At 44.1% G+C, this 120,401-nt stretch overlaps 3 protein-coding genes and 1 long non-coding RNA gene across 6 annotated transcripts in view; all 4 read right to left on the reverse strand.

The window, feature by feature from the left end:
* Positions 1 to 760: 760 nt before the first annotated feature.
* Positions 761 to 2,769, reverse strand: LOC123725239 (uncharacterized). The gene is made up of 4 exons (XR_014379318.1): positions 1,978 to 2,769; positions 1,722 to 1,870; positions 1,052 to 1,238; positions 761 to 955 (listed from the first exon to the last, which is right to left on the reverse strand). It is a non-coding gene; the product is annotated as an uncharacterized LOC123725239 (long non-coding RNA).
* A 4,854-nt stretch (positions 2,770 to 7,623) lies between these two features.
* Positions 7,624 to 10,325, reverse strand: LOC106562304 (uncharacterized). Of its 2 annotated transcripts, none has more exons than XM_045689206.2 (6): positions 9,745 to 10,325; positions 9,489 to 9,619; positions 8,842 to 9,028; positions 8,564 to 8,745; positions 8,384 to 8,470; positions 7,624 to 8,280 (listed from the first exon to the last, which is right to left on the reverse strand). In XM_045689206.2, the coding sequence occupies exons 1-6, from the start codon at positions 10,136 to 10,138 to the stop codon at positions 7,699 to 7,701; spliced, it is 1,563 nt and encodes a 520-aa protein (XP_045545162.2). In that variant the 5' UTR covers positions 10,139 to 10,325; the 3' UTR covers positions 7,624 to 7,698. The 2 variants fall into 2 exon arrangements, with proteins under 2 accessions (XP_045545162.2, XP_045545159.2); XM_045689203.2 differs by having other exon boundaries at positions 9,489 to 9,637; positions 9,745 to 10,323.
* Positions 10,326 to 15,486: 5,161 nt separating this feature from the next.
* On the reverse strand, positions 15,487 to 66,082 carry LOC106562305 (synaptotagmin-9-like). The gene is made up of 7 exons (XM_045689212.2): positions 65,363 to 66,082; positions 39,113 to 39,617; positions 36,893 to 37,451; positions 20,080 to 20,200; positions 19,670 to 19,841; positions 17,935 to 18,064; positions 15,487 to 16,183 (listed from the first exon to the last, which is right to left on the reverse strand). Exons 1-7 carry the CDS (start codon positions 65,508 to 65,510, stop codon positions 16,115 to 16,117), a joined length of 1,704 nt encoding a protein of 567 aa, XP_045545168.1. The 5' UTR covers positions 65,511 to 66,082; the 3' UTR covers positions 15,487 to 16,114.
* A 34,204-nt stretch (positions 66,083 to 100,286) lies between these two features.
* The window catches only part of LOC106562306 (spondin-1), a 143,687-nt gene continuing 123,572 nt past the window's right edge, over positions 100,287 to 120,401 (reverse strand). The window contains exons 8-16 of one of the 2 annotated variants that reach the window (XM_045689214.2): positions 117,919 to 118,120; positions 115,771 to 115,911; positions 113,392 to 113,467; positions 112,437 to 112,619; positions 110,296 to 110,466; positions 109,651 to 109,818; positions 109,234 to 109,398; positions 102,271 to 102,564; positions 100,287 to 101,501 (exon numbers count right to left, since the gene is read on the reverse strand). In XM_045689214.2, coding sequence (XP_045545170.1) covers positions 101,338 to 101,501; positions 102,271 to 102,564; positions 109,234 to 109,398; positions 109,651 to 109,818; positions 110,296 to 110,466; positions 112,437 to 112,619; positions 113,392 to 113,467; positions 115,771 to 115,911; positions 117,919 to 118,120 — 1,564 coding nt within the window. In that variant the 3' untranslated portion in view covers positions 100,287 to 101,337. Of the gene's footprint in view, positions 101,502 to 102,270; positions 102,565 to 109,233; positions 109,399 to 109,650; positions 109,819 to 110,295; positions 110,467 to 112,436; positions 112,620 to 113,391; positions 113,468 to 115,770; positions 115,912 to 117,918; positions 118,142 to 120,401 lie in introns of both variants that reach the window. The other variant, XM_045689213.2, reaches the window with a different exon arrangement.

Genomic DNA, 120,401 nt, shown 5'->3' on the forward strand with positions numbered 1-120,401 from the left:
TTTTTCCCACCTGTCCTTGTGGGTAGTTAACTTTGTTTGTGGCACTTTGCCCTGTAAGCTTCACGGTCGTTTTGTATTGTTTATTGGTTTTGCTGGCGACATTCAATAAAAAGGAAAATGTACACTCACCATGCTGCACCTTGGTCTACTTCATCCGACAGTCGTGACAAGACTACTACAGTTGGCAATCAGAATACATGCTTGTTGTAGTCCAAGAGTCGACTCAGTGAATACATGCAGCCCAGTGGGTAAGAGTCATGGCAACATGTCTATTCATACCTCCTCTATGTCTGCACTATTAAAAGCAGATCGCTGCCACATTTAGCAAAAGAGATAGCAAGCCTCCCTGGTTCAGCGCCTGTTAGAGTCCGTTTTTAAGTGCTACATGTCAGCCTGATAATTACTCTGTGTGTCATCCGCTGAAGCGATTAGTGATAGTGGATGGATCACAGTAGTTTATCCATTTCGCTCAGACCACTAACGATAGATTTGCAGGTATCCACGCACAAACACACACAACATGCACATGCACACACACACACAGACAGACAGACAGACAGACAGACAGACAGACAGACAGACAGACACAAACAAACACACATATATTAATTTGCAACCACGCATGCATGCCTAGGAATGCATGCACACACATTTCTGAAGACACACACACACACTGTCCATCATGTCCTATGAGCAGGGCCAGCAAAAACAGCACATTACAGACCGTAAATTGCTCACAATAAAATATGATATAGCATGTTTGGTTGTCTCACAGAGTTAGGTCTTTGTCCCGAATTAGTTCCCTTGTCTGTTTCTGGTGTTGTACTTATGGGTTTGTGGTCTTGAGATGATTTCAACAGCTGAAATTCAGTCTGGTCTTTCTCCCTCCCCACCTTTCCCTTACTCTTGTCCTTTACCCTTTTGGTTGTAACATCACCTCCAGACAAGTCCGAGCCTGTGTAGATTAGACATTTTGATTTTGAAGACACTTTCTTCCAAGTGGAGCCAATCTCAATCTATATCTAATCAACAGACACCCCATAACACTCACCAGTATCAGATGCATTATCTTTGTCCTGGTCCTTTCTACTCTGTCTGTTCTGAGAGGGACGAGTCTTCCTCAGCTTGACTTTCCCACCACAGCAGAAGAGAGTGAACAGCTGCAGGGCCGCCACAGCTGGATGGGTGCTCTTCTTCTCTTTCTGCTGGGTCTCCTTTGCTTTCTCCTTGGGGGAGACCTCAGTGTCGCAATCAGTACATCAGTTAGAAATCTACTGATATTTCAAACTACAATATCAATGTTGAATATATGTAGCCAATGAGCTCTAGCTTGATTGGCAGCAAATATTATTTCCTAAGTGTGTTTCCATGTCATAATGTTACCCCATAATAACTAGGGTTAGTGCTGTCCGTGATCCTTGGGACGTCCCTACCCTAAACCCTAACATTAACCCCTACCTTAACCTTAACCCTTACCTTAAACATTTCAATTTCAACGTCAAAGGTCAGAGTTGGGACGTTCCATGGATTCCGTATAGACTTTTCCTAATAACTATTAGGCCCTACCCCATCCGAAGGGGCATTGTGACATTATCACATTTGTCAAGCCTTGTCAAAGGATTAAAATCAACACAATATGCTGTGTTTTCCTTATTGTGGTCATTATCAGCTGTCAAATGCATTGGTAAATCCTCATTAATAAGCACATTTTGATGTCTTACCGAGTTAGGTCTTTGTTTAATGTATTTTTCTTTTTCCGGTGTGGTTCTGCATTTGTGGTCCTGAGATTCAATGCAATGTTTCTCTCCCCCAACCTTTCCTTTACTCTTGTCCTTGATCCTTTTCACGTCACCTGCAGAGTAGTCCAAGCCTGTAAGTGAAACATTTCTAAGACATGTGACCTGTTTTTTTCCATGTGAAGCCTAAATAATTGTACTATGTAGCAGCACTAATCAATATACAACTCCTAACACTCACCAGTATCAGAGTCATTATTGTTGTTCGTCTCGTTTATCGTCGTTCCCTTTCTCCCCTCACCACTCTGGGAGGGATCAAAGGGTGTTTTCTTCACCTTGACGCAGCTCAGCAGTGTAAACAGCTGAAGAAAGGTCAGGGCTTGAGGGATCCTCTTCTCCTTGGGTTTATCTTTATGTTCCTGTGTCTCCTTTGGATTCTCCCTAGGGGATACCTCAGGGACAGGGTCACTTAGTCTCTGACCCATGTCACGACAAGGTTGTTGTAACAAGGTATTGTTGTAATCAATCAAATCAGTTATCGGTTGAGAGATCATTCAAATGTAGCTAATGCGCTCTACCTGAGCTTGTCTGACAGTTTTAATGTGGTCTTAGATTATGACATAAGTGTGTTTCCTTGGCAACATGTTACCTCATAATGTTCCCTTATAATAACTAGTGCTCCGTCCCTGGAAAAGGGGCATTGTGACATCATCGAGTTAGTTACCTATCCACATATCCACTCAGAACACTGAAACGGCCTATTTCTATAGACCAAGTCTGCCTGAAGGTCTGTATGTCTGTCTGTCTGTACAGATGTAGGATCTTAAGTTGATCACTCTTTTGTTTCTGAGATTTGTACTGCAGAACAAGAAATGCAAACTTGTATTGTATTACAAAAGGCTTTGTAAGTTTGTATTTTCCATTTTAAAATGTCAGACTTGATTTGCCTAAATAAACAATGTATCAAACCCTACAAAAAAATCTCCATTAATTATTATCCACATAATAATTCACATTTCCTGTTGCTGCAGAATTATTTTCCTGCTATAGCAAACTGGGTCAAATTAAGATCCTACAACTGTATGTCTGTCTCTGTTAGGAGTGTGTATCGGAGGCGAAGTCAGGTGCAGGAGAGCAGAGTGTAGTGAACAGGCGCACTTTTATTCCGGTCAAAATGACAGCACAAAAATAACATAAAATGTGCCCAAAACACGGAACATAGACAAAAAGTAATGCGCGTAACAATATCCACAATATCAAAATACACATAACACAAACAATCCTACACAAAGACATGATGGGAACAGAGGAATAAATACATATGAATTGATTGGGGAATGAAAACCAGGTGTGCAGAGAACAAGACAAAACAAATGGATACATGAAAAATGGAGCGGTGATGTCACGGTTTTCGTCGGTAATGGAGGACCAAAATGCAGCAGGTATGTGTAAGCTCATCTTGACGTTTATTAACTTCCCAAAATGAACACCAAAATAACAAAACAAGTGAACGAACGATATACAGACAGTCTGGCAAGGCACAAGGCTAAACACAGAACTAATATAGGACTTCCAATCAAAGGCAACACCACACAGCTGCCTTCAATTGGAAGTCCACCCCAATTAACTCTACATAGAAACACACTTACTAGACTACACATAGAAATACATAAACATAGACCATAAACCAAAAACCCGGAAATACTACATCAAACACCCTTTTACCAAAACACCACCCCGGACCACATAAAACAAATACCCTCAAATACGTCCTGACCAAACTCCAATAACAATTAACCCTTATACTGGCCAGGACGTGACAGGCGATGGCTAGAAAGCCGGGGACGTCGACCGCCGAACACCGCCCGAACAAGGAGAGGAGCCGACTTCGGCGGAAGTCGTGACAGTCTCTCTCTTTCCTTCTCTCTACCTCTCTCTCTCTCTGCCTGTACTCATATTCAACCTCTGCCTTCACCCTATTGCAGCAGTTTATTTTCTCATCATTTGCCTGCATCATGTTGCAAGGAGACAGTGGCTGAGCACAGGTCAATCACTCCACAAAGAGTATGATTAGACAGTTGATTATCAAGTGCCACATTCAACTGACTTGTCACGTCCTGACCTGAGAGAGCCTTTTTATGTCTCTATTTAGGTTTGGTCAGGGTGTGATTTGGGTGGGCATTCTATGTTCTATTTTCTATGTTTTGTATTTCTTTGTTTTGGCCGGGTATGGTTCTCAATCAGGGACAGCTGTCTATCGTTGTCTCTGATTGGGAACCATACTTAGGCAGCCCTTTTTCCCACCTGTCCTTGTGGGTAGTTAACTTTGTTTGTGGCACTTTGCCCTGTAAGCTTCACGGTCGTTTTGTATTGTTTATTGGTTTTGCTGGCGACATTCAATAAAAAGGAAAATGTACACTCACCATGCTGCACCTTGGTCTACTTCATCCGACAGTCGTGACAAGACTACTACAGTTGGCAATCAGAATACATGCTTGTTGTAGTCCAAGAGTCGACTAAGTGAATACATGCAGCCCAGTGGGTAAGAGTCATGGCAACATGTCTATTCATACCTCCTCTATGTCTGCACTATTAAAAGCAGATCGCTGCCACATGTAGCAAAAGAGATAGCAAGCCTCCCTGGTTCAGCGCCTGTTAGAGTCCGTTTTTAAGTGCTACATGTCAGCCTGATAATTACTCTGTGTGTCATCCGCTGAAGCGATTAGTGATAGTGGATGGATCACAGTAGTTTATCCATTTCGCTCAGACCACTAACGATAGATTTGCAGGTATCCACGCACAAACACACACAACATGCACATGCACACACACACACACACAGACAGACAGACAGACAGACAGACAGACAGACAGACAGACAGACAGACACACACAAACAAACACACATATATTAATTTGCAACCACGCATGCATGCCTAGGAATGCATGCACACACATTTCTGAAGACACACACACACACTGTCCATCATGTCCTATGAGCAGGGCCAGCAAAAACAGCACATTACAGACCGTAAATTGCTCACAATAAAATATGATATAGCATGTTTGGTTGTCTCACAGAGTTAGGTCTTTGTCCCGAATTAGTTCCCTTGTCTGTTTCTGGTGTTGTACTTATGGGTTTGTGGTCTTGAGATGATTTCAACAGCTGAACTTCAGTCTGGTCTTTCTCCCTTATTTATAAATCAAATCAAATTTATTTATAAAGCCCTTCTTACATCAGCTGATATCTCAAAGTGCTGTACAGAAACCCAGCCTAAAACCCCAAACAGCAAGTAATGCAGGTGTAAAAGCACGGTGGCTAGTAAAAACTCCCTAGAAAGGCCAGAACCTAGGAAGAAACCTACAGAGGAACCAGGCTATGAGGGGTGGCCAGTCCTCTTCTGGCTGTGCCGGGTGGAGTTTATAACAGAACATAGCCAAGGTGTTCAAATGTTCATAGATGACCAGCAGGGTCAAATAATAATAATCACAGTGGTTGTCAAGGGTGCTACAGGTCAGCACCTCAGGAGTAAATGTCAGTTGGCATTCAATAGCCGATCATTCAGAGTATCTCTACTGCTCCTGCTGTCTCTAGAGAGTTGAAAACAGCAGGTCTGGAACAGGTAGCACGTCCGGTGAACAGGTCAGGGTTCCATAGCCGCAGGCAGAAAAGTTGAATCTGGAGCAGCAGCACGGCCAGGTGGACAAGGGACAGCAAGGAGTCATCAGGCCAAGTAGTCCTGAGGCGTGGTCCTAGGGCTCAGGTCCTCCGAGAGAGAAAGAAAGAATGAAAGAGAGAGAGAGAGAAAGAAAGAGAGAAAGAGAGAATTAGAGAGAGCATACTTAAATTCACACAGGACACCGGATAAGACAGGAGAAATACTCCAGATATAACAGACTGTCCCTGGCCCACCGAAACACATAAACTACTGCAGCATAAATACTGGAGGCTGAGACAGGAGGGGTCGGGAGACACTGTGGCCCCATCCGACGAATCGCCCGGACAGGGCCAAACAGGCAGGATATAACCCCACCCACTTTCAATGTGTTGTCAGTAGTATCCCCCTGTGGATAGACTGGTCAGTTAAAGCCATGATGGGCCAGGTCAATGGATACTCGTAGCTCAGGATCTAGAATAGCCCCTGGCATAGATAGCCTACCGAAGTGTGAAAAGAGTGTGGATCTCTATTAATGGTCCTCACTGTAGTAATATGTATCTAACTGTGCAGTCATATGAAAAGTACTTGGATTAAAATGATGATGTAATCTTTTGATTCACAGACTTGTTGGAGACCTCATCAATGTTACTGTCTCTAGTGGAATGAAATGCCTTTTCTCAATTTATTTTACCTTTATTTAACTAGGCAAGTCAGTTAAAAATAAATTCTTATTATCAATGACAGCCTAGGAACAGTGGGTAAACTGCGTTGTTCAGGGGCAGAACCACAGATTTGTACCTTGTCAGCTTGGGGATTCGATCTTGCATCATTTCGGTTACTAGTCCAACGCTCTAACAACTAGGCTACCCTGCCGCCTCAATGTCCATGTAACTAGATCACTGTGATGCCCTGACCACTTCATGTGGATAGAGGAGTGGGTGTGAGCGTGTGTGTGTGCTTTTGTGTGTGTACGTGCATGTCTGTGTGTACGTGCATGTCTGTGTGTACACCTGGGTGAGAGACCCTTTGATCCCCTTATTGGGTAGATTAATATTTGAATTCATAGATGGACACATCCCACCATCCCTCCTACTGTGTCTCCTCTATATCCACCCATTCATCCCCCTCTCTCTTCTCTCCCTCCCCATTCTGAGAATAATATGTTCTGCATCTTTTCTAGATTAACAGTCATCAAAAACGTCATGTTTAATTACATACATGTACAGTATCTATGTTATGTTGATTTCATTCCATGTCTACTTTGTCAACAGTATGTTGATGTCAGGCTGATCTTTATTGTGGAGAGTGCACTCATGTACAACTAGGGGGATTCTCAGGTGAAGGACAGCTTGGCTGTAGCCCTAAACGATGTGCTGCTACTACTACTTCTCAGCTCATTATCCATGCATGTAGGCCACTGGAATATGCAGCTCTGGGGAGGCTGTACAGCTGGTGACCACAGGCATGACAGAGACAGAAAAGTAAAGTTTGACCGAAATCTTACCTGTGAGATTTCATAAAATACCTAAATTCTCAAAGTGATTTTCTAACGGAGCATTTTTCACATGGTATTTTAACACTTAATTGAATAGTTTCAAAGCTCTCTATTTTGTCGACATTCAAGGTGATAAAACGACACATACAGTATGTGTGCTAATCAATTACTCTGATGACACCAATATATCCTCCCCTCCTGTAATATAGGCAAAGAGAATGATGTGCTGTAGTATGAGGATGTTCCCACCATCCTTATTTAGGTTGACTTACTTAACCAATCTCCCTGTAATCTGTTGGAAACCCACCAGTAACACAGCACCTTCAGGTGGCCCAGATATGTGGTGATAGGAGGACTATTTGATGCATTTGAAACAAAGGTAATTAGGCCCTGAGTTTGCGAGGTGTTATTAAAATGCTAAACAGTTTAAGGGCTGGATAACATGACAATATAAACCTCATCTGGATGTGGGAGGGAAGGACAGAGGGAGAAAATAGAACACATCTGATTTGTATTCGCTGCAGGTGAATGTTATTTCATACATTACAGAATGCAATATGCCTATGGATCATTATTGTCCAAATGAACTCTATGCTGATGTATTCACTCTCCCCTACCTGTAGTGGTTTGCTTGTTCCCAAGGCAGTAATATTTATTATTTTTGGTGAATTCAAACAAATAGGCCTAATCTAAACATGCTGCGTCACATGTCAACAGTAGTGAGAATTTGCTGCATAAAAAATGTTTTATTAATTGATCATAGTATAGCTTTTGCTACATTGAAATGTTCATTAGGCCTATTGACTCTTCAGAGATGCAGAGGCAGCTCGGTCTCCACTGTCAACATGAAGTCATAAAGTGCTGCATGCTCCAGCAGCTTTGCATCCTCATTGGCATTATCAGTATCAGGGATAGCGGAGGCAGCCATATCCTTCAGCTCATTGTCATCTTCATACTCAGCGATGAGGTCTTTCAGGCTGATCTCACTGATGGATTTCTCCATAGAGGTGTCTGTTAGGGTGGAGATCAAATCTTTAGCAGAGTCATCCTTCACATCCTCATCAGTAGTGATCATGTCCTTAGTGCTGTCAGGTGTCAGGGCCATGTCAAGAGTGGAGGTCTGGGTAATGGAGTCTGACGTGTGAACATCTATCATGGTCTCCGATGAGACTGTGGAGATCTGGCTCTGAGAGGTGGCAGTGGTCTGTGAGTCTGTGTTCATATCTGTTGTCTGTGTTTCCATCTGTGCGTGTGTCGAAGTGTTGGTAGAGGATGGCTTTCTCTCTGTCCTAGTTGCCATAGACGAGGTGGTCAGAGGGACTCCAGGTAGCTGCCACTCCAGCGGGAGGATGGCCAGGCTCCTAGCCAGGGAAAACTGAGAGAGGGAGCTCTACACGGAGGAAAAGGGTGGTTAGGTTGAGGTCATAGGGGAAATTGTCTAGATGTTTGAATCTTTGTCTGTCCGTATAGTAATTTAGTTTTCAGTAACTTACGTGGGCACGTGGTAGAGTCGGAGAGTCAGGTCTTATGTAAATTTCCTCCACAGGGGTCTTCACTTGCCGGGGTGTCATTCGATTTTCCTGCATGACACAATTGTAACACCCAATGATGACAGCATTATGGGAAAGATCTGCTCACAATAAAATATGATATAGCATGTTTGGTTGTCTCACAGAGTTAGGTCTTTGTCCCGAATTAGTTCCCTTGTCTGTTTCTGGTGTTGTACTTATGGGTTTGTGGTCTTGAGATGATTTCAACAGCTGAACTTCAGTCTGGTCTTTCTCCCTCCCCACCTTTCCCTTACTCTTGTCCTTTACCCTTTTGGTTGTAACATCACCTCCAGACAAGTCCGAGCCTGTGTAGATTAGACATTTTGATTTTGAAGACACTTTCTTCCAAGTGGAGCCAATCTCAATCTATATCTAATCAACAGACACCCCATAACACTCACCAGTATCAGATGCATTATCTTTGTCCTGGTCCTTTCTATTCTGTCTGTTCTGAGAGGGACGAGTCTTCCTCAGCTTGACTTTCCCACCACAGCAGAAGAGAGTGAACAGCTGCAGGGCCGCCACAGCTGGATGGATGCTCTTCTTCTCTTTCTGCTGGGTCTCCTTTGCTTTCTCCTTGGGGGAGACCTCAGTGTCGCAATCAGTACATCAGTTAGAAATCTACTGATATTTCAAACTACAATATCAATGTTGAATATATGTAGCCAATGAGCTCTAGCTTGATTGGCAGCAAATATTATTTCCTAAGTGTGTTTCCATGTCATAATGTTACCCCATAATAACTAGGGTTAGTGCTGTCCGTGATCCTTGGGACGTCCCTACCCTAAACCCTAACCTTAACCCCTACCTTAACCTTAACCCTTACCTTAACCATTTCAATTTCAAACGTCAAAGGTCAGAGTTGACTTTTCCTAATAACTATTAGGGGCTATCCCATCCGAAGGGGCATTGTGACATTATCACATTTGTCAAGCCTTGTCAAAGGATTAAAATCAACACAATATGCTGTGTTTTCCTTATTGTGGTCATTATCAGCTGTCAAATGCATTGGTAAATCCTCATTAATAAGCACATTTTGATGTCTTACCGAGTTAGGTCTTTGTTTAATGTATTTTTCTTTTTCCGGTGTGGTTCTGCATTTGTGGTCCTGAGATTCAATGCAATGTTTCTCTCCCCCAACCTTTCCTTTACTCTTGTCCTTGATCCTTTTCACGTCACCTGCAGAGTAGTCCAAGCCTGTAAGTGAAACATTTCTAAGACATGTGACCTGTTTTTTTCCATGTGAAGCCTAAATAATTGTACTATGTAGCAGCACTAATCAATATACAACTCCTAACACTCACCAGTATCAGAGTCATTATTGTTGTTCGTCTCGTTTATCGTCGTTCCCTTTCTCCCCTCACCACTCTGGGAGGGATCAAAGGGTGTTTTCTTCACCTTGACGCAGCTCAGCAGTGTAAACAGCTGAAGAAAGGTCAGGGCTTGAGGGATCCTCTTCTCCTTGGGTTTATCTTTATGTTCCTGTGTCTCCTTTGGATTCTCCCTAGGGGATACCTCAGGGACAGGGTCACTTAGTCTCTGACCCATGTCCCGACAAGGTAGTGTATTGTTGTAATCAATCAAATCAGTTACAGGTCGAGAGATCGTTCGAATGTAGCTAATGCGCTCTACCTGAGCTTGTCTGACAGTTTTAATGTGGTCTGAGATTATGACATAAGTGTGTTTCCGTGGCAACATGTTACCTCATAATGTTCCCTTATTATAACTAGTGCTCCGTCCCTGGAAAAGGGGCATTGTGACATCATCAAGTTAGTTACCTATCCACCTATCAACCCAGAACACTGGAACTGCCTATTTCTATAGATCTAGTCTGCCTGTATGTTTTTATTTTCCTGCTGTAGCAAACTGGATCAAATGAAGATCCTACAACTCTATGCCTGTCTCTCTCTTTACTTCTCTCTACCTCTCCCTCTCTATGCCTGTACTCATATTCAACCTCTGCCTTCACCCTATTGCAGCAGTTTATTTTCTAATTATTTGCCTGCATCATGATGCAAGGAGAGAGTGGCTGAGCACAGGTCAATCACTCCACAATGAGAATGATTATACAGTTGATTATCAAGTGCCACATTCAACAGACTACTACTGTTGGCAATCAGAATACATGCTTGTTGTAGTCCAAGAGGCGACTCAGTGAATACATGCAGCCCTGTGGGCAAGAGTCATGGCAACACGTCTATTCATACCTCCTCTATGTCTGCACTATTAAAAGCAGATCGCTGCCACATGTAGCGTAAAAGATAGCAAGCCTCCTTCGCTCAGCGCCTGTTAGTGTCAGCTTTTAAGTGCTGCTACATGTCAGCCTGATAATTACTCTGTGTGTCATCCTCTGAGGCGATTAGTGATAAAAGCTCACACAACATGATAGGCTAACACCTCTGTAGGCACCTGGATGGATCACAGAAATGTATCCATTTCACTCAGACCACTAACGATAGGTTTGCAGGTATGCACGTACGTGCACACAGACACAGACACACACACACACACACACACACACACACACACACACACACACACACACACACACACACACACACACACACACACACACACACACACACACACACACACACACACACACACACACACCCTATTGTCATACAGTAATGGTTGGTGTAGGTGGACCATGGGTCACGGTTGTTAACCAGATGAGAGGCGACAGCAGGCTGGCTGTCATAAAGGTGCTCAGAGAGACCTGTGACACTGTGCATACTAATGGTAACAACATTTTTCATCTGTAGCACGGCAACATCCAACAGCAGCGCAGCTAGCTAATGGCCTGGTTTATATCAGTCAGGGATGAGAGGCCTTATCTACATCACAGCAACTCTAACCAACGGCCTGAGTGATGCTATATGCTAGACAGAGGAGAAGAGAGGGACAATAGAAAAGAAACAGACTGCAGCTAGCTGAATGTAATGGGGAGCAGATATGGAAGAGGATGTTCTACAGTGCAGTTGCACCAATCTCTGTCTGTTGACAGCCCTAGAAGTAGGGGTGATATACGCTCTCTCTTTATGGTGGTCCATGACAATGACCTGTGAAAGAGCAGTATTGACGAGCTGCGTTAAAGCAGTAAGACCATGAGATGGTGTGTTTTATATCCCATGGGATGTGGGACCTGAAGTAAAAGGCAATGTCTTGGCTTGATATAATGATACAGAAAAAAGCATTGAAGAAAAAATACATTGCCATTGGCCTCCCTAGCTGGGATGAGATAACAGAGAAATCATCACGTTGTGGCAGGTGGAGCATGAAGAAGCCCCAAATGGCCATGTAAAAATCTTAATCTGTGGTGGACAGGACAGTGGTAGAGTTCATGGAGGTACCCAGACAGCAGAGCTGATGTAAAGGATGTGGCATCATACAGCGAGATGCAACACTACAACAATGGTACTCTAATTTATTGATGTTCTGTGATGAGGAAAGTGGTGCTCTCTCCATACGACATACAACACACACACACACACACACAGAGAGAAAGACAGTTTATCTGCCCCTGTCGTCTGGTGGTCAACTCCATAGAGAATCTATTAAATTACTAAAGGGGCTATTACATAATCCCTCAAAGTTATAGAATGTAGTGATAATGGCAGCCATTTTCATCAGAGAGAAATCCAAACCAGTCTAATTAGAATTAATGGCAGTAGAGGCATCGGTGATGCATTTCCTGTTTTTACTTCTGCAAGAAAATAAAAGGCATGAGAAATATCAGAAATTGTGTAACATAAATCAAATCAAATCAAATGACATTTTATTGGTCACATACAAATGGTTAGCAGATGTTAACCTCTTACATCTAGATGTTCCGCTAGCGGAACACCTGCTCCAATATCCAATGATAGGCGTGGCGCGAATTACAAATTCCTCAAAAATACAAAAACTTCAATTTTTCAAACATATGACTATTTCACAGCATTTTAAAGACAAGACTCTCCTTTATCTAACCACACTGTCCGATTTCAAAAAGGCTTTACAGCGAAAACAAAACATTAGATTATGTCAGCAGAGTACCAAGGCAGAAATAATCAGACACCCATTTTTCAAGCTAGCATATCATGTCACAAAAACCCAGAAGACAGCTAAATGCAGCACTAACCTTTGATGATCTTCATCAGATGACACACCTAGGACATTATGTTATACAATACATGCATGTTTTGTTCAATCAAGTTCATATTTATATCAAAAAACTGCTTTTTACACTAGCATGTGACGTTCAGAACTAGCATACCCCCCGCAAACTTCCGGGGAATTTGCTAACAATTTACTAAATTTCTCACGATAAACATTCACAAAAAGCATAACAATTATTTTAAGAATTATAGATACAGAACTCCTCTATGCACTCGATATGTCCGATTATAAAATAGCTTTTTGGTGAAAGCACATTTTGCAATATTCTAAGTACATAGCCCAGCCATCACGGGCTAGCTATTTAGACACCCGGCAAGTTTAGCACTCACCAATATCAGATTTACTATTATAAAAGTTTGATTACCTTTTGTTGTCTTCGTCAGAATGCACTCCCAGGTCTGCTACTTCAATAACAAATGTTGGTTTGGTCCAAAATAATCCATCGTTATATCCGAATAGCAGCGTTTTGTTCGTGCGTCCCAGACACTATCCGAAATGGTAAATCAGGGTCGCGCGCATGGCGCAATTCGTGACAAAAAAAATCTAAATATTCCATGACCGTACTTCGAAGCATGTCAACCGCTGTTTAAAATCCATTTTTATGCCATTTTTCTCGTAAAAAGCGATAATATTCCGACCGGGAATGTCCATTTAGCTAAACAGAGGAAAGAAAACAAAGCTTTCGGTCAACGCGGGCACGAGCCTGAGTCTCACAGTACTGTAACCAGCCACTACCCAAACGCGCTACTTTGTTTCAGCCAGAGCCTGCAAAGCCACGATTCAGCGTTTTGCCGCCTTCTGAGAGCCTATGGCAGCCGTAGGAAGTGTCACGGGACAGCTAAGATCCTCACTCTTCAATAAACAGAGACAAGAAGAACGACACCTTGTCAGACAGGCCACTTCCTGCATGAAATCTTCTCAGGTTTTTGCCTGCCATATGAGTTCTGTTATACTCACAGACACCATTCAAACAGTTTTAGAAACTTTAGGGTGTTTTCTATCCAAAGCCAATAATTATATGCATATTCTAGTTACTGGGCAGGAGTAGTAACCAGATTAAATCGGGTACGTTTTTTATCCAGCCGTGAAAATACTGCCCCCTAGCCATAACAGGTTAATGCGAGTGTAGCGAAATGCTTGTGCTAGTTCTGACAGTGCAGTGATATCTAACAAGTAATCTAACAATATCACCAACAACTACCTAATACACACAAATATAAAGGGATGGAATAAGAATATGAATATATAAATATATGGATGAGCGATGGCCGAGCGGCATAGGCAGTATAGACATATGAGATGATAATGTAAGATATGTAAACAGTATTAAAGTGGCATTGTTTAAAACCTGTTGGGGATAGGGGGCAGTATTTGCACGGCCGGATAAAAAACGTACCCAATTTAATCTGGTTACTACTCCTGCCCAGTAACTAGAATATGCATATAATTGGTAGATTTGGATAGAAAACACTCTAAAGTTTCTAAAACTGTTTGAATGGTGTCTGTGAGTTTAACAGAACGCATATGGCAGTCAAAACCCTGAGACAAATCCGAACAGGAAGTGGAAATCTGATGTGTGGAATCACTTCAAGCCTTTGCCATTGAAACACACAGGGACTTATTAATCATTTAGCACTTCCTAAGGCTTCCACTAGATGTCAACAGTCTTTACAAAGTGGTTTGAGTCTTCTATGGTAGAAACTGACCCAAAGAGAGGCTTGGAATTTGGTCACAGGGGGAGGGCCATTACTACTATGACGCGGGCGCCCATGGGAACCCTTTTGTTCTGAAACGTTTAGTAAGACAATGCAATCGTCCGCCTTGAATATTATTGAAGCTCTGGTTGAAAAAGGCCCTAAAGATTTATGTTATACAACGTTTGACATGTTTGAACGAACGTAAATATATATTTTTTCACATTCGTGATGACAAGTCCCGCACGCTTCAGTACATTATGAGTAGCCTTCGGAACGCGCTAACAAGAAGGAACTATTGGGACATCAATTATTAACTTTTTCGAACAAAACTACATTTGTTGTGGACCTGGGATTCCTGGAAGTGCCTTCTGATGAAGATAATCAAAGGTAAGGGAATATTTACAATAGTATATTTGATTTTAGATGGTTCCAAGATGGCGCTAACATGTATCGCCTAGCCTATTTTTCTGAGCATACCACGTCGTTTATTGCAAAGTGTGATTTCCCAGTAAAGTTCTTTTTAAATCTGGCAATGCGGTTGCATTCACGAGATGTTAATCTATAATTCTTTGAATGACAATATTACAATATACTAACAGCCGAGATTTAGGTCACTCCCCTCTGAAATGAAGCTCTCCATCCTGCTATGTGTATGCAAACATAAACATCCACAGAAGCACATTTCATATGCATGCACACTCACACTCACACTCCCGCACACACACACTCACACTCCCGCACACACACACACTCCCGCACACACACACACACACACACACACACACACACACACACACACACACACACACACACACACACACACACACACACACACACACACACACACAGTTTCGCTGTTTATTTTAGTTAAATGTCATATGACTATCTCTTGATACCCCTTCTCTCTGGTCTTGGTCGTCTCTCCCCCTCTCTCTACAGTATTTCACAGTCACTCAATTTGTACCTTTCCTATTTTATTTTGAAATTTAGCTTGTTGTAATGACTTATAGAATGACCGTCCCCCAATTACACACAATAATTGTATTAATTTACATGATCATATTAGGCATCTTGGTTTTCATTACCATATGGTTTTACACTTGCCTTTTATCACCTCAAGACGATCTGTAGTTGTCATAGCAACAGGTGAGGATTGTTAACATTGACCACCCAGCTGTGTTTTTATTAATAAATATTTATTGATAACATTTGAAAGGACATTTTTACGTACAGGTACTAAGTCTAAGAAATGAATTGCCACTGCACATGTCATGTGATCATCCGACAGAACATTCTATTCCAAGAACAGAAACCGAAAGAAATCGAGGAGAAGATATTCCACCAAAAACCATGACCTCATGCACCGTTTCCAAATGAAATATGTATGTCAGTTCGACTGGTTGTTTTTAAGTACACTGTGCAATACAGACACACCCCATTAAAAACAGGTAGAGCAAGACTAATGTAAAAAACGCTTACTTCAAACTCAGGCTTAGACCAAACTGTTAAAACCTTCTGGTTGTTCTTGTCATCGATTTTCTTTTTGGAACTGAATAAAAAAGAAAACAACCATATTATGTGGTCACTCAACATGCAACTGAATCAATCCAACTCCCCATGCAAACGTCCTGTCCCAGAGACACAGAGCTGACAATGCTTGGTCTCTGATAACCATGAGATCGACCGCTAACGGTCGTGACGTATAACAGTATGTCGACCACTCAGCGGGACGGTGCTCCTACGGTTGGGCTGGGCCGCCTGGCTCTTCTCCTTGTGGTCGTATTCCTGGAGGGACCAGACGGTTAAGCTTACGGGCTTACGGAGACGGAGGAGTCTTCAGGGAATTACAAGACCCTGCCTGGCTCCCACCTGTGGTGCCTTGGTACTGTGGGAGAAAGAGAGACGAAAGAGAGATAAACCTCCAATAAAGATAGCTGTGTAAATGTAGATTAGTAGTCCTAGAGACATTCTGTAGAGGGGATGAAGATAACAGATCACTTCGGGTCAGAGTATTGACCAAATCTGGTACTTCGATAAACCAATTAAATTGTGAGTTCTGTTAGAAAGTGACGTTCACTGCACTGCAGTTAAAGCTTAATAGCAGCAATTGTGACCTAAAGACATTAATAAGAGCTCACTAATTCAGGACTCTCTCACTAATTGTAGGTGATAAGCAACAAGCTGTGCCAAACTAAAATATGTTTTGGAAATGATCTTTATTGCCTCTGAATCCTCCTTAGAGAGCTGCCAAACAGAACTACTCTGTAAAACACCCGTAGTGAAAACAAAGATTCTCTCAAACTCCCAGCACTTCAACATGAAAGCACTTGATTGACTCTCTTCTTTCGCTTGCAGAAATCTAGCCGCTCAGAATCGGTTAGTTAAGCAAGCAGAAAAACGTCTCCTCTCTTTTCATCTCATCAAAGTCAGATGTATTTTCCAGTGAAAGGTTTAGTTCTTCTTGACAGTAATTGTTTTGTTTGCTGGCTTAAAAGCAAAAAGACAGAAGCCATTACAGAAAGAGAGTGAGGGAGAGAGTGATGGGTTACAGAGCAAACAAACACACACAAACATAGTTGCGTTTGAAGTCCTTTTGCGTCCCGGGCGTGTTTTGAATATGTGATTTTTGGGGGGAGGGCCTTGTGAAGGCAGAACAACACTGATTCAAATGGCTGGTGAGGCAGACTGCTAAATAACAGATGTGCTTTCCTGGGGGCTCAAATTAGGATTTCAAAGCATAGTCACATAATGTAACTAACTAAGTAAGTAACCCTGAAGCAAACAGAATAGTCCGCTTAATTGTTCCTTTTCTCAAATCCTGCTCTGTCTATCTCTTTTCTTGCTCTCGTACTGTCTCTTTCACTTAATCTACAGCATGTCTCTCCCTATCTGTCTGTCTCACTCTCTCATTCTCTCCCTCGCTCTTTCTCTAGACCTTGGTGGTTCACTCAGCTGTGTTCTAAAAGGAAGACTGTCTCCTTTGATGCCAACACAATAAAGCCATTATGCAAGGCTGAGTGCACAGGTCACACACACTCTCCTTCAACTCCTCAACACTCCTCTCCACTCAATCTATCCACCATAATAATAGGTGTATTATTATATATTTCCAATTAATGTCAGCTATTGTATGTATACCGTTGTTCAGCTACCTTGTACATAGCAACATCTTATACAATGCAATGTAAACATGAAATGTAGAAAGGCCTTGATTCTTCTTCAGAAGAATCAGTATTCTTGCTGCCATGCTTCTTGCTGCCATCAAGGTACACCTACTCGCTGAAAGCCTTGGCATTCTCAGCTGTGGTTGTTTTTAACAATGGAGGTTTTTTGCACTTGGAGAGGTAGAGAGGTTGAGAGCCTCTTAGGGTATTGATTATAGAGAAGAATGAGACCTTAGAAAAGAGGAGGATAATTTTGATGAATGAGTTTCTGTGGCAGGTAACGGCACTCTACCGTCTGAAGTCTGAAACCACCAGACATAGGTCAAACTAGTCAGCTCAAAGATGCCAGGTATTTGAGTCATTTTGACAGTATGCAATACAAACCTATTTCAGCTGAGACAAACCTTGAAAATGTTGCACTTGGAAACAAGACATATGTGGACACACACACACAAACGAACACCGGCTTTACCTCTATGAGCGGGTGCCAGTGGGCGATGGGTTTTCGCGGGTACGACAGCATTTCGCTCCAGTGGTCTCGGCCCAGGTGCTCTGCATCGGTGCCCACTTTACACACCCCGATGACCTCATTATGGCCTACACTGGATAGGGAAACACACAGAGGCCTTCATTACTCCTGCCTTTGGACTGGAGATGAAGGAGTACTGTCTCTACCTAAACTTAACGTTTATTTGGGTAGTAAGATAAACCTACAAGTTTATTCCTAACTTTAGATAGAACATTACAGTAACCCTGTGTGGATTTAAAGTGAATCACATGACTCATTGAAAATGTGTGAATTCAGCGAAAAATAGGGCATCAACCAAAATGTATGATGGGATGTGAAATCTCAGGAAAGAACATTCATATTGCATCTGTATGAAAGGTGTGACAGAACTAAATGATGTGACAGAATGAGAGTATCTTTTCAATAACGGTGTGACAGAACACTCATTCAAAGCTAGGTGATCATGTGAATATGTCTGCCTTCACAGTAATGATGATACATTTGCCATGGTAGAAAAACATAGCGGTACTAAAATGAGAATTGATAAGAGAAAGAATAGAAGGAAGATAAAGACGAGGAGATGTTGGACTGCTACCCAGAAGATAGGAGGCTCCGGGGTAATGTAACCTTCTCTAACTCACTCCCATCTGCATTGAAAGCTTTTTAACCTTCTATAGTCCTTGCATCAATTCTGAATCAGTATTGTCTTGACTGGAGGTATCTACACGCTCAAGGGGCTACAAGAAACCTGAGAGACTGAGAAGTAGCACAAGGGTATATACTGCATAAGAACCACAATTTAAAAACAACTGAGTCACTGAGTTAAAAGCTACTGAGTCACTGAGTTTAGCTTTTAGTTTAATTTATTATTTCGACCATTTTAAAAAACAAGCACACATAAAACTTGAAAAAGCTATACGGGCACATGAATAAAATCATTGAGGATAACACACAATAAAGTCTGGGACTTATTTCCATTGTGGTCCTCTTGAGACAAGATGGCTGGACAAGATCCAACACAGTATGGCAGTGAAATAATAAAACAAAAACAGAGAAGAAGAACATCTATCTCATCATTCCAGTTGCAACATAGGGGTTATTCATATGGGCACAGAAGACTTCAAACATATTTTTACTTTATTTTTAAAGCTGCCCAGAGAGGAAGTTGTTTTTATGGGCAGAGGCAACTCATTCCATTCTGAGGCTCCAGTACATAAGAAAGTATCTTTCCCAGCATTACTCCTGAACCTGTATAAGCACACATCAGCAACACCTGATCTGGTGCTGTGATTGTGTGCATCCCTAACACGAGGAAAGTAATCACTTAGATATTCGGGTGCAGGACCATAAATACTCCTGTTAACCAAACCTAGTCTAATCTGGGACAACCTAGCCTCAACAGGCAGCCAGTTCAGTTCCTGAAAGCAGCTCCTGCCTATGTGAGTACGTGGACTCACCTGCAATACCACCCTGATCAGCTTATTCTGGGCTATCTGGAGCTTCCCCTTCATAAGTTTAGATAAGCCTCCAAACCAGGAACTACTAGCATAGTCAAAATGCCGTTTAATGAGGGCAATAGCTAGCACTTTCAAAAGCTACTGAGTCACTGAGTTAAAAGCTACTGAGTCACTGAGTTAAAAGCTACTGAGTCACTGAGTTAAAAACTACTGGATCTCTGAGTTAAAGCCCATTTACTCACCGGTCGTAGTCCATGACGGCGATCAGAAGGCCGATCTGGTCAATGTTCTCTGGGGGGACATCAAAGACTATGGCTTCATTGTAGACAGGGTTCAGAGTGTTCCTCTTAGTTGAGGTCTTCCTCTTCTTTAATCTCCGACCGTCACACATTAGAGAGACCTTCACATACGGGTCTAGAGAGATAGATAGATAGAGACATAGAGTGACAGACTGAGACATTGAGACATTGAGACTGAGACATTGAGACTGAGACATTGAGACTGAGACAGAGTCTGCTGTGCTATTTTTGTTGTACACATCATATGTTGATGTTAGGTAATATTAAATAGAAACACACAGTGTTATAGTAATGTGCTGAATAGAAATCCACAGTGAGATATGATGTATTTTTGTGGTAGTGTTGACTTCTACCTGATGCCCCAGTGATGTCCATGGCCTTAAGGTTCCTGGCCTTGATCATGGTGATGGTCAGTCTGCCGGCGGTGGGCAGGTAGCACAGAGAGAACATCAGGTCTCCCAGGTCCACATTATCCTGCAAGGTGGAAACACAATACAACACTACAATATCAACCACATTATCCTGCAGGGTGGAAACACAACACAACACCACAATATCAACCATTGTGTCCAGGGTGGAAACACAACACTATCAACCACTGTATCCTGCAGGGTGGAAGCACAACACCACAATATCAACCACTGTGTCCAGGGTGGAAACACAACACCACTATATCAACCACTGTATCCTGCAGGGTGGAAGCACAACACCACAATATCAACCACTGTATCCTGCAGGGTGGAAGCACAACACCACAATATCAACCACTGTATCCTGCAGGGTGGAAGCACAACACCACAATATCAACCACTGTATCCTGCAGGGTGGAAGCACAACACCACAATATCAACCACTGTATCCTGCAGGGTGGAAACACCAACACCACAATATCAACCAATGTATCCTGCAGGGTGGAAACACAACACCACTATATCAACCATTGTATCCTGCAGGGTGGAAACACAACACCACTATATCAACCTCTAAATAAATAATCTCAAAATAATCAATATACGGTCAGGATTGGTGAAGGACAAGATCCTTATGGTTCTTACCCCAATATCATTAGAATACGGATGGAATAGAACGCTATCACAACAAGCTCTGACCATATCAAGCTCAAACCATTGCCTTGGGATTTTACAAGGACTTGAGCCAACATGTTGAGCAAAAACCCCATCATGGTAACTCTCTAGTTGGTTTCGCTGAAGGGTAGGCAGAGCTTTTTCTTATGAGATTAACAATGGCAAATTCCCTCACTCTCTTTATAACTAATATGTTGCTAATTTATAGGAGAACTCATCACTGACATGTCCTCATAAGCATCATCACTAACTAACTCACAGGTAACGGTGCTGTAGCGAAGGTGTCAGGCTAGATTTATCTGAAACCCTTCCCAGTCATTGGTCTGGAAAACTCCCTCTCATATTTCCAATAATAAACATTGATGCTACACGAGAGAGAAGACTTCTGTTCGGCTGTAAAAAGCAACAGCTCAATTATCACCCTGTTCTGAAAATAACTCCGTAGAGGTAGTGAGATCTCTGACACACTGAGAATTCCACTATAACATTTTAATGGGAGAGCAATAACTTTCCATGCAAGATTTTAATTGATTAACCCAATGAAAGGTTTCATAAAAATGTTACCAAATTTACACAAAATGTTTTGCTACTATAGTCCTACTAATGAATACGTCTAGACATTCCTAAGGCATATTGATGCGTATGCAGCCGCGCATTTTTTTTTTACAGTTACTTTCTCCTTCCCAAACTAGATTAGCTAACACAAACAGAATGCCCCTCAGACTGTTAATAGCAGTGCGTCTACCATGCCGGGGGGGGGGGTTGTTTTCTCCCAGAACCCCCTGCGGTGTTCCGTGATGAGGTCCCTGCGTCCTGTGACATTTACACACCTCTCCCTAATCGTCTTCCTATCGGGTTGCTCAGGGGTGCAAGCAGGATGAGAAGGGTTAGATCCGTGTCCCAGGCATCCAGGGACCCCCCGGGGGGGCCTTCGCCAGCAAGAAATGGCCTTTTAAGAGAACGGGGGGGGTGGGGGTTGACAGTAGATGTAGGAGGCAACAGAGGGTGCAGCAGAAGGTGACGACTGTGCTCCTCTGAGTCTCTGGTCATCACGTTGCCTCACAGCCCCAAATCTCACTGGCTTTACACATCCCAGCTAAAGTACAGCCTCGTAGAGAGCATTTACTGCTAACGCCATGGTTTCAGGTAACACAATCTACTTACAGTAGCTACTACTCTGCCTAGGAGAAGCTAAATGAGTCCTACAGTTGTGCAGTCATACCTCTTTGTTTCAGTACAGCAAAATTACATATACAAGGATTCTTCTATGGTCATGGCCTCAGCACAGATGCGGAATACAGCTGCACTTCCGTTGAACTGTATAGGCCCTTCACACTAGAGACAAACAAGAAGTGTACTGGATCCTGTGTTGGTCAGAGACGTCTTCTTACTGTGTGCTCATAGCTCTAAATCTTTACAACATGACAATGCTGCTGCCTCCTTGGTGCTGCATCTTCCCTGAGCAGAGGAACACAAACCTGAAATAGCACCCAGTCAGTTATACAGGCAAGCTGTCTCTGTTTCATTTATAACAATGACTCTGCATTCACAATCAGTAGAAGCCTATGCTGTGCCGTGATTACGACAAATGGACAATATTGCAGCAGATAAGCAAACACCCCTCTATGACTAGCAGGGCTAGTCAATCAGTTATACTTCAACTGATATTGGTTTTGTGTGTATGTGTATGTGTATGTGTATGTGTGTGTGTGTGTGTGTGTGTGTGTGTGTGTGTGTGTGTGTGTGTGTGTGTGTGTGTGTGGTGTGTGTGTGTGTGTGTGTGTGTGTGTGTGTGTGTCTGTCTGTCTGTCTGTCTGTCTGTGCGCTGGACGGCAGGTAGCCTACCGGTTAACAGCTTTCGGCCAGTAACCGGAAGGTCTCTGGTTCGAATCTCTGAGCCGACGAGGTGAAAAATCTGTCCTTTAACCCTAATTGCTCTTGTAAGTCGCTCTGGATAAGTGTCTACTCAATGACTAAAATGTAAAAATATGCGTGTGTATGCATTGGCAAACAACAGAAGGCCATACTTGGTTTAGACATCCCCCAAAGGATTGTAGAGAACCTGAAGGAGGGAATAAGGAAGAGAGAATGTGCTAAAGACTGAAATAGAGGATGGTGGGAGGAGCTATAGGAGGACGGGCTTATTGTATTTGTCTTCTCAAACTATAAGCAGAGGTCAGATGTAATCCCTGAATCTCCCTCCTACCCTCTTCCATCAGGAATCCCTCCCTCTGATTGGTTGTCAGGCAGACAGATACAGCACGCTACCCCACCTTATGCTGAGAGTTAATGGTGACCACTCATCTACAACAACACAAATAACAGGTCAAACCCACTGGCTCCAGGTCATCTATAAGTCTATGCTAGGTAAAGCTCCGCCTTATCTCAGCTCACTGGTCACCTTAGCAACACCCACCTGTAGCATGCGCTCCAGCAGGTATATTTCACTGGTCACCCCCAAAGCCAGCACTTCCTTTGGCCGCCTTTCCTTCCAGTTCTCTGCTGCCAATGACTGGAACGAACTGCAAAAATCACTGAAGCTGGAGACTCATATCTCCCTCTCTAACTTTAAGCATCAGCTGTCAGAGCAGCTCACCGATCACTGTACTTGTACACAGCCAATCTGTAAATAGCCCACCCAACTTCATTCCCATATTGTTACTTATCCTCTTGCTCTTTTGCACCCCAGTATCTCAATTTTCTACTGGCACATCATCATCTGCACATTTGTCATTCCAGTGTTAATGCTAAATTGTAATTATTTTGCCTCTATGCCCTATTTATTGCCTTACCTCCCTACTCTTCCACATTTTCACACACTGTACATAGATTTTTCTATTGTGTTATTGACTGTACGTTTGTTTATGTGTAACTCTGTGTTGTTGTTTTGCCGCACTGCTTTGTTTTATCTTGGCCAGGTCGCAGTTGTAAATGAGAACTTGTTCTCAACTGGCCTACCTGGTTAAATAAAGGTGAAAAAATATATTTATACTGTATATATAAATTGAACAACATCACTGCTCTCCTATTTCGGGAGCTGTGACTGTCGTCGACTTCGTCTATGTTTGGTGTGCAGTGGTATCGGAGTGCAGTAGTAACACGTACTCTGTCTACACATATTCAAAGTTAACACGCTGCTGGCAAACATAACAGCAGCTTACAACAGATCCGAAAGGCTGTGATAACACTGAACAATACAACTGTTTTGTCAGGTTTCTGCCTGTGTCTAGCTAACGATGAAAGGGATGAGGAGTTATTTTGTCATTCGAGGCAAGTTGTTATCTTACAATAACTGTTCCATTTCAGGAAAACTGATATGTTGTGAAAACTAAAACTCCATAATAATAACTTAACATTTCAGAGAAACTGCTACATTTCCAAAGTAATCGAGGCGTGTTGTTATCTTACAATAACTGTGAGATTTCAGAGCAACTGGAATGTTGTAAAGAATAACATTCCATTCCCCATCATACTGAGCACTGATCAGTGGTCAGTGAGGATCCGCCTGTGTGATTCTGTCAGCTATGTGAGGAGATGTGGATCTGATTGCCTCAGGTTGTGAAAGAAGGGAGAGATGAATGATCTTGTCAGCTCTATGAAACACACTCCTCCCTCTTTCTCAGTAACACTTCAGCGGGGTTGTTTCATACTGTCTCACCCTTCATCTCACTCTGTTTTTTGTTCTTTCTCTTTTCCCCTTGAGTAGTGGTTCAGAGAGAGGGAAGATATTGGGTGGACACAGAGTGTTATAGACACTAGAGTGTAGTCCTGTCAGGTTTCTTTGTTTCTTCTGATCTGTGCTAATATAAGTGTGCTCTGACCTTTTTCACTGGGTCCAGACTCTGACTGGCTACATGATAGCATTGGAGGTAATGCGTTACTTATAACTGGAGGGTCTCTGGTTCAAGCCCCCTCATCATCCAGAACAGTTTTACCTTCAAGACCCTAACAACCTCCTCCGATATGCATGTGTATTCATGTCACAGTACACAGTGAGCGATTAACATGTACATAATATACTGTAGCTACACTCTGTATGAGCGGGTTGTCATTTGCAGTAAATTGTTGTGTTTGTGGCCATATATTGGCTTATGAAAGTCATTTCACTGGGCTGGGTCTGTGAACTGTTCTGACAGAGCATCTTAGACACATCTCGTGTGGTTTGGTTTGGGTTTTGAACTGTTCCAGAGAACTTCATGTGGCCTCAGGCTAAGGAATGCTAACCACAGGCAGCTCAACACAAACAAGACTATTGCAATCCAATTGTAATATCAATGTGAAAATAAAATATAAAGAGCAAAAACTATAATTGTATAACTTACAGGCTATAATTAGGCCCAGAGTATTTCCTGGTCAGGTTACATGGTCAGGAAAACTCCTGGTCTTAGTCATGAGGGATGTATGATTTCTTGGTCTTGGTTAGGGCTGTTTTCTGTTGTTGCTGGGGCATCAGACTTAGTGGGAAGCCTGGTCCAGCCCTAGACAGGCTCTAGTGATTAAGCCATCACCATCTCTGTGTCAAACTGTCAAAGCTGCCTCCCTCTCACTAACTGCCGAGATTTGGGTCACTCCCCTCTGAAATGAAGCTCTCCATCCTGCTATGTGTATGCAAACATAAACATCCACAGAAGCACATTTCATATGCATGCACACTCACACTCACACTCCCGCACACACACACTCACACTCCCGCACACACACACACACTCCCGCCCCCCACACACACACACACACACACACACACACACACACACACACACACACACACACACACACACACACACACACACACACACACACACACACACACACGCACGCACGCACGTCCAAATACCACTACTCTCAAACTTGTGCCTGCGGTCAAATGAAATACCATGGGCTTGAGACTGATATTTTTGTCCTTCCCAAATATAGATACACTCAGAGCTAATGACCCATGTTACCAGACAACCCCTCACTGGCACATTATTTAGGTCATCTTCCTAAATAATGGCTGGATCTAAGAGTGTATTCATATTATTATTTAGTCTAACATTAGCATGCAGATTATATTAGAGCTCATCAGAGATGGTGGGTACAGCGGTATCTCACTGTCATCACCCAGAGAGAGAGAGAACCGATTGCCTGATTACCAGACAGGTGAGGTGGAGGCGGAGGAGGCAGAGCTGAGGGGAGGAAGGAGGTGAGAGAGAGGGGGTAGAGGAGGTGAGAGAGAGGGGGTAGAGGAGGTGAGGGGATGGAGGTAGGGTTCAGTTGTGTCACAGAGCATCCAATTAAACCCCACTGAGACAGTCGGACACACACGCACGTGGTCAATATGTTAGACAACCAATTATGTGAGACTAAAAGATGGCAGAGGAGGGAAGAGGAGAGTAGAGCAGTGAAGAGAAAGCAGAGGAGGAGAGGGGAGAGGAGAATAGAGCAGTGAAGAGAGAGAGAGCAGAGGAGGAGAGGGGAGAGGAGAATAGAGCAGTGAAGAGAGAGAGCAGAGGAGGAGAGGCGAGAGGAAAGTAAAGCAGTGAAGAGAGAGAGCAGAGGAGGAGAGGAAAGTAGAGCAGTGAAAAGAGAGAGGAGGAGAGGGGAGAAGAAAGTAGAGCAGTGAAAAGAGAGAGGAGGAGAGGGGAGAAGAAAGTAGAGCAGTGAAGAGAGAGAGAGGATGAGAGGGAAGAGGAGATGAGAGCAGTGAAGAGAGAGAGCAGAGTAGGATAGGGGAGAGGAGAGGAGAGCAGTGAAGAGAGAGAGCAGAGTAGGAGAGGGGAGAGGAGAGGAGAGCAGTGAAGAGAGAGAGCAGAGTAGAATAGGGGAGAGGAGAGCAGTGAAGAGAGAGAGCAGAGTAGGAGAGGGGAGAGGGGAGAGGAGAGGATGGCTGATGTTAACAAGGCAGCAGAGGGCCCGCATTCAGATAATTACCACTGAGTACACTCTGAAGCCCAACCTTTACATCCAAAATCCAAGGGCCTCAATAAAAAAAATCCCTATTTGAATGTAGCCCAGCACTAACACAGGATTCTACCAATCAGCAGGGCATTGGTTGAATCAGCGCTGGAAAAAAGTCTGCTCACCCTATATGTAGCTTCGCAGGAGTAGGGCTGGCCAGCCCTGACTTACACTATGCAACTAGCCACATTGGCTGGAACAAAAGTCTACAGCCAGGGCCAGAGTAGGATTGACCACCTCTGGTCTAAGTGCCTTTGAGTTCCATTGATATGGATTGAAGGGAAGGACAGGTCATTAGCTATCCCTATTATTCTCCAGGCAACAGGGCACAGGGCTCTAACACAGTCATCCTGAAGGAAAAATGAGTCACCTAGAGTCAGGTCACCTGGGTTCCAAACTCATGAAAGTCAAAATGGTTGCTGTTCAGACAAACTACAAAGACTTGTATCACTATTAAAGGTACAGAATCACCTGAATCCCAACACGGAGGACAGAATAACCAGCTCATGAATTATTCATAACTCAACATTTGCATGCTGTCCTTGCTCTGTGACTGTATCGCAAACCTGTGTGTACAGGAATGCTCTGAGTGGGTGTTAAATCATCTGTGACAAATGTCATCATATATCAATGTGTGTGAGGGTGTTCTCGTCATCAGCTACGCCTCATTGATTCAGCACTGACCTCCCTGGAATAATATGAATCGTATTTTATAATCAATGGGAGGGCAGAGCTCTGATAAATGCCAGTTCCATATGAAATGAAAAACACAGACAGGATCAATGGACACATCACAGCTACTGTTGCTCATACACTCACACACTGGGAAAGGCGCTTGTCAATCAATGCAATCACTGAAGACAGGGCCTACCTGCGATTGTCCACAACATCTTACACAGCTTTGAAAAGGATTGCTGTGAGGAGATGATTAAACATCTCTATTCTAAGAAGACATTATGGGGAGAAGAGGTTGGAGGCTGTCATTTAAAAAATAATGCCCCCTTCCTGCTGTTGCAGGAAGGGGGCATTGCCTAGGCAACCAAATACTTGTTTGCTACAACACCTTGCTTGTTTCAGCAAGGAGCAACAATATTTCTTCACGTTGTAGAGTCCGTTACAGCAGAAATTGACTCGACCGCACAAACGCCCGGCCGTCCTGTCCCATAAAACAATTCTTAAACTGTTATGACAGTTATTTTCTTTTCATGACGGTCATCATCCGTAACTGTCAGTTACAAGGTTATACAGTAATTGTAATTGTGCCAGACCTAAGAGTGACAGACACACAGTACCATTCAAAGGTTTGGATATACCAACTCATTCCAGGGTTTTTCTTTATTTTTACTCTTTTCTACATTGTAGAATAATAGTGAAGACATAAAAATTATGAAATAACACATGGAATCACGTAGCAACCAAAAAAGTGTTAAACCAATCAAAATATATTTTATATTTGAGATTCTTCAAAGTAGCCACCCCTTGACTTAATGACAGCTTTGCACACTCTTGGCATTCTCTCAACCAGCTTAACCTGGAATGCATTTCCAACAGTCTTGAAGGAGTTCCCACATATGCTTAGCACTTGTTGACTACTTTTAATGGTAGTGTATTTATACACACACACACACACACACACACACACACACACACACACACACACACACACACACACACACACACACACACACACTGAATTTTACATCACACAAATACACACAGTGCTGTCAGTTGTCTAATTTGTGTGGCACTGTGATGAGCACTCATTCCTGATGACCTCAGGCATCATCACCATGGTCCCATTTAGCTCTGCTGACTGAAGTTAGGACCTGGTGGAAAGGAGCTGAGATGGGGTGAATTGGGAAGATTAGTGCTTAATGCTAATGCTAATGGAAATGCCTCTGTGTCCTTCACCAGGGTCCACTTGATGGAACAATGCAGAGAAAGTGATTATGAGTTATCTTCCTGAAGGAGACAATGTTTCACTACTAAGAGATAAGATAGATAGAGCCCTAGGGGTGCTGGAGCACCTGCCCATTTTGGTGGTGTTTTTTGAACAAATGACTTTTTATTTTTTGTCTCTTCTCCCGTGTGGCGCACTGGTCTAAGGCACTGAATCTCAGTGCTAGAGGCTTCACTACAGACCCTGGTTTGATTCCTGGCTGTATCACAACTGGCCGTGATTTGGAGTCCCATAGGGCAGCGCAGAATTGGCCCAGCGTCGCCCGGGTTAGGGTTTGGCAGTCATTGTAAATAAGAATTTGTTCTTAACTGACTTTCCTAGTTAAATGAAGGTTAAATAAAAAATACAATTGTAACTGTAAATATAATGAATTGCCAATCCAAATTAGATTATTTCTCATAAACTTATGAATCTTGAAAAAGGTCCCCTCCCCCGCATTTCTGCCACTGTGAGTGTGGCAGTTCATTGCTGTACATTTTTTGTTTTTTGTTGGGGGTGGGGTGCCCTTTTTTCACTTTGAACACCTGCCCCACCAAAGGTCTGTTCTGTGCAGGGCCCTGGATACCAGGAACATATACTCCATCATTACCTTGCACATTTGTCACGACTTCCACCGAAGACGGCTCCTCTCCCTGTTTGGGCGGTGCTCGGCGGTCGTCGTCACCGGCCTACTAGCTGCCACTGATCCATTTTTCCTTTTCGTTTGTGTCTGTCTATTTTTTTTACACCTGTGTCCTATTAGTTAATTTCGGTGAGTTTATTAACCTCCGCTGCCTGCTATTCTTTGGGAGGTGAGAGCATGAACGCCCTCATCTCCTGCCTGTCAGGCAAAGCACTGGAGTGGGCCAACGCGGTCTGGGATGGAGTTCACCCGCCGCTTCCGGGCCGTGTTCGACCATCCACCTGAGGGTCGAGCTGCGGGTGAACGTCTGTTCCATTTACGGCAGGAGACGAGGAACGCACAGGACTTCGCTCTGGAGTTCAGGACCATGGCCTTCAGGACCTTGGTCTTCAGGACCTTGGCGCGGGGTGGAACGACAGGGAGGGAGCAGGGAGCTAGTCCGCAGGGAGCTAGCATGCAGAGACGCCACCCTCACCCTGGACCAGCTAGTGGACATGTCCATAAGGTTGGACAACTTGCAGGCTACGCGCGGGCGTCCGGATCGGGTCCTGTTGGTTCCACCCCCCAGCGCCTTCGCTCCAACACCCATGGAGTTAGGGGCCAGCAAGGGGAGTTAGGGGCTGCAGCAAGGGCGATTGGAGGAGGAGCTCCTTCCTGCACTAGGTGTGGTCGGAGAGGGCACACTGCCGACCGGTGCTGGAGGGGCTCATCTGGGAATCGAGACGGCAGGCCGAGCACTGTTCGGACACCCCTGGTGAGTCAGCACCAGGCTCACCCAGAGCCCCCTGTTGGTCACATGTATGTGTTGATTTCTTTCCCTGAGTTTTCCCCCCATTCCCAGCATAAGGCGCTAGTAGATTCAGGCACGGCAGGGAATTTTATGGACAGCGGTTTCGCGCATAGGTTAGGGATTCCCCTGGTTCAGATGGACAAACCCTTCTCCGTGCACTCCCTAGATAGTCGACCATTAGGGTCACGGGTGGTCAGGGAGGCCACGGCTCCACTGGACATGGTTACACAGGGGGGTCATGAGGAGAGAATTAGTCTCTTCCTCATTGATTCTCCTGCGTTTCCGGTGGTGCTGGGGATTCCCTGGTTGGCCTTTCACAACCCCACTATTTCGTGGCAACAGAGGGCTCTAAAGGGGTGGTCAAAGGGGTGCTCAGGTTGGTGTGTGGGAGTTTCCATCGGTGCAATGACGGTGGAGAGTCCCAACCAAATCTCCACCATGCGCATTCCCCCCGAATATGCTGATTTGGCAATCGCTTTCTGTAAAAAGAGGGCGACTCAATTACCAGGGGATTGTGCGATAAACCTCCTGGTAAACGCCGCACTTCCCCCGAGTCACGAGTATCCCCTGTCACAAGAGGAAACGGTGGCTATGGAAACATATGTCTCTGAATCTCTGAGGCAGGGGTACATTCGGCCCTCTTTTGTGAAGAAGGAGGGAGGTCTGCGTCCGTGCATTGACTATGGAGGTATAAATTCCATTACGGTGGGGTACAGTTACCCGCTACCTCTCATCGCCATGGCGATTGAGTCATTTCACGGAGCACGCTTCTTCATAAAACTGTATCTCAGGAGCACGTATAACTTGGTACGTATCTGGGAGGGAGATGAGTGGAAGACAGCGTTTAGTACCACATCCGGCCATTATGAGTACCTCGTCATGCCGTATGGGTTGAAGAATGCTCCAGCCGTCTTCCAATCTTTTGTAGACGAGATTCTCAGGGACCTGCATGGGCAGGGTGTGGTGGCTTATATCGATGACATTCTGATATATTCCGCCACACGCGCCGCGCATGTGTCTCTGGTGCGCAGGGTACTTGGGCGACTATTGGCACATGACCTGTACGTCAAGGCTGAGAAATGCGTGTTCTCCCAACAGGCCGTCTCCTTCCTGGGGTATCGCATTTCCACATCAGGGTTGGTGATAGAGTGTGACCGCATTGCTGCCGTTCGTAATTGGCCGACTCCTACCACGGTAAAGGAGGTGCAGCGGTTTTTAGGGTTTGCCAATTTCTACCGGAGGTTTATCCGGGGTTTTGGGCAGGTGGCTGCTCCCATTATCTCACTGCTGAAGGGGGGACCGGTGCGTCTGCGGTGGTCGGCTGAGGCGGACAGAGCATTTTGTCGCTTGAAGACTCTGTTTACCGAGGGTCTCGTGTTGGCGCATCCGGATCCCTCTTTAGCATTCATGGTGGAGGTGGATGCATCCAAGGCTGGGATTGGAGCCGTGCTCTCACAGCGCTCGGGCACACCACCGAAGCTCCGCCCCTGCGCTTTCTTTTCGAGGAAGCTCAGCTCAGCGGAGCGTAACTATGAAGTGGGGGTCTGGGAGTTGCTGGTTGTCATAAAAGCTCTGAAGGTGTGGAGACATTGGCTTGAGGGGGCTCAACACCCTTTCCTCATCTGGACTGACCACCGTAATCTGGAGTACATCCGGGCGGCGAGGAGACTGAACCCTCGCCAGACAAGGTGGGCTATGTTTTTTACCCGATTCAGATTTACGATCTCATATAGACCAGGTTCCCAGAACGCTAAGGCAGATGCACTGTCCCGTCTGTATGATACAGAGGAGCGGTTCATCGATCCCACCCCCATACTTCTGGCCTCGTGTCTGGTGGCACCGGTGGTGTGGGAGGTGGACGCAGACATCAAGCGGGCATCTCGGTCAGAGCCTAGTCCACCTCAGTGTCCAGCTGGATGGAAGTACGTCCCGCTTGGTGTCCGCGACAGGTTGGGTGGGCTCACACGTTACCACCCTCTGGTCATCCGGGTATTGATAGGATGGTGCGATGCCTTAGGGAGAAGTACTGGTGGGCCACTTTAGCTAAGGACGTGAGGGTTTATGTCTCCTCCTGTTCGGTGTGCGCTCAGTGCAAGGCTCCTAGGCACCTGCCCAGAGGGAAGTTACAACCCCTCCCCGTTCAACAGCAGCCTTGGTCACACCTGTCAGTGGACTTCCTGACCGATCTTCCTCCGTCCCAGGGCAACACCATGATCTTGGTTGTTGTGGATCGGTTTTCTAAGTCCTGTCATCTCCTCCCTTTGCCCGATCTTCCTACGGCCCTACAGACTGCGAAGGCCCTGATTACACACGTATTCCGGCACTACGGGGTGCCTGAGGACATAGTTTCTGATCGGGGTCCCCAGCTCACGTCCCGGGTTTGGAAGGCGTTTATGGAGCATCTGGGTGTCTTGGTCAGCCTGACCTCGGGTTTTCACCCTGAGAGTAATGGGCAGGTGGAGAGAGTAAACCAGGATGTGGGTAGGTTTCTGCGGTCATATTGCCAGGACCGGCCAGGGGAGTGGGCGTGGTACGTTCCATGGGCAGAGATGGCCCAGAACTCACTCCGCCGCTCCTCAACTAACCTTTCGCCCTTTCAGTGTGTGTTGGGGTATCAGCCGGTCCTGGTACCGTGGCATCAGAGCCAGACCCAGGCTCTGGTGGTGGAGGAATGGGTGATGCGCTCAAGGGAGACCTGGGAGGCCGTCCATGGGCACCTGAAACGGGCCGAAGGGTGGCAGAAGGTGAGCGCTGACCGCCACTGCAGTGAGGCCCCGGTGTTTGCACCAGGGGACCGGGTCTGGCTCTCGACCCGAAATCTGCCCCTCTGCCTGCCCTGCCAGAAGCTGGGTCCGCGGTTTGTGGGGCCATTTAAAGTCCTGAGGAGAATAAACGAGGTGTGTTTTTGGTTACAGCTCCCCCTTATTACCGTATTAACTCCTCGTTTCATGTGTCTCTCCTCAGGCCGGTGGTAGCTGGTCCGCTTTAAGAAGCTGAGGTACGGGAGGTCCCTTCGCCCCCCCTGGACATTGAGGGGGCCCCGGCGTATGCAGTGTGATCCATACTGGATTCCAGGCATTGGGTGAGGGGCCTGCAGTACCTCATGCATTGGGAGGGGTACGGTCTGGAGGAGAGATGCTGGGTGACGGTGGAGGACGTCTTGGACCCATCTCTGCTGAGTGAGTTTCACCGCCTCCATCCGGATCGCCCTGCGCCTCGTCCTCTGGGTCGTTTTCGAGGCTGGTGTCGGCGCGCTGCGGTGAGCCACGCGTCGGGAGGGGTACTGGCACGACTTCCACCGAAGGTGGCTCCTCTCCCTGTTTGGGCGGTGCTCGGCGGTCGTCGTCGCCGGCCTACTAGCTGCCACCGATCCATTTTTCCTTTTAGTTTGTGTCTGTCTGTTTTGTTTACACATGTGTCCTATTAGTTAATTTCAGTGGGTTTATTAACCTCCGCTGCCTGCTAGTCTTTGTGGGGGATTATTTGCTGTTGTTGCTCTGCTAGGGGTGCGTGTTTGCGCCACAGGGTTTTTTTCCCTCACGGTCGTGTTGTACCGTTTGTAGTGTATTTAGGAGTAGAGGTTTCTCCACCGTGTGTAACGTTTATTTCCCTGTGTGTGGCAACTTCGTTGGGTGTGTTTCCCCACCTGTAGTTGTCGTGTTTTGGGACGTTCAATAAACGATTGTGCTACTGGAAATTCCTTGCTCTCCTGCTCCTGACTCCTGCACCTACCTCTTCTTAGGAGGCACCTAACAACATTACCATAGATAGTCTACTATATGTGACTGGCCACACGATCCTAGGCTTATTGTAATTTTTGACAAAAACGTTTCTTTTATACAGTTTATAACAGTGCTGACTTGGAGCTTCAAAATGGTGTATCACACACCGCAATTGGAGAAAGTAATGGGAAAGTAATGCTGCTACGAAAGTTTATATACTTGTTTACCCACTTTTGAGAAAAAGCACTTCAAAGTTTTTGATGTGATTTTAACATTTGCTAGTGAGCTCTTCTTTGTTTGTGGGTATTCAGCATCATTCACACCCTCTTAAGCCTTAGCCTCACACATCTCTTTAAGAATTCAAATGTCACACCTGGGAGTCAGCATGGCATTGTCCTCCAGAAAGTACTCCCTCACAACTTTCTGCCACTGAGCTTTATCGATACCACCAGCTAAATTCAGGGCAGCAATGTTGTTGCGAGCTTTAGCAACACTTTTGCAGTTGTCCAAAGCTATATTGTTCCAAAAATCTGTGGTAGAAAAGATTATCTATTTACTGACCAGGGGAACCCCCATTCTTTTTTACACAGAAGCCTGTGACATGACACACCAATAAGGACTCATCTCTCGACATTTCCAGCCCCTCCACTATCTCAGCCAATCATGGCTAGCCTGGAAGAATCCTGTATTTCTCCCTACATGCCATTTTTTTCAAACGGCTCTCTTTTAAGTAGGAACTAGAGTCAAATGCCTAGGATCCTGTAACCAGTCACATACAGTATGTGCAGGCAAAATCTGAGAACAAACATAATGAAGGGTAGGCTAACTGAAATTAGACTCAATTAAAAAACATGCTATGCACCATATGGGTTAATGACGCCTATTTTCTTTCTTGGGTAGGTCTTCACTGTCAGATGTCTCCTGCCGACTTCTTTCTCCAACAAATGAAACACATTGGGCTCTATTTTAACAAACCTAGCACAATGGTAAATCTAAGTGCATTCGGTAGCGCTATAGGTTCAGTTGTGTGTTCTAAATATTTTTGCTGTGATCACTATCACAATTATCGGCGCACTTGCTGGCGTTGGTGTGAAAGGGCTGTGTTTTGATGAATAAACAAATGATGGGTCTGTCGTAACTTGGCCACTCACTGGCCAATCAGAACATGCTCCCTGGTGAAATATGTGGTTGCTTCAAGTTGTGTAATAACTGTATTTTAGGAATTGCCTTGGAATCAACTCCAATTCCAATGTTAGTCCATTATAGCTTGGCTTACAGAAACAAAATAAGAAAATGTAGACCTATCTTTGCTAAACACGTTAACTTGAACCCATTTACAGTCCACATTGTTCTAAGTAATTGATTGGCTTCAAAAGCATTCACAATGATATAGGGGCTAGGTTTACTGTAAATTGCATTATGGCTGAGCAGGGACATGCCAAATTTTGTCAATAAGCAAGATTAAATGAATTTTTGACAAGGCCTAAAAATAGAACACATAATTATAATCAAATTCTAAACAAAATGAAATAACAACTTGTTTTAAATAGGCTATGTCACGCTTACAGGCACCATCATTTCTCCCCATGGCCATATAATATTAAAACAACGCAGACTATGGAGGGTTTTACGGAACATCGTAACTTTTCACAGTAGCTGGACAAAGTTCCAATATAAAGAGAAAGGGAGAATGTCTATTCACTGTTAGGCCGATTGGGGAGCAGTATTTGTTTTATGAACATTATCGGAACCATGTTACAGATCAGGTCCCATTCACACATCTCCAGAAGTTGCATTGCAGGCACGCCACAGACACTGTAACCATTAAACCATTCTAATAAGATTGGTTGTAATAAAATGAAACAAAAAACCAGCAATCAGTTTTTTTAAACAACAACAATAAATAAATAAATAAATAAGTAAGACACACATTGCAGTTGAACCAGCCTTATAGTAGGCCTAAGGGAGGGCTTGGGTTTTGAACATATGAAACGGAAAACAAGCAATTGTTTCAGGTACAGATAACTTCTGAATACAAGGTTCACCGGTATTCACCAAGGTTCTCATCTCTCTATTCATGATGGGCATTGACACAGCCTACATGATGATTTTTTGTTTTTAAACACGTCCAAACGGGACCTGCATGGCTATCATAATGTGGGCTTGCCTACAATGCATAGATAAAAAGGAAATGCAGTTCACTGTTTCACTCCTCTCAAACTTAGTATTTTAATAAAGCTATGGTAATGAAGATTTATTTCCAAGCGGTCTCAGGAGCCAAACCCTTTATCGAGTCTTGACTACTTCGCAATTGCATTGGGCAGGACTTCAAAAAGCCTTGTTTGAGACGAGGTGGGGCTATGTTTGGTTTCTAACCAAATAAAATCAAACATATATATATATATATATATATATATATATGTTTTTTTCTGTTTCTAAATACGAAGTATATGCAGGCACCAAAAGCACATTAGGTTACTCTTGTCTGTCACGGCTGGATAGGCTGCGTTTCTGCTGTCAACATTCATGCCATAACCAACTGCGTTTATGCTAAAACCAACGTTTGGTTGGTCTTGCATATCCCTAACAGTGCTGCCTGAAATGAGCACTTTGTATCATGTTTTTAAGGACACACCTAAAATATTTCCACTCCTTCCATCGGAGCACAAATGAGCTGGTATAAGACAGGTAAATTGCCGAACCCGGCGTTAGGGCTGGAAAATGCCAGTGCTCCAGTTTTTACATGACAAAATTGCAAACTAACACAGGTTTGACACTAGCGCCGCATTAACGCCAGCCGAAAATAAAGCTTTTTGTCTCTATTGCAGATGAAGCGACTCACTGACAGCTTACTGTGGCTCATCTTGAAAGAATGTATATGAGGCGTTCAACCAGAGGACAGTACTGTAAAAATGACTAATCTGAAATTAATATCCTGCTATAGTTATAATTTACCATTTATCTTAGTAAATCTAACAGGGTTTAAGCAGAACAAACATTCCCCTAAAAGCCGGAAACAGGAAGTGATCAAACAGGATGTGTTGACTGACCGTGGCGACATACTGGATGTCCCGGCAAAGCTTTGTCTCTGCAGGGAAGTCCACCAGATCCAGGAAGTTGTCCACCACCACCTGGCCGATGATATCGTGGCGCGAGAAGCGATCAAAGTCATAGACACTGAAGTGCAGCTTGCGCGTCGGCAGCTCAGCGTACTCCACGGGGAACAGGAATACTTCATCGAACACGGGGTTGAGTGTCTTGCGGTGAACCTTGGTCTGGTGCTTGGTCTGCCGGTCCGGTAGTAGGTAGATCTTGACGTAGGGGTCCGAGGTGCCCAATAAGTCCTTGGCGGGGAGATCCTGCGCCTTGTGGATCTTGACGATGAGTTGCTCCAGGTCACAGTCGAACTTGAGAATGAAGTGTAGGCGTCCACAGCCTCCGCCCCGCCGGCCCCCCTCTTCCCCTTCCAGGGAGCGCTGCTTGTAAAGCTCTGGTTTGAGACGGCCCAGACCCAAGCCCATCCCAGTCAGGGAGTCCTGTCTCTGGAACTGGGCCACGCTAAAGTCTGGGTTGGAACTGTTTACGGATAATCTACGAATAGAGTTAGACCTGTGTAGAGGACAGACAGAAAGAGACACATTACTATTGTCAGCATAGGTGAGAGGAGACACACAGAGAGACAGAAAATGTGTATTTGATACAACAACAGAGTACCTGAATAAAATAGATGAAGGATTTCTGTAAATATGAACATTACGGCTCAAGCAACAATCGACAAAAATAACAAATTCACTCTACTCGGTTTTTCAAGAGGGATGAGTTGTGGGTAAGTGTTACGTGCTGAGCAGTGGATAGACTTTCCTTCAAACACAAACAAATTACTAACAGCTAAAGTGAAACTCATTGATACAAAGAGTGTCTGGGGTTAGAATTACTCACAGAACATTGTTTTCTGTAGAGGACGTGACTCCACAAGACTCAGTGGGATAGCTGCCTTACAGCTGCTGGGTTGCTATGTCTGAGCATCTGTTCAGTGTTCTAAACCTGGTTAATACTAGAACTTCCCAACTGCCTCTTTTGTGTCACACAGGGCTTTAACTTCTTCGGGATAGGGGGCAGTATTCGGAGGTTTGGATGACTGAGGTGCCCAAAGTAAACTGCCTGTTACTCAGGCCCAGAAGCTAGGATATGCATATAGTTGGTTTTATTGGATGGAATACACTCTAAAGTTTCCAAAACTGTTACAATAATGTCTGTGAGTATAACAGAACTGATATGGCAGGCGAAAACCCGAGGAGAATCCATACGGATTCTTTTGTTTTTGAGCTCACCACTCATTGAAATGGCTGTCTATGGGAATATCAATGGAATACCTCCCAGATTGCAGCTCCGGAGTGAGTCATGGTTTCTACCTAAGTGTGGATGAAGTTTACAATGTTCTGAAAGTGAAATTAAGAATCTGGAGACATTTTTTTCAAATGAATGAATGAACTGTCGGGGTGTATTTTACTCGTGGAAAATATTGTGCAAACCAAAGTCGCGAACCAATTATGATGTCTGTACTTCAGAAGGATAGTATAAATATTTGTACAGTAGGGTTGGGGTAAATTCCAATTAAATTCATAAATTCACTCATGGTGGAGAATTGACATTGAATTACATTGAAATTTAAAAAATCTTCAAGTTATGGAATTGGAATTGTAAAAACATTTAATCTTTGGAATTTAATTGGAATTCAATATTTTTACATTACCAAGTTAAAGGAATGATCACAAATAGTATAACAAATTTACTGTAGATTTTCTTTGTAATAATTTTAACCTGTACTCCTATATTTCCAGTATAGCTAGGCTGTCTGAACGGTGACATGATCAGCCTGAAAGCCTGAAGGAATTTAATTTGAATTTGAATTTGTGGAATTCTTGGAATTTAAACCTAACATTGGAATTCAGAGGAATGGAATTATCTCTGAATTGAAAGACTGACCTGGAATTTGAATTAAATTAAATTGAATTTATAATACATTTGTGGAATCAACCCCAATCCTGGTGGACTGTGGTACTCATGGACTGGCAGTGTAACGTATTGAAAGCTTTATTCCTACTGTGATGAACTAATTAAATACTATGTATTATGAAAGCAAAGTAGCAGTCTTAGTAGCAGTCTTATATTGTAAGGGAGCTTGGTATAGTAGGTACTACAGTATACAAGCACAGTACATAGCACAATAGCGACTTCATCATAGTAGAGGACTGTGATATGGTACTCACCCAATCTCTGTGTGTATAGACATTGACCGGACGGAGGATGTGGGCTCCGTGGTCTGCCTCTGAGTACGAGGGTTGGTGTGGACCCCGTTCTCGCGGCCTTTACTCTGGGACTCAAGGGGGATGTCTGGAGACGTGTGGCTAATCTTCATGGCCGCCTCTGGAATGGGGATGATTGCCGCTATGGGGGGCGGTGATACGGGGGTCACCGGCCCCGTCACGGTCCCAGATGCCACAGGGACAATGGAGCAGCGATGGGACTCAGGGCGGTCGAGGGCAGGGACGGGGGGGTCGACGGCCGTGTAGACTGACTCCCTGGCTGGGACGTAGGGTTGTAAAGGTGCCATGGGGGAATCGTGGTGCCCATGGGTGGGCTCCTTGATGCTGGGGGAGGGGCCACGCTCCCTCCATGGGATCCAGCAGAGCTTCCAGGAGACGAAGATTGAGACCCCGAACAGGGCCAGGCCACAGGCTGTCACCACCAGGGACAGCAGGCTCACTGACACATCTACAGAATGCAGGGAGGGGGGGAAGAGGGAGAGAGGGAGGAAAGAAAGGGAGAGAGTTAGTAGGGTAATTTTAATGATATAAGGAGCTGAGAGGCACAGTGAGACAAACAAAGATCAATGACACATGTACAAGACAAAGGCTTGGGAGAGAATGAATCATCACCACATCAAAAATTTCCAAGATAAAGTCGGATGTCTGTTTTGTCTTGTCCCGTGTAAATAATAGTTTTCCTTGTTTTTTCGTATATATTTCGTATATATTTTAATCTCACTTTCCATCTACGGACTGAATATACTCTCCTGCAACCTGGTTCACCCAATGTGGTACAGATCTGCTATTTTATACTTTAGAACCGGAACCCCCATCAGAAGCTAGCCAGCTAACTAGCTACTAGTTAGTAGACAGTTAGCCACTGCTAGCGGTCTTCACCGTTAACTCGGACACCAGCCAGCCTCAGCTCGGTAAATACCTGCCAGTCTGCACAACGCGATATCAAGTCAGAGCAAATCGGACTGCTTTTTCTCAACCACATCTCCGGATTCCTATCGCAAGCTCTGGACCTTTACACCGGATCATCGCAGCTAGCTAGCTGCAATCCGATTGGCTACTCCCTGCTAACGTCTCTGTCCCGAAGCAAGTACCAGTTAGCCTTGAGCTAGCCTCAAGCTAGGCCCATCTCCCGGCTAGCCGAAAAGGTCCACCAGCTAATTCTTGGGCTACAATAACTCTTTTGTCAATTGGCCTGAACCCTTTATTGCCGACACAGAGCCCCGCCAATCCATCACAACTGGTCTGCCGGCGTAATCGTTCAAGGTGGTTTCAACAGGCTTTTCCGTTGCAACATCGAAGAAAATCCATCTGCTGGCCACAGCCCGCTAGCTTTCTGAATCGCCGTGTCTCCAGCTCGCCTAGCGTAGCAGAGACTACCGAATGGCCCCGACTCACCTATTGCTGCTTATTGGACCCTATGATCACTCGGCTACTCATGCCTCTGCCTAATGTCAATATGCCTTGTCTACTGCTGTTTAGGTTAGTTATTATTGTTTTATATCACTATAGAGCCCACAGCCCTGCCCTAAATGCCTTAGATAGCTCTTTGTCGCACCCTCCACACATGCAGAGACCTCACCTGGCTTAACTGGTGCCTCCAGAGACGCAACCGCTCTCATCGTCACTCAATGCCTAGCTTTACCTCCACTGTACTCACCTTCTACCGTACCCTTGTCTGTACATTATGCCCTGAATCTATTCTACCACACCCAGAAATCTGCTCCTTTTATTCTCTGTCCCCAACGCACTAGACGACCAGGTTTTATAGCCTTTAGTCATACCCTTATCCTACTCCTCCTCTGTTCCTCTGGTGATGTAGAGTTTCACCCACGCCCTGTTGCACCCAGCATCACACCCATTCCCAAGGTGCTCTCATTTGTTGACTTCTGTAACTGTAAAAGCCTTGGTTTCATGCATGTTTAACATCAGAAGCCTCCTCCCTAAGTTTGTTTTATTCACTGCTTCAGCACACTCCGCTAACCCTAATGTCCTAGCCGTGTCTAAATCCTGATTTAGGAAGGTCACCAAAAATTCAGAAATTTCCATCCCCAACTATAACATTTTCCGACAAGATAGATATACCAAAGGTGGCAGAGTTGTAATCTACTGCAGCGATGGCCTGAAGAGTTCTATCATACTATTGAGGTCTGTGCCCGCACAATTCGAGCTTCTACTTTTAAAAATCCACCTTTCAAGAAATAAGTCTCTCACCGTTGCCACTAGTTATCAACCCCCCCTCAGCCCCCCAGCTGTACCCTGGATACCATATGTGAATTGATTGCCCCCCCCATCTATCTTCAGCGCCCGTACTGTTATGTGACCTAAACTGGAATATGCTTAACACCCCAGCCGTCCTACAATCTAAGCTAGACACCCTCAATCTCACACAAATTATCAAGGAACCTACCAGGTACAACCCTAAATCTGTAACCATGGGCACCCTCATAGATATCTTCCTGACTAACTTGCCCTCTAAATACACCTCTGCTGTCTTCAACCAGGATCTCAGCGATCAATGCCTCATTGCCTGAGTCCGTAATGGGTCTGCGCTCAAACAACCACCCCTCATCACTGTCAAACACTCCCTTAAACACTTCAGCGAACAGGCCTTTCTAATTGACTTGGCCCGGGTTTCCTGGAAGGATATTGACCTCATCCCGTCAGTAGAGGATGCCTGGTTGTCCTTTAAAAGTGCCTTCCTCACCATCTTAAATAAGCATGCCCCATTAAAAAAATGTAGAACTAAGAACAGATATAGCCCTTGGTTCACCCTAGACTTGACTGCCCTTGACCAGCACAAAAACATCCTGTGCCGTACTGCATTAGCATTGAATAGCCCCTGCGATATGTAACTTTTCAGGGAGGTCAGGAACCAATATACACAGTCAGTTACGAAAGCTAAGGCTAGCTTTTTGAAAAAGAAATTTGCCTCCTGCAGCACTATTTCCAAAAAGTTTTGGGACACTGTAAAGTCCATGGAGAATAAGAGCACCTCCTCCCAGCTGCCCACTCCATTGAGGCTAGGAAACACTGTCACCACCGATAAATCTACGATAGGCATTTCTCTACGGCTGGCCATGCTTTCCACCTGGCTACCCCTACCCCGGCCAACAGCTCAGCACCTCCCGCAGAAACTTGCCCGAGCCCCCCCCCCCCCCCCCCCCCCGCTTCTCCTTCACCAAAATCCAGACAGCTGATGTTCTGAAAGAGCTGCAAAATCTGTATCCCTACAAATCAGCTGGGCTAGACAATCTGGACCCTCTCTTTCTAAAATTCTCAGCCAAAATTTTTGCAACCCCTATTACTAGCCTGTTCAACCTCTCTTTCGTATTGTCTGAGATCCCCAAAGATTGGAAAGCTGCCACGGTCATCCCCCTCTTCAAAGGGGAAGACACTCTAGACACAAACTGTTATAGACCTACACTATATCCATCCTGCCCTGCCATTCAAAAATCTTCGAAAGACAGGTTAACAGATCACCGACCATTTCGAATCCCACGGTACCTTCTCCACTATACAATCTGGTTTCCGAGCTGGTCATGGGTGCTCCTGAGCCACGCTCAAGGTCCTAAACGATATCATAACTGCCTTCGATAAAAGACAGTACTGTGCAGCCGTCTTCATCGACCTGGCCAAGGCTTTCAACTCTGTCAATCACCGCATTCTTATCGGCAGACTCAACAGCCTTGGTTTCTCAAATGACTGCCTCGCCTGTTTCACCCACTACTTCTCAGATAGAGTTCAGTGTGTCAAATCGGAGGGCCTGTTGTCCGGACTTCTGGCAGTCTCTAAGGAGGTGCCACAGGGTTCAATTCCCGGGCCTACTCTTTTCTCTGTATATTTCAATGATGTCGTTCTTGCTGCTGGTGATTCTCTGATCCACCTCTATGCAGACGACACCATTCTGTATACATCCGGCCCTTCTTTGGACACAGTGTTAACAAACCTCCAAACGAGCTACAATGCCATACAACACTCCTTCCATGGCCTCTAACTGCTTTTAAATGCTAGTAAAACTAAATGCATGCTCTTCAACCGATCACTGCCCGCAGCTGCCCGCCCGACTAGCATCACTACTCTGGACGGTTCTGACTTAGAATGTGTGGACAACTACAAATACCTAGGTGTCTGGTTAGACTGTAAACTCTCCTCCAGACTCGCATTAAGCATCTCCAATCCAAAATTAAATCTAGAATAGTCTTCCTATTTCGCAACAAAGCTTCCTTCACACATGCTGCCAAACATACCCTCGTAAAACTGACCATCCTACCAATCCTTGACTTCGGCGATGTCATTTACAAAATAGCCGTCAACACCCTACTCAGCAAATTGGATGTAGTATATCACAGTGCCATCCATTTTGTTACCAAAGCCCAATATTCTACCAACCATTGTGACCTGTATGCTCTCGTTGGCTGGCCCTCGCTACATATTCGTCGCCAAACACACTGGCTTCAGGTCATTTATAAGTCTATGCTAGGTAAAGCCCCGCCTTCTCTCAGCTCACTGGTTACCATAGCAACACCCACCTGTAGCATGCGCTCCAGCAGGTATACTCTATGTAAACTGTGTAAACTGGAAACCACATATCCTGAGGCTGCATTTATTGTAACTGGGGATTTTAACAAGGCTAATCTGAAAACAAGGCTCCCTAAATTTTATCAGCATATCGAATGCGCGACCCGGGCTGGCAAATCCCTGGATCATTGTTATTCTAACTTCAGCGACGCATATAAAGCCCTCCCCCGCCCTCCTTTCGGAAAATCTGACCACGACTCCATTTTGTTGCTCCCAGCCTATAGACAGAAACTAAAACAGGAAGCGCCCGTGCTCAGGCCTGTTCAACGCTGGTCCGACCAATCGGATTCCCCGCTTCAAGATTGCTTCGATCACGTGGACTGGGATATGTTCCACATAGCGTCGGACAATAACATTGACGAATACGCTGATTCGGTGAGCGAGTTTATTTGCCAGTGCATCGGTGATGTTGTACCCACAGCGTCTAATAACCTGTTAGGGCTAGGGGGCAGTATTGACACAGCCGGATAAAAAACGTACCCGATTTAATCTGGTTACTACTCCTGCCCAGTAACTAGAATATGCATATAATTATTGGCTTTGGATAGAAAACACCCTAAAGTTTCTAAAACTGTTTGAATGGTGTCTGTGAGTATAACAGAACTCATATGGCAGGCAAAATCCTGAGAAGATTTCATGCAGGAAGTGGCCTGTCTGAGAAGTAGTGTTTCATCTTGGCTCTTTTTATTGAAGACTCAGGATCTGTGCAATAACGTGACACTTCCTACGGCTTCCATAGGCTCTCAGAGCCCGGGAAAAAGCTGAAGGATATCGAGGCAGGCTCTGGCTGAAACACTTTATCGCTTTTGGCAAGTGGCCACTCAGAGTACTATGGACTTAGGCGCGTGCCCGCGTCGACCGAATGCTTTCTTTTCCTTTGTCTGTTTACCTAAACGCAGATTCTCGGTCGGAATATTATCGCCTTTTTATGACAAAAATGGCATAAAAATTGATTTTAAACAGCGGTTGACATGCTTCGAAGTACGGTAATGGAATATTTCGATTTTTTTTGTCACGAATTGCGCTATGCGCGCCACCCTTATTTACCCTTTAGGATAGTGTCTTGAACGCACGAACAAAACGCCGCTGTTTGGATATAACGATGGATTATTTTGGACCAAACCAACATTTGTTATTGAAGTAGAAGTCCTGGGAGTGCATTCTGACGAAGACAACAAAGGTAATAACATTTTTCTTATAGTAAATCTGACTTTGATGAGTGCTAAACTTGCTGGATGTCTAAATAGCTAGCCCTGTGATGCCGGGCTATCTACTGAGAATATTGCAAAATGTGCTTTCACCGGAAAGCTATTTTAAAATCGGACATATCGAGTGCATAGAGGAGTTCTGTATCTATAATTCTTAAAATAATTGTTATGCTTTTTGTGAACGTTTATCGTGAGTAATTTAGTAAATTCACCGGCAGTGTTCGGTGGGAATGCTAGTCACATGCTAGTCACATGCTAATGTAAAAAGCAAGCGTCCCACCTAGCCCATAGAGGTTAAAACATTCCCCAACCAGAAACCGTGGAATGATGGCAGCATTCGCGCAAAACTGAAAGTGCGTACCACTGCTTTTAATCAGGGCAAGGTGACCGGAAACATGACCAAATACAAACATTGTAGCTATTCCCTCCGCAAGGCAATCAAACAAGCTAAGCGTCAGTATAGAGACAAAGTAGAGTCGCAATTCAACGGCTCGGACACAAGAGGTATGTGGCAGGATCTACAGTCAATCACGGACTACAAAAGGAAAACCAGCCTCGTCACGAACCACGATGTCTTGCTCCCAGACAAGCTAAACAACTTCTTTGCTCGCTTTGAGGACAATACAGTGCCACTGACATGGCCCGCTACCAAAACCTGCGGGCTCTCCTTCACTGCAGCCAACATGAGTAAAACATTTAAACGTGTTAACCCTCGCAAGGCTGCCTGCCCAGACGGCATCCCCAGCCGCGTCCTCAGAGCATGCACAGACCAGCTGGCTGGTGTGTTTACGGACATATTCAATCTATCCTTATCCCAGTCCGCTGTTCCCACATGCTTCAAGAGGGCCACCATTGTTCCTGTTCCCAAGAAAGCAAAGGTAACTGAGCTAAATGACTATCGCCCCGTAGCACTCACTTCCGTCATCATGAAGTGCTTTGAGAGACTAGTCAAGGACCATATCACCTCCACCCGACCTGACACCCTAGACCCACTCCAATTTGCTTACCGCCCCAATAGGTCCACAGACGACGCAATGGCAATCACACTGCACACTGCCCTAACCCATCTGGACAAGAGGAATACCTATGTAAGAATGCTGTTCATCGACTACAGCTCAGCATTTAACACCATAGTACCCTCCAAACTCGTCATTAAGCTCAAGACCCTGTGTCTCGACCCCGCCCTGTGCAACTGGGTCCTGGACTTCCTGACGGGCTGCCCCCAGGTGGTGAGGGTAGGAAACAACATCTCCACCCCGCTGATCCTCAACACTGGGTCCCCACAAGGGTGCGTTCTCAGCCCTCTCCTGTACTCCCTGTTCACCCATGACTGCGTGGCCATGCACGCCTCCAACTCAATCATCAAGTTTGCAGATGACACTACAGTGGTAGGCTTGATTACCAACAACGACAAGACGGCCTACAGGGAGGAGGTGAGGGCCCTCGGAGTGTGGTGTCAGGAAATTAACCTCACACTCAACGTCAACAAAACAAAGGAGATAATCGTGGACTTCAGGAAACAGCAGAGGGAGCAGCCCCCTATCCACATCGACAGGACAGTAGTGGTGAAGGTGGAAAGTTTTAAGTTCCTCGGCGTACACATCACGGACTAACTGAAATGGTCCACCCACACAGACAACCTCAGGAGGCTGAAGAAATTTGTCTTGTCACCAAAAACAGTCACAAACTTTTACAGATGCACAATCAAGAGCATCCTGTCGGGCTGTATCACCGCCTAGTACGGCAACTGCTCCGCCTACAACCGTAAGGCTCTCCAGAGGGTAGTGAGGTCTGCACAACGCATCACCGGGGGCAAACTACCTGCCCTCCAGGACACCTACACCACCCGATGTCACAGGAAGACCAAAAAGATCATCAAGGACAACAACCACCCGAGCCACTGCCTGTTCACGCCGCTATCATCCAGAAGGCAAGGTCAGTACAGGTGCATCAAAGTGGGGACCGAGAGACTGAAAAACAGCTTCTATCTCAAGGCCATCAGACTGTTAAACAGCCATCACTAACATTGAGTGGCTGCTGCCAACATACTGACTCATCTCTAGCCCCTTTAATAATGAAAAAATGGATGTAATAAATGTATCACTCGCCACTTTATATAATGTTTACATACCCTACATTACTCATCTCATATGTATATACTGTACTCTATACCATCTACTGTATCTTGCCTATGCTGTTTGGCCATTGCTCATTCATATATTTTTATGTACATATTCTTATTCATTCATTGCTGTGTATAAGGTAGTTGTTGTGAAATTGTTAGGTTAGATTACTTGTTAGATATTACTGCATGGTCGGAACTAGAAGCACAATCATTTCGCTACACTCCCATTAACATCTGCTAACCATGTGTATGTGACAAATACAATTTGATTGGATTTGTATATTTCACTGGTGATCCCCAAGCCAACAACTCATTTGGCCACCTTTCCTTCCAGTTCTCTGCAGCCAATGACTGGAACGAATTGCAAAAATCACTGAAGCTGGAGACTTATATCTCCCTCTCTAACTTTAAGCATCAGCTGTCAGAGCAGCTTACCGATCACTGTAACTGTACACAGCCCATCTGTAAATAGCACACTCAACTACCTCATCTCCATATTGTTTTTTTTGTTTTTTGTTGCTCTTTTGCACCCCAGTATCTCTACATGCACATCATCACCTGCACATCTATCACTCCAGTGTTAATGCTAAATTGTAATTATTTCGCCTCTATGGCCTACTTATTGCCTTACCTCCCTAACCTTACTACACTTGCACACACTGTACGTAGACTTTTTCTATTGTGTTATTGACTGTGCATTTGTTTATCCCATGTGTAACTCTGTGTTGTTGTTGTTGTCGCACTGCTTTGCTTTATCTTGGCCAGGTCGCAGTTGTAAATGAGAATGTGTTCTCAACTGGCCTACCTGGTTAACTTCTTTGGGCTAGGGGGCAGTATTTTCACATCCGGATAAAAAACGTACCCGATTTAATCTGGTTACGACTCCTGCCCAGTAACTAGAATGTGCATATAATTATTGGCTTTGGATAGAAAACACCCTAAAGTTTCTAAAACTGTTTGAATGGTGTCTGTGAGTATAACAGAACTCCTATGGCAGGCAAAAACCTGAGAAGGTTTCATGCAGGAAGTGGCCTGTCTGACAAGGTGTTGTTGTTCTTGCTTCTGTGTATTGAAGAGTCAGGATCTTAGCTGTAACGTGACATTTCCTAGGGCTCCAATAGGCTCTCAGAGCCCGGGAAAAACCTGAACGATGACGAGGCAGCCTCAGGCTGAAACACATTATCACCTTTTCCAAGTGGCCCATCAGAGGACAATGGAATTAGGCGCGTGCCCGATTCGACCCCGTGCAGTATTTTCCTTCGGCTGTTTAGCTAATTGCAGATTCCCGGTCGGAATATTATCGCTTTTTTACGAGAATAATGGCATAAAAATTGATTTTAAACAGCGGTTGACATGCTTCGAAGTACGGTAATGGAATATTTCAAAAAATGTTGTCACGAAATGCGCCATGCGCGCGACCGTTATTTACCATTTCGGATAGTGTCTAGAACTCACGAACAAAACGACGCTGTTTGGATATAACGATGGATTATTTGGGACCAAACCAACATTTGTTATTGAAGTAGAAGTCCTGGGAGTGCATTCTGACGAAGAACAGGAAAGGTAAGACCATTTTTGTTATAGTAAATGGGATTTTGGTGAAGGCTAAACATGCCGGGTGTCTAAATAGCTAGCCCTGAGATGCCGGGCTATCTACTCAGAATATTGCAAAATGTGCTTCATCCGAAAAGCTATTTTAAAATCGGACATATCGAGTGTATAGAGGAGTAATGTATCTATAATTCTTAAAATAATTGTTTTGCTTTTTGTGAACGTTTATCGTAATTTAGTAAATTGTTAGTAAATTCCCCGGAAGTTTGCGGGGGTATGCTTTTTCTGAACGTCACATGCTAATGTAAAAAGCTGGTTTTTGATATAAATATGAACTTGATTGAACAAAAAATGCATGTTTTGTATAACATAATGTCCTAGGTGTGTCATCTGATGAAGATCATCAAAGGTTAGTGCTGCATTTAGCTGTCTTCTGGGTTTTTGTGACATTATATGCTAGCTTGAAAAATGGGTGTCTGATTATTTCTGGCTTGGTACTCTGCTGACATAATCTAATGTTTTGCTTTCGTTGTAAAGCCTTTTTGAAATCGGACAGTGTGGTTAGATTAACGAGAGTCTTGTCTTTAAATAGCTGTAAAATAGTCATATGTTTGAGAAATTGAAGTAATAGCATTTCAAAGGTTTTGAAAATCGCGCCACAGGATTCAACTGGCTGTTACGTAGGTGGGACGAATTCGTCCCGCCGGTCCCATAGAGGTTAAATAAAGGAGAAATAAAAAAATAAAAAACATATATATATATAATTTCACAACATTTCTAACTCGCCACCATTGGACTCTGGAGCATTGGATACGCGTTCTCTGGAGTGATGAATCACGCTTCCCCATCTGGCAGTTCGACGGACAAATCTGGGTTTGGCGGATGCCAGGAGAACGCTACCTGCCCCAATTCATAGTTTGAAGGAGGAGGAATAATGTTTTGGGGCTGTTTTTCATGGTTCGGGCTAAGCCCCTTAGTTCCAATGAAGGGAAATCTTAACGCTGCAGCACATAATGACATTCTAGACGATTCTGTGCTTCCAATATTGCGTCAACAGTTTGGGGAAGGCCCTTTCTTGTTTCAGCATGACAATGCCCCCGTCGTGCACAAAGCGAGGTCCATACAGAAATGGTTTGTCGAGATCGGTGTGGAAGAACTTGACTGGCCTGTCCAGAGCCTTGACCTCAACCCCATCGAACACCTTTGGGATGAATTGGAATGCCAACTGCAAGCCAGGCCTAATTTCCCAACATCAGTGCCTGACCTCACTAATGCTCTTGTGGCTGAATGAAAGCAAGTCCCCGCAGCAATGTTCAAATATCTAGTGGAAAGCCTTCCCAGAAGAGTGGAGCCTATTATAGCAGCGAAGTGGGGACCAACTCCGTATTAATGTCCATGTTTTTGGAATGAGATGTTCGACGAGCAGGTGTCCAAATACTTTTGGTCATGTAACGTATAAGTCATAGTTTGCCTGTGTGCTTCCCTAGCTGCGTGCCATTAAAGACACACCACAAGGAACGGCCTAAGACTGATTAAATCACTGTGCACTAATTGAAAAACATGGCTTACAGGAACTTTTCTCATCCTCCCTTAAGAAAAAAATAAAGAGAGAGCGTGACAAACTTAATTAGGAATTATCCGAAGTTGTTTAATTATCTCCTCTGGAGTCCCATATGAGGCCATGGTCCTGATTGTAGCGCTGCTGTAATCCACTGTCTTTGACTGATAAGAATAGAGCAAGACAATGTGTTGTGGGGAAACATTCTATGGGAATCTATTGACCCATATTGAGTTCTAAGGCCCTCGTCACGCTAAAATCATCCATATTTAGATATACCTGGCGTGCAGGTGATATTTAACAGCTATTTTGGGGGATTAAAGTATGCGATGGATCCTCTGTAAGAGTTTAAAATGGTGTGACGACGTCGGACATTTCTGTTAATTTCTCCTCACAGAACTCATTGTATGCTAAATTGTTTGCCACAAACATACCAGCTATACCTAATTCAAGATAAAACCTTATGCTTTGTAGGGTAATATAAAATAACAAACAGCAAGTATGTCTTCTTATAATATAATTCCATTTGAAATGTTTAACCTTAGTATTGGAAACTCTAATGTTTATGCCATAGACATAGACCGTATATACAGTATAAAGGTTTGCACTAACCAAGGCTATGTTCATAGAGAACAGAATACCTGTTTAGAGGTTTGAATGGTTTATGCCAGGTCCTTTAACGATGCCCAACGTCTCCTTCTCATCCAAGGAGAGCTGTTGATGCAGGCGTTGCTGACGCATGCCAGATCTTATGCCTGGATAGGTATTTTACGTACCAACTAACCACATCATACAGGTAACTGCCAAAATAATGCGCGAATTACAAATTCCTCAAAAATACAAAAACTTCAATTTTTCAAACATATTACTATTTTAAAGCATTTTAAAGACAAGACTCCCCTTTATCTAACCACACTGTCCGATTTCAAAAAGGCATTACAACGAAAGCAAAACATTAGATTATGTCAGCAGAGTACCCAGCCAAAAATAATCAGACACCCATTTTTCAAGCTAGCATATAATGTCACAAAAAACAAAACCACAGCTAAATGCAGCACTAACCTTTGATGATCTTCATCAGATGACAACCCTAGGACATTATGTTATACAATATTTACATTACATTTACATTACATTTAAGTCATTTAGCAGACGCTCTTATCCAGAGCGACTTACAAAATGGTGCATTCACCTTATGATATCCAGTGGAACAACCACTTTACAATAGTGCATCTAAATCTTTTAAGGGGGGGGGGGGGGTTAGAAGGATTACTTTATCCTATCCTAGGTATTCCTTAAAGAGGTGGGGTTTCAGGTGTCTCCGGAAGGTGGTGATTGACTCCGCTGTCCTGGCGTCGTGAGGGAGCTTGTTCCACCATTGGGGTGCCAGAGCAGCGAACAGTTTTGACTGGGCTGAGCGGGAACTGTGCTTCCTCAGAGGTAGGGGGGCCAGCAGGCCAGTGGTGGATGAACGCAGTGCCCTTGTTTGGGTGTAGGGCCTGATCAGAGCCTGAAGGTATGGAGGTGCTGTTCCCTTCACAGCTCCGTAGGCAATCACCATGGTCTTGTAGCGGATGCGAGCTTCAACTGGAAGCCAGTGGAGAGAGCGGAGGAGCGGGGTGACGTGAGAGAACTTGGGAAGGTTGAACACCAGACGGGCTGCGGCGTTCTGGATGAGTTGTAGGGGTTTAATGGCACAGGCAGGGAGCCCAGCCAACAGCGAGTTGCAGTAATCCAGACGGGAGATGACAAGTGCCTGGATTAGGACCTGCGCCGCTTCCTGTGTGAGGCAGGGTCGTACTCTGCGAATGTTGTAGAGCATGAACCTACAGGATCGGGTCACCGCCTTGATGTTAGTGGAGAACGACAGGGTGTTCTTAGCACTCTGGGAGGAGGACACAAGGGAGTTGTCAACCGTGATGGCGAGATCATGGAACGGGCAGTCCTTCCCTGGGAGGAAGAGCAGCTCCGTCTTGCCGAGGTTCAGCTTGAGCTGGTGATCCGTCATCCACACTGATATGTCTGACAGACATGCAGAGATGCGATTCGCCGCCTGGTTATCAGAAGGGGGAAAGGAGAAGATTAATTGTGTGTCGTCTGCATAGCAATGATATGAGAGACCATGTGAGGATATGACAGAGCCAAGTGACTTGGTGTATAGCGAGAATAGGAGAGGGCCTAGAACAGAGCCCTGGGGGACACCAGTGGTGAGAGCGCATGGTGCGGAGACAGATTCTCGCCACGCCACCTGGTAGGAGCGACCTGTCAGGTAGGACGCAATCCAAGCGTGGGCCGCGCCGGAGATGCCCAACTCGGAGAGGGTGGAGAGGAGGATCTGATGGTTCACAGTATCAAAGGCAGCAGATAGGTCTAGAAGGATGAGAGCAGAGGAGAGAGAGTTAGCTTTAGCAGTGCGGAGAGCCTCCGTGACACAGAGAAGAGCAGTCTCAGTTGAATGCCCAGTCTTGAAACCTGACTGATTAGGATCAAGAAGGTCATTCTGAGAGAGATAGCAGGAGAGCTGGCCAAGGACGGCACGTTCAAGAGTTTTGGAGAGAAAAGAAAGAAGGGATACTGGTCTGTAGTTGTTGACATCGGAGGGATCGAGTGTAGGTTTTTTCAGAAGGGGTGCAACTCTTGCTCTCTTGAAGACGGAAGGGACGTAGCCAGCGGTCAAGGATGAGTTGATGAGCGAGGTGAGGAAGGGGAGAAGGTCTCCGGAAATGGTCTGGAGAAGAGAGGAGGGGATAGGGTCAAGTGGGCAGGTTGTTGGGCGGCCGGCCGTCACAAGACGCGAGATTTCATCTGGAGAGAGAGGGGAGAAAGAGGTCAAAGCACAGGGTAGGGCAGTGTGAGCAGGACCAGCGGTGTCGTTTGACTTAGCAAACGAGGATCGGATATCGTCAACCTTCTTTTCAAAATGGTTGACGAAGTCATCCGCAGAGAGGGAGGAGGGGGGGAGGGGGAGGAGGATTCAGGAGGGAGGAGAAGGTAGCAAAGAGCTTCCTAGGGTTAGAGGCAGATGCATGGAATTTAGAGTGGTAGAAAGTGGCTTTAGCAGCAGAGACAGAAGAGGAGAATGTAGAGAGGAGTGAGTGAAAGGATGCCAGGTCCGCAGGGAGGCGAGTTTTCCTCCATTTCCGCTCGGCTGCCTGGAGCCTTGTTCTGTGAGCTCGTAGTGAGTCGTCGAGCCACGGAGCAAGAGGGGAGGACCGAGCCGGCCTGGAGGATAGGGGACAGAGAAAATCAAAGGATGCAGAAAGGGAGGAGAGGAGGGTTGAGGAGGCAGAATCAGGAGATAGGTTGGAGAAGGTTTGAGCAGAGGGAAGAGATGATAGGATGGAAGAGGAGAGAGTAGCGGGAGAGAGAGAGCGAAGGTTGGGACGGCGCAATACCATCCGAGTAGGGGCAGTGTGAGAAGTGTTGGATGAGAGCAAGAGGGAAAAGGATACAAGGTAGTGGTCGGAGATTTGGAGGGGAGTTGCAATGAGATTAGTGGAAGAACAGAATCTAGTAAAGATGAGGTCAAGCGTATTGCCTGCCTTGTGAGTAGGGGGGGAAGGTGAGAGGGTGAGGTCAAAAGAGGAGAGGAGTGGAAAGAAGGAGGCAGAGAGGAATGAGTCAAAGGTAGACGTGGGGAGGTTAAAGTCACCCAGAACTGTGAGAGGTGAGCCATCCTCAGGAAAGGAACTTATCAAGGCGTCAAGCTCATTGATGAACTCTCCAAGGGAACCTGGAGGGCGATAAATGATAAGGATGTTAAGCTTGAAAGGGCTGGTAACTGTGACAGCATGGAATTCAAATGAGGAGATAGACAGATGGGTCAGGGGAGAAAGAGAGAATGTCCACTTGGGAGAGATGAGGATTCCAGTGCCACCACCCCGCTGGCTCGATGCTCTAGGGCTATGCGAGAACACGTGGGCAGACGAAGAGAGAGCAGTAGGAGTAGCAGTGTTATCTGTGGTAATCCATGTTTCCGTCAGCGCCAGGAAGTCTAGGGACTGGAGGGTAGCATAGGCTGAGATGAACTCAGCCTTGTTGGCTGCAGACCGGCAGTTCCAGAGGCTGCCGGAGACCTGGAACTCCACGTGGGTCGTGCGCGCTGGGACCACCAGGTTAGAGTGGCAGCGGCCACGCGGTGTGAAGCGTTTGTATGGCCTGTGCAGAGAGGAGAGAACAGGGATAGACAGACACATAGTTGACAAGCTACAGAAGTGTTGTTTCTTGTATTATTGTCTCCTGTGTCTTTAGAGAACTGTTTCACTTTGATATCCTTTTTCTTCTGTCCTGATTTTCTCTTTCTTTTCTTCTGTTAACTAGATATTCTTTGTTGTTCTTCGTTAGCTAGCTAGCTTCTTCCAAAGAAGAAGTACAATAGAATGTTTTGTTTTGCATGCATGTTTTGTTCAATCAAGTTCATATTTATATCAAAAACCAGCTTTTTACATTAGCATGTGACGTTCAGAACTAGCATTCCCACCGAACACTTCCGGTGAATTTACTAAATTACTCACGATAAAAGCGACTGATTTAAAGTTCTGCAAATGTGCTCCAAAAAAACCTTATGCAAAATGTGCCGTAGCATTGGAACGTCGACCAGCAGAAAATGAATGGCTGCAGATAAATATACACTTACTTACAGTCTATATAATTAGCCAAATGCTTATTGGTTTCATTTTCAAGCTAATGTAGAACAGAGAACAACTAATAAAGTTATCTTGTTAACAACTACCACATACAGTGCTGTGAAAAAGTATTTGCTTATTTTCTCTATTTTTTCATATTTTTTTTAACTGAATGTTATCAGATCTCAACCAAAACGTAATATTAGATAAAGGGAACCTGAGTTTACAAAAAAATTGCTACTTATTTTATTAACAAAGTTATGCAACAAAAGTAATTGCCCTCTTACACTCAATAACTTGTTGTGCCACCTTTAGCTGCAATGACTGAAACCAAATTCTTCCTGTAGTTGTTGATAAGTTTCTCACATCGCTGTGGAGGAATTTTAGCACACTCTTGCATGCAGAACTGCTTTAACGGGTTTATTAGTGCTTTAACCTGTTAGGGCTAGGGGGCAGTATTGACACGGCTGGATAAAAAACGTACCCGATTTAATCTGGTTACTACTCCTGCCCAGTAACTAGAATAGGCATATAATTATTGGCTTTGGATAGAAAACACCCTAAAGTTTCTAAAACTGTTTGAATGGTGTCTGTGAGTATAACAGAACTCATATGGCAGGCAAAAACCTGAGAAGATTTCATGCAGGAAGTGGCCTGTCTGACAAGGTGTCGTTCTTCTTGTCTCTGTTTATTGAAGAGTGAGGATCTTAGCTGTCCCGTGACACTTCCTACGGCTGCCATAGGCTCTCAGAAGGCGGCAAAACGCTGAATCGTGGCTTTGCAGGCTCTGGCTGAAACAAAGTAGCGCGTTTGGGTAGTGGCTGGTTACAGTACTGTGAGACTCAGGCTCGTCGACCGAAAGCTTTATTTTCTTTCCTCTGTTTAGCTAAATGGACATTCGGTCGACGAGCCTGAGTCTCACAGTACTGTAACCAGCCACTACCCAAACGCGCTACTTTGTTTCAGCCAGAGCCTGCAAAGCCACGATTCAGCGTTTTGCCGCCTTCTGAGAGCCTATGGCAGCCGTAGGAAGTGTCACGGGACAGCTAAGATCCTCACTCTTCAATAAACAGAGACAAGAAGAACGACACCTTGTCAGACAGGGCACTTCCTGCATGGAATCTTCTCAGGTTTTGGCCTGCCAAATTAGTTCTGTTATACTCACAGACACCATTCAAACAGTTTTAGAAACTTTGGAGTGTTTTCTATCCAAAGCTAATAATTATATGCATATTCTAGTTTCTGGGCAGGAGTAATAATCAGATTAAATCGGGTACGTTTTTTATCCGGCCATGAAAATACTGCCCCCTAGCCATAACAGGTTAAGGATAGGGGGCGCTACAGCGAATTTTGAAAAAAATACGTGCCCATTTTAAATGGCCTCCTACTCAAACTCAGAAGCTAGGATATGCATATAATTAGTAGATGTGGATAGAAAACACCCTAAAGTTTCTAAAACTGTTTGAATGGTGTCTGTGAGTATAACAGAACTCATATGGCTGTCAAAACCCCGAGACAGATCCTAACAGGAAGTGGAAATCTGATTTGTGGAATCACCTTCAACACTTTGCCTATAAAACACACGGTGAGTTAGGATTCATTGAGCACTTCCTAAGGCGTCCACTAGATGTCAACAGTCTTTACAAAGTGGTTTGAGTCTTCTATGGTAGAAACTGACCGAAAGAGAGGCTTGGAAAGTTGGTCATAGAGGGAGGGCCATTACTACTATGACGCGGGCGCCCATGGGTAGCCTCATCTTCCGAAACGTTTAGTAAGACAATGCAATTGTACCCCTTGAATATTATTGAAGCTCTGGTTGAAAAAGGCCATAAAGATTTATGTTATACAACGTTTGACATGTTTGAACGAACGTAAATATATATTTTTTTCACATTCGTGACGACAAGTCCCGCGGGCTTCAGTACATTTTGAGTAGCATTCGGAACGCGCTAACAAGAAGGAGCTATTGGGACATAAATTATTAACTTTTTCGAACAAAACTACATTTGTTGTGGACCTGGGATTCCTGGAAGTGCCTTCTGATGAAGATAATCAAAGGTAAGGGAATATTTACAATAGTATATTTGATTTTAGATGGTTCCAAGATGGCGCTAACTTGTATCGCCTAGCCTATTTTTCTTGGCATAGCACCTTGTTTATTGCAAAGTGTGATTTCCCAGTAAAGTTATTTTTAAATCTGGCAATGCGGTTGCATTCACGAGATGTTAATCTATAATTCTTTGAATGACAATATTACATTTTAAGAATGTTTTCGAATAGTAATTTAGTAAATTGTAGCGCTGTTTCACCGGATGCATTTGAGGGAAAATATTTTCTGAACATCACGCGCCGATGTAAAATGCTGTTTTTATATATAAATATGAACTTTATCGAACAAAAAAATGCATGTATTGTGTAACATGATGTCCTAGGAGTGTCATCTGATGAGGATTGTCAAAGGTTGGTGCTTCATTTAGCTGTGTTTTGGTTATTTGTGATGCATGTGGTTGGTCGAAAAATGGCGGTGTGGCTATTTTGACGATGTACTCTCCTAACATAATGTAATGTTTTGCTTTCGCTGTAAAGCCTTTTTGAAATCGGACAACGTGGTTCGATTCAGGAGAAGTGTATCTATAAAACGGTGTAAAATAGTCCTATATTTGAGAAACAGAAATTATTCGATTTGGTTATGAATATGGCGCTCTGATTTTTGGCTGGATGTTGATCCCGGTTACAGGATCAGCGCTAAAAGAAGTTAAATAATTGTTATACATTTTGTCAATGTTTATGAGTTCTTCTGTAAATTAAATGTGCCTATTCACCGGGAGTTATGGGGAGAAAACATTTTCTGAACGTCACACGCCAATGTAAACATTGGGTTTTTGGATATAAATATGAACTTGATCGAACAAAAAATGCATGTATTGTCTAACATGATGTCCTAGGAGTGTCATCTGATTAAGATTGTCAAAGGTTAGTGCTTAATTTTAGCTGTATATCTGGTTTTGTGACGGCTATCCATGCTTGGAAAATTGCATTTTTTTTGCTAAGGTGCTATGCTAAAATAATCTAATGTTTTGCTTTCACTGTAAAGCCTTTTTGAAATCGGACAATGTGATTGGATTAACGAGTAGAGTATCTTTAAAATGCCATAAAATACTTTAATTTTGATTTTGAGATTTTTTTATTTTTTTTCGCGCAGTGCTATCTCACTGGTTTTTGTTCAACCAATCCCTTTAGCTGGATTGTATCTCGAAGGGGTCCTCAAGAGGTTATTAACAAATTTATATTCTCCTGTCACACCCTGATCTGTTTCCCCTGTCCTTGTGATTGTCTCCACCCCCTCCATGTGTCGCGTATATGTCCCTGTGTTTCCTGTCTTTCTGTGTCAGTTTGTCTTGTTTGCTAAGTCAAACCGGCGGTTTTCCTTGCTCCTATTTTTGCCCAGTCTCTTTTGGTTCTAGTCCTCCTGGTTTCAACACTTGCCTGTTCTGACTCCGAACCCGCCTGCCTGACCACTCTACCTGTTCTGTCTTCAAGCCTGCCTATCCCCTTGCACTGTTTGAACTCGGATCTGGTTACTAAACCCCTGCCTGGTCTGACCTCGAGACTGCCCTTCGTCTGGTACTGTTTTGGACTCTGTCCCGGTTTATGAACTCTCACCTGTCCCCGACCTACATTTAGCCTATCCCTTAGTTGAGCTCCTATTTATTAATCCATCTGCTTCCTGTGTCTGCATTTGGGTCTCGCCTTGTGTCCTTATATTCTCCTACATATGGCAATGACTTATCGGTTTACGGGTCAGGAGGAGTCGAGGAGAGGATGGACTTATGCCCAATGGAGAATCTAACTATATCTAGGTTGGTCCTCATCCTCTACACGGTTTACACTAAGATACTACAGGTATGTATACAGTGTGAGAAGACTTGTGAAAATGCTGCAAGTAATACTGTAAATATACACTGCTCAAAAAAATAAAGGGAACACTTAAACAACACAATGTAACTCCAAGTCAATCACACTTCTGTGAAATCAAACTGTCCACTTAGGAAGCAACACTAATTGACAATACATTTCACATGCTGTTGTGCAAATGGAATAGACAACAGGTGGAAATTATAGGCAATTAGCAAGACACCCCCAATAAAGGAGTGGTTCTGCAGGTGGGGACCACAGACCACTTCTCAGTTCCTATGCTTCCTGGCTGATGTTTTGGTCACTTTTGAATGCTGGCAGTGCTTTCACTCTAGTGGTAGCATGAGACAGAGTCTACAACCCACACAAGTGGCTCAGGTAGTGCAGCTCATCCAGGATGGCACATCAATGCGAGCTGTGGCAAGAAGGTTTGCTGTGATGTCAGCGTAGTGTCCAGAGCATGGAGGCGCTACCAGGAGACAGGCCAGTACATCAGACGTGGAGGAGGCCTTAGGAGGGCAACAACCCAGCAGCAGGACCGCTACCTCTGCCTTTGTGCAAGGAGGAGCAGGAGAAGCACTGCCAGAGCCCTGCAAAATGACCTCCAGCAGGCCACAAATGTACATGTGTCTGCTCAAATGGTCAGAAACAGACTCCATGAGGGTGGTATGAGGGCCCGACGTCCACAGGTGGGGGTTGTGCTTACAGCCCAACACCGTGCAGGACGTTTGGCATTTGCCAGAGAACACCAAGATTGGCAAATTCGCTACTGGCGCCCTGTGCTCTTCACAGATGAAAGCAGGTTCACACTGAGCACGTGACAGACGTGACAGAGTCTGGAGACGCCGTGCAGAACGTTCTGCTGCCTACAACATCCTCCAGCATGACCGGTTTGGCGGTGGGTCAGTCATGGTGTGGGGTGGCATTTCTTTGGGGGGCCGCACAGCCCTCCATGTGCTCGCCAGAGGTAGCCTGACTGCCATTAGGAACCGAGATGAGTTCCTAAGACCCCTTGTGAGACCATATGCTGGTGCGGTTGGCCCTGGGTTCCTCCTAATGCAAGACAATGCTAGACCTCATGTGGCTGGAGTGTGTCAGCAGTTCCTGCAAGAGGAAGGCATTGATGCTATGGACTGGCACGCCCATTCCCCAGACCAGAATCCAATTGAGCACATCTGGGACATCATGTCTCGCTCCATCCACCAGCGCCACGTTGCACCACAGACTGTCCAGGAGTTGGCGGATGCTTTAGTCCAGGTCTGGGAGGAGATCCCTCAGGAGACCATCCGCCACCTCATCAGGAGCATGCCCAGGCGTTGTAGGGAGGTCATACAGGCACGTGGAGGCCACACACACTACTGAGCCTCATTTTGACTTGTTTTAAAGACATTACATCAAAGTTGGATCAGCCTGTAGTGTGGTTTTCCACTTTAATTTTGAGTGTGACTCCAAATCCAGACCTCCATGGGTTGATAAATTGGATTTCCATTGATTATTTTTGTGTGATTTTGTTGTCAGCACATTCAACTATGTAAAGAAAAAAGTATTTAATAAGATTATTTCTTTCATTCAGATCTAGGATGTGTTGTTTAAGTGTTCCCTTTATTTTTTTGAGCAGTATATTTTCATGTGGCAGCTTTTACAGCATGACTTGCAATATGTTGTGTAGTTGTATGTTGATGATGCTATTGATGCGTTGCACTTTGTTGTCCCCATAACGGTCTTGTAGGAAGCAGTGGCAGTCCTATGAATGTGAAATTTGTGTCAGCGTCATCATAATTACAGAGCATCGCAGTACTGCTCACATTCAGAAAAGACAGTCACGAAGTGCCTTCTGATTCATCTTGCCGTTCGCCTCCAAAGCAATCCCAGGAAGTGAAGTGATGATGAGATATCACTCTCTGGGAATTCTTCTGAAGAGATGGAAGTGCCGCCAAAGATCTTCAAAGAGATTAATCAGTGTCATTGGGAATTCATAATTTTGGTACAGATGTCACCCCTTGAAATTGGAGGGTGTCTTGTCTTTGGCATCATTAAACTGAAGATTAATCTTTATAAAAAATTATCTGTAATTATTATTACGTGATTAAACTAACTTAATCATGTAACTGTAATAAACTAGGAAGTCGGGGCACCAAGGAAAATATTCAGATTACAAAGTTATAATTTTCCTAATATAACTTTCAGATATTTTAATTAAATTAGTCTTCTAATTAATTAATTATTCTTTACCTCATGTTAGTCTCATTCCAAACGTCGTAAATGGTTGGTTATCTGCACGAACCCAGTCTTCACTATGAGTCATCCATACATCAATTGTCTTAAAATCATTTATTTACTAAGTAAACACAGAAAAGCATAACCAACAGTAGATACGGTTACAAAGAAATGATAGGGGAATGTTGTCGGTTGTTGGTCTTCGCGTTCAATGATACCGAATTCCTAGCTGCAGACTAGTAATTAATATCAAAGACTTGTTCTTATTCTGTCGGTATCAATAGTCTAAGAGTTTAACCACGTGGGACAGTTAAAAGATTCAGCAATCTACTTAAACCTTATTTCCCTCTGTGATAGAGGTACTGGTCTGGTCTCAAACCTTGGCCCTCTCGTTATCGAGGTAAGCTGGTCTGGTGATAGAAAACCCAGGTGGGGTTTTTATTCAGAACATAGAAAAGGGCTGTCTCATGATGCCGGGTCATGTCTGGGGGCGTGCCAATGACTTAGTGACTTAGCCGGGTCACGCCTGGGGGCGTGCCAATGACTTAGTGAAACTTTAAACAGAAATACAATTCTCTCACATCAACATCATTACATATCATCACATCATTTCACAAATAGTTTCATCTTTACTCATTCATTTTGTACAACCATTAGATGTAAGCCTCATAACGGAGACTCTTGTATAAACATGGTTATGGTAATGTGTCTGTATTGTCTCTCATGAGTTTCACAAAATTGTACCAAACAAACCAGTTCGTAGCTGGATTCTTCACCGATCTTTTATACCTTGCAAGAACCTGAATATTGTTCGGACCTCAAGTTCTGTGAGGTGGAAAAAATTCCTTTGTTCTCTCTATGAAAACTCACTCTCTCTCTCTATACTGTCTGGCCATGAGGCAGGATTCTCCTCCAGGAATTTACGACCTGAGGTCGCAGCAGCCTGGGTGTAGGAGAGACAGCGAGAGGGGGATGGTGCAGAGGGAGGGGGACTAGTGCTCGCTGTACCCAAAGAGGGCAACGTCATGACAAGGGTTAATGTAACACAATGCATGTCACCTAACTAACGTACACCTTCCGAACTGCAGAGTAAATCAGCGCTCATCACTACTACACATAATGGCACACCTGTAGAGGCTGGGTATTTTGCCTAGCTATCTTTATGGGAGTAAAATGGACAGATGTTTTAGAGGCATTTACAAAACAGACCCACTCAACTGTAAATTGTTTTGCATCATACAGTATTGTACCATGTAGTTCACCATATTTTTCCATATGCTGTCCCATTCTCCAGCCCTGTTTGTCTGTTTTTTTATGAAACCCTGTGGGTTTACATCAACTGAGGCATATTAAATTATGATTTGTCTAATTAACTCCACTGGGGGAGTTATTTAAAAAAAAATATATATATATATGCTAAATGACTAAGCACAGATAGGGCTATGCAAGAGAACACTCAGGATGTTATCTTGTCTAAAACAAGGTCTGGGTTTGAGAGATACCATGTTTCTCTGGATCTCAGTGACCACATCTTAATGAAATCTTATCATAGACCTTTTACATACTGTACCTCCACAGGGGTGAAAATAGTGAAGACAGTTGTTTGGCAATCATCAGTAACAGTAAAAATGATGCACAGCTGTGGAAAGACAAAATGTGGAAAGACACTCCTGTCACCTGTGTGGCATAACCAACCAAAGACATGGTACACCAGGGGTGAGTTGTGTTTAGATCACACCGTGGCATCTGATTGGACTGTGGCTATTGAGCTCAGAGATGAGGGCGATAAACTGACATGGGCAGCCCTGTAGCCTGAGAGCTCATTGATCCAGAGGCCTAGTGGTGGTGTACTTGGCAGGTTGCCCTGGTACTGCCTGAGGAGGTAGAGATTCCTAGTATATCTGAAAAGACTCAAATGACCCCGATAGCTAACAAAAACATCCAACAGAAAGCGGGGGTGGGGGGGAGGGGGGTGGGGATACTGCTGATTTAAGCATTACCTTGGACCTACAGTAGTATTCCTTTGTGTTGCTCTAAGGTGCCTTACAGATTGTTTGATGTTGAATTAGTGAGAGATTAGTTAAGAAGCACTAATTAGTGTGCCCCTATAGCAAACTGCAATGTAATCATCTACATTGCCTACACCTCTCCTCAATAAGTCATAAGCAGCAATAGCAGTCAATAGACACTGAGTTTACAAAACATTAGGAACACCTGCTCTTTCCATGATGTAGTTTGACTGACCAGGTGAAAACTATGATCCTTATTGATGTCACTTGTTAAATCCACTTCAATCAGTGTAGATGAAGGGGAATATTTTTAAGCCTTGAGACAATTGAGACATGGATTGTGTATGTGTGCCATTCAGAGAGTAAATGGGCAAGACAACATATTTTATTACTCAATATTAGGAAGGTGTTCTTAATGTTTTGTACACTCAGTGTAGATTAGCTACTGTATGTGAGTGAGCTGCTACCAACTAAAAACCTCACAGGCATATATCACAGACATTATCTATAAGTAGAGTTTGATAATACTGTGGCAACGACACCTAAACAGTGTTGAGTAGCTGGGAGTCCTGCTCTCAGTCTATCAAGTCTACAAGGTGAGCACAGCAGGGGGACATGTTGCTGGAAAACTATCTTTTACCAGCCACTCGCTGTATGGCCATGATCTGGCTTAAACTAGAGTAGCTTAATTTCCCCCGGGGTTGCTATTACTGAGGACTCAACATGGCATATGTTACACATATAGCCCAGAATCACATCCATGTGCACAATGGGTCTGAGTGCTTAGCAACATGCTCAGCACTACATTAATGTATAGACAGCAGGCAGATGTCTGTGAAGTTATTTTGGTAAAGGTGAGAGATCTATTGTAAGTTATATATTATTTTTCATTCTCCATATGATTTAACATAGTAAGCTTCACAGTGGTATTAACATTGAGTATGGTGCAGACATTCATTTTGACCTGATCTGGTGTGAAGGAGTCGCTTGGCCTGTACAAACACTGCAAATGTGTTAGCCATGGTTGGTTTTTAACCCTCCACACAGAAACAGACACACACACACTCCTCTCCGTTTGGGTCACATATTATCTTTGAATGCCAGAGACCAATGCAAAAAGACTTGTCCATCTTCCTATATATTTTCTCCTCTCTCTTTCATCCTTATTTCTCTCTGGTTTTATTGAGGTGCCAGTCACCAAGGACAGGATGACATGGCTCAGTTGGATATGTAAATAAAACCAGGGACTGTGGACTCAAGGGAACCTGCCCCTGATCGCAGTTCAATAACCCCACCATAGACACTCCACCTGGCTGCCAATGCAGAGGGGAGAGGGGAGAATGGAGAGAGAAGGGAGAGTGCACAGAGAATAGTGCTGAAGGGAGAAAAAATGGTGCATAGGGGAGAGGAGCAGGGATGGATAGCGCACAGAGAGTAGAAGGTAGAGGGGTATAGGGGAGGAGAGAGGGGAGCAAGGAGCAAGGAGATGGGAGAGTGAAGAGAGGTTTTGACTGAAAGGATGGGGGTGGGGTTACTGCCACATCTTGAACCATTCATCAATCAGGGGCATGTGAGAAATGCAGAAGGTTGGGTTATTAGATCATGCTCAGGCCATTGGGGTCACAATGTCACATGTTATGCCTTCCAGAAACCTCCTGTGAACCTTCTAGTAATCACCAGGGTCTGCAACAGGCTGTCATGGATCAGTGGGTAGAGTGGAACACACACACACAAACAGCTCGTGTGGGTTAGTGTGATACTGTATTACTAAGAATGCACTCCTCCCTCGTCCCCAGAAGCGCTTGCTCAGCGTGCTAGGTTCCCCAAAATTCCTGCTCCACTAAAAGCACTGCCTCTCTCTCTTGCTGAGGCTAGCACATCTATGCATGCACTCACCGCTCAACCTTGATGAATGGGTCAGGGATTACAAAACGAATCCGCTGAGATCTTTAGTGTGGCCGAGTGTTGTATCGCATGTGCCAATGCAAAAAAATTAGATAGCATTGGGAATCACGCGAGCTCAAGCTTCAATAAATGCGACCAAGGATTACGCAAACTCGCGCCAGTCCCCATCCCCCACTCCCACATTAAATTTGGAGAGATAGGGTTCCATTTCTGCACAGAACTTGTTGCATGGAGATTAGGAGTGGGGGAATTATTTTATATAGGGTTTGATAAAAAACAAAAGTCAGTAGGCTATATTCAACCTTGCCTATAAATGTAGTGTGGGATATGTGTGCACCATGGATCTTGTTATATGTGTCTTTATTTCTGTTATGTAGATTTCAGAGCACAGGAAAAAAAGTTACATCTTTGTATAATTCAAACTGAAAAGCGCAAACGCATTGCATACACACACTGCTTTCAGGGCCGGTTAATTGGATAGGATTGACCGGTGCATTAATACCTGAGTCCGTGTAGCGTGGTCTGGCGAGGTCCCGGAAATGGTAAATGAAATCCAGACAGTTCTCATTCTGTACTTCCCCTTTAGAGCACAGATCAGACAGTAGTTCTAGTGCTTTTTGACAAATCTCGTCCTCTCTGTCGCCAGGCATTTCCCACCAGCATCCTTCTGAATGGAGGGGCTCCAATGGCACCACCACACCAACCCGCCCACCAGAGAGTCGACTAGCCCCCGCAGAATCACACTAATCCTCCCGGCACAGAGTCAACTGAAGCCCCAGTAGCAGCGCACCACTCCACCCGAAGCGGAGTCACCAACACCCCGCAGCTCAGCACCACTCTGGCTGTCTGAAAAACCAACCAGGGTAGCGGAGGAGGAACAGGTAAGTATACTAGGTCAAAAAAACATAATATTCCTTTGTTTCTTTCCAAACGTCGGGCATCCCTTTTCGAGTATGTAGTATTCAATTGTGGGGCTTTCCCCATCAAAAGTAGCCTATCGTACAATTTAGCCACAGGTTGAACGTCAGACCACTCACAGGCTATGAGGCGCCGTGCGCTGTCCACACTCAATTGGTGCTGAAAAAGTGCATGCGCTCTCTCGATGCGTGAATGACCGGCGCTGCGCAGCCGGTCTCTCAATTCACCATCAACGCAATGAGCGAGCGCGATCCCGACTCTCCACGGTTCAAAGCGCTCCGCTTAGTAACGGCGCCGTCAACACTAAACCCCCAATGCTCTCTTTGCGCCGAGACCCCTGGGCTGGCATCCAAATGCACGTCAAGAGTGATGCCCAACTGGCTTTCCATAGAACTGGCCCTGATAACGAACTAATTAGTGGTGTTGACTGTGCACATTGTTTAGTAGTAAGTGCATGTTTTCTGCTACTGCATTCATTTTTTATTGTTTTTCTCAGTTGTATTCTATGCTGTTCTGCTTATCGCTTTGGACATGTTAGAGAGAATGCAACATAATAGTGGCCAGGTAGGATTGTTGTTCTAGCCTATTTATCTTGGGATATACAGTATGCCAATGCCATTAAGGGCTGCATGGTGAGGCTGTATAATTAAATTATAGATTTGCACAATTGATCAGTAAGCACCTCTTTTATTGTGCAGTCAATTTAATAATTTCTCAGTCCATTTCAGTGATGGACAGGCTCTGCATTAACCATGTGGAAATGTGTGTTTGTACGTGTTTGTGTGCATACATGTACAGTATATATATTTGATCTATAGATCTAAAGATGGAACTATAGGGGAATTGAGGTGTATGTAATACATTCCTGTCTAACCCTTGTCCAGACAGTTTTGTAAAGATGAATGAAAACAACCTGTGCACCAAATAGTTATTTAAGCAGCACAATGGAGCTAAAGCTACCAGCCCCATAGAGCCTTATACAGGAGTAGAGTCAGACTCCATAATGAATGAGAGCAAACCCTTTCAATGCTGGAGGGCATGGTTATTTCATAAAGAGCAACACATTAAATAAAGCTTAGCTCCATTGGAAACATGTTAACATTTTTTGTTGTTGCTTTGGTACTATATTCACTTAACAACCATTGATCCAAAATATATGTTTAATGTGAAATATAATGAGTACATTGGCTTAATCACCAAAACACAACATAATGATATCTTCTCAATGTTGTTATTTTAACAACCAGTTCATCCAACAGCAAAACTTTTAAGATAAATTGCCCTTTGGATGTAATATGCTATATTACAGTACATTACACTGTTTTCACATCAGACAATACACTTCCACTACTCATTAAAATTTACTAAACATAAAATGTACATTTCTATCCCATGTGTGTCAATGGTGTGACCATTGAAGACCTCTTTACAATGTAATCAAATGAAACAAATTAAAGAAACATAGTGTTTTTCAGGCACTAGTTTGTATCAAGCCTGTTCTGAGCATTTGGCCATAGGTTGTCATTGAAATCACAGTAAAGATCCTCACCTGTGAATGAGCTCCAGAGTTCTTCTGTGGAGATGTGAGAACCTTCTAGAATGATAACCATCTCTGCAGCACTCCACCACTCAGGCCTTTATGTTAGAGTGGCCAGACGGAAGCCATTCCTCAGTAAAAAGCACATGACAGCCCGCTTGGAGTTTGCCAAAAGGCACCTAAAGGACTCAGATCATGTGAAACAAGATTCTCAACTCTTTGGCCTGAATGCCAAGTGTCACTTCTGAAGGAAACCTGGCACCATCTCTCCACCATCTTTGTAAACTCAGGTTCTCTTTATTTAAATCCTTTAGGTATTTCTGTTTTTTATTTTAAATACATTTGCAAGAATTTCAAAAAACCTGTTTTCGCTTTGTCATTGTGTGTAGATTGTTTTCCCCTCATCAAACTATTTAATGAATTTTAGAAAAAGGCTGTAACGTAACAAATTGTGGAAAATGTCAAGGGGTCTGAATGCTTTCCAAACGCACTGTACATACAGCACATACAGTATACTAAGCCACTGTAATAATTTGGTTCGAACCTAGGTCACCACCAAGGTATAATAAATAAAAAAAAATGATGATCTACAGTATGTGCAATAATTTTTCATGCAACAGCACATCAAACAGTTCTTCTACATCAAACAATTCTTCAGAAACCACATCTTTAGTGAGGTTGGGAGATGGAGGAAGACATGATGAAACAGTACACAGTATAGGAAGCAGATACAGCACTAATTTGGCTTCCACTTCTGACATAGTGTCTTTGTAGGTTGCCTTTGTTATACATAATGTGCTGCGAAGAAACAACTATGCTGACCATTTTGTCTGAACACCAGTATGAAAACACGGTTGACAGGAAAAAAATTATTATCAGGTATGTCAGTTACTTTGAACCGAATGATTAGGGGTTCCAATCATAGCCTACATGTACGTCAGAATAGACTGAGAGATCAGGGGGTCCGATCATAGCCTACATCAGACTAGACTGAATGATCAGGGGGTCCAATCATAGCCTACATGTACGTCAGAACAGATTGAGAGATCAGGGGGTCCGATCATAGCCTACATCAGACTAGACTGAATGATCTGTGGGTCCAATCATATGCTACTGTCACAACGTCCACAGAAGGTGGCGCCTCTCTCTGGTCGGGCGGCGCTCAGCGGTCGTCGTCGCCGGCCTACTAGCTGCCACCGATTTCCTTTTCTGTTTTCGTTTGGTTATGTCTGGTTAGTTTAGCACCTGTTTTGTGTTTAGTAATTAGTGGGGTATTTAGTCTGTCTGTTTTGTGTTTGGGGTTGTGCGGGATTGTTTCATGTCTGTTATTGTAGGTTGGGGATTTATTTTTTCTTGTCCTTTTTACCGTTACACGTTTTGGCATTTGGGTTGCTGGGCTGCGTCCCGCTACGTTCCTAGACTGTGTTTTGTCTTTTATGGAATCATTTTACCCTGCCTTGTCAGTTCGGTTCTTTGGACTTGAATTATTCATTAAAACGTGTTTCACATACCTGAGTCTCCTGCGCTTGATTTCACCCCTCCTGCAGATCTATTTTATGACAGCTACATCTATAACTGTATGAAGTTCAATCAGTGAGCCACATGATCAGAGCCTTCCATCTCAGTGCATCCATGCTATCTGCAGTATCACTATTGAGAAAACAATATGATCATCTTTCAATTATGATTTTTTTGGCCCCCGTTTGTCGAGAAGGATATACAGTGAAGGTATAAGCATTGCAAATATGGTGACATTTGAATTACTTTTTACGCATGCCTACATGCACACACGCACGCAGAAACACACACACACACACACACACACACACACACACACACACACACACACACACACACACACACACACACACACACACACACACACACACACACACACACACACACACACACACACACACACACACACACCCCACTCCCCCCACACACAGAATATATAAGAATTCGAGGGAGTAGAGGAGAGATGAGTGAGCCTTCATGTGCTTTCTGCCTGCTCTCAAATAGGAACACAGATTCCAGCAGTGTCCATCAGACATGCACGACTCACAGTGAACTGTAACCAGTGTGTTTGCATTCCCGCTTTCGCCCTCCTCCGCTTCTCCAATTGCGTTCTGTGCTTTCACACCTGCATTCAATAAAGAACAGTTTTATCCTACAATGCATACTTATCACACAACAACATCAGAAAACTGTGCACCGATTACCACAGTCATTCTGTTAAAATCACACCATTTGTATACCATTTTCTCTTTCTCATACAGGCATTTTTCTGTATCTAAACACCATCCCCAGTTGGAGGGGAGAAAGCTGAAGAGAAAAGTGGGTGGTGGTAATGGTACTGTGTGTATGTGTTTGTGTTGGTGTGTGTGAATTGTGAGACATTCTTTCTGCACAGCCTCAAGTCAGCTTTCTTGGTGTCCATGGCAACTAAGAGACACTTGTGCCTCTCGGTGAATCTCTGTCTGTCTCTTCTTCTATAGTGTCTCTCTCTCTCTCTCTCTCTCTCTCTCTCTCTCTCTCTCTTTCACAGAAAATATGTGTATGTGCATATGTCTGTTGCAGTAAGCTACTTAACCTCCCTTATTGTTCAGCCAACATGATGGTTGGGTTTAGGGAAATGAGGTAGCTCAACTGGGGAATTACCCTCCCATTCCCACTCCTCTTCCCACTTTACTTTCTGTTTTCCCTCCTCTCATCCAGTTCTTCTCCCTTCCATTTTCCATTACCCTCTCTTCCTCCTCCTCTTTTCCTCTACCACATATATGAGTGGAAACCAAGAAGACATTATAAAAAGCTCAGCCTACTGTATCAATTATATACATGTACAGATTGTGCAGTTCAGTTGGTGTTTGTGTCATAGGAATTTTCTATTCTAATGATAATAATTAACAATGAATAAGCTTTGACTAATCCCCAAGGTTTGTAAGACAATGGGTTAATAATAATTAGGCAAAGACTCAGCATCTGCAAAAGGTTTGTACAGTTTTTCAGAGAACGTTCTGCCCAACATTGACAAAGAAGTTCATTTTATCCTCTCTCCGCTTACGCACACACGTCCACACAAACAGTACATAACCTATGCACATACATACACACAAACAGTAGATGAATGTATCCCTCCCTGGACTTCTCTCAACTGTTAATCACTATCCAGCGCTGTCTGTGCTTTGCCCCCCGAGATTACTGAGACCTTGAGAGTTACTCCCATATTTCCTCCAAAGCCTCTCAAAGTTGCTAGGTCAGGTAGAACAAATGTCTACAGTTCTCTTAGGTCCACTAATACGCACAGACATTTATCTTCCTCCCGAGTCTCTACAAGACCTTTATGGGACTTACGTTCAGTACTTTAACTATTCATGATACATTCTACATCAACTACTAATTACTAATTAGATATGTTTCATAGTGGATTCTTTATTCATTTACCTATAATCATTTATTTCACTTATCAGTTTGTTTATTAAAACAAAGCATATGGCATGATCAATTCAAAACTAATCAGTGCCACAATTCAACCAGGATATATGGCTCTTTCTGTAGTGTTTTGACCCTGTGTTTTGATTATTGTAACACTAATCCAATAGACTGGCTCCCCAGGCCCATCTCTAAACACATTCTGATTGATTCTTCTGTGATGGTGATGTTCTGTAATGAGTGGTTGATATTGTTTTATGGATCTCTCTCTTTTTCTCTTGTTTTATGGATCTCTCTCCTTTTCTATTTCCTTCTCTCGTATCCTGTGGGCCAGTGGTGGATAGAGTTTAAGCACTATTGAGCACTATAACCGTTTCAAGGTGTGTTATGCTAGGAAGCTAGGCTGAATTGTGCCTCTGGCTCTTTTCTGTTGCAGTTGGTCTGTATGGTTTTAAGTCTTCAATCTTAAATACTCTGATGCATCATCACATCAAATAAACATGAGAGCCCAAAAATAAATGCAAATTGCAGAAAGAGGATAATTATACATTTTTAAAAGATCCCTCCAAATACAAAGTTTATCCAAAATGGCTGTACTGTTCTGTGCAGTACACAATTAAGCCATCACTGTCAGAAGGTAGGACGGAGTGAGGGGATTCTGAAATGTCAAATGGAGAAATGTAAATGTTTTCGATGGCAGACTAAGAGAAGCATCTCTGGATGCCATGAAAAGGTGTCGCTGTCAGAGCTTGACTGAGCTTTCCTCTTCTCTTTCATTCTAAAAAAGAGAGGATGGATTAGAAGCCTCCCATTGGCAGAGGGTCTATCTGCAGCATCCAGGGAGGAGAGAGGGAGAGGGGGATGAGTGAGAAGAGAGAGAGATGGTTCTGCATCTCATCACTCAGATGATTCATTGCTGTTTATTGGGAGCAGAAGCTCACAAGTGGTGCCCAAGCCTCTTAACTCCATGTTTTAAAACAAAGGCTGGTGTTACACAACCACCAGGTTCTCTATCACAATAATTATATGTGAAGAAGAATTCCACAGGTAACCTGTTCTGCTTAGCCAAGGACCATTGATCTGGCAGCAGGCAGTCATTAACCATTGACCACAGCTGGTCATGACCATGTCCATGCTCAGAGCCCACTGGCTAGAAGCGTTATGGTCATTTCGCCACAACCCCTCTTGCCTGATTAACTAGGGAGATGAGACCTTCACCTGGCATTGCCAGTGCCATACAGTTCATTTGAGTGATTTGCTCCCAATCACCATTCAGAGTATCTGGCCGACATCGCACCTGTCTATCTCGCTAGCTCAGAATGCAAAATCATACAAATATAGGCTACTATTGATTCCTGCTGGTCTCAGAGCCTTCACTGTGCTAGCCACATGCATAGGGCCAGCATGCAAACATCTGTTATCAGTTACATTGATAAAGGATAAAGACACAGTAGGCTTCAGGACATATCAGCTTCCGAGGTGCTAATGCCCTTTTTATATGGCAATACATTTCAAAAGGTGTGTTTGTTTGTCTTTACGTGTATGTACGTATGTGTGCGTATGGATTTATGAAACATGCGTTGTGGCTTAGGACTAAGAGGTCGCCCTGAGGGTGTTTTGACAAGCGTGTGTTGGCGCCACCCGCCACGTCTGCTCTCTCCCTCCAGAAGGCCAGCACACTAAAGCGGGAACCCCAGGGAATACACACACGCAACCAAAGAGCTTTAGCCGTAAACATATTTATTTTTCATCAACGTATTCCCTGGAGAGACCGAGAGAAGGAGTAGCGAAGCTGCGACGAGGAACACTTTACTATCTGCTCCAGAGGAGAGAGCATTGCACAGCATTCTCTACTTCCTCATCTCTCTGTGGTTGCCTGAATTCCCTTGTGTAAAAGACAACATCGAATACTTCTCTGAGGCAATCCGAACTAATGTGTCAGACAATCGTGAATTTCATTTACATCTGAAGCAAATGAGTTGGCAGATATCTCTCGCTGTGTCTCAGCCCTAAAGAAAGACAGTGCTGTCTCATTGAGACTTCATCAAGAGCTGTTTCTGTTTGTTACTGATTTGGCTTGTGATAACTGTGCTGTATTGTTTGTAGTTAGTATGCATGACAGAGACCTGCATCCCTGAAAGCTTTAGCTAACCTTTTCGCTTCAGAGTTCATATCTTGAATGAAATCTTTATTACTTCCAGCAAACCAAACATCACTCCATCACATTCCTCCATGTATGAGTCGTTCCTCCGTTGGCGGAAACTGATGACTATTTCTCTCTAAAACATTATCTAGCATCTCACCTCACGTCTCAACAAACCTGTTTGCATTTCACTCACATCTCCAGCGCTAGGCTTTTTAGCAAGCAGGAGACTGAGAGATGTAAAATGGCTCCCTTGTGTTCTACAGTAAAGCACTTTGAGCATCCTGTAATCTTTCGGTAATCGTCTGGATGGCCTGAGCTTTCCTGAAGCCCACTCGTTATCTTCCTGAGATGTGGCAGATTGGTACACTCTCTCATCTCGCAACCTTCACCATTCACAGTAGCTTAGGTGTTTACTCCATTGTATATCAGGCTTACACTTCTACACCAGGTTTACATACCTCTCAATACAGTATGGATCTGTAACAAGTTTATTAATAATGTATAGTAAAACGATGAAGATATCTATTGTGAAATGTGTATATTACATGCATCGTAACATGCTTATGCACACACAACCATCTTGAAATATCCAACAGGCATTTTACTACCCTAATCAGAGACGAGGTTCAAACCAACCCAGGCTTTAGATAGCTGTGAACAGAGAGCGTCCCTTGAGTGAAAACTGCCTCATTTATATTCTGAGATGACAACCACTGTATTGTAAGGCTTAATCTATGAGTCCCCCAGGCCAGCGCATCTCTCCTGGCCATTTACCAGACACAATACCCTCATAACAGACCGGGGTTTGCTGGACCCACACTAAACACTTAGAAAGTGTGTGGATATGCCCCAGTGTTAGACACAGTTACACACACAGAATCCCTCCCCCACCATTCTCATGCTGTAGTTTTGTGTTAGAGCGAGCAGCACAATGCTTCCCCATTTCCTCGGCTCTCTGCTAAAAACTAGGCCCCTTAAAAAATTAAAATTAAACCCTTGTTATCAGATTTTCAGGAGAATGGGGTTGCTAGAGGGAGGGGATGGGAACACGGGAACGTGGAAGCACCAAAGACGCAAATTAAAAAGAAGCAATTTTAACTTGGAGCCGTGAACAGCCGTCAACCCTGAAAAGCCCAATGCTAATTGAACAGAAGCATTCTTCACACATGGTAGTAGTGTCTTCAGGGTGCAGCGCGGAGGAAAGAGCCTGAATGGCGCTAAAAATAGACCCAGCGTCTTTTATTCTCTGTGTAACAAGCAGAGAGAATTTGATTTTACATACTATCTAATTATATCTCCCTTAGATCTCTCCTTTCAATGCCATTACCTGATATCGATACACACCATTTAGATGCCTCTCCATTTCCACTGTACTTGGATGGAAGATACCTCCACACAGTATCAATGGGCCTGTGATGAATAGCGTTGCATGGTGGAATCAAAGACTACATTCTATGGCATTATTGGTGATAAGAGAATAAATAAACATCCATCAGTCAAACAAATGTTATCCGTGTATAATGGTTTCAGTGTGTGTGCGTGTGTGCATCCTGTCAGTCTGATTGCCTACCTGCATATGGGCATGTATGTGTCTACCCTGTGGCTCAGTTGGTAGAGCATGGTGTTTGCAACGCCAGCATGGTGTATGCAACGCCAGGGTTGTGGGTTCGATTCCCACGGGGGGCCAGTACAACAAAAAAATGCATGAAATGAAATGGATGCATTCACTACTGTAAGTTGCTCTGGATAAGACCGTCTGCTAAATGACTGAAATGTAAAAAATTTACTCTGTCTGACTAATGTGAAATAGGAGACTGGCTGTATTCAGGCTGCTGTGTTTTCTCTGACCTTTTGACAAAACACAGATTGAGAGCTCTCTTAAATAATTGAGTGAACAAGCCAGGGGACATAGCAGGAAGTCCAGGCCACTATTATTACATCCGCTACTGAACTGTACTGTACTGGTCTCAACTCTATATCATAACTGTACTGTACTGGACTCAACTCTATATCCTAACTGTACTGTACTGGACTCAACTCTATATCATAACTGTACTGTACTGGACTCAACTCTATATCATAACTGTACTGTACAGGACTCAACTCTATATCATAACTGTACTGTACTGGACTCAACTCTATATCATAACTGTACTGTACAGGACTCAACTCTATATCATAACTGTACTGTACAGGACTCAACTCTATATATTAACTGTACTGTTCAGTTATGATACAGTACAGTATCATGGACTCAACTCTATATCATAACTGTATTGTACTGGACTCAACTCTATATCATAACTGTACTGTACTGGACTCAACTCTATATCATAACTGTACTGTACTGGACTCAACTCTATATCATAACTGTACTGTACAGGACTCAACTCTATATATTAACTGTACTGTACAGTTATGATACAGTACAGTATCATGGACTCAACTCTATATCATAACTGTACTGTACTGGACTCAACTCTATTACATAACTGTACTGTACTGGACTCAACTCTATATCATAACTGTACTGTACTGGACTCAACTCTATATCATAACTGTACTGTACTGGACTCAACTCTATTACATAACTGTACTGTACTGGACTCAACTCTATATCATAACAGCAGACAGGACAATGGAAACCTATCCCTGGGGATGATACTTTACTTTCCTCGGCTCTGGCCCAAACCTTTTGAGTGTCCATCCATATTACAGCGGTGAATGCAGACGTGTAATGTGCACATGAAAAGGAAACACATGGGGCAGAATGGAGGAAAATAGTGTTCATTATAGCTGAAGTCACTTTGCTATTGTTAATGTGTCTGTATTCATGAGTTTGGTCACGTCTGCAGTGTGTAATACAAAAACTGATGCATATGCATAGAGATCAAAATAACCAACCTTGATGCTGTCCTGTCTCTATGGACAACAAGTACACATGTTCCAGCAGATTGAGGGTCATGTGAGTTATACAGACATGAGTTGTTCAGCACTCATATGGAGTTGTCCCAAAACATTTAGCGTCTTCGTACCCATAATGACTATGTGCTCTCTTTATACTTGCTAGCCCACATGGTGTGTGTGTGTGTGTGTGTGTGTGTGTGTGTGTGTGTGTGTGTGTGTGTGTGTGTGTGTGTGTGTGTGTGTGTGTGTGTGTGTGTGCTTGTCAGTATTGGCTTGGGAGGATGCTAATGAGAAAGCCTGAATAGGAGCTGAAACTGATACTGTTCCACTGGCTTACCTCAAATCCCCTCTGGGAGTCCCACAGCTGTCAAACTGAGAGAGAAGACCCCCCCTCTCCCATCCCGCTGCCTGGTTCCTGGCTCCACCTGGGTGATTGATGGAACGAGAGCTGCTGAGGGGATGAGGCCTGGTGCTCCACTAGGCTAGGTGTTACCCCAGGGGGAAGCAGCCTTGATGGGGGTTAGGGAACCCTGCTGATACTGGTGCACACCTGTTAGACCTGCAGAAACCTGACCCTCATGGGAGGATACAGGATAAAGCTGTGTTGGGGGAGTGTGTGTGTGTGTGTGGGTGTGTGTGTGTGTGTGTGTGTGTGTGTGTGTGTGTGTGTGTGTGTGTGTGTGTGTGTGTGTGTGTGTGTGTGTGTGTGTGTGTGTGTATGTGTGTGTGTGTGTGTGTGTGTGTGTGTAGGTGTTTGCTATACCCTACCTCAAAGCATTAAGCAACAATCCTCTGTCTCAGGGAACTCCCCTCCCCCGGTTGATGGCATCGCTACGAACAGAAGATTACAAACAGCATGAAACCTTCTCTTATGGAGTGAGGAAACATTGCTAGAGATTACAGTTAAGGATATTCTGCTCACACCTCATCTTCCCCTTCACTCATTTTGCCAATTGGTTACTGTATCTCTTCACATTGGCTCAGGTCTTAGTCTCGCTGTGGGGGTACCCACGGCTGCAGTGAAGTAGTTAGCCTGTAATCCTGAGGAAAGCCTGGAGTTGCTGGCTGGAGGCTTCAGTGTCTTAACTGTGGCTCTCTGAGCCTCGACATGTCAATACAAAAGTCATCCTTGACACTGGATACAGACTGGGATACCAGATGACAACATAAATCAATGTCTCGCCCGAGCCAGAAGACATGTTTCTAGACTATGCTTTCGGTTTAATATGCATATCTCTGATGCAATATGGCCCACATAGGAATTTTAGATGAACTGATTTTCCCTCCCTCGGCCCTTGGGAACAAGCCAGCATTACTGATCATTATTGCACTGCACTTTACTATGAAAACCACATGATTAAATATATTGCATTGTATCTCTATGATGAAACATGCAAATTACAGGCAGTTTCATGTCTACAGCAGACACCCAGATCTGTCTCATTCTCTCATTGTGTATAACTGCAATTAGCAAACAAACATGTTCAAATGACACATAAGAAGTGTATACACCACACAACACTTATGAACATCATGCTTGGTGTTTGGGATTCTGTGTTTCTCTATATATTGAAATCTATTTTTCAATGTTACTTTTGATTTGGGTGATAATGCTGCCAGAGTTTGATATATAGATTGCATAATTAGCTGATTCCCGCCAACAACCAATGGCTATGATTAGGGTTGCAAAAATTCAATACATTTCACAAAATTCCCAGGTATTCCAAAACTGTTGGATTTCCTTCTTGTTCCCTCCTGATTCTGGGAATCTTCTAACCAGGATTTCTGGAAAACCTGGGAATTTTGGGAAAGAAACTGGATTTTTTGCAACCCTAGTTATGATCAGTGTCCACGATAGAAACATTTAGTCAAAAATAGACCACTATGTTGGACACATTTGTAGCTAATTAGCAGCTAGTTTTGATGGAAATCACTAGAAGCTCATGGTCTCTAGTTCTATAGATGTATTATTTACTGTTCTCTAAAAGCAGAACCATTTAGAGAGCATGAGACTGGAACAAATTCAGGATGTCAACCTAGTCATTTTCTTCAGGGCTAAAATGCCACAGCGAACAAAACTGTTCTGCCTATGTATAATTCACTAAACAAATTAATGCATCGTTCATAAAGGCCTCATCACTTATTGAAGTATCACATTGGCACTTTGTAGATGAGGTGGTGGGAAGGTTTTGGGGATGCATCGATTTGAAGGATGAATCGATTTGGAGGAGTTACCTGTTGCTCAGATTTATTTAATCACGTCAGACTACAAGGCTCATAAAATCATTTTAGGCCCAAGCCACCCCCTGTACCCGGACTTTGAACTACTCCCCTCTGGGTGCAGGTATAGGGCACCCCTCAGCAGGAAAAACACAACTAGACAACAATTTGTGCCAGGTGTGAAATCCCTCCTAAGTAGCTTGGGCTAATGTTCCTATCGACCCAGTAAGGCCAGCAAGCTAGTGTCTTTTTGTTGGTATGTAACTGTTATGAAAGTTATATTGCCCATTTTTTTGTAATTAAAACACCACTTTAAACGTGTACATGACACTGCAACAAAATTTCCCCATGGGGACAATAAAATCAGTAAAGGTAACCTTTACAAGTGTGTGGTGTGAAATGGAAATTGCATATCCCTGAGAATGGGGAGACAGCCAGAGATCAGCCATTATTGATGGCGACCCTGGAGCAATTAGGCAACCCTGGAGCAATTAGTGTTGAATGCCTTGCTCAAGGGGCAGATGGACAGATTTTTCACGGCTCGGGGATTCAAACTACGAACCTTTCAGTTACCGGCAGATTTCTCTAACCACTAAGCTACCTACCACCCACTGTGTGTGTTTGTGTGTGTATGTGTGCATGCATGCGTGCGTGCAAACTTAACCGGAAATAGGAAGATTGTATGTGTTTGTGTGTGTGCATGTGTATGTGTATGTGGTTAATTACATTAAGTAAGATCCTAATCCTAAGGATGGTTAGTAGTCTGAGAGTTGCAGTTACACTCCTCTCAGTTAGTCTGACACATTCCCAGATCCACATCACTGGGCTCATGGCTTCTGACTCAGAGAGCATTCTAAATGGCCTCATGGGGATGGGCTGTGGAGCTAGATGTACGATTGTGTATATGTTTGTGTGTGCGAGTTTGCAAGTGTGTGCGAGTTTATGTGTTTATTTGTTTATGGATGTACATCTGTGTGTGCATCCATATATTTGTGTGTGTGTGTGTTGATGTATCAGTAATAATTCATTGAGTGGAAGCTATGTGTCCCTATGGGCCAGTATACTGTAGAGGAGGATACACAGACAGCTACATCAACAAGACAGTTCAGCTACTGGGACATGACATAATGGTGTAATTAGGGAGTACACAGCTATGTACTGTCAGTCCCTTAAACTGGCACCGCTGATCTACTATGAACTAGATGTCTCTCATGATATTTACTAAATATGATTTCATATAGATTCACATAATTTTCATTATGTGGCTTTGATTTGTTCGGGATGGATGAGCCCATTAGCTCCCATTACAGTTTTTCTCAGTCGCTTTGGAGCGTTTTTCACATCATCCCTAACGTGCAAAATAATAAGTGCATTTCTCAGAACAATTTGTACAAACTGCAATATACAATAGATGTGTTTCTAAAGCTAGTCAGTCACTAAAAATCCTTAGTACATCTCTCAAAAGTAAATATTCATGCCAATGATCATGTCAGTGTCATCAGAATGATAAGTCATTGAGTCATTGTTCACGAACAAGGTCGTCAAAATGTTTAGGCATGTTGTCAATGGAACTGTGTACTTTGACAGTATTACCTGATGTAAACTTAGGCTACAGTTTGGATGACAGTTACTGTATTGAAAATGCACAAGGCTGCACTTCTATGGCATATATCAATTTCAACAGTACTATTTACATATTACTGTATGTGGGTTATTGATTGAAAGAGACTGGACAACCCAAGGGGCACAAAGGAAAAAAAACTAAATTAGAAAGAAACACAGGAAACCACCCCTAAGGCACAACTTTGCCCGCAGCACTGTTCTAGTGCTGTCTCTACACATCCAGACGTTCCTGTCTGTCGGCCCACATATTCTCATCCACATCACACCGGATATTTTCCCTTCCAATGCAACGTGGAAAGAATCTTTTGGAATGCCTTATCCATCCTCTGCAGGCGTCTACTGTGATGTCCTCACATGCTGCATCCATTGCAGCCAGCAGGGTCATCTGTGTGTGTGGCTGACGATCGTACACCTTCCACCTCCATGCTGAAAATAACTCCTCAATTGGGTTAAGGAATGGTGAATAAGGTGGGAGGAATTCTATGAGCATCCTCGGGTGGGTCACACACCATTGCCTTATGATGTTTGATCGATGGAAACTCACATTATCACAAATGACCACATACTTTGGCAAATCCTCTCTAAACAGACCCCTCTCATCATCAGGGATGAGAGCCCTGTAGAGAGTCTCTAAAAAGTTGAGTAGATGCTGGGTGTTGAATGGCCCTATAAGGGGGATATGGGTTAGGACACCATGCTCCGAAATAGCAGCACACATGGTGATATTTCCTCCCTGTTGGCCTGGCAAATCCACAGTAGCTCTGTGACCGATGATATTCCGACCCCGCCTTCTGCATTTGGTCAGGTTGAAGCCAGCCTCATCCACGTATACAAAGTTGTGAGAGGGTTCACTTGATTCCAACTCCATTATACGCTATATCCCAGAACACACAGTTGAATTTGTTTTGGTAAGGAAGAGTGACATAAAATGTACATATATTGCATGTTCCTTCCACAGCAATGTAAATGTGTGCAGTTTATGCTTACTGTACTATGTATCACTATAAAATGTTGCTGTAAAGTAGTTACATAGATATATGTTTTACCTGTACATACTGGTACCGTAGCTCCTTAACTCTGTCCTCATTCCTTTGGAATGGTACATGGTACAGCTGTTTCATACTCATCTGGTTTCTATGCAGCACCCTGTCAATGGTTGAGATGCTAACCGTATGGATGTTTTCAAAGACATCGTTGTCTTCTATAATGGTCCTTTGTATTTCCCTGAGTCTCATGGCATTGTTTGCTCGGACCATGGTGCAAATAGCCTCCTCCTGTTGAGGTGTGAAAAGGCGTCCTCTGCCACCGGTTTGAGGTAATCTTGCAGTCCTGTGTGGGGAAAAATGCAGTGATGCATCGCACACTTTCACATAGACAAAAACTATGCGAACACACATTTTACTGTAAAACATACAGGTGGGTGCATGTAAGGTGCAGTATGTATCTGTATAGAGTATATTTCTGTATGCTGTGAAATACAAGTGGACTACTGTAATATGAAGCATTGTAGGAAGTATACAGTATACTGCTTATATACAGTAACTGTGCACTGTACATTGGTGGACATACCTGTTCTCTCTTCGAAACGTTTGAACTATTGAGGACACGGTTGATCTCCCAATATTCGGCTGCACCCTTCGACCCGCCTCAGCCATTGTAAGGCCATGATTGACAACATGGTCTACAATAGTGGCCCTTATGTCATCAGATATGCGCCTATGTCCTCTTCTGCCTCTTCCTCTGTTTTGCCTTCCACCATGCATCCTTGCTCCTCTTCTTCCTCCTCTTGGCTGTTGACCCTGTTCATTTCCTGGTCCATCCATTATTGGAAAATTGCAACTCTGTGTTGTGGTCTGTCTATATATGCTTGCCAATTGATTCTTCATGAGATGCAACTTTAAGCAATTTAGACAACTGGTTGATTCTTGGTTGAACTAACACTTTACATTCCTTCATGAGTGAGGGTCAATTTCACCTGCACCATTCATCAATTCACGTTTTTGTACAAAAGGTCTAATAGAAATGTGTAAAACTATGCTTGACAGTTTATGACAAATAGTTCAACAATATTGCATATAATGGCTTATGCAAGGAACTAATGCCTAGATGTTTTGAGGGGTAAGACTATTCAACAGAGAACCATCTACTATATTTTGATCAACATGACATGAGCAATTGAAAATGTGGAAAAAAGCTGACACTTGTACATTATCAATTGCAATATGTACAAAAGCAATTGCAATTTGTTCAAAGGAATAAGAAATTGCTTTAATGATGTGCACAAGTGACTAGATGATTTGGAATTTGTACAAGTGGTATCAAGAATGGCACTTCTGATCTAAGAAATGCACCAAAGCGACTAAGAAAAACTGTAATCAAGCTATGTCAGTTGGTCTAATGGCTATATAAAATATGTGACATATTCAATGGACGTTTTGGTGTGCATGTCCTTGCATGACACATGCTACCATGAGCCTCAGAAACAATTATATCTTCTCACCAGCGTCAAAGCAGAATTTAAGGCATGCTGGAACTGTCTGTAAAAAGTATGAATTATTATTCAGTATTCCCATGGCCAGCATCAATTATTATTCAGTATGGGAGATCAGTTTTACAGTGTGACAGTGTCCCTCTCCAACCCTGGACCTCAGCTCCTATGGAACTGAGAAGGTGTAATTGAAAACCATATTGGCCAAATTCTACATATTTGGGGGTGAATAATGGAAAAAAATTAACCAGGTTTGTTACCACCAATAAGGTATACTCTTACAAAAAAAGGTGCTATCTCAAATCAAATTTTATTGGTGACATGCGCCAAATACAACAGGTGTAGACCTGGCTTACTAATGCTTACTATCTAGAACCTAAAAGGCTTCTTCGGCTGTCCCAATAGGAGAACCCTATAAAGAACCCTTTTTGGTTCCAGGTAGAACCATTTTGAGTTCCATGTAGAACCCTTTCCACAGAGGGTTCTACATTGAACCCCAAAAGGTTCAACATAGAACCCCAAAAAGTTTTACCTGGAACCAAAAAGGGTTCTCCTATGGGGACAGCCGAAGAACCCTTTTGGAACCCTTTCTTCTAAGAGTGTAGGGGAGTCACAAATCTCCTCAAACACCCCATTTTAACTCCATATACAGCTGTATGGCGTTTCCCACACTCTTGTTGCCATAGCAACCCAGCAACCACCACCACCACCATCGGCACTTCACTCACTCTCCCAGATCCCCTCCCCCTCAGTAAAGTCTGTCTCATTCCATTCCGAGTTGAAGGTATTGATTGTTGGCCCGCTCTCTAAGTGGTAGACACAGGTTACCACTGATGCAGAACGCTCAGGAATGGGCACCATATGAGATTGAAGTAGAGAGGTGTTGACTGATAAAATCATACTGTCTGAGATTGCCTCTATAATATGTTTCCAACCATGGTGTTATGGAATAGTGTGGGCTCGGTACAAGCCGTGCCTGGCTGTTTAAGAAGTGCAAGAGGTGAGCAGGTAATTGTTTTAAAATATGGCTTCTAAGGCTCCCTTGCTATTGAGACTGCTTGGTGAAATGTAAAATTTCAGGTGATTGGGAAGTTGTGTGTTTGTGTATGTTTTCCATTGTTAGGCCCAATGGATTAGTTATAGTCACATACAGTAGGACATAGTCTACATGCTGTGATGGAAAAAGCATGAAACACACAAATCAATTAGGGACATTGAATATTGACATTCAGAGCATTGTTGAGACATTTGGCGGAAACCAATTATGTTCATAAAGGAACTAAGGGAACCATACCTCTAAACAACAAGCCTTCTGTTTCTAACATCACATAGCATGTACAAATACACACTCCTCTCAAAACATTGCAAAAGATGAGAGAACCATATGGATGAAGGGAAGACAATGTGTCTTTGTCCTTACCCACCTTCACAGATCTGTTCTAGCTAACAAAAGGCCACTGCAGTTTGCTTTGACAAACAAAGACAACCTGTATGTTCAGGTGGCGTTCCCATGATGTGCTATATCTGAATAATTCAACACAACAATAGTGTAACACTGAAGCAACAATGAAACAACGGTCAGTTTGACACTAAATTAATGTCTAGCCTTTCCCTGTGTCCTTACATTTACATTATTTACCAGAGCCACTTACATTACAGGAACAAGTAGGGTTAAATGCCTTGCTAAAGGGTACCTCAACAGATTTTTCATCTAGTCGGCTCTGGGATACAAACCAGCAACCTTTCAGTTACTGGCACAACGCTCTTAACCGCTAGGCTACATGCCGTTCTTTTGCCAGGGTTCATGCACTTCCCTTATCATGTGATGATACTGCATATCTCATGTCAGTGTATATATCTGTAGACACACATCGGCCTATGAATAATTTGGCAACGTTCCTGAACACAGCACACATTAGGCAGCATGCCTCACACACAGGAACAGGGCATTAATACTGTGTCACAACTGATCTGAGGACAGTCAGTGGATGGTGAGAGGACTGAATGACATTTTTCCCAAGGCTTAAGTCCTCTCCAGTTCACATTGACCTGTGTGTGACAGACTCCCCAGTGGGTGTAGTAGGAAATTGTTTGCCCTCGGGCTAGGATGGCAAACTCTGATTTCTCTCAACTGGAATGCACGTGCATTCACACACACACGCACACATATGCGCGCACACACGTGCACACACACGCACACACACGCAAACACGCACGCACACACGCACACACAGACACACACACACACTTTCTAATTCCTGTTAATAACCAACCCTCAAAGTGACAAATCGTAACTCCAGATAAATGAACAATAAACATGAGTGGGTGCTGGGGGCCATTCATTGTGTAGAGGCATTAACTTCAACTTTATTCAAGGAATATAAAAACCAACAATAAAAAAGAAGATAAATAATGTGGCTATAAGCCCACGTAAACCCCCTCCAGTTCTTTTGACTTACCCTCTTGATTTTCATTACACAACCAAATAATGACATAAAAAAGGGAAATATCAATAATAATAGTAATATGTTTATATATAATACAGTATGCGCGTCAGGGAAGTGCGGAAGAGAAGAGGAGAGACAGAGAGGGAGGGAGGGAGGGAGATATTGATAGATAGAGAGAGTTGAGAGCGAAAGAGAGAGTTAACAAGTAACATATCGTCCCTCACGAGGATTCAGCAACCCCCCCCCCCCCCCCCAATTAAAATATCACGTGTGACTATCATGTGTGACCACAGATTATCCATTATATTGACCAGATACTCAAGGGGCCGCTCTAACAACGAAAATAAATGTCTTTAAAAATGGAAGGCAGTTAGCCTGGGTATCAGTCCAGGGCTTGACATTCAGGTAAATTTGCCAGTGGCACACCGGGCCAATTCCAGAAATTTACTGGCCTGGGCCAAGATCACAGCAAGGTATGCACGCAGAATTTCAATCGTGGTTGATTTCATGTTTCATTTGCAGTCGGGCCAACTGCATTATATTATTATGTCAAACCATCAAATCTGATATTTACACTGATTGTTTGGAAAGCAAAAATTAAACCATCCCCCTCTCAATGTTGACATATAGCTTATATTAAACTGTTTAAAATGTAATATTCCCTCCAGAAATGATGAGCCCAATAACATATTGATGAAAAGCAACAATGTCGCTTTGCTAGAAGAAAGAGACAAAATCAGAAGGTCAATGGAATGGAAGAGGATTGCAGAGATTGTTGGTGTTGATGATGGGTGAAGAGAGATTTGCTTGTGCTGCTAGCTAGATATGAACGTCAATCAACTCAAACCTAAAAACTGTGATCAAAGCCACCATTGTGTTGACTAATTTAAATTGTGAAATTTGACCACCAAAGGATATAAAACACACAACATTGCAAATTATACTCTAAGCATACATTTCCCATGCAATATGCTACCAATTAGATTATGGTATTTTATCATTATGATTCTCATATATTATACACTGCTCAAAAAATAAAGGGAACACTTAAACAACACAATGTAACTCCAAGTCAATCACACTTCTGTGAAATCAAACTGTCCACTTAGGAAGCAACACTGATTAACAATACATTTCACATGCTGTTGTGCAAATGGAATAGACAACAGGTGGAAATTATAGGCAATTAGCAAGACACCCCCAATAAAGGAGTGGTTCTGCAGGTGGGGACCACAGACCACTTCTCAGTTCCTATGCTTCCTGGCTGATGTTTTGGTCACTTTTGAATGCTGGCGGTGCTTTCACTCTAGTGGTAGCATGAGACGGAGTCTACAACCCACACAAGTGGCTCAGGTAGTGCAGCTCATCCAGTATGGCACATCAATGCGAGCTGTGGCAAGGTTTGCTGTGTCTGTCAGTGTAGTGTCCAGAGCATGGAGGCGCTACCAGGGAACAGGCCAGTACATCAGGAGACGTGGAGGAGTCCGTAGGAGGGCAACAACCCAGCAGCAGGACCGCTACCTCCGCCTTTGTGCATGGAGGAGCAGGAGAAGCACTGCCAGAGCCCTGCAAAATGACCTCCAGCAGGCCACAAATGTGCATGTGTCTGCTCAAATGGTCAGAAACAGACTCCATGAGGGTGGTATGAGAGCCCGACGTCCACAGGTGGGGGTTGTGCTTACAGTCCAACACCGTGCAGGATGTTTGGCATTTGCCAGAGAACACCAAGATTGGCAAATTCGCCACTGGCGCCCTGTGCTCTTCACAGATGAAAGCAGGTTCACACTGAGCACATGTGACAGACGTGACAGAGTCTGGAGACGCCGTGGAGAACGTTCTGCTGCCTGCAACATCCTCCAGCATGACCGGTTTGGCGGTGGGTCAGTCATGGTGTGGGGTGGCATTTCTTTGGGGGGCCGCACAGCCCTCCATGTGCTTGCCAGAGGTAGCCTGACTGCCGTTAGGTACCGAGATGAGATCCTCAGACCCCTTGTGAGACCATATGCTGGTGCAGTTGGCCCTGGGTTCCTCCTAATGCAAGACAATGCTAGACCTCATGTGGCTGGAGTGTGTCAGCAGTTCCTGCAAGAGGAAGGCATTGATGCTATGGACTGGCCCGCCCGTTCCCCAGACCTGAATCCAATTGAGCACATCTGGGACATCATGTCTCGCTCCATCCACCAACGCCACGTTGCACCACAGACTGTCCAGGAGTTGGCGGATGCTTTAGTCCAGGTCTGGGAGGAGATCCCTCAGGAGACCATCCACCACCTCATCAGGAGCATGCCCAGGCGTTGTAGGGAGGTCATACAGGCACGTGGAGGCCACACACACTACTGAGCCTCATTTTGACTTGTTTTAAGGACATTACATCAAAGTTGGATCAGCCTGTAGTGTGGTTTTCCACTTTAATTTTGAGTGTGACTCCAAATCCAGACCTTCATGGGTTGATAAATTGGATTTCCATTGATTATTTTTGTGTGATTTTGTTGTCAGCACATTCAACTATGTAAAGAAAAAAGTATTTAATAAGATTATTTCTTTCATTCAGATCAAGGATGTGTTGTTTAAGTGTTCCCTTTATTGTTTTGAGCAGTATATTTTATGGCTCTTTCATTGTACCTTTGTCAGGACATTGATGATTATTGCTCACTTCCTTAAAATACATAGGCCCGCATGTAAAATGCACATGAATGGGTACTTTGGGCAAAGGAAATTGTGGTTTGACTTGCAAACATTGTTGTGCAAATATCCCTTCACACACCATCAACACCAACAATCTGCAATCCTCCTCCATGCCATTGACCTTCTAATTTTGTCTCTGTATTCTAAAATCATTCTCAGCAAATAAACGAGGTAGAATTACAACGCTCCCCACGCCCCATTATTTTCTTTGTTGACATTTTATCCTACAAGTTGTCAGCTCCTTACTTCCATGTACAGTACAGTACCAAGAATACAAGGGTTGGATTTGCACTAAACAATTTAATATGTCAGAAAAATCATGTAGCTTATGGTTAGCTTCATATACATGATCTACTGGTATAATTTTAAATTGAGAACATATAGCTAGCTCAACAATATGCATATTATGTGTGAGTTTAGCTAGTCTCTGCTTCAGATGTACAATGACAAGGGTCACATGACCATTATGCCAGTAATGCCAGCATATTGTAGGCCTATGGCTGCATTGGTGATGCATTCCATTAGGATAAGCTGCAAAATGGGTTCACATGGCTGATATCCTGAGACAGTGACAAAATAAAACAGATTGTAGAGCTCACAACTGGACAAAATGGTCATGTTCATTTGAGAAAGCAACACAGAAAAACAGACAAATTAGAGACATATCCCCTTCACCCTTTTTATTGCAGAAATTTGATCTGTGATTAATGAACATTGACACTAGTTTATCTTGAATATTATTTTTAAGTTAACAATTAAAACAGGTTTGATCTGTGATTAATGAACATTGACACTAGTTTATCGTGAATACTATTTTTAAGTTAACAATTAAAACAAGTTTAAACACTTCACATCAATGAATCAACATTGAATGAATCAACATATAATTTCAAAATGTACAAATAACTTAAACGTTAAACATCTTAGTAAGAAGGCTATTATTACTAAAATATAATTTCAGGTGAACATAAATTTTTTTTGTTCAGGTACCACTACCAGACAATAGCGTCGTCAATATAAAAGAAAAACAACGAAAGGTGCACTCTCGGTAGCGCGCACCAAATAGCTCTGGGACTTTCCACTGTCCACTCATTGAAAGTGGTCATTCTCCCTCATTTTTCAGAATAAAAGCCTGAAACAATGTCTAAAGACTGTTCACATCTAGTGGAAGCCATAGGGAATGCAATCTGGGTCATATCCCTTTATATGGTGAATAGGCTTTCAATGGAAAAACACAATTTCAAATAATGGCACTTCCTGGATGGATTTTCCTCAGATTGTAGCCTGCCATATCAGTTCTGTTATATTCACAGACATTATTCAGTTTTGGAAACTTTAGAGTGTTTTCTATCGAAATCGACCAATTATATGCATATCCTAGCTTCTGGGCCTGAGTAAAAGGCAGTTTTAGGTTTTTAAAGTAGGGGAGAATAGGGGACATTAGGGGTGTCGGGAACAGTATGCAGAGACTACGGGTTAATGGGGGAAACACTATGGAGACAGGGGATACTGGAAGAGGCAACCTAAAGGAGAGAGAACCACAGCAGGGGAACACAACCAGGGAGAACTTACAGAGGGAGAAACAGGCCTTGCATAGTGTGTTCTATTGCATAGGGAGTGTGTTTTATGACTCATAGAGGATATTACAGTAACAGCATGGTGGAGTGATACTCTGTCCAAGGGCTGTCTTTGTAGTGTCCTGTTGCTAGTTCCCTGTTGGAGTGTTCTGTGACTTACAAAGACAGTACAGAGAGTGTGAGCTTGAGCCTGGCAGTTTGTGACACATGTGAATGGAAAGAAAAGATGGAAAGGGTAAGCAAAATCCCAATACTGAAGTTTCCAAATGACCTAGGGTAACTTAACTTTGGAGACAGTTCCACCTCCTACAATGTATCAATAATATAAATTGTTAATCTTCCTCAGCAACAGCAATCTATCGAAGGAGGGATGATACCATGAGAATGTCTTTTTATGGCTCCACTACAGGGCGTGGGGGCCAGTTAAGAGGTTAACCCTCTCTTTCCGCTCCATTTAAGTGGATCACAGTTTGATGGATGAGTGTGTGCATGAGTGTGTTCTGGTTCCCTCTCTCTCTCCTGCCTACTCTGAGCTGGGCTGATTCATTGTGACCTCGTCTCAGAAATATGGCAGCCCGGCCCGTAGGAAGCAGCCGATCGATGCCTCCATATGGGTGTGTGGGATTCCAACACTCCCTCTGTGTGGAATAGTGCACACGGAGATGTGTTCTTCAATGACACACACACACACACACACACACACACACACACACACACACACACACACACACACACACACACACACACACACACACACACACACACACACACACACACACACACACACACACACACACACACACACACACACCCTATGCATGTTTGGACACACACAGGTACTCGGACTCCCACCCACACATACACTCCCAACCACGGAAACATACCACACACACACATTGATACGCCCACCCACACCCACAGACCGCAATATCTGACACGAGGGAAGCTGTTGCCACGGAAACACAAACCAAGGGGTGCAAGCCGCAAGGGAGAGCTGGGCTTGTTTGATTGTGCGGTATGCTCAAGACAAGACATGCATGGTGTAATATCTTCATAACTGATGCAATGTCTTATAACAATGGATGTTCAGCCTCCCTCAAAGATAGACCATGATTGGGTTGGACTCAAATTGCAAATGCAATCACAATATTGCATAAGATTACATTTTTGTTATAGAGTAGCTAGATCCAATTATTAAAATGTACAGGACTCATTTTACACTTGTTATGAATAATGCGTAAATCTGAAGTTGTATTAATATAGGGTGACTTCTCAGAAAGGTACTGCAGATGAGTGCCTGATTATTATATTTACAGAACATTTTTGTCATTTAGCAGATGTTCTTATCCAGAGCGAATTACAGTAGTGAGTGCATACATTTTCATACTTTTTCGTACCGGTCCCCCATGGAAATCAGAACCACAACCCTGGCATTGCAAGCACCATGCTCTACCAACTGAGCCACATGGGACATGTACAGTGCTTAATAACATGGATATGACACAGTATATCATGGGTTATGTTGTCATGGAAAAAACTGAATATCAGAATCTCAAAGCTTTCCAATTCTACGTATAAATCACTTCAACACCAGACCACTCTAACCAGCTGTGAAACAGTCAAGACCTTAAAGTCCTGGTTAAATAAAAGTTAGATGGAAATAAAGATGCAAACACACGTTGGCACATGATGGGAACTGTTTTGTATTCAAATCAAATTTCAAATCAAATCAAATTTATTTTTATATAGCCCTTCGTACATCAGCTGATATTCTCAAAGTGCTGTACAGAAACCCAGCCTAAAACCCCAAACAGCAAGCAAAGCATGTGAAAGAAGCACGGTGGCTAGGAAAAACTCCCTAGGAAAAACTCCCTAGAAAGGCCAAAAACCTAGGAAGAAACCTAGAGAGGAACCAGGCTATGAGGGGTGGCCAGTCCTCTTCTGGCTGTGCAGGGTGGATATTGGCTGAGAAAGTACAGTATGGATCATATGCCTGTCCTATATCAGTCCAGATTATGTGATTGTAGATTTGTTGGCAAGGGGAATTGAGTCAGTAATTTGTCTTAACACAGCACAGTGGTCAAAATATGATTTAGAGATATGTGGGGTGCGTTCAATCAAATATACCACATTCAAAATAAGTATGAAAGGGTTATACTCCACGTAAAATACATCGAAGAAACTTTTTAAACTATACATTACTTTTTAAACTATACATTACATTTGAGAGAGAGAGAGAGAGTGAGAGAGAGAGAGAGAGAATATATCAACATTATGAAATAACACATAAGGAACCCCAAAAAAGTGTAAAACAAATCAAAATATATTTGAGGTTCTTCAAAGTTGCCACCCTTTGCCTTGATGACAGCTTTGCACACTCTTGGCATTCTCTCAACCAGCTTCATGAGGTAGTCACCTAGAATGCTTTTCAATTGACAGTTGTGCCTTGTTAAAAGTTAGTTTGTGGAATTTCTTTCCTTCTTAATGCATTTGAGCCAATCAGTTGTGTTGTGACAAGGTATGGTTGGTATAAAGAAGATTGCCCTATTTGGTAAAAGACCAAGTTCATATTATTGCAAGAAAATGATGGACTGTAATATTATTACAGTCCATCATTACTGTAAAACATGAAGGTCAGTTAATCCGGAAGATTTCAATAAGGAGGAGACCGCGTGAATCAGTCCTTCATGGTCAAATTGCTGCAATGAAACCACTACTAACGGTCACTAAAGGAAGAGACCTGCATGGGCCAAAAAACACGAGCAATGGATATTAGACCGGTGGAAATCTGTCCTTTGGTCTAATGAGTCCAAATTTGAGATTTTTGGTTCCAACCGCCATGACTTTGTGAGATGCAGAGTAGGTGAATGGATGATCTCTGCATGTGTGGTTTTCACCGTGAAGCATGGGGGTACTTTGTGGGGGTACTTTGCTGGTGACACTGTCTGTGATTTATTTAGAATTCAAGGCACATTTAACCAGCATGGCTACCACAGCATTCTGCTGCTATATGCCATCCCATGTGGTTTGCGTTTAGTGGGACTGTCATTCGTTTTTCAACAGGACAATGACCCAAAACAGACCTCCAGGCTGTGTATGGGCTATTTGAAGGAGAGTGATGGAGTGCTGCATCAGATGACCTGGCCTCCACAATCACCTGACCTCAACCCAATTGAGATGTTTTGGGATGAGTTGGACCACAGAGGGAAGGAAAAGCCGCCAACAAGTGCTCAGCATATGTGGGAACTCCTTCAAGGCTGTTGGAACAGCATTCCTTATGAATCTGTTTGGGAGAATGCCAAGAGTGTGCAAAGCTGTCATCAAGGCAAAGGGTGGCTACTTTGAAGAGGTTACTACATGATTCCGTATGTGTTATTTTATAGTTCTGATGTCTTCACTACAAACTTTTGACTGGTAGTGTACATATATATATCTACAGTGCCTTGCAAAAGTATTCATCCCCCTTGGCATTTTAACAATTTTGTTGCATTACAAACTGTAATTTAAATGGATTTTCATTTGAATTTCATGTAATGGACATACGTAAAATAAAATAAATGACCTGTTTAAAAAAAATATATAAAAGGAAAAGTAGTGTGTGTATATGTATTCACCCCCTTCGATATGAAGCCCCTAAATTAGATCTGGTGCAAGCAATTACCTTCAGAAGTCACATAATTAGATTGAAAACAGATGGACTTTATTTAATTAAGCATCACATGATCTGTCACATGATCTCAGTCTATATATACCTCTTCTGAAAGGCCCCAAAGTCTGCAACACCACTAAGCAAGGGGCATCACCAAGCAAGCGGCACCATGAAGACCAAGGAGCTCTCCAAACAGGTCAGGGACAAAGTTCTGGAGAAGTACAGATCAGGTTTGGGTTATAAAACAATATCAGAAACTTTGAACATCCCATGGAGCACCATTAAATCCATTATTAAAAAGAATATGTCACCACAGCAAACCTGCCAAGAGAGGGCCACCCACCAAAACTCACGGACCAGGCAAGGAGGACATTAATCAGAGAGGCAACAAAGAGACCAAAGACAACCCTGAAGGAGCTGCAAAGCTCCACAGCGGAGATTGGAGTATCTGTCCATAGGACCACTTTAAGCCGTACACTCCACAGACCTGAGCTTTATGGAAGAGTGGTCAGAAAAAAAACATTGCTTAAAGAAAAAATTTGCAAACACGTTTGATGTTCGCCAAAAGGCATGTGGGAGACTCCCCAAACATATGGAAGAAGGTACTCTGGTCAGATGAGACTAAAATTGAGTTTTTGGCCATCAAGGATAATGCTATGTCTGGCGCAAACCCAACACAACTCATAACCCCGAGACAACCATCCCCACAGTGAAGCATGGTGGTAGCAGCATCATGCTGTGGGGATGTTTTTCATCGCCAGGGACTGGGAAACTGGTCAGAAATTAAGGAATGATGATTGCCACTAAATACAGGGGAAATTCTTGAGGGAAACCTGTTTCAGTCTTCCAGAGATTTGAGACTGGGACAGAGGTTCACGTTCCAGTAGGACAACAACCCTAAGCAAACTGCTAAAGCAACACTTGAGTGGTTTTAACGGAAACATTTAAATGTCTTGGAATGGCCTAGTCAAAGCCCAGACCTCAATCCAATTGAGAATCTGTGGTATGACTTAAATATTGCTGTACACAAGCAGAACCCATCCAACTTGAAGGAGCTAGAGCAGTTTTGCCTTGAAGAATGGGCAAAAATCCCAGTGGCTAGATGTGCCAAGCTTATAGAGACATACCCCAAAGGACATGCAGCTGTAATTGCTGCAAAAGGTGGCTCTACAAATTATTGACTTGGGGGGGGGGTGAATAGTTATTCACGCTCAAGTTTTTTGTCTTATTTCTTGTTTGTTTCACAATATAAATTATTTTTCATCTTCAAAGTGGTAGGCATGTTCTGTAAATCAAATGATACAAACCCCGAAAAATCAATTTTAATTATAGGTTGTAAGGCAACAAAATAAGAAAAATGCCATCTATCTTATCGGTCTATCTATCATATATATGCAGGCCAAGCCATTACACTTTTATGTTAGGCTTCCAGTCTGAATAGTTGTGATTTTCTGTGGGTGAGTCCAGATCCCCTCAGAGTAGCGCGTGTGGTTCCTGACTGGGCATAGACACCCTCCTAGGTGTTTGAGTTATAAGTGTTGGGGTGTTGAGATAAGAGAGGTGAGCCAGCAGAGTGTGAGGGTATGTATAAGTGTGGGGAGAGGCTGTAAGGCAGAGATCCTAGAGCCACATAACAACCACTCTTTATCTAAATGCAGCAGAGCAGATGGATGAATGTTAGAGTGTGGGAGAGTGGCGGAATGGGTGTCTGCCATGACTGTACATGTGGTTTTCTAGTTTGTGTGTGATCGCGCATTTGTGTGTGTGTGTGTGTGTGTCTGTGTGTGTGTGTGTGTGTGTGTGTGTATCTGTGTGTGTGTGTGTGTGTGCGTGTGCGTGTGTGAGAGCAGGAGGTGTCACACCACGGGGGGAAGAATCCAACACACCAACATATGGATACACCCTCAGGCAATCCAATACTCTTCTTCAGGCTTGACCACCCACCTGTTGGGTTTTCTCTTGTCCAAGAAGATATGAAATATTCTATATTTGTGGACTTCATGGACCTCCACTTTGTTGATATCATGTCTAACAGAAAGAGTGAGAGACAAACAAGTATTGAGTGGACTCATTTATTAGATTTAATTGAGGCTTGAGGGAGAGAAAAGGATCGTTTGGGTTTAGGTTACGCCAGACATTTGTTATGTCTAACGGTCATCTTTATTATTTAATACATTATTAAACAATCTTATTATTTTTGCACTCATCCATTCCTCTAGCTTTAATTAAACAATGACCAGCGGCTACCAAGCCATTGCTGTGGAACAGCAGTCAATTTCTGATTAGTGCGTAGTGAATTCCCGTGAAATGCGTTTCCCAAGCAACAGCGAGATAACATGACTGTTACACTCGTTGTTGGAATGAGACCAAGGTGCAGCGTGGTAGGTGTACATTTTACTTTTATTTAAAATGACACCGGAAAAAAACAACAAAATACAAAAATTAACGTAAAGCTATATGCAGTGCAGAAAGCAACTACACACAAACAAGATCCCACAATCTAAGGTCCCCAATCAGAGACAACGACAAACAGCTGCCTCTGATTGGGAACCATACTAGGCCAACAAAGAAATAGAAACATAGATTTCCCACCCTAGTCACACCCTGACCTAACTAAATAGAGAATAAAAGGGATCTCTAAGGTCAGGGCGTGACAGTACCCCCCCCAAAGGTGCGGACTCTGGCCGCAAAACCTGACTCTGTAGGGGAGGTTCCGGGTGGGCATCTAGCCTCGGTGGCGGCTCCGGTGCGGGATGTAGACCCGCTCTGCTAGCGGATCCGCCATCTTCGGTGGCGACTCTGGTGCGGGGATCGACGTCGGAAGCTCCTGACCGCGGATCGTCGCCGGAGGAACCGGACCGTGGATCGTCGCTGGAGACTCCGAACCGTGGATCGTCGCCGGGGATCCCGGACCGTAGATCGTCGCCAGGGATTCCAGACCGTAGATCGCCGCAGAAGGTTCTGGACTGGGAACCCCCGCTGGAGGCTCTGGACCGCCGACCGTCTCTGGAGGCTCTGGACCGCCGTCCATCGTTGGAGGCTCTGGACCGCCGACCGTTGCTGGAGGCTCTGGACCGCCGACCGTCGCTGGAGGCTCTGGACCTCCGACCGTCTCTGGAGGCTCTGGACCGCCGACCGTCTCTGGAGGCTCTGGACCGCCGACCGTCGCTGGAGGTTCCGGACTGGGAACTGTCGCCGGAAGCTCTGGACTGGGAACTGTCGCCGGAAGCTCTGGACTGGGAAGGCGCACTGGAGGCCTGGTGCGTGGAGCCGGGACAGGTGGCACCAGACTGGTGACACGCACCTCAGGGCGAGTGCGGGGAGTAGGCACAGGACGTACCTGACTGGGGACACGCACTTCAGGAAGAGTGCGAGGAGCAGGCACAGGACGTACTGGGCTGTGGAGGCGTACTGGAGACCTGGTGTGTAGAACCGGTGCAGGATATACTGGACCATGGAGGCGCACTGGAGGTATGGAGCGTAGAGCTGGCACAACCCGTCCTGGCTGGATGCTCACTTTAGCCGGGCAAGTGCGGGGCGCTGGCACAGGACACACTGGGCTGGGAAGGCACACTGGCGACACAGTGCGTAGAGCTGGCGCAGGATATCCTGGACCGAGGAGGCATACTGGAGACCAGGAGCGCTGAGATGATAAATTATAAATTATACTCAACCATGATATTGACTGACTGAGCCTCTGTATGACACCTGCCAGCAGAGACAATTGCATATTATATACATGTAATATGCTGGGCCAGTGAGCATGGAAAAACAAAACCATGACTAAGTAAACGTGAAAGTCACCCAGTAAAATACTACTTGAGTAAAAGTCTTAAAGTATTTGGTTTATATATACTTAAGTATCAAAAGTAAATGTAATAGTGAAAATATACTTAAGTTTGAAAAGTAAAGTGTTTGTGTTTAGTTCGCCAAATCAGAGGCAGTAGTAATGACTAGAGATGTTATCTTGATAAGTGCATGAATTTGGCAATTTTCCTGTCCTGCTAAGCATTCAAAATGTACTTTTGGGTGTCAGGGAAAATGGTATGGAGTAAAAAATACATCATTTTCTTTAGGAATTTAGTTGATTAAAAGTAAAAGTTGAATAGTAAAGTACAGATAAGGTAAAGTACAGATACCAAAAAAACTTCTTAAGTAGTACTTTAAAGTATTTTTACTAAAGTACTTTACACCACTGGCATTAAATTATAACATTGCAGCTCAGTGCCAGTCTATAGACATGGTGCGTTTAACGTGACGACCGGCCTTGTTCTGCCATGCCACATATCACTCTTCATATGCACCAATATTAATATGAACAGCCGTAGTCAGTACTCCCCACCGTCACCTCCCCTCCCTATACAACTATATCACTACCATGGAGCCCAATTGAGGTCTATACATTTGTGGAAAAGAGCTTCTGGAGGTCTGGTCTTCGTATTGATTTTTACTAGCCTGGCTTATTGGTTTATGAAATCTTAGATTTCCTCTGACTCCTTGTCCAGATGGATGGTGAGCCTGGCCAGGGAAGGAAGGAGCTGCTGTATTTCCCAATGCAGTTTGAAAATTGAAAATCAAGTTATTGTTTTTTTTTCTTCTCCTTTCTTTCTTTTTCTTTCCTCTTGCAGTCTGTCAGCAGTCTGTCAGCAGTCTGTCAGCGGTCTGTCAGCAGTCTGTCAGCAGTCTGTCAGCAGTCTGTCAGCGGTCTGTCAGCAGTCTGTCAGCGGTCTGTCAGCGGTCTGTCAGCGGTCTGTCAGCAGTCTGTCAGCAGTCTGTCAGCGGTCTGTCAGCGGTCTGTCAGCGGTCTGTCAGCGGTCTGTCAGCAGTCTGTCAGCAGTCTGTTAGCAGTCTGTCAGCAGTCTGTCAACAACTGGGATGATTTGAGTGTCAGGCAGATCACAGTGCAGTTATCTCAGAGACACATCTCTCCTTTTAGCCACACTAGACTGAGATGTGTATGTGGTTAACCCTTTCCATGCCCTGCTTCTGCAGCTCAAGCCATTCTGACCACTGCAGCTAAAAAGAGAATTCAGACAGCCATTACATGAGAATGAAAGAAAATACATGTTTGCCAAATGAGAGGGTATAAGGTGCTTATACTGTAAAATACCCGTAATATTAGGTTTCCAGTCATTTGATATATTTGACCCGAGCTCATACAAGTACCCAATAAGAATAGCCATGTTTGGACAGAAATTAGTATTCACATTAATATTCACTGAAGCATGTAACATTTGCATAATGCTATTGGCCAAATTGGAATTTCATTGCTTATCTACTAGGTTCCGCTTTGTGTGGTAGTTAAATAAAACTGTATCACATTCTGTTATCACAGCTCCTATAGCAACAGTTATTTCTTTCAGCTCTAGGGCTTTTGACATTTTCTGACTGACTCAATATCAGGAATTGTACAAGCATGTGTACAAGCTCCATATGTACGAGCAGCCGCCTGCTGTGTTTTAAAACAAGTGTTGGGTTTATGTAGATTGGTTTTCGGGAAAGATACAGAAAACAAATGCAGGACCGAAACACTTTATTACCTGAATGTCAATGCGCACAATAATTATTCAAATAACACCAAAAGACCCCGGGGAAGATATGTATTTCATTTTAAATGTCATATTAAATGAATGTTTTAGATTACTCTGCGATTAGATATCACCATAAGTCATCAATTACAGTACAGCATCATGATGTTAGGGCAGATTTACTATTAGGTTTCTTCCAGCTCCATTTCCACATGACTGTTTCAGTCTCTCTACTGTTAATAAATGTAAAACTATTCATGCCAACTTCACACTATGCACAGTCATTTTACACCATAAGTCAATCAGAGTGATTTTCAATGCAAAGGAATGCAGAGGCATGTAAAGAGTCTCACCATACATTACGCAGTGCCATTGCAGCACAAAGGAGGCTTTTCCTACTAGTGGCTTTCTCAATGTTTATACCACAGAGCACTTAACATACCAAAGCAAAACTTCTCATTGGACTCAAAGTTTTTCGTCAGTCGACTTGAGATCTCACCAGCAGTAGCCTAAAGGCAGTCTGAGATAGAGAGGTAGACATCACATCTATTTTGAGCTCACCTATCCTGCCTTGATGCCAACAGGGAGAGAAGGCGGAGAGAAGCCAGCAAGCCAGCCCTCTGTCAGAGAAGAGACAGTTCATGTTGATGGATGTCTTATGGGCACTCTGGAACACTCCCACACAGTCGACCACTGCACTGCCTCTAGTCTGTGTGTGTAAAGCTGTAGCACCACCCCTTATTTACTGTGGGCAACGTTTCAAATAGGCCTGCAGTGGCGAGTCCTGGAGAGCTGCTTATGATCTGCTGTGAGTGGTTGCTGTGGCAACAGTGAATGCAAAAAACGACGCCTGATGAGGTCCCGGGGGGAGCGCTTTGAGACGAGTCACCGTGTGCTGCATTCTCACTCACTCACACACACATGCAAACATGCACACACGCACACTCGCACGCGCACACATACATCAACAGCATCACTCATCCGAGTACAAAGACAGCAACAACGATCTTATGCAACTCTTTATCTCACATCTCTCTTCTCCCATTTAGCCACTATCACCATGGATATTTAATGTATATTTCAGCAGATATCACCTTGACAATTCATGTTGGAAGTCTCCCAAAGCTGCAGTGTGAACCTAATGTGTGGTTGTTATGGCATTGTGTATATCATTGTAAAGTGTGTTTGTGTTGCATTATTCACCTTTTCCCTCTGAATTCCACCACCCATAGGACACCATCATATCCCTCAGGCTGTCAAAGGTTGAGTCTAATTTAAATATTTTCTTCAAGATGGCCGCCAGTGCATGACATCTCTGTTCAATTATTTCCTCTCTCTTTACTCTGCTTCGTTTAAGTGAAATACTACTTAATGGAGACACAAATTGAAACCAAAGCATGTTGCTTTAATGAGCAAAGCTGGCAACTAACTGTCCCTGATTGTGTCACTGTGAATACCTTTAGAAGACGAGCTCAGACTATGAGCAACCTGGGTGCATTCAGCAAGGCACAACGTTGTACAACTTTCAGATAGCATGTAGAAATATAGTATGTAGAACAAACATGCCTCTCTGACATGTAGAATAAGGAATCATATCAGCTCTACTCATGACATTTCTATCTACAGTGTTTCCTAATGTTTGGATACTGAACATGGCCCTCGTAACTGTGTTTAGGGCCAAACGCTGATGGGATGAGTCACATGTCTCAGTGTATGAGACTGATGCTGGATTTCCATACATTTCTGACAGTGAAGTGGCCTAATATGTGGATCTTTACACACACTCAGCATTAATCAGTGTTGCCTGAAGGCTAAAAAAAGAAAACCCTCAACACCTCAAGGCTCATCAATAAATAGGTATCTTCTGCCACCGTCTGGTCAATGTGTGTATGTACTGCACCACCGGGAAGCTCACCCTTTTGCAGACCAGTGTTACTGTGCAGCTCCCTGCCTAGACACTCACATATCTCTGGTTATGGGTTGAGAAAAAGGTGTCATGATAATCAAGTATGCTGTTACAGTACTATGTATGACCAAAGTGCATTGAAAAAGCACAGGCTTAGATGGCACCTACTGGTTTACTGACTCTACCTGTCAAATGAAAAATAACTCACTTCTAATGAATTTATAGTCTCCATCTAGTGGCCAAGAGTATGAAATGCATTGGTTTATGAATTGTATGTAAACCCTGGCATGAATATGGACCTCAACGTAATATAATACATTTACCTCAATATAAATGGTAATTAAACAAAAATAAACATCCGTATGACAATTTCTAACATTTACTTTTATTGTAAAGGTGATATATTCCAAAATATTAATATGTTAGAGGAGCAGAGGAAAAAGAGACGTAAAGACACGTAAAAAACATCTACACAAGACTTTGGTAAGACTCTTGGGTGATATTGTTATCAAAAAATCCACAGCAAAAAAATAAAAATGATCTTATAATAACAATGCACAAAATCATAGAGATTTCCATTGCGGTGTGTCTACATGAACAGTAGTACAGCTGAGTAAAAAGTCATACAGGAGATTTCTTGATCATAGAAACATCTTTTTTTTCTGAAGGATTATAAAATGCTGGAATGGCTGGGTAACTGTGCTTTAAGTTCTGGGATAATATACACTACCAAAGAGGATACTACAGGATATAGCCTAACAGTACTATCTCTTATTAAATCAATTGGTGTTTTCATCATTATCATTACTCAAGAATATTATACCACAACAAGTTTACAGTAATCTTGCAGAAGAATCCTATATGTAACAGAGCTAGTTTATTGTACACACAGAGGAAAATCAGTCAGGTTCATCAGATGCTAGGCGTTATTTGGGGAAGCCTAGATCCTCTCTCAAAATGGCTGTTTGTTTTACGCTCGAGAAGAGACCAAGGGAATTCCTTCCTTCCTTCTTGTAAAATAACCCATGACAATTGACCTTGAAGAATGGGTAATTTCAGAATTTGCCAAACTCTTTCCAACCTCTGACTAGAGGTGTATACAGAACCAGTGTACCTTCCCCAGTCTAGAATCTTCAATCCCCAATCTAGAATCTTCAGACTCAGCCCTGGATTAAACCAAGAGAGATTAAGGTCCGTGCCAGCCCTAAACAGAGTGCATTGAGTGACACTATGCCACCTCACGCTCTGTCCCATAACCAACTTGCCCATAGGCACAGATCTAGGATCAGCTTACAATCCCCAAACCTAACCTGAACTGTCATAGGGGAAAACAACTGAGCTCACACCAGTGTTTATGGGCAATCTCCACCCACTCCGTACCCATCCCATCCCCGTCCTGCCCACCTTGGTCCATCTAGCAGGGGTACACGTTACACGCTCGGATCTCCTTCCTGTCCTTGCAGCTGGGGAGCTGGGCGCTCTTAAGCCTCTTCTTGGCTGTCATGAGCCGCTCCTGGATCCCCCCGCCACACAGCTTGGTACAGTCCGTCCAGCTGGACCATGGCCTCATCTTACAGCCTGATGAGATGGAAAGAGAGAGATTGTATACATTTTCAATGACAATTGTTCCTTGTTAAAGAATAGCAATGATCATATTGAAAATACTGACTATCAAAACTGACTGTGATTTAGTTTTCTATTAGTACATTTACATGCACACTAATGCAATATTAAACTGATTATGGCAGTAGGCAGATTATTCAATAGTCATGTAAACAAATTACTCTGCTCATCTTAATCGGGGTAAGGTCAAAAGAAGTAAGCAATTATTAGGACATGTAAACACCTTAATCGGCGTGCCAGCGGTGTATTTGATCTGTGAATGTGATAGCACCAGCCGAGTGAGCCTCCCTCTTTAGAGCGAGTAAAGTGTGTTCGGAACAACTGAATGTATATGTCTTAGAAGTAGTTTTCACAAACAAACTTTATATGTCCCAACTCAGAATCAAATATGCTTCCCACAAATAACATGTTCGCTGTGGTAGAACTTTATTTTTTTTTTACATTTATCAGAATGTCATCAGGTAGCCTGATTTCAGATGTGTCCATGTAAACAGGGTTATTAGGAAAATCGTTGTTCTTGCATTGCATGTAAACATTTTAATCAAACTATTATATTAACCTGACTATCCACAATTATCACATAATCACATTATTGTGTGTATGTAACCGCACTCTATGATTTAGCTTGTTATGATTTGTGATGACAGTGATGATGATGCAAATGATAATGACTATAACACTGCTGCTGACAATGGTTATGGTGGTGATAATGAGGTCTACCAACCTGGGTGTTCAGCAGGTGATGTGGTCTCCTCCCCCTGTCGACCCCCCTGTTTGCTCCTCCTCTTCTCCCTCGCCTCCTTGCGTCGTTTCTTCTCGTCGCTGTTGACCTGACCCTGGCCACCACCGCGGTTACACTTCCTGATCTTACACTTCTTCCTCTGTACTGTCTCAGGACACGAGTCCCCTCCGAACTGGGGCTCCAGCTTCACCATGCGTGTCCTTATCATGTGACCTTTACCACAGGATTTGTTACACTCAGACCACTCCGTCCACTCTGACACCATACAGTCTGTCGCTGTACAGAGAGAGAGAGAGAGAGAGAGAGAGAGAGAGAGAGAGAGAGAGAGAGAGAGAGAGAGAGAGACAGAAGAGAGGGGGGATGAGAGATAATGATGAGGGGGACAGGGTGGAGTAAGAAAGGTGAAGAGTTAATATGGGAAGAAAGCTTGTAGATAGACCTCATGACTTTGCATTAGCGTTCCTTGTTCTAAACATAACACAATATGAATGCCCTGGAAACAGATTCTCTGACTTATGTCCATAACGAGAACATTCTTACGAACTGCAGGGATGATTAGGGCTGGCCAGAATAATTCTGCCAGCTTTATTCCCTCACTAAGACTGAGGGAAGACCAGTTAACAAGCTTTTTCACCCCAATACAATGACATGTGTGCCAAAGTTAAAGATGGTTATTTTTGCCTTTTAATCCCTTTCTTCACAATACAGCCCTTAAATTAGCTCCCTCATTTTCTAGGGAACAGGAGAAAGGAGTGGAGAAAGAGTATTTTCCTATGGTAATGTGTCTTCCAGTCCTGTACCTGACTAGAATATACAGTTAAAGTCGGAAGTTTACATACACCTTAGCCAAATACATTTAAACTCAGTTTTTCACATTCCTGACATTTAATCCTAGTAAAAAATTCCCTGTCTTAGGTCAGTTAGGATCACCGCTTTATTTTAAGAGTGTGAAATGTCAGAATAATAGTAGAGAGAATGATTTATTTCAGCTTTTATTTCTTTCATCACATTCCGAGTGGGTCAGAAGTTTACATACACTCAATTAGTATTTGGTAGCATTGCATTAAAATGTTTAACTTGGGTCAAACGTTTTTGGGTAGCCTTCCACAAGCTGGGTGAATTTTGGCACATTCCTCCTGACAGAGCTGGTGTAACTGAGTTGGGTTTGTAGGCCTCCTTGCTCACAAACACATTTTCAGTTCTGCCCACAAATTTTCTATAGGATTGAGGTCAGGGCTCTGTGATGGCCACTCAAATACCTTGACTTTGTTGTCCTTAAGCCCTTTTGCCACAATTTTGGAAGTATGCTTGGGGTCATTGTCCATTTGGAAGACCCATTTGCGACCAAGCTTTAACTTCCTGACTGATGTCTTGAGATGTTGCTTCAATATATTCACATACTTTTCCTACCTCATGATGACATCTATTTTGTGAAGTGCACCAGTCTCTCCTGCAGCAAAGCACCCCCACAACATGAAGCTGCCACCCCGTGCTTCACGGTTGGGATGGTGTTCTTCGGCTTTCAAGCCTCCCCCTTTTCCCTCCAAACATAATGATGGTCATTTTGGCCAAACAGTTCTATTTTTGTTTCGTCAGACCAGAGGACAATTCTCCCAAAAGTACGATCTTTGTCCCCATGTGCAGTTGCCAACCGTAGTCTGGCTTTTTTATGGCGGTTTTGGTGGGAGAGGGAAAGGACAGCAAGGACAGCAAGGACAGTTTGGAGCGAGCAGTCGCGAGCAGTTGCACCACGCTTCGCTCCACAGGTAATATTACACTTCACTACATTACAACGGCTTGATTTGTTTGATCTGAGCAATTCTTCTTAGCTAGCTACATAGCCGTCTTTGTATCAAAGATAATTGTGTAGTTTAGAGTAACTGAGTAATTATCGAGGCTAGCTATCTTCGTCCTCCTAACGTAGTCAACACTGCTAGCTGCTAGCTAGCTAGTCATCACTGCTAGCTAGCCAACTTCTACCGACTAGCAGCACTGCAGAAACTATTACATCGTAACGACTTGATTAGTGTGGTGTTAGTGTTAGTTAGCCAGCTACATAGTTGTCTTTGCTGTCTCTGTATCTAAGATAATTGTGTAGTTTGAGTTTGAGTATTATCGAGGTGAGCTAGCCAGCTGCGACGCGGCGCCAGACTTACTCAACACACCTAGTCATCATTAACCCACTGCCAGCTAGCCAACCGTTACTGACTAGCAGCGCTGTAGATACTAATACTTTACAACGGAACGATTTGACTAGTGCAGTGTTACCTAGCTAGCTACTTAGTTGTCTTTGTCATAGCTTGATAATTGTTAGCTAGCCAGCCATCGAGGTTAGCTAGCAAGCTATTTCCGTCCCCCGCGACGCCATTTTTCCTAACCCAGCCAACTATTACCGACGAGCAGCATTGTTGAAACTAAATACACTACAAGGAACGTCTTGATTAGTGTTATGTTAGCTAGCTAGCTACAAAGTTGCTTTGTATCATGACATGGTGTAGTACTGAAACTACCGAAGTTACCTAGCCAGCTACACGTTCAAAGTCAACAACGCAGCCACTGCTAGCTAGCCTACTCCACCAGCCAGCAGTACTGTATCATTTTAGTCAATAAGATTTTTGCTACGTAAGCTTAACTTCCTGAACATTCGAGACGTGTAGTCCACTTGTCATTCCAATCTCCTTTGCATTAGCGTAGCCTCTTCTGTAGCTTGTCTACTATGTGTCTGTCTATCCCTGTTCTCTCTCCTCTACACAGGCCATACAAACGCTCCACACCGCGTGGCCGCTGCCACTCTAACCTGGTGGTCCCAGCGCGCACGACCCACGTGGAGTTCCAGGTCTCCGGCAGCCTCTGGAACTGCCGGTCTGCGGCCAACAAGGCTGAGTTCATCTCAGCCTATGCTACCCTCCAGTCCCTAGACTTCCTGGCGCTGACGGAAACATGGATTACCACAGATAACACTGCTACTCCTACTGCTCTCTCCTCGTCTGACTACGTGTTCTCGCATACCCCTAGAGCATCGAGCCAGCGGGGTGGTGGCACTGGAATCCTCATCTCTCCCAAGTGGACATTCTCTCTTTCTCCCCTGACCCATCTGTCTATCTCCTCATTTGAATTCCATGCTGTCACAGTTACCAGCCCTTTCAAGCTTAACATCCTTATCATTTATCGCCCTCCAGGTTCCCTTGGAGAGTTCATCAATGAGCTTGACGCCTTGATAAGTTCCTTTCCTGAGGATGGCTCACCTCTCACAGTTCTGGGTGACTTTAACCTCCCCACGTCTACCTTCGACTCATTCCTCTCTGCCTCCTTCTTTCCACTCCTCTCCTCTTTCGACCTCACCCTCTCACCTTCCCCCCCTACTCACAAGGCAGGCAATACGCTTGACCTCATCTTTACTAGATGCTGTTCTTCCACTAATCTCATTGCAACTCCCCTCCAAGTCTCCGACCACTACCTTGTATCCTTTTCCCTCTCGCTCTCATCCAACACTTCTCACTCTGCCCCTACTCGGATGGTATTGCGCCGTCCCAACCTTCGCGCTCTCTCTCCCGCTACTCTCTCCTCTTCCATCCTATCATCTCTTCCCTCTGCTCAAACCTTCTCCAACCTATCTCCTGATTCTGCCTCCTCAACCCTCCTCTCCTCCCTCTCTGCATCCTTTGATTTCCTCTGTCCCCTATCCTCCAGGCCGGCTCGGTCCTCCCCTCCTGCTCCGTGGCTCGACGACTCACTGCGAGCTCACAGAACAGGGCTCCGGGCAGCCGAGCGGAAATGGAGGAAAACTCGCCTCCCTGCGGACCTGGCATCCTTTCACTCCCTCCTATCTACATTTTCCTCTTCTGTCTCTGCTGCTAAAGCCACTTTCTACCACTCTAAACTCCAAGCATCTGCCTCTAACCCTAGGAAGCTCTTTGCTACCTTCTCCTCCCTCCTGAATCCTCCTCCCCCTCCCCCCCCCTCCTCCCTCTCTGCGGATGACTTCGTCAACCATTTTGAAAAGAAGGTTGACGACATCCGATCCTCGTTTGCTAAGTCAAACGACACTGCTGGTCCTGCTCACACTGCCCTACCCTGTGCTTTGACCTCTTCCTCCCCTCTCTCTCCAGATGAAATCTCGCGTCTTGTGACGGCCGGCCGCCCAACAACCTGCCCACTTGACCTTATCCCCTCCTCTCTTCTCCAGACCATTTCCGGAGACCTTCTCCCCTACCTCACCTCGCTCATCAACTCATCCTTGACCGCTGGCTACGTCCCTTCCGTCTTCAAGAGAGCGAGAGTTGCACCCCTTCTGAAAAAACCTACACTCGATCCCTCCGATGTCAACAACTACAGACCAGTATCCCTTCTTTCCTTTCTCTCCAAAACTCTTGAACGCGCCGTCCTTGGCCAGCTCTCTTGCTATCTCTCTCAGAATGACCTTCTTGATCCTAATCAGTCAGGTTTCAAGACTGGGCATTCAACTGAGACTGCTCTTCTCTGTGTCACGGAGGCTCTCCGCACTGCTAAAGCTAACTCTCTCTCCTCTGCTCTCATCCTTCTAGACCTATCTGCTGCCTTTGATACCGTGAACCATCAGATCCTCCTCTCCACCCTCTCCGAGCTGGGCATCTCCGGCGCCGCCCACGCTTGGATTGCGTCCTACATGACAGGTCGCTCCTACCAGGTGGCGTGGCGAGAATCTGTCTCCGCACCACGTGCTCTCACCACTGGTGTCCCCCAGGGCTCTGTTCTTGGCCCACTCCTATTCTCGCTATACACCAAGTCACTTGGCTCTGTCATATCCTCACATGGTCTCTCATATCATTGCTATGCAGATGACACACAATTAATCTTCTCCTTTCCCCCTTCTGACAACCAGGTGGCGAATCGCATCTCTGCATGTCTGGCAGACATATCAGTGTGGATGACGGATCACCACCTCAAGCTGAACCTCGGCAAGACGGAGCTGCTCTTCCTCCCGGGGAAGGACTGCCCGTTCCATGATCTCGCCATCACGGTTGACAACTCCCTTGTGTCCTCCTCCCAGAGTGCTAAGAGCCTTGGCGTGACCCTGGACAACACCCTGTCGTTCTCCACCAACATCAAGGCGGTGACCCGATCCTGTAGGTTCATGCTCTACAACATTCGCAGAGTACGACCCTGCCTCACACAGGAAGCGGCGCAGGTCCTAATCCAGGCACTTGTCATCTCCCGTCTGGATTATTGCAACTCGCTGTTGGCTGGGCTCCCTGCCTGTGCCATTAAACCCCTACAACTCATCCAGAACGCCGCAGCCCGTCTGGTGTTCAACCTTCCCAAGTTCTCTCACGTCACCCCGCTCCTCCGCTCTCTCCACTGGCTTCCAGTCGAAGCTCGCATCCGCTACAAGACCATGGTGCTTGCCTACGGAGCTGTGAGGGGAACGGCACCTCCGTACCTTCAGGCTCTGATCAGGCCCTACACCCAAACAAGGGCACTCCGTTCATCCACCTCTGGCCTGCTCGCCTCCCTACCTCTGAGGAAGCACAGTTCCCGCTCAGCCCAGTCAAAACTGTTCGCTGCTCTGGCACCCCAATGGTGGAACAAGCTCCCTCACGACGCCAGGACAGCGGAGTCAATCACCACCTTCCGGAGACACCTGAAACCCCACCTCTTCAAGGAATACCTGGGATAGGATAAAGTAATCCTTCTAACCCCCCCCTTAAAAGATTTAGATGCACTATTGTAAAGTGGTTGTTCCACTGGATATTATAAGGTGAATGCACCAATTTGTAAGTCGCTCTGGATAAGAGCGTCTGCTAAATGACTTAAATGTAAATGTAAATGTTTTGGAGCAGTGACTTCTTCCTTCCTGAGCGGACTTTCAGGTTATGTCGATATAAGTCTCGTTTTACTGTGGATATAGATACTTTTGTACCTGTTTCCTCCAGCATCTTCATAAGGTCCTTTGCTGTTGTTCTGGGATTGATTTGCACTTTTTGCACCAAAGAACGTTCATCTCTAGGAGACGTCTCCTTCCTGAGCGGTATGACGGCTGCGTGGTCTCATGATGTTTATACTTACGTACTATTCTTTGTACAGATGAACGTGATACCTTCAAGCATTTGGAAATTGCTCCCAAGGATGAACCAGACTTGTGGAAGTCTACAATTTTTTTTCTGAGGTCTTGGCTGATTTATTTTGATTTTCCCATGAAGGTAGGCCTTGAAATACATCCACAGGTACACCCACAATTGACTCAAATTATGTCAATTAGCCTATCAGAAGCTTCTAAAGCCATGAACTCATTTTCTGGAATTTTCCAAGCTGTTTAAAGGCACATTCAACTTAGTGTATGTAAACCCACTGGAATTGTGATACAGTGAATTATAAGTGAAATAATCTGTCTGTAAACAACTGTTGGAAAATCTACTTGTGTCATGCACAAGGTAGATGTCCTAACTGACTTGCCAAAATTATAGTTTGTTAACAATACATTTGTGGAGTGGTTGAAAAACTAGTTTTAATGACCCCACCTTAAGTGTATGTAAACCTCCGACTTCAACTGTATATAACCGATTAAGGCTTAAATGTGAGAGCACATGGGCACTTCTGGGTTCCAATGGAGGAGCAGCTTGAGGAAGCTGTTCCCTCTCATATAAACCAGCTAATACCCCACCAGGGTATTCTCATGATAACACTATCTGGGAGAGTTTGGGCTGGAGATGAGACTATGGGCACTCCTAACGCAGATGTCAAACCGATGTGTACACACTAACAAGCCAAGTGTGTTTTATGTGTGTATGCATGTGGATATGATAGGGAGAGTATTACAAGCAGACAGATGTTAGGTTGCACAATGAAGATACTAATCAGCATTATTATGAATTACACATGTGCAGAACTGTTTCTTGGTGTGTCCACACATGAATAAAGTAGGTTCGCTCCAATGTGTGTGTGTGTGTGTGTATGTGTGTTCCTTACGACACTCTGGCAGCATGCACTTCTCCACCTGCTCCAGGTCCTCTGTACACTCTCCCAGCTCCACAGGAGACTTGAGCACGCGCTGCCTCGTCCGCATGCCCTTCCCACACGTCACACTGCAGTCACTCCAGTCAGACCACGGAGACAGCATACAGGGGATGGTGTCTGTGTACACAGGACCCACACAGAATCAGTGTCACATACAATGTCTATCTGATTTCATGTAGTTGGCATTTGTTGTGGTGTGTGTAAGTGTGCAGGTGTGTGTACAGATGAGCGTGTGTGTGCATGTGTATGTTTGTTTGTATAAGCCTTCTTATGCTTATCTGTGTGCGTGTGAGTGCGTGGGAATATGTGTGTGTGAGTGCGTATGTGTGAGTGTGTGTGTGTGAGTGTGTGTGTGTGTATGTTACTCACGACACTCTGGCATCATGCACTTCTCCACCTCCAGCACCTCAGCCCCACAGATGGAGCCGTCTGGTGGAGGCATCTTCACCATGCGTTCCCTCCTCTTCATGCCCAGCCCACAGGTGGCACTGCAGGAGTCCCACTCACCCCACTCTGTCACCAGACAACTGTTGGGGGCTGAAGAGAGGGAGGGGGGATCAGACAGTTAAGAGGGGAAAAGGCAGAGAGGGGGAAGGGAAGCGGAGGAGCGAATGAGAAGGGGAGAGGGAAGAGGGGAGGGAGGGTGGGAGAGAGGAAGAGAAGGGGAGTGGGTGTGTTCAATGGGAGAGACAGAACTTAATCCACATTTGCATTACTTTGTCCTGTAATCACGCATAATTATACATCATCCTAATAGTTTGAACAGTACATTTGAATAATTTAGCAGATGCTCTTCCACTGTGAATTGATGCACACAATGAGCCTCATTTATCTACATCATAGAAATACATAGATTTGTTTGTATGAAAAGTACATACACAGATTAATCAAAAGTTTCCTATACCTCGGAAAATGTTTGTTTACCTGATTAAAAACAAAAACTTTGGTAAAAGCAGCAATGTTTGTGATAAATGACTTTGTGAACCCTTGATTTCAGGGGTTAAAGCTACTCACTGCATTCCTCGTTCACAATACACTTCTCGTTCTCCTCAGTAGGTAAGGTACACACAGAGCCATCGTCAGGGAACTGCTTGACATAGCGTTCCCGGGACCGCAGGCCCATCCCACATGACATGCTGCACGGAGACCAGGTGATCCACTCTGACATCGTGCAGGTGGACCCTTCTGAGAGGTCAGGGGCAAAGTGCAGAAGGTCAGAGTCAGTTATATGGCATTTGAGTTGCATTCAGGATTTTAATGTCCTTACAGTGTTAGTAGCTACATCACACTTTATATAATCAACCAGTGTATGATGCATCTACATTATCGGACCTTCTGTTAGTCTCATTTATCATAATAAGACAATAGGAGACTATGAGCATCTATGTCAGCTCATGGCCATTACAAGAGCTTGTACCAGTATGCCTGTACCCACAGTGTTACCCAAGAGCTTGTACAAGTACGCCTGTACCCACAGTGTTACACAAGAGCTTGTACCAGTACGCCTGTACCCACAGTGTTACCCAAGAGGTTGTACCAGTACGCCTGTACCCACAGTGTTACACAAGAGCTTGTACCAGTACGCCTGTACCCACAGTGTTACCCAAGAGCTTGTACCAGTACGCCTGTACCCAAAGTGTTACCCAAGAGCTTGTACCAGTACGCCTGTACCCAAAGTGTTACCCAAGAGCTTGTACCAGTACGCCTGTACCCAAAGTGTTACCCAAGAGCTTGTACCAGTATGCCTGTACCCAAAGTGTTACGCAAGAGCTTGTACCAGTACGCATGTACCCAAAGTGTTACCCAAGAGCTTATACCAGTAGGCGGCCTGTACCCACAGTGTTACCCAAAAATCTTGTACCAGTACGCATGTACCCAAAGTGTTACCCAAGAGCTTATACCAGTAGGCGGCCTGTACCCACAGTGTTACCCAAAAATCTTGTACCAGTACGCATGTACCCAAAGTGTTACCCAAGAGCTTATACCAGTAGGCGGCCTGTACCCACAGTGTTACCCAAAAATCTTGTACCAGTACGCCTGTACCCAAAGTGTTACCCAAGAGCTTTGAAAATGCATGAGCTGTGAACACATTTATGCAGCAGACATGTTTCTCCTCATTTATATAAACCCCCTGCTGTTGTTGCATTATGTTCCGTTGGGAGGGAGGCACGATAAGAATCGTTCTGGGTGAGACTCACATGGATTTATATCTAAACCCTCCCTCTCCAGACTGAAAGACTCATTAAGCTCTGCTCAATAAAGAAGCTCATCATTAATAAGATGAGAAAATCATTAATGAATCATTAATAATAAACAAATCATGAATAAGAGCCCCGAATAAGAGCCCATGTGTGTGTGTATGGGACCCGTACACACACACACACACACACACACACACACACACACACACACACACACACACACACACACACACACACACACACACACACACACATACCCAAGCCTATTTTATTATTCATTAGTCTTTCACTGCAAGCAGCAAAGACGTGATGCCCCCTGTGTGTATTCTCATAACTTGTTATATGTCTTTTAATAAAGCCTTAGTATCCACTGTGGCCTCCCAGCAGCTTTAGCCCATTACACATTTTATAGGCTTGTCTCAGAAACACAGTGTCCCCCTCACCTCTATGCTGCTACAACTTTATTGGCTGAGCTACAAACGAGCTGGGGGCTTTATCGATGACCCAACACCAATAAAGACCTGCAGTAAACCAGATTTTACCTTTCCCTGTCTGACTCTTTGCAATAACCTATGAAATGCTAACAAAGATGATGTCCACACTAATAAAGCTCCTAGAGCTCATACAGGGACTTGGTAGGATGTTGAAGTTTGTTTTTAGATGGGTGTTTATACACCAAGCCAGCAACAAGAAACACACATTTCCAGATTGTATCCTAGATTGTATTGCACTATATGTGTTCATGTCAATATATATTTGTGTAAAGGGGGTGGTTCGGTGAACCACGTTCATGTGTTGAGTAACATTGCCTGAGACAAAGACTTGTGTTAGCTCCCTGAGCTAATATATCGGCTTTAGCTCAGGAGGCAAACACAGTCTTGTAAATCTGAGGTTAACCTGTGTTCGAAACCCCGCCATGTCTCATGAGCTGCCTAGTACATCCAACATACTGACCCTCGTCGCTGCAGCCAGGCCCCATGCAGGGCTCAAAGTCCTGGGTGTGAGGACAGGGTACACTGAGGTCCAACTGGGCCTTCAGCATCCTCTGTCTCATCCTCTTGCCCTTGTCACAGGTGGCTGAGCTGCAGGCTGACCAGGGAGACCAGTTGGAGTAGATACACGTCTCTGGAGTGTCGTCTGAAGGGAGGGAAAGTGAGAACGAGAGAGAGAGAGCAAGACAGAGAGAGAGAGAGAGAGAGAGAGTGGGAAGGGAGGGGGGAGAAAGGGTGGCAGAGGAGGGGAGAGAGAGGGCTTAGAGGAAGAGAGAGGGGTGGGGAGAGAGAGAGAGAGAGAGAGGAGAAAGACATTAATCAAATGAAGGGCACAAACACAAACGTTCAAAGTCATAACTAGTTATGTGTTTCCTCAGGTGTGTGTTGAGTGCCTAAGCCCCTCCTCACTAAGTGATGTGCTATTGAAACATTCATCTGACTCAAATCAAACATCTCTGTCCCTGGGACATGTTAAGGAGCGAATATTCACTTGGAGCAATCTCAACTGCAGCCTTACTAATTTATTGAAAATGCCACTACTGATCAAATCTGCTTACGATTCCATCTGTGCAGCATTCCCATGAGAGAGAGAGAGAGAGAGGAGAGAGAGAGACAGAGAGAGAGAGGGAGAGAGGGAGAGAGAGAGAGGGAGAGAGAGAGAGAGAGAGAGAGAGAGAGAGAGAGAGAGAGAGACATGGAGGACGATTATGCTGAGCTGGGTTAACTAATTCAACTGTTTCTCAAGCTCTGGTTCTAATCTCCCACTCCTGGAGATGGGCAGAGGGAGAATGAGAGAGAGCGAGAGACATGCCTTTCTCCTCTCTCTTGCTTATCACTCCTCTGTTATAACCTTTGTTGGCAGAGTTGGGGAGATACAGGGACTCAGAGGGGAGAGAGAGATAAAGAGAGACACAAACCTTCCTCTTTCTCCTCCTGGGCGATATCAGCCACAATGTCATCCACGTTATCAGGCACGACGTTGCACTGCTCTCCCTGCGGACAGACAAACACAGGCCTGCGTTGTGGAATACATACTAGTTATTTAACTTTCTAGCGAACGGGGCTGTGATATGGGGACATGCTGATAATGGCATTCAGCTGTCATAACAACAGAGGTCCGCTTAGGTCAAGTGACAAACGATCAGAGTGATAGGGTGTGTGTGGGGCTGGGGGGGTTGCTGTGTGTGTGCGATTCCAAATCAAATCAAAGTTTATTTGTCACGTGTGCCGAATACAACAGGTTCACCTTACAGTGAAATGCTTACTTACAGGCCCTAACCAACAGTGCAATTTTTAAGTAAAAAATAGGTATTAGGTAAACGATAGATAAGTAAAGAAATAAAAAACAACAGTAAAAAGACAGTGAAAAATAACAGTAGCGAGGCTATATACAACAGCGAGGCTATAACAGTAGCGAGGCTATATACAGGGACCGGTTAGTCGGGCTAATTGAGGTAGTATGTACATGTAGGTATGGTTAAAGTGACTATGCATATGGGGTGGCTGGGGTCTTTTACAATTTTTAGGGCCTTCCTCTGACACCACCTGGTGTAGAGGTCCACTACCCTCTGTAGTGCCTTGCGGTCGGAGGCCGAGCAGTTGCCGTACGAGACAGTGATGCTCTCGATGTTGCAGCTGTAGAACCTTTTGAGGATATGAGGACCCATGCCACATCTTTTTAGTTTCCTGAGGGGAAATAGGCTTTGTCGTGCCCTCTTCACGACTGTCTTGTTGTGTTTGGACCATTCTATTTTGTTGGTGATGTGGACACCAAGGAACTTGAAGCTCTCAACCTGCTCCACTACAGCCCCGTCCATGAGAATGGGGGTGTGCTCGGTCCTCCTTTTCCAATCATCTCCTTAGTCTTGGTTACGTTGAGGGATAGGTTGTTGTTCTGGCACCACCCAGCCAGGTCTCTGACCTCTTCCCTAAAGGCGGTCTCATTGTTGTCGGGGATCAGGCCTACCACTGTTGTGTCTTTGGCAAACTTAATGGTGTTGGAGTCGTGCCTGGCCACGCAGTCATGGGTGAACAGGGAGTACAGGTGGGGACTGTGCACGCACTCCTGAGGGGCTCCAGTGTTGAGGATCAGCGTGGCAGATGTGATGCTACCTACCCTCACCACCTGGGGGCGACCCGTCAGGAAGTCCAGGATCCAGTTGCAGAGGGAGGTGTTTAGTCCCAGGGTCCTTAGCTTAGTGATTAGCTTTGAGGGTACTATGGTGTTGAACGCTGAGCTGTAGTCAATGAATAGCATTCTCACGTAGGTGTTCCTTTTGTCTAGGTGGGAAAGGGCATTGTGGAGTGCAGTAGAGATTGCGTCATCTGTGGATCTGTTTGGGCGGTATGCAAATTGGAGTGGGTCTAGGGTTTCTGGGATAATGGTGTTGTGAGCCATTATCAGCCTTTCAAAGCACTTCATGGCTACGGATGTGAGTGCTATGGGTGTGTAGTCATTTAGGCAGGTTGCCTTAGTGTTCTTGGGCACAGGGACTACAGTGGTCTGCTTGAAACATGTTGGTATTACAGACTCAATCAGGGACACGTTGAAAATGTCAGTGAAGACACCTGCCAGTTGGTCGGTGTAGTACGATTTAATCTTAGCGCTTTGCCTGTTTGATGGTACGTCGGAGGGCATAGCAGGATTGTGCTTCAGTGTGTGAGGATCAATATATTGATAAAGACTATGAGTAGATGGAGAGATTCTAGTTGAGTCTGCCAGGCAGGATGCTGTGTAAATGCTATAGTCCACTGACATTTACATCACTGTTCAACACCTGTTCTCTTCAAACTGCACCTATACAACTAACATCTATATCTACAGCTGTGTTGACCCACAACATCTTCAGTTAGACACTGGAGCAATGCAGAGGGAGTTAAAATTAAGTTACTTTCTTCTCAGACTGAAAAATATGTCTCTTCCTCTCAGTGTCTGAAGCTTTAAAGTTGACATTTCTAGTTCAGTACACCAATATGTTCCATTGTACTGTTTGTTTACCTTCTCATTTCGAATCGTATACCGAAACAACGTTATGAACACAGGCACATAATCAAACGTTTGCAACCGCTTTGAGATCTTAGAGCGAACCTCAAACAATGCCTTGATGTGCATGAAATCAGGTTGTGTTGGTGACAGCTGGAGGGAAAGAACATGAGGAGTGAGTAGAGCATGAGACAGAAAGAGAATGGAAATAGGAATTGAAGTGAGCAAAGAAAGAGGATCGAGGCAACAAGTTGGAGAGATGTAGCAGCCAAAAGAATGGAAGAAATGGAGAGAGATGATTGGATGAACAGACCTTTCGGGCGATGCGCTCCACTACTACCCTGGCCACGGGGGTGATGGCGCCCCCCTCAGGGTCGTAGAAGGGGCTCTGGGGGTGGTCCAGGCTAGTCAGGGGGCGGATCTTCTCCTGAGGGACTGTGGGCTTGTTGGGAGACTGGAGGTCAGAACACACACACACAAATGAAGAGTCAACATAGATACATGACTTTGCTTTTCATGTCAATATGTGTTCCATTGTAGTATTGAGGAACAGTGTCATGATATCAGTGATAAAATATGTATTTGCAGATAACCTTGAAAGGTTGCAATAGGTCTCTTCATGTGCAATATGGAGGTATGCAATACATCTATAATATAGTCTTGTCCCAGCACAAATAACATATGGCCTCCTAAGACTGGCAAACCTAGACTATACAAGTCACAAAGCCACATCCACTAAAACAACATGAATCCATAGATCTGGGTCAGGGACACTGTGGGTTATGGGGTTATGTGGTGAAACTGTTGTCATTAGTCTGCAGCAAACGTCTGCTAGCAGGGGGCTAACACAGCAAACACAGCCACAGGGCTTCTGAAGGCACAACACTGGAAAACAAGCCATCCACTAGCCATCCACTAGTCTGAACATGAAGGGTTGACATGTAACTTCGTAAAAGTGCTGTTGTGATCAAAATCTTTCACACCTGTGAACTTCTGATTCAATTACAATGTACAGAATGCGGTTGCTACATCACTACATACATCCTACTGTTTCACACCAGTGGAGAGCAGAGTCACACAGTGAGAGAGAACGCCACAGGAGGTTACCAGGAGCTGTTTTAACAACTCCAAACGTCAACTTCAGGCTTCCTGAAACAACAGAGACCACTAAAATATATAGACACAGTTCAATAATAAAACACTATACAACCTCATTTCATAACTCTTGACCGGTTCTTACACAACGTGTTCTTTCTTCCACCCAAGTACACTGTAAGTATGTCTGAGGCTCCAGACATTTGATATGAGTAAGGTCATTGGTGGGGCGAGCCAAATTCAACAGGGGAGTAACAGTTCAACAGGTTCGTCTGTGAACTCCAAGGGATCAGCCAAAGGTCTGTCTGTGAGCTCACACAGCACAGCACAGTCATAGACTCTCCTCAACCAGTCTGTCCACATGGAAAAATAATATATTGACATATATACAGAGTGTACAAAACATCAGGAACACCTGCTCTTCCATGACAGACTGACCAGGTGAATCTTGGTGAAAGCTATAGTACCTTATTGATGTCACTTGTTAAATCCACTTCAATCAGTTTAGATGAAGGGGAGGAGACAGGTTAAAGAAGGATTATTAAGCCTTCACATACACATGGATTGTGTATGTGTGCCATTCAGAAGGTAAATGGAAAAGACAAAATATTGAAGTGCCTTTGAACGGGGTATAGTAGTAGGTGCCAGCCGCACCGGTTTGAATGTGGCAGGAATTGCAATGCTGCTGGGTTTTTCACGCTCAACAGTTTTCCGTGTGTATCAAGAACCACCCAAACGACCTCCAGACAACTTGACAGAAATGTAGGAAGCTTTTGACACCTTGTAGAGTCCATGCCCCGATGAATTGAGGCAGTTCTGAGGGCAAAAGTGGGTGCAAGTCAATATTAGAAAAGTGTTCCTAATGTTTTGTACACTCAGTGTATTGCAATATTATTTTTGACAATATCTTAATATTATTTTTGTGCTAGCCGGCTGTACATGCACCAAAATTACAGTATTTTTCCTTCATAGCTTGTTCTCCATCTTCTTTTTAAATACTGAGCCAATTTGTTTTCAGCACATTTATTTCCATGACTGATCAAAAGTCATTTTGTCATGGCTCTTTTGTCCCTCTGCAGCAGATGAATGTTTGGAACATCGCATTGCAGTATCGAATAGTAATACATATAGATTCATGAGAATCGCAATAGATATCATATCGGCACCTAAGTATCATGATAATATGGTATCGTGAGGTCCCTGGGAACTCCCAGCCCTATAAGAATGTGTGATTTTATACAGTAGGTGGTGTGAGTGATGTGTGATGTCTGGGGCTTGAGCTCCAGGGTTATGGTTAGAATCACTGTGGTAGTGATAGTGTGAATATTAGAGCGTGTAGTTGTGACATTTTGAGGGGGTCACTGACCTCATAGGTGACCCCGTTGTCAGTGCCTGCATCCCAGGGGATCATATCTTGGACAACCCTCTGGGCCCAACCACACTCCTTGGTGCAGAGGTCCTCTGCAGACAGCCCCACGTTCCAGTCAGGGCTGGGCCCCAGCATGGTGAGGAAGGACATCAGGTGACGGATACGGTCCACTGAGAACTCAGCCGACGGGGCAGCACGACTGGAGGACAGAGAGAAGGGACTATTTTGAAGAAAGTCACAATTGCAATAATTGTGATATGTGATGTTTTACCTACCTTTAGTTGATCAATGCACTGATTGCAAGTCACTCTGGATAAGGGTGCCTGTTAAATGACTAAATATGAAAAGTAGAAGAGAGAAGAGAGAGAGTATAGAGCGAGAGAAAGAGAGAGGAAGAGGGAGAGAGAGAGAGAGAGAGAGAACAGAAATACTGACTGAAGTCCCTAAAAAGCATGAAAAAGCAAGAGGGATAGCAAGGAAAGGGAGATGAAGAACGAGGAAAGGATGATAGAAGCGCTACTTAAGTCCACAGAGATGTAGAGAAGTTTCTTTGTTGCCTCAGGCATGCCCTGCGCATCCAGCTCACCCCCTACAACAGTTCAACACAGAGCTGCCAGCCAGAGGAAAAGAGTAATAAACACCCCTAAGGACTTTACTGGTGGCAGAGAACCATGAATGTGTGTGTGTGTGTGTATGTGTGTGTGTGTGTGTGTGTGTGTGTGTGTGTGTGTGTGTGTGTGTGTGTGTGTGTGTGTGTGTGTGTGTGTGTGTGTGTGTGTGTGCAACAGATAATGTTGTGATGAGAGATCACACACACCCAAAGAGATGTGTGCGCTAGTTCACAGACAGTCACAAGCACAATAATGCACACGGCAGCACAAATGTCTGTTCAGAAATACTTTTTCCTAGTACCAAACCACAGCATTTCTAATGAACGTTTATCAGGGGTTGATAGATACCTCCCACCCTCCTACACCCTATCCCTCCTGCCACCCTGTCAATTACAAGTTGGCTTTGTGTTGGGTCCAATGTGGCTGTCAGAAATAAACCTAAGGCCTCCGAGACTGGCTGAGCTGAGCAAAGGGACACGGTGACACGCGGTGAGGGGGAAGAGGGGACGGCTGGCAGCCTGCTGTGTGTTCCCAGAGGATTAGAGTTCTTCCACATCCTTAGAGGTGATTATTACTGTGTATGGGAGGACAATACAGGACTGGACTGGACAGGGCTGAGGTGTGTGTGGTGATAGAAAATCTGATGGATTTACCGGCAGATGAAGAACAGAACAGTGACAGGAGAATAGCAGGGGGGATAATTGTTTCAGGTGACAATTGAGCTTCCGTACAGTCTTAGAAGGTGCTATGTAGAACCATACATATCATAACGCCTTTCATTGAGGGCCATGTTATACCCTAACACAGTGTTGTTAGAAAATTCCTGGTTTACAGGCCACATCAGGCTTGCAAGTCACATTATGTTGGCTTGCAAAGTGATGTTCAATTCCTATTGGAATCCAGCCAGAGTTAGGATATCCAACAAGTGGAATTTTTTATCACCTGCAATTTGCATTGAGAATGACTGCCATGGTAGGGAAGATGGATAACAGATACTACCTCAATGATCTAAACTGGAACAACCCTCTCAGTAATGGGTGCAATAAGTCAAAGTATTAACAAATTGGTTTAGTTTACAAAAAATGTACATTATTTATCTTTGTGTAGCATACCATTTATCAACCAATCAATGTCCATGCAAAAACACATTAAAATAAACAATTCTGAAAATCACCATGCAATAGAGCATGCTGGGAAATATGATATACTCTATGGTTCTAAACTCAGCAAAAAAAGAAATGTCCCTTTTTCAGGACCATGTCTTTCAAAGATAATTAGTAAAAATCCAAATAACTTCACAGATCTTCATTGTAAAGGGTTTAAACACTGTTTCCCATGCTTGTTCAAGGAACCATAAACAATTAATGAACATGCGCCTGTGGAACAGTCGTTAAGACACTAACAGCTAACAGACGAGAGGCAATTAAGGTCACAGTTATGAAAACATAGGACACTAAAGAGGCCTTTCTACTGACTCTGAAAAACACCAAAAGAAAGATTCCCAGGTTCCCTGCTTATCTGCGTGAACGTGCCTTAGGCATGCTGCAAGGAGGCATGAGGACTGCAGATGTGGCCAGGGCAATAAATTGCAATGTCCGTACTGTGAGACGCCTAAGACAGAGCAACAGGGAGACAGGATGGACAGCTGATCGTCCTCAGAGTGGCAGGCCACGTGTAACAACACCTGCACAGGATTGGTACATCCGAACATCACACCTGCGGGACAGGTACATGGCAACAAGTGCCCAAGTTACACCAGGAATGCACAATCCCTCCATCAGTGCTCAGACTGTCCGCAATAGGCTGAGAGAGGCTGGACTGAGGGCTTGTAGGTTTGTTGTAAGACAGGTCCTCACCAGACATCCCCGG

This window comes from Salmo salar, chromosome 11 (genome assembly GCF_965601325.2).
Source record: "Salmo salar chromosome 11, fSalSal1, whole genome shotgun sequence".
In the NCBI taxonomy this organism is placed as follows: Eukaryota; Metazoa; Chordata; class Actinopteri; order Salmoniformes; family Salmonidae; genus Salmo; species Salmo salar.

Bases quoted from the DNA above. Each gene is read 5' to 3' on its own strand.
- LOC106562304 (XM_045689203.2), bottom strand. From the start codon at position 10,138: ATGTTGCCACGGAAACACACTTATGTCATAATCTCAGACCACATTAAA. The intron at 9,638-9,744 runs GTGAGTGTTAGG...TTTCACTTACAG, and splicing joins CAATAATGACTCTGATACTG to GCTTGGACTACTCTGCAGGT. The intron at 8,281-8,383 runs GTAAGTTACTGA...TCCTCCGTGTAG, and splicing joins CGACTCTACCACGTGCCCAC to AGCTCCCTCTCTCAGTTTTC.
- LOC106562305 (XM_045689212.2), bottom strand. From the start codon at position 65,510: ATGCCTGGCGACAGAGAGGACGAGATTTGTCAAAAAGCACTAGAACTA. The intron at 37,452-39,112 runs GTGAGTACCATA...TCCTCTACACAG, and splicing joins TCTATACACACAGAGATTGG to GTCTAACTCTATTCGTAGAT. The intron at 18,065-19,669 runs GTGAGTAAATGG...TTCCCTATCCAG, and splicing joins GCCGTCATGGACTACGACCG to TGTAGGCCATAATGAGGTCA.